The sequence below is a fragment of the Salvia splendens genome, chromosome 2, assembly GCF_004379255.2.
Source record: "Salvia splendens isolate huo1 chromosome 2, SspV2, whole genome shotgun sequence".
Taxonomy (NCBI): domain Eukaryota; kingdom Viridiplantae; phylum Streptophyta; class Magnoliopsida; order Lamiales; family Lamiaceae; genus Salvia; species Salvia splendens.
Window position 1 is genome coordinate 40992580 of NC_056033.1, and position 118973 is coordinate 41111552.

Genomic DNA, 118973 nt, shown 5'->3' on the forward strand with positions numbered 1-118973 from the left:
GAAGTTGTGGCCTTTCTCCACTTTTTTGCACTCCTGCGATGGAGAGAGTACATAATCTTAGCAACACAATTAGCAATAGACCAGCAAAGAGAACAACCTCTCATTATGGTTGCAAAACAATATGGTCAACTAGAGTTATAATCATTACTCCAAACAATCCAAACATCATATACCTTCTCAAGATCTTCACGACTGAGTGACAGACTCTCATAATTCTTGTATTGCTTCAAACGGGATTCACGGTACTCCTCTCTAGTAAAATTGAGCCTTCCCCATGGAATTCCTTGAATATCCTTGCCTTTCTTGACTTCTAAAGCTGATGTATCAGTCATTGGATTGTTCTGTAACATGATTTTCAAATCAATAATGAAATCAAAAGAAACCATTTCTCAGCTGAAAGGAACAATTTGATATGACGCTTCTTATAAAACTTTCAACAAAACGGATTATTACCAGCTCAAAATCGTCCTCAAAATCGGAGTCAGATGAGTCACCATCTATGGAACTACTTCCGATCCTCGGAGAATAGTTTTCATCCTCGAAATCAGTGATGTCGTAGTAATCGTCGACAATATACTCAAGCTCGTGGTTGGGAAATTGCTCCATTGATTTTCACTATAAAACAGAACCAACCAAACCAGAAAGAGACCTCCATTAGAATCTCGTAAAGGAATTTCTCAACAACGAAGGTTTAAGGTAAGAAACCCACCCGGAGATAAAAACGTGCAAATAAGCACAAACAAACCTAACTCAATCAAATCAATATGATACATAAACAGAGACATCAGCTGCCAAAAACGGCCAAACGCGAGTCCGGTGGTTAAGGAATCATATTTGAAAAGTAGTACTCCGTAATTAATTAAAAACTCGATCGGATTTAAAAAGCAGAAGAAACAATTGCCAATTTGCCATAAACAAACGTAAATAAGATCAACGGGACCAATAACTATTCATGCAAAAAGGTATGGAAATCACACTTAAAATATTCACACACACACAAATTGAGTTTTTAATTTATTCCTTTCCGAATCTGATTGAGTTATAAGTTTATAACTATTCACACATTAAATCCGCGATCATGAACAGAAGACGTAAAACACAATAAAACAATGAATTCTACCTGACGAGAATCGTATTTAAAACTAACCAGAAATAGCTAAATCAGGTATATGAAATGAAATACCTCTAAATCAGATTATTAAAAAAATACCTCGAAACGCTTCCGTGGACGAACAGTCAGAAATCGAACGAAAAAACGGGGAGGAGAACAACAGCAACGACAGCAGACTGAGAAATTGGAATCAATCGAATTCAGTGAGATTTCTCGAGCTTCGAGACTGCTAAGGAGTGTAGTCAGATTTGATTCCGAAGAATGTTAGGGAGAAAATGAGCTAGATGCGAGCGAGAAAACTGTGTGTGTGTGTGTGTGTGTGTTTGCAGAGAAGTGAGAAACGGAGAGTTCTTAGTTGTACTTATAAACGAGCATGAAGCTTCGACTGTGTTCTACCGTGGGGTCCAGAACAAGAGCTATGCTTTGGGTCCCATAAAATTAAAACAAAAATTGGAAATTGGAAACTAATGTAAACTCAGCGTGAGAAGGTGTGGGCTCCGCTAACGGAAAACGTCTCGGTTTAACCTGCCGTTAGATTTTACCGTCAACTACTTTGCAAAACCAATTGAAAAATTTACTATCATCACTATGAATTTATGGAGATTTCGTGTGTTTTATTTAAGCCCACCACGCAATTTCATTTGACTGAAATTTGGTATGTGGTAGATTTGACATATAGATGACATAAAATAAAAGGATTAGATACTAAACTTGAGATAGAGGTTATATGATTAAATTTTATCAATAAACTAAAAGATTAGATACTAAACTTGAAAGAGATTGTATATTAATTTTTAGTACTTTTTACCAAAATAAATTTCAAAAGTATACCAAAACCAAAGTATCTCTTCATGTCTCCACAAACAGTCAAACACTAGTTTCAAAGTTATACTAAAACCAAAATGTCTCTTCAGGTCTTCACAAACACTCAAGCAGTAAGAGTGTCTACTATAAGACGGACACTCCAATAGTCCCGCTCCTTTTTTGTCCACAACTCCAAAAATTTGTTTCCGCCACTATGGTGGACACTTTCAATAGCCCCCAAATTTTATAATCAATTTTCATTTTAAAATGTTTTTAGTTTCAATCAAGTATAATTAAAATCATCGCAATGTAAATAATTAAAAAACGAGGTAATTGGTACCGAATATTCGTTGCGTTGAAAATGGTAAAATTATACAACGAATATTTAAAATAAAATACAAATAAAAACTCTGCCACCGTCTACTCGGTGTCGGAGTCGGCTTCCTCGTCTTCTTCTTCTTCTTCTTCTTCTTCTTCTTCTTCTTCTTCTTCTTCTTCTTCTTCTTCTTCTTCTTCTTCTTCTTCTTCTTCTTCTTCTTCTTCTTCTTCTTCTTCTTCTTCTCCTCCTCCATAGCCCGATTCCTGCGAGTCGGGTGATTCGTAGTCTCCACCGTGAATTTTTAAAGAGTAAAAGTGTAGATAGTGAATGAAGGGAGAGTGTGTGAAAAATGGTGAAAAAATGGGTGGTGGAGGAGTGGTACTTATAGAGTTAATTTATTAAAAAAAAAACAATTTTCGAGGGGCGCCGGCGCGCCTATTCGCCGCGTCCGCCCCGAACCGGCTCGTCCTCGCCCCGAAGACGCCGGATGACCGTCCGCCCCGGAAATGTCGTCTGCCTCGGGGCGGACGTGCTCCCCACTATAGATAGCCCAAGGATTGCCCCCGCCGGGACTATAGTCGCGACGGTCCTATATTGGATACCCTAAGTACATCTTTTATTAACGAGAGAAATTTAGTGTTCAAAATATTACTATTCCCCTTCTTTCCAATCAAATTTAAGCCTTTATCGTAATATGAATAATATTTTAATATATCAAATAAGTTAATAAGCTTTTTCAAAGTGAAAGGCAATTAGTGGTAGGTATATCATAATTTTAAGATATTCCATGTAGAAACTAATTATCCAGATTTACTAATTTTGGGGGGATATTTACATATTTTATCCCATTAATTAATCAATAAGCAGGTTGAAAATAATATGAATAAGTCGGTCTTGGCATAGTGGAGGCCTGTTATTTTCTTCATTGATAAGATTTAGTATATTTATTTCTTTACGTCGGTTTTGGTATTGTGGGACCTTTTTATTTTCTTTATTGATATGATATTGTACCATATATTTATTTCTTTTTCATTGAGGAAAAGAAATGCAGCTAATGGAAACAAAAGATGTGTCCATTTTCAAATACGAGGCAATTTGTGATACGCTCTTTAATTGGATGATATGCTAAGAAATGGAGTATTTTTTATTATGAGATATATGGAGTTAGGAGAATTAGGTAAATATAGCATTTATATTTAATTACTGCGAATTATAAAATAAGATAAATAAATGAATGGTAGGGACATTCAAATTACTTAGCCCAAAAGTAAATTCAACCGCAAATCTCTTTATCTTCCTATCAAACAAAATCATTCCAATACACTATAATTAACAAAAAATTAACCATTTTCTTTATTAAATAAATACTTAAAATCACTATCTTCATCAAACACAGCACTACATTCAAACCTAAAGCTATGGACATTAAATAACCAATAGCAATTTACCAACTTCAACTATATATTATCACGCCACTTCAATTCATAATTTCAATCATTAAAAAGGTGGGGAAAAAAGTAAAAAAAAGGACGAAATAATTAAAGATGTGATTCCTTCGGTTAATAAAATCCAAGTTAAAACCAACAAGTGCTAAATCCAAATTACTTAGCTTATTTGAAAAATAATACTCCATGTACATTTCTCGTTTTCCAAAAAGTTTTAATTTTGTCATAGCATAAAAAATCGTCACTTGAAAATTAAATTAGTCTCGCCATATATTTTAGTGAGGAGTAAATAATTTTAATAAAAAATATCAATAATGATTTCTCATTTACTTGCTAGAGAAAATTCAAATTCATATTTGAAAAAGAAGAAGAGTTATACTACAATTAAGTAACTATGTTTTATTGGTGGCTTTATAGAATTCGTTCAGTAAACATAAATTAACCGTCAAATAAAAGGTAATGTCTCGAATAATATAGTCTATTTTCATCATAAATTTCATATTGATCGATCTAACTCTGTCAAAGAATGTGCTTTTTCTTCCAAAAATCACAATATGCATAATTTCTTTCTTATTGGCATTCGTCAATTGAATTGAAAAAAATAGCATATTCGTATTTTCATCTCCATCAAACATTCATCTTTTCATACACCAAAGAAAAAACCTTTATTCTCTTTTCTTATCTCATGCTACGATTTTTGGATTATCTTCCACAATTTTTGCCTACGAGTATTAAAAATGGCTAAGGATATCTGATATGTTAGTTCTTTCCCTTTCTAGATAATCATGCTTTGGTATTTTGGCATTTGGGTGTGAATTTATTTGCTTTCATAACTTATTTATGATGTAGTGTTGCTGCTTTTTTGTGTAAAGATGTGTTGGTTGTTGGGGTTCGATCTTCTTGCCTCCGGTGACATTTGCTATTTTTTTTCTTTGTTCGTGCATATGTGAATCTCTTTACGCTTTCAGTGTTTTAATGTTGCATCTTATCTAATTTTGGTTTTTTACTATCGCGCCATTAAGTTGTCATAGACATACGTCCACATGCAATCCAAATTTTCACATAAATTCTCATTCACGTCCAACTAATACGATGTCGCATTGTGTGCTGTTGATTTGATGACCTAACTAGTACGATGAAGGTGACATCACGGGTGAATATTCTTTTCCTATGTGACGTGTGAGTCTTACATTTGAATTGATTTGCTTGCAGATTTGTATTTGCTAGTATTTTTCTTGATTTTTAGAATTTAAGTTTTTTTCTTGCTTTTTTTATTTGTTATACATATTCTTAATGACTATATATTTTATACAGTAATTTATTGAACTTAATGTTCACAATCTTATCGATCTTTTAGTATAATCAATGCGTGTGAAATGTGTGTGAGTGGGTGTGCCAAAAATACTGACAGGTGGCAACTAGCACTAGTTCCACTTCCACCAGAATGCGCTACACATACAAGTCTACAGCAATTAAAATTTAAAAGAAAATACTCATAATTTTAACTATACCATAATTAGTTGAACAATAAACTGTATTTTAAGTGGTGGAGTGGAGCCCACCAGGTACCTCTAGTTCACCAGCTGCGATACGCGAAACTCCACGTGTCGTCACGACGGAGCAACAGTGGCAGCGTAGCTTACCACGTGGCTAACGCACCATTAATATCATCACAACTGCATACTGGATTTTTCAACACTAACGGCGTTAGCCGTCAACGTTTACTTAACTGCGGTTGAATGGCGGTCTCGTTTCACGTCAAGTTTCCGTAACGCGGGGCATTTGATGTTTTTTTTTTCTTTTTCTTTTCTCTTTTTTCTTAAATTATGTTCACAAATGATATACTCCCTCTCTTTTTCCTCAAAAATGACCCTTTTCTTTTTCAATATGAAATTTAATTTACTGAATGTAGTAAATAAAGAGAATAAAATATGAGAATGAATACAATAGAAAGTTGTATTTCAATTTTTTAAAAATATTCCATACTTGAAAAGAAAAAACCGTTGTTGGATCAGTACTACATTTTTCTTCCAACATAAAAGGAATAGTTGGGGAAGGGACAATTTAGTGTTCATAATTTATTTGTAAAGTTAATAATTTTTCCGCCATATTTTTCAAATTCTTGACTTTTATTCCCTCCTTTCACCGTGGAAAGAAAAACAAAAAATTAAAATATATTACGCTAAACTTTAACTCTAAATATTGTCATTTAAGTCCGTTATTAGCGATATCAATAATTCCAAATTCTGGCATCTTTTGCCATAGTAACTTCCACAAATTATAATTTTAGAATCTATGGATATTAATGCTTATTCATTGCAAAAAAATCAGAAACCATTTAAAAAACAAGAAGTAAAAAATATTAACAGTATATGAAATTGATTAAGAGTCAGATTAATGTCTGAATTTTAAGTGTGAGGTGTCGTTAATATATGAAATTTTAGTAAGGTCAAACTAATGTTGAATAAAGTTAGTTTGAATTTGTTGGCCTCGTCTAACTAACTAGAAGCGTTGCGAAATTTCCTAATAGTATAAAAGTCAACTTAGTTTCGATAAAAATATAAAATAAAATATTGTGGAAATTTAACATTGTTACTTGGAGTCCTACAATTTTTAAGTCAAGGGTCGGTTTTATTAAATATACTAGTAATAATTTATATCAGACAACTCCCGGTTTATATGGGAACACATAAGCTATATTTACATTGACAAAATAACCCATAATACCAGAATTGTTTTAAAAAAATACTTATAAATAAAATGCTAAATTGACATCATATATGTACATATATTATAATCCTAAAGGATGGCAATATTTTAGTAGAATTAAATAGATTTTGGTTTGCGTGACATCTGAAACTATGAATATAGTTCTGGAATTGTGACATTGAAAAATTATCATAGGGTAAATGTGATCCTTTTGAATTTTATAGAACTAATACTTACTTAGAATACATATAAAAGTACTAATATATGACTGAGAATAACCTTGCTTAAAAAACAAGAAAGATACAAAGTGAAAATCTGAATATGCCTATAAAAGATATAAAGAATATATGATGCTCTTATTTTGAAAAAGTATTTTTTTTTAAAAAAATCATTAGCAGTGCACATAGTCACAGACAATGAACATTAATGGATATTCTATAAACGTCAGTCTATGTACATGTATTTTTTTTTCTAAATGTCGGCATATTAATTACTTTATGACACATAATTCTTTTTTAGATCATCTCATTTAATATAGCATACTTTATTTTTAAAATATCTCTATATTTCTCACTATCGTAAAAAAATCTCTTTATACTATATATCTCACAGAATTTAAATAATTATTCCACATTTGTAATGAATCATAAATAATGAGACTAGTAACATTAAATGACGATTTCGCAATAGATGATTCCGTGTAGATATTTGTGTGACTGATTTGATGTCTGCAATTTTTAATTATATTTAATAATAGTATAATTAAAGTGTTTGATTAGAACAAAAGCAGTTATTCTAGGTTTACATTGTACCAAATCACGTCACTCTATGTTATTTAAACATAGTAGTAGTATTATTTTATTGTTATGCAACGATTATCTTTTTGGGAAGTTTGCACGATAGTATAGGTTTTTTAGATATAATTGTATTTAATTACTAAAGTGCACCTTTTTTATTCTCAAAAGCTTTTTGGAATGAAGTTGAAACCACGTCCAATTAAAACCTTGAAAACAAATATACGTACAATTAACAATTTTAAGTTTTGAATATGACTTTGTTATCGATAAATAATTGTGATTTGTGAACACATTTTATCATTTTCTTTTACCTAAGTTTCATTTTTTCAACAAATTTATACTCCACTTTCTTAGTTTCTTGTATGAATAAAGTTTCCAGAAGCAAGAGGATGTACAACTTACAAGTATATTAACTACTACATACGTCCCGCTTTAGCAGTCCCAATCACTTTTAAACACTCGTTTTGTAAAAATGATAATAAATAGTTAAAGTGGATAAATGGTAAAGTACAAGAGAGAATAACGTAGATAAGACTCTTATCTACATTATTATCTCCTTATTTTACCATTTCTCTACATTAATTATTTATTATAATTTTTACAAAATGAGTGCTTAAAAGTGACTGGGACTGTTAAAGCGGGACGAAGGGAGTATAATTTTAGTTCTAAAATAGTCTCTCATTTTAGGACATATGGTACTTCATTCGTCCCAATTTAAGAGTCCTAATTAGTTAGAGCACATGTTTTAAGAAATGTAAAGAAAAATTGACTGAATAAGTTAGTGGAATATGAAGCCTACTTATCATTTATGGTAAAAATGAAATAATACTCTTAAATTGGGACGGACGGAAATGGCAAAACAAGACTATTAAGTTGCGACGGAGGGAGCATCTTTTTAAGGAAACTTAGCAAATTATTGAATGTAAAAAGAAATGCATTACTCTAAATTTAATATAAAAAAAACAACAACGTCGTACTCTAAATCTGATTTAGTCGAGTTTGTATAATCACGAAATTAAAACCGTATAAAATTGATCTATCCATATAAAACCATACTCAGACTAAAATTAGTGCTTTGAAGTATATATTCAAGCCGAATACTGCACTAAATCAATGCCACACTAAAAAATAATATTCTCTTATATATAATCTCAATAATTGGCCTATTTCATGTGATTTCACATTTTCACCCATAGTGGTGGTGAATAGTGTCCCATTAAATTTAGGGTTGCATTCAATTAATCAGTTGCACTAAAATAGCGCAGATATATTATTATTGTCCCTACAAATTTCAAATTCTATGAATAGTTTGGTATAATTTATACTAAATATTCCTATAATAAAGTACTGGTTTACATTAGAACTCTTTTAATTTGTTTTTTTAAGTTCCTTAAAAGATTACTAGCTATGCATATTTTATGACACATGTCTTACTAAATTCATAATTATATCCATAGTTGTTACATTTTTATAGGTAAAAAAGCTCAAATCCATTGGGACGAGCAATGGTAAAAAAATTAGAGAAAATATTATTCCAACGGACCAAACAACATAACGCAATTACTACGAAATCTAGTTAATTATTAAAAAACAAGTAAATAACAAGACCAAAAAACCAACATACGATATAAGGCAAACAATAAATAACAATTGGCTAGTCGAAACAATAAATAAGAATTGGCTAATGAAAATTATATTGGACATTATCAACACTATTAAGACCATTCTTCCTTCTATAGAGTATGAATAAGATATATAGTGTTAACAACTAGTAGTGTTTTTTTTAATAATCATGGTAAAATAGAATGATCCAAATACAATGCTACAAAATACTATTGAGTATATGTTTCACGTTCAAGAAAAAAATATTAAATTATTATTAGATGTCCATTGGGATATGCATTATATATACTTTCTTTTGATTATTTTAAAAAAGGGTAATTATTAATATTAGGACCTACAACAAGAACAAAACGAAAGAAGATGCCAAGTGTATGTTACAATTAAACCAAAAAAAGTGGGCTACTAGTGCTAGTTGATGAGCCCTATACCCCAACATGGACTGTCGAATATCTCAAGCATGGTTGCCAACATAATACAATATATGTTTCCCTATTTTGAAATATCTCATAAAAATTGTCTCAATAAATATAATCATCAATTGACCCATCACTCTGAAAAATGGTGAGATAGGAGAATTCATAACGACGAAGTTCTTTCTTTTGTGTACGGTTGATACGATGTAATTTTGGGGTTGGATTTGTAAATACTCCCTCCGTTTTTTTAAAAATAGCAACTATTTCTATTTTGGCTCGTTCCTTAAAAATAGAAACTTTAGAATCATTTTATTTTAGGATATGGACCTCACAATCCACTCATTCTACTTTCACTGTTTTTTCTCTTCATCTCTCTTACTTTACTCATTTTTCTTTTCCTCTCGTTTACTTCACCAATTTTTCTCACTTATTTTACCAATTGTGCATTAAAACCAGTGCCGTTTCAAATATTTCTATTTTTTGAATACGGAGGGAGTAGAATCGTTCATTCTAAATTTGTTTTTTAGTATCAGTAAAATATCTGAATTCTGAATCGGATTCCAAATCTATGCTTTCCCTATTCAAAAATTCCATACTAAAAGTAAATATATAGAAATATAAATAGCCATATAATTATAAATGTTTTGGGGCATGGAGCAGTTTTAAATCCTTAGGCTTGTTGTTCCACCCATTGAGATGCCTACATATTGTTAGGATCGTCGACTGCAACATTAGTTTGATATTGTCCGCTTTGGGTCAAGCGTGCACGGATTTGTTTTTGGGTCACTCCCAAAAGGCCTCAAACTAATTGGGGTTGGACAGGAATTATATACACCTTCCAACTTCCCTCCCTCATCCGATGTGGGATGGGTTTGTAACCCAACAAACCTCCCCTCAAACCGAGACCACATCGGGAACGCAGTCGACACGAACATGGGTCGTTCCAGCCCTGGCCCCTGGGTCATCCTGGGCCCGACTCTAACCCGAGTCCTTCAGGGCCCAACCCTAACCGGGGCTCATCCAGGCACAACCCATAGCCACCTGGGCTCTGATACCACTTGTTAGGATCGTCGACTGCAACATTAGTTTGATATTGTCCGCTTTGGGTCAAGCCCGCACGGATTTGTTTTTGGGTCACTCCCAAAAGGCCTCAAACTAATTGGGGTTTGACAGGAATTATATACACTTTCCAACTTCCCTCCCTCATCCGATGTGGGATGAGTTTGTAACCCAACACATATTAGTGCGGGAAATAGTCATTGAACCCAGTAATGAATACCCTTAATAATTACAAAAAAAAAATGTTAAGTATAAAACCAAAACACATAAAAATAGAGTCTGAAACTCATTAAAATATTCTGTCTTTTACTTGAATTGCACAAAATTGCAATTATAACACACATATAAAATGTATTATAACAAACATACTTTAAGTGCCTAGACTTATACTAGGATAAATGATGAGAATAAATAAGTTATTATCCTATAGTTGTAAAGGATTGAGATTGAACACCTCTCTATATCCCAACTCAAACAATCGAATACCACGTGTATTTTCCTTCAAGTGTCATAAAATGTGTAGACGTTTTCAATTAAAGGGTGGTCACATGGGGTGGTTGATTTGATGTATGCTATATAGAAATCCAAAATTAACACTTGTATCAATTTGAAATAAATACCAACTGAATTTCTTGACTCAAACCGAAATTATCTCTCATCCTATGAGGCTTCAGTCTAAATGATGAGTCACCTTTCGGATCCAACGAATTTATATTCTATATTTGAATCTAAATTATTGACTCCAGACATTTATAAAGTTTGAATTTAACATATCCAATTTCTTTTCAAGAATATTTAATCGGTTAAATCTTCTTTGTGTAATTAACCCGTTCTCCCCATTCACGGTTAATGTACTAACAACTTTTAATTTTGATAAAAATAAAATAAAAGTTCGAGATAAGATCTGACGAGCAAAAGTTCAGCACAAACAAAGTAAAAATTATCAGAAATATACACAGAAAAACACTACCAATTAAACTGCAAAGAGACAAAAAAAAAACGCCTAATCACTCAGTTACAACAAATTAATAGAGAAAAGAAGAATACAAAAAAGTAATTTGTTGTTGAATAATGGCCCAATTATTTGATACTTTAAAATCAAGATGGAAAAAATCAATGAATTATAGTTTCATACTTGCATTGATTTGGGCCTCAGTTATCAGAGCATAAAGTTTTTTGGCCTGAAAAAATACCCACAAAAAAGTCTAAATTTTAAATTAAGGTAAAAAAGAATTTAAATTTAATTTTTCTTTTCTACTCAATTAAATCAGACCAAACATAGTTTAATAAATAACAAAATCAGATTTTTATTTATGCACGTGGGTTAAGAAAACATTTCACAGTTTTCTCTATAAGATTTTATTAAAATCAACACTCAAATATACCTCAGATTTAACAAACCACGAAATGTTCTATAGTACTTTTTTGTTGCAAGCATCGAAAATATATTTATATAATAAAATTATCCAAATATACATAACTTTTCAAAATGGTTAAGAGCATAATAATCAACTTTTTCAGCGGCTTCAATCAATGAGTCAATCATGCTTTTCGAATAACGGCATATATACCGGTCTAATCTCAATCAAATATTCAATGAAAAATATTTAATTAATTTTAGCATACGTCATCAACCATAACATGATTGAATAATCACCCTTTTCAACTGAAAAAATATCTTATCATCTCTTTATCTTTTAAATTTTTCCCCGCTCCATTATCAAATAGATGATGCCATGATATGGAAATATTTAATTATATTGATTACTACTACTATTACTACTATTACTACGGAGGGAGTAGAATCGTTCATTCTAAATTTGTTTTTTAGTATCAGTAAAATATCTGAATTCAGAATCGGATTCCAAATCTATGCTTTCCCTATTCAAAAATTCCATACTAATTTAGTATATATATAGAAATCTAAATAGCCATATAATTATAAATGTTTTGGGGCATGGAGCAGTTTTAAATCCTTAGGTCAGTTGTTCCACCCATTGAGATGCCTACATATTAGTCCGGGAAATAGTCACTGGGCCCACTAATGAATACCCTTGATAATTACCAAAAAAAATGTTAAGTATAAAACCAAAACACATAAAAATAGAGTCTGAAACTCATTAAAATATTCTGTCTTTTACTTGAATTACACAAAATTGCAATTATAACACACACATATAAAATGTATTATAACAAACATACTTTAAGTGCCTAGACTTATACTAGGATAAATGATGAGAATAAATAAGTTATTATCCTATAGTTGTAAAGGATTGAGATTGAACACCTCTCTATATCCCAACTCAAACAATCGAATACCACGTGTATTTTCCTTCAACTGTGTAGACATTTTCAATTAAAGGGTAGTCACATGGGGTGGTTGATTTGATGTATGCTATATAGAAATCCAAAATTAACACATGTATCAATTTGAAATAAATACCAACTGAATTTCTTGACTCAAACCGAAATTATCTCTCATCCTATGAGGCTTCAGTCTAAATGATGAGTCACCTTTTGGATCCAACGAATTTATATTCTATATTTGAATCTAAATTATTGACTCCAGACATTTATAAAGTTTGAATTTAACATATCCAATGTCTTTTCAAGAATATTTAATCGGTTAAATCTTCTTTGTGTAATTAACCCGTTCTCCCCATTCACGGTTAATGTACTAACAACTTTTAATTTTGACAAAAATAAAATAAAAGTTCGAGATAAGATCTGACGAGCAAAAGTTCAGCACAAACAAAGTAAAAATTATCAGAAAACCAAGTATATTTACACAGAAAAACACTACCAATTCAACTGCAAAGAGATAAAAAATAAAAACGCCTAATCACTCAGTTACAACAAATTAATAGAGAAAAGAAGAATACAAAAAAGTAATTTGTTGTTGAATAATGGCCCAATTATTTGATACTTTAAAATCAAGATGGAAATAATCAATGAATTATAGTTTCATACTTGCATTGATTTGGGCCTCAGTTATCAGAGCATAAAGTTTTTTGGCCTGACAAAATACCCACAAAAAAGTCTAAATTTTAAATTAAGGTAAAAAAGAATTTAAATTTAATTTTTCTTTTCTACTCAATTAAATCAGACCAAACATAGTTTAATAAATAACAAAATCAGATTTTTATTTATGCACGTGGGTTAAGAAAACATTTCACAGTTTTCTCTATAAGATTTTATTAAAATCAACACTCAAATATACCTCAGATTTAACAAACCACGAAATGTTCTATAGTACTTTTTTGTTGCAAGCATCGAAAATATATTTATATAATAAAATTATCCAAATATACATAACTTTTCAAAATGGTTAAGAGCATAATAATCAACTTTTTCAGCGGCTTCAATCAATGAGTCAATCATGCTTTTCGAATAACGGCATATATACCGGTCTAATCTCAATCAAATATTCAATGAAAAATATTTAATTAATTTTAGCATACGTCATCAACCATAACATGATTGAATAATCACCCTTTTCAACTGAAAAAATATCTTATCATCTCTTTATCTTTTAAATTTTTCCCCGCTCCATTATCAAATAGATGATGCCATGATATGGAAATATTTAATTATATTGATTACTACTACTATTAATCACCTACGATCACTGGCCGAGGCGGAGCCAGAATTTTAATCTTGGGTCTAAATTACTAGTAATGTTTAATTTGTTGAGATTAGTGTCAACAACAGGGAAAAAACTCAAACATAAGTAATATAGAGTTGCGTCTAAAAAAAGATAATGAGATAAATAATTAGATGTCGAGTAGTAGAAACTAGAGATACAATAACAACATTGACATCGAAATAATTAAGACTAATTATTTTATGATAAAGAGCATACGTTGAAATTGTTATTGCTAATATTAGTATATTTATTTATTTATATTATTAATGAACTGTTTTCTATTCTAGATTTTTAAATAATACTGTATTGTTTGACACATTATGAAAAGTTATCATTTCTATTCTAAAGTTATGAAAAGTTACAAATTATAATTGTTTGTACAAAATTATTAGCTATAACTAGAGAAAATAAATAAAATTAAAAATAGTAGAAAATCCAAATAGAGCAGAAATGAAATTTAAGACAATATCCAAGGAGGCATAGAAAAATAAACATTAAAAATAAGGAGCCGGGATTCGAACTCATATTCATTAAGCTGCTAGTCCGCTCTCTAAACCAATTAGGCTGTAGTATCATATCTCCATTCTGGTATACATATAATATATGTAGGTAAACTACAAATAGGTGAGGGGCCCAACTGCCCCAGGCCCCACCCCGGCTCCGCCACTGCCTACGATCACGCCATCTTGATTTTTTCTGCGTATGTGACTACGTGTTATACAAAATTCAATTAATTTGGATGACATCGATTAAGAAATATTCCATTATTATTAATTATGGAAATCAAATATCTCATATATATGTCTATATGACGCGCCTTGAAAAAAAGACTCACTTACTTGATACTCCCTCCGTCCAGCAATAGGAGTCCCGTTTTTCCGTTTTGGGACGTCCGGAATAAGAGTCCCTGTTCTACTTACCATATTTGGATAATTAATTAGCCTCCCCCTTCCCACTAATTTACTCAAATGCCATTAAAAAATAACCCCCCAATATTCTCTCACTCTCTCAATTACCCTCTCTGACTCTCTCACTTACGCTCTCACTCTCTCACTCGCTTTCCCTCATCTTCCTCCTTCGAAACCCTAAACTCCGCCGCCTCCTCTTCCTCCTCCAAATCTCCGCCTCCTCCTCCCCCCACGTCGACCGTCGATGGAAAATGCACCCTCTCCACCCCGATCCCCCATCTATGGGTTAGATTCGGCTGGAAATCGCATTGAACTTCCACGTTGGCCTCGTCTAAATCCGGCGCCGGAGTGGACGTTCGACCCGTCGGAGGGGTCGATCCCGACTCCTATTGCAACCCACCTGTCGCCTATCCCTACATACTCGTGGGAGGCGGGTGATTCGATGTCGACCGTTGTTCCTGAAACTCCGACGGTCGAACTCCCTCCCTGGACCGATTCCCAGCCCCATGTGTACCTTGAAACCCCAGATCTGGAAGGTATACCGTCGATGGTGGGTGGTTCCACCGTGATTCCTGGCACGCCGGAGACAATGCTCGAATCTGAGCTTATTGTCCCTGATACGCCGGGCTACGAGAGTCCGGACTCCAATGTTGTCCCTGAAGCTCCGCGAGTGAAGAGGCGGAGGCGACCCGTTGAGGAAGAGGAGTGGTTCAAGGAGATCCTCCTGATTCTGTTACCCGGCATGAAAGATCTCATCTAACACTGGGAGTTTGGTTGGTGTCTGGAATTCGTTGTTGTCTGATTGCTGGATTTTGTTGTTGGTTGTTGGAATTTATGCAATCTATATGATGAAATATGTTGATATATTTACTGGAATTATGTTCTTGGTGCTTAATTTATGTCAACTAGCCACCCCTTGAACTGGTTTGGAGGCTTTTGATGGTATATTGTTGCTGATTGTTGCTATGATCTGTAAAAGCCACCCCTTGATCAGGTTTGGAGGCTTTTTGATGGTGTATTGTTGTTGATTGTTGATGTGATCTGTGAAAGCCACCCCTTGATCAGGTATGGAGGCTTTTGACACTGCCCTTTGATGAAATTTTTCTGTTGTGCTTTCATGATGGTGATATGTGGATATATTTGCTGGAATTTTGGTCTTGGTGCTTATTTTATGTCAACTAGCCACCCCTTGATCAGGTTTGGAGGCTTTTGATGGTGTATTGTTGTTGGTTGTTGATGTGCTCTGTAAAAGCCACCCCTTGATCAGGTTTGGAGGCTTTTTGACACTGCCCTGTGATGAAATTTTTCTAAGGGAGCCATTAGATTATCCTGAACATGTGCATTACATCTGGTTTGCACTATGTATGTATACCAAAAACCAAAAATATCAAACCCTAACCCAAAAAACATAGGGGCTGACCAACACACCAAAAAAATCAGACTACCCTATTCCATACACATCACCTATGCTGACCTAGATGCCAAATGCACTTGAAAGATGGCCAATATCATACATTGACCCAACATTATTCTCTGGCATTTGCAAGTAGTGCAACACATCTCTCACAACATCCTCATCCACTTCCAGCACATTGGGGAGTCCCCCATTTCTATGTAGTTTGTCCTTGTTGATGTGTGGGACCTTGTATCCATTTCCACCTCTGCAGTGTAGGATTTCAGTGAGGCAAGCCTGCAAGCTTAGGAAAACTTTGTTGAGAGTTTGTGGTGACAGTTCTGTAAATGAGCTACACACATTCCCCACTAGTTCATCCACAGTCTTGCATGGTTTCTCATGCTGCAGTGACTAAATTGCTCTAAAAAATCCCAGGTCTAAGATGTTAGTATCAGGAGAATTAGGTGGTTGACAAATCAGTTGGATGTAAAATCCATCTGATTTGGCAACAGCCTGAAACTCTGCATCCATGGCAGTTATGTGTGGGGTCGCATTATCTTGCTGAATGTAGATGTCTTTACTTGCCCCAACAGGCCACTTGGACTTAATTGCAGGTATGATCTGGCATAAAAAACAACAACATAGCTACATAATGATCTTTTTTGAATAATTAAGGTCTGATAGCAAGGAAAAAAGTTGATTACCTTGTGGATAAGGCAGTCCCTCATTACTGCCTTTGTGACTGATTTGATGGCTTTGGTTTCCATGGTCCCTCTTGCTCTGTTTTTTGACTTCCTCTGAGCTGGGAGTACTTCAGTGAATGGGAATATTCCAACCTTACCATCATAAGTTGCCTGCCCATTGGCATCAAACTGTGGTCTACTGACAGCACACATAAACATCACTTTGGTGATGTATCTCTTGGATTTGCATGACCTATATGGCTCATCCTCATCCGGAAAAAGGTAGTACCTGTCTGAAACCTTGGTCATATAGAACCATTTTTCATCTATATGCACTACATTGTGCATGCTTTGAAACTGCACTCCACCTTGAGTTATCTGTGGCTAAAGTTGGCTAAGACTCCATCTAGCTCTTGCTATCTTATTCATATTGGTGAGGGCAGGTTTGATTGCATTTGTATGTGGCCGTAGTTTACCTTGCTTCACCCACTGACCTAATGTGCTCTTACTCACATTCAATTTTACTGCCATTTTTCTCAGGGAAGATCTTTCAAGAGTAGATAAGTTTCTAACTTTATCTTGATCAAGCTCTAGTCTATCAACATGATGGTATCCTCTAACCTTTCCTTCCATCATTGCAGGTTCTCCCCTTTGCATTTGCTCCTTGGCTGCCTTCCATAGTCTGTATACTGTCTTCCTACTGATGCTATGAGTTTCTGTTGCCTCCATTACAGCCCCTCTTGCTAGTACTCAATCATGGCTGTGCTTGAGTAGAAACTGCACCACATTATTCTTCATGTTGCTGCTCAAGTACAGGGTTTGCCTCTGCCCAATATCCATCCCGATGATGAAATTTTTCTGAGGGAGCCGAATTTACTTCATTGTTGGGAGTTTTTTTGGTAGAATTTCAGATTTGTGGTTGTTGGAGTTGTCTTAAATGAATGTAGTTGAGGCATTTATAGCAGCATAGGATTTGTACTTGTTGGAACTCAAATTTCCCTCAAAAACTTTGTAGAGGGAACTTTGAAAAATTCACTTCCCCCTTTGTATTTTGAGGTGATTTCACCTGACTTTGTTCAATTATGTATGGAAGGCATTTTTTTATGTTGAGTGTTCTTATTAAATTTAGTTTCCCATTAATTGTGGCTTTTTTTTGCAGCCTGAAATTAAATCCAGGTTGCATAAAATTAAATGTGCAGCATGTTGTATGACATTAAATGTGCAGCCTAATATGAAAACGTTGCTGCATTGTTAAAGGAAAAAAAATGGCAGCATGTTGTATGCAACACACCAAAAAAGGGTTTAAAACAATTAAAGTGGGTCCCAAATTCAACTATCACACACTCCAATAACTTTCTTAAAACCCGTGCCCAGGAGAATTGGGACTCCTATTGCTGGACGAAGGGAGTACTTTTTTGAAAAGGAATACGAATAAGTTTGGAACGTTCCAAAATAGATACAAATCACTTAGTTGATTCGGGTATGTTGCTTGGTTTTGTTGGGTGCGAGTTTGTCGTTTTGTTTTTCTTGATGTTTTGGCTAGGGTTTCTTTAAATGAATTCTTGTTGTTGGGTTCTGCTGATTGCTACTGTCTTGTACCGTGCATGTTTGGTTTATGTTCTATCACGTTTGGTTTTGGTTTTGGTTCTTGTTCTTATGTGCCGAGTTGTTGTTTTTTATTTTGTTGTCAGTGGTAAGTTTTGACGTGAGCATTTTATATCTAGTGAGGCAAGTTTTGTCCGAATTTGTAATAATATATCGTTATTATTTTCCTCACCATAATTTTTGACGTGAGCATTTTATATTTAAAACAGTGTCCACATAAAATATGCAAAATAACTTCTTTTTACATATTGACGGCCATTTTGTAAGTGATGTCCAATTGATGTGGAACGAGGTTGAACTTAGCCGCATGTTTTGTTTTCATTTTCTAACTTCTGATTAGACTTTTGTCTGAAATTAAGTTAGAAATTAAAAATTTGTAGCGTGACGATGTCTTCAATTTTCTGACTAATCATTTCGAAAATACGATAAAGAGGGTATGCCCTTTGAGTATTATGAAAAACTATAAAGTTTGAAAAAGTAACTGGAATATTAAACATAGAGTTTTATTGAACATATATTAATAGTCCACTTAGCCTTTTCCATTAAAATATTGTTCTCTTTTGTATTTCTAAATTCTGTCTCTTGACTTGTTTGTAGTCTATTTACTTCACTATCTAATAAATAATGGTAGCTTATTAGTGCACAAGAATTTTCTAATGGGTCAATAGTGGTGAATTCACCACTATATTTGCACAAGAATTCCCCGAAGAGCCCCTCTTCCCAAGCAAACAACTTCTTCATTTACAATGGGGCGCCCTAAAGTCCGCCCTATGTATCGCCACGTCAGCATTTTATCCTTCTGCCCTTCCACCCGTAGTGGGGCGCCCTAAGCATTTTACTATTGTTTTATTATTTAATTTAAATGTTTTCAAATATATAAATGCAAACTTATTAAAAAAACACAACGATTAACTAAAAGAACGGGAAGCGGCGGCAGGGCGAGTTGGAGACGGCTCCATGTCGGAGAGACCGTACGAATCCGTACTGAAGTCTGGATCGTACTGCGTGTTGGCGTCGAACGACCGATATTCGCCAGGTTGTGTACCCGGCCACCGTGCGCCATCTCCAAACATCGGACTACTAGGACCTGAGTATCCACCGGAATCCGTGTTATAACGTAATTTGAGAGTTTAAAAGTTAATCGAAAAGTTACAAATGAAAAGTGAAGCTGAGGTATATATATAAAAAAAATTTCGAATTAAAAAAAAAACTAAAGCGCGTTGCATCGTCCGTGTCGCCCATCGTCCATCCACAGTGGGCGGACGATGACGCGGACGATGCCCTATTGTCTGCGGACTAAGCGTAGGGCGCGGACGACGCATCGTCCGTCGTCCGCGGTGCCACATTGGCGGACGATAGCGCACCCGATGCATCGGGCGCGCTATCGCCCGCCCCATTGTGGATGGCCAGAACGACCATTTCCAACTTCCCAACTCCAATGCTGCAACAAAGTTATTTTTCTAGGCTGAGAGAAAAAACAATCTAGGGAACAAAGTTTTTAAGTTATTATAATTTTAATACATATAATGTCGTTTTAAAATATAATCGCATAATCATATTAGTTTCATGTACTTAATTGACTATTTATTGGCTCTAATGGCATCATTATAAAGTGATCGGCTGTTTACAAAATGCTTGGAGTAGTGATACAAATTACTGTACTATTTTTATACAAACCATTCTCCTTATCTTAAATTTTTTATATAATTTATACTTAGGCATATTATAATCCTGATGGAGTACGTACTAAACAAGCCCAACAGCAGTAAAGCCCATCAGCCTAAAGCCTAAGAAAGAGTATCAGTTCGGCATGACTAAAGAGTATCAGTCCGGCATGACTAAAGAGTTCAGTTCGGCACAACCAAAGAGTTCGGCCCCAGCCTACAGCTCGGTAAAAGCCAACCAATCAAACTCTGCTCTCAGGTCGGCATCAAGCTCTACTCTCAGATCGGCAAAAGCTGCTCGGCAATAATTCAGCAGTTCGGTCTCAGTATTCGACCGAACTAGGAGATAGTGGACTCATGCAGGATTTCCACCTCCACTACACCCACGATCTATTTAGTGGTGTCAAGCAGTCATTAACTCATGCAGGATAGTGGACCCATGCAAGATCGCCACGATCTCCACGACATCCACTACCTAGTAAATGGTGCTGCATGCCACGATCTTGGTCCTTTGTATAAATAGAACCTAGATCAGATAGATAGGGTTAGACTCTCTCGCTTTCTAGAGATCAAATACAAAATAGCAAGTCTGTATTGTAAGCTGTAGAAAACAGATCAAGCAATACAACTCTGCCCTCTTTTCTTCCCGTGGACGTAGATTTACCTCAGTAAATCGAACCACGTAAATTCTCTGTGTCGTGATCCGTATTTTCTACCAGCATTCATCACCACCGAAAATTCGCCGATTCATCACTGGCGCCGCCTGTGGGAAACAGAGAACCAAATTTGTGATAAAGCGAATTTTTGACCCTTTTTCTACCCCAAAAAAATGCATACCAGATCACATAACACCCATAATACCGTTCGTGATAACCGTGAGGAAGCTAGTCCAGCTCGCAGGTCTGAAAAACGGCCTCGGGAGACATCTACCTCCGGTTCTCACGAAGAAGGAACGAGCCACTCCAGGAGTCATCGCACCGAGTCTTCCCAGCAGCCCGATTTAAATGAAGCTGTCAAGCTGTTCTTGGCCGAGAAGCAGGAGGAGTTCTTAACCTTCCTGCAGAAGAGCCAACAGCCGGAGAAGACAACGACGGATTCTCCTTCCTCATCTAGGCATGAAAGTCACTACCGCAGTAGTGACGTGTCTTCCAGGAGAAAGAATCCTCAACCCCGACATGTTCCTGTTCCTCCTCGGTACCGGAACCACAGGAGAACTCCATCTCCTCCGTACCGAAGAGATGTCGGGTTCGCCATGTACGGAGCATTAAAGACTCCGTTCTCGGACGATATCACCCGAACTCCTTTGCCGCGGAACTACCGAACTCCGTCGATAACCTATGATGGACTCGTGGATCCTCATGATTTCTTGGGACGCTATCAATATAACATGGCGAACCAGGGTCTCAACGAGGTCCACATGTGCAAGCTGTTTCCCGAGCTGCTCATCGGGAACGCAAGAAGATGGTTCGATAGCCTCCCCCAAGGCAGCATTAGATCTTACCGAGATCTAATGGATGCATTCCATAGGAGGTTCTTTCAGAAAGCGGAAGTCCGAATCACTTCGGCTCAGCTGCTTTCCATTCGTCAAGGTCGCGACGAAAGAATCAGCGACTTTATGACAAGATTCCACAAGGAATGCCTGCAAGTAGACGATCTCAACGATCTGCTTGTCATCTCGGCATTCCAAAATGGAATCTTGCCCGGAGCTCTCTACAGGAAGCTCGTTGAGTGCGGTCCGCAGACAGCTCAGGAAATGTGGGACATTGTGGACCAGTACTCCCGGGCCGATGAGGCAGACCGTCGCAAACGGTCGTTAGACAGCTCATCGTCCCGAGGAGACAGAAGGAAGCCCGATCATGGCGATCAGGGGCATCCTCGCCGGACTCCATTTGAAAGAATTCAAAGGGCTCCGGTGCAAGACAGATTGGGACCCCCGTCTCAATCCCGAGAAGCCGCCCGCCTCAGTTCGTACCGCTGAACAAGTCAAGAGCGGAAATTTTCGAACTACATTCCGATATGTTCGAAAGACCAAAGCGGATGACGAAATCAGCCGCGCGGCGACCTCAGGATCAATATTGCTCCTTCCATCAAACCCACGGTCACGATACCGAGGAGTGCCGAAATTTGGCTGCAGGTATTGATGTTCTTGTGAAAACAGGAACGTTAAAAAAATACCAAAGCAAGCTGCCGAAAAAGAACAAAAGGCAGAGAGGTGCGAACTGCAATCCTCAGGATCCGAAAAGGCATGAGGATCCCGAAGACGACGACGAGCCGCAATATGATGGATTAATCCAGACTATTGATGCTCTCCCTGCCGGGAAGACTAAGTCGTCCCTAAAAGCAGAACGCAGAGGTTCCAATCAAGAGCCAACACATAAAAGGCTGAAGAAAGACGAAGTGATTACATTTTCAGATGCCGATCCCGTCCCAGCCATCTCTCCTCACCAAGACGCTATTGTCATTCAAGCCGGAGTGGCAAACAAACTGATCCACAGAGTATTTGTGGATACAGGAGCGTCAGTCAGCATTCTTTTTAAAGAATGTTTCGATAAAATGGAAGTGGATCCAGCTCGGCTCAGTCCGGCTCCACTTCCTCTGAAAAGTTTCGCCCAGGAGGACACCCGCCCAGAAGGTATTATCAGCCTTCCGATCACGGTGGGAAAAGCGCCTACAAGCTCCAATACGATGATCGAGTTCTTTGTGGTGAAAGCTCGGTCCCCGTACAACATCATCCTGGGGAGAGACTGGCTCAACACAGTTCGGGCCGTTTGCTCTACTTATCACCTCACCATCAAGATCCCCACTAAAGGTGGGATAGCGGTCATCCGAGGTGATCAAAAGAGAGCAAAAGAATGTCTGCAGATTGCGATTAAAAGTGCCGAGCAATCAGTTCGGCACCATCAAGCATAGCAATCACAGCAACCGGAGTCAGAGGCAAGCGAGATGACCGAAGTCACTTCAGAGCCGAACTCAATGACCGTTCAGTTATACGAAGATGATCCATCCAGAACGGTCAAGATCGGCTTCGCAGGAACGCCTCTACTCCGGGAAAAGACCATTCAGCTCCTCAAGGAATACAAAGATGTCTTTGCATGGTCTCCGTTGGACATGACCGGAGTGCCCCCCGAGGTAATCACTCATCGGTTAAATATTGATCCTTCAATCCGGCCAGTAAAACAGAAGCAAAGACTCTTTGCGGCAGAAAGAAGCCAAGTCATCCATGACGAAGTCCGCCAATTACTAAAAGCGGATGTACTATTCGAGGTGAAATATCCTTCTTGGGTGGCCAATCCTGTGATGATCAAGAAAAAAGAAGGAGGATGGCGGATGTGCATAGATTTTACCGATCTAAACAAGCACTGTCCTAAAGATTGCTATCCCCTTCCGAATATAGATAAAAAAGTAGAAGCTTTGATCGGCTTCGAAATTTTCTGTTTTCTTGATTTATACAAAGGATATCACCAAGTATTGATGGATGAGAGTGACGCTCCGAAAACAGCTTTCATTACCGATTTCGGCATTTTCGCTTATAAAAAGATGCCATTCGGTTTAAAGAATGCCGGAGCCACTTATCAAAGGATGGTAGACAAGCTTTTTCGGCACCTGATTGGAAAGGAGGTCGAAGTGTATGTTGACGATATAGTCGTCAAAAGCAAAAGCACTTCGGAGTACGAGCACAACCTCAAGTCCACTCTCAACGTGCTCAAGAAAGCCAACCTCAAACTTAATCCCCAAAAGTGTACCTTTTTGGTAGATTCAGGAAAGTTTCTGGGTTGTTGGGTTTCAAAGGACGGACTCAAGGCAAACCCCTCAAAAGTTCAAGTCGTTCAGAACATGGCAATGCCGAAGTCCATACATGACGTGCAAAGGCTAACCGGATGTCTAGCCGCACTGAATCGATTCCTTTCCCAAGCAGCCGAAAAGCAACTGCCGTTCTTCAAGGTGTTGAAAAAGGCGCCAAAGTTCGAGTGGGGAGCCGAGCAGAAAAAGGCCTTTGACGAGCTCAAAAGTTATCTAGCCGAGCTTCCTATTCTCTCTGCTCCAACCGAAGCCGAAGTAATATTCTTATACTTAGCGGCATCAGATCAAACCATCAGCGCGGTGCTTGTACGAGAAGAAGGCCTAAAGCAGTTTCCCATCTACTTTACAAGCTGAGCATTAAGAGGTCCAGAAACAAGGTATCAACCTCTGGAAAAAATTGCTCTGGCGTTAGTAAATGCAGCAAGGAGACTGCGGCCATACTTCTATGCTCACAAGGTATGCGTCTTAACCGATCTGCCTCTTCGGCAAGTTTTGACCAAGCCAGAAGCATCAGGCAGAATCGCCAAATGGGCCATAGAGCTGGGAGAGCACTCAATCGAATACCTACCTCGGAAAGCCATCAAGGGACAAGCCTTGGCAGATTTTCTTGCAGAGGCCAAGTTCGATCAAGCAATCCCTGTCATTGCCGAACAGAAAAATTCTGCCAATGCCGAACTAGCACAGCCCTTGGAATCCGAAGTAGAGCCGCCAGACTGCTGGAGCGGATTCGTAGATGGAGCTTCAAACAAGATGGGAAGTGGAGCTGGTATTTTACTCGTCGCTCCCGACGGACACGAGGTAACCTACTCACTTCGGTTCCTATTCCCCACTACTAATAATGAAGCCGAGTACGAAGCCCTCCTGGCCGGACTCCAGTTAGCGCAAAGTCTGCTCGTCAAATCTCTCAAAGTCCATTGTGATTCACAAGTCATAGTAAATCACATGTTGGGTACAAGTAAAGCTCGTGACGAGAGAATGAAGAAGTATTTGGACAAAGCGCAAAGCATCAGCCGAAGTTTCTCCTATTTTCGGATAATCCGCATTCCCAGAGCGGAAAATGGCCGAGCAGATACCTTAAGTAAGTTGGCCTCAGATCCGAGCTCAAAGGCGGAAGAATTAATGCATCGAAGCATTGATGAAGCCGAGGTACATTCAGTATCCAGCTCGCCGAACTGGATGACGCCGATCTTGCAGTATCTGGATCAAGGACAATTGCCCGAGGATAAGAGAAAAGCTCGGAAGATCACGTGCCGAGCACTTCGGTACGAACTTCATGAAGGAGTCCTCTTTAGAAAGTCTTACCTCCAGCCGTTATTGCGGTGCGTAGGACCAGAAGAGACGGACTACATCCTCAGAGAAGTTCATGAAGGATCGTGCGGTAGCCACATCGGAGCCAGAGCTTTAGCTAAAAAAGTTCTAAGATGGGGATATTATTGGCCAACCATGGTACAAGAGGCAGTGCAGCTCGTCAAGAAGTGTACGAAGTGCCAAATTCATGCAAATGTCCCAAAGATGCCGCAGACCGATCTATACACTATGCAAAGCCCTTGGCCTTTCATGCAATGGGGCATAGACATAGTGGGACCACTTCCTCAAGCTCCTCGGCAAATGAAATTCCTTATCGTTGCCGTGGACTACTTTACGAAGTGGGTGGAAGCTGAACCATTAGCTACGATAACGAGCTCGAAGGCATTGGATTTCGTCTGGAAGAACATAGTGTGCCGATTTGGCATACCCCACATCCTCATCTCGGATAACGGGACTCAGTTCACCGACAAGACGTTCAAGAATTGGTGCCAAGAGCTGAATATTCAACAGCGGTTCACTTCGGTCTCTCACCCACAAGCAAACGGACAAACGGAGGTAACAAATCGTATCCTGGTGAAAGGGTTAAAAGCTCGGTTAGAACAAGCCAAAGGACAATGGGTAGAAAATCTCCCTCAAGTCCTATGGTCCTACCGAACTACACCTACAACCTCCAACGGTGAAACTCCGTACAGTCTTGTGTACGGCACTGAAGCCGTGATTCCGGTGGAGATCGGCATACCCAGTCCCCGAACTCTAAATTTCTCAGCAGAAATGAATGACGACGGACTGAGAGCCGAGCTAGATCTTGCCGAAGAAAGAAGAGAATTGGCATGCATAAAAGCAGCCAAGTACAAGGAGCAAATAGCCCGGTATTACAACCAAAGGGTGAAGAAGCTGCAATTTCAAGTGGGAGATCTCGTCTTGAGAAACAACGAAGTAAGCCGAGCAGAAAAGCTGGGCAAGCTCGAACCCACATGGGAAGGTCCGTATCGGGTGTCAGAAGTCCTCGGCAAAGGGTCTTACAAATTGGCTCACATGTCAGGAGAACAGGTACCCCGAACATGGCACATTTCCAACCTCAAGAAGTTTCATTTGTAAGAGACAGTCCGGTCAGTCAGTCTTGAGTCCTGTTCGGTCAATGTGCTTTATTTGGTTTACTTGGTCTTTGTTTGTCTCTATGTGCTTTTTATTTGTCTATATGCGTTGTCTGTCTATGTGCGTGTCGTCTCTTACAAATGTTACTGAGGTATCTTGTTCTTCGAAGGCTGATCCCCTTTTTAGAACATATACAAGCCAACGATTGTGAGTCAAAGCTTCTAAAAAGGATACAAGACCACAATTCAGCTTAAACAAGCAGTTCGTCTGAAACGAGCTGCAACAAGCCAACGATTGTGAGTCAAAGCTTCTAAAGAGGATACAAGACCACAATTCAGCTTAAACGAGCACTTCGTCTGAAACGAACTGCAATAAGCCAACGATTGTGAAGTCCAAGCTTCTAAAGAGGATACAAGACCACAATTCGGCTTAAAAATCAAGCACTTCGTCTGAAACGAACTGCAACAAAAGTCCGATTCACGCGATAAAACTTGCCTGAATTAGGACAAGGGAAAGTCCGATCCACGCGATAAAACTCGCCGAATTAGGACAAGGGAAAGTCCGATCCCCAAATTAGGACAACGGAAAGTCCGATCCGAGCGATAAAACTCGCCAAATTAGGACACAAACCAAGTTCGGTCAAAGAAGTGTTCACTTCATCAAACCGAGGACAAACATCAACTTACCCCGTACCTTTATCCAGAATGCCGAAGTGATTCACTTCGCTTTCCGGGGGGGTAGTGATGGAGTACGTACTAAACAAGCCCAACAGCAGTAAAGCCCATCAGCCTAAAGCCCAAGAAAGAGTATCAGTTCGGCATGACTAAAGAGTATCAGTCCGGCATGACTAAAGAGTTCAGTTCGGCACAACCAAAGAGTTCGGCCCCAGCCTACAGCTCGGTAAAAGCCAACCAATCAAACTCTGCTCTCAGGTCGGCATCAAGCTCTACTCTCAGATCGGCAAAAGCTGCTCGGCAATAATTCAGCAGTTCGGTCTCAGTATTCGACCGAACTAGGAGATAGTGGACTCATGCAGGATTTCCACCTCCACTACACCCACGATCTATTTAGTGGTGTCAAGCAGTCATTAACTCATGCAGGATAGTGGACCCATGCAAGATCGCCACGATCTCCACGACATCCACTACCTAGTAAATGGTGCTGCATGCCACGATCTTGGTCCTTTGTATAAATAGAACCTAGATCAGATAGATAGGGTTAGACTCTCTCGCTTTCTAGAGATCAAATACAAAATAGCAAGTCTGTATTGTAAGCTGTAGAAAACAGATCAAGCAATACAACTCTGCCCTCTTTTCTTCCCGTGGACGTAGATTTACCTCAGTAAATCGAACCACGTAAATTCTCTGTGTCGTGATCCGTATTTTCTACCAGCATTCATCACCACCGAAAATTCGCCGATTCATCAAATCCCATGTCCACATATATTATTCGAAAATTGAATATCAACATTGATGTTTGAAATTTAATGCCCATCCAAAAATGCTTACTGATACAAATCATACTTTAATTAACTTCCCAAAACTCAAAAAATTTAATGTCGATATTAACGTTTGAAATTTAATGCTCAGGTCAAGAAAAACAAAATGTAAACGTGGTTTACACAAACATAGACATTCATTAATCCTCCAATAATTTTGGTATCATATAACAAATAGAAATCCCAAGAAATCAATATAAATATTCATTTCTCATCCAAAAATATTGATCAAACCATACAAATATTTTGAAAAAAAAATAAAATAAAATGAGACACATTATCATCCATATGTTAGGTCTCCTAATTTGTAGCATTACATGTTCAACCAGTTTGTCGACGAATGAATCCAAAGTCCCTCCATTTTCATGCGGGAGTCGATCCTACCCGTTCTGCGATGAGGGCATGCCAGTGAGGGAGCGGGCCCGCGACCTGATCTCGCGGCTGACGTTGGACGAGAAGCTCTCGCAGCTCATCAACAAGGCCGCGGCCATCCCCCGCCTCGGCGTCCCCTACTACCAGTGGTGGTCGGAGGCGCTGCATGGGGTGGCCGTGGCCGAAGGGGTCGAGAATGGCATCTCGTTCCGCGGGGTCGTCAAGGCCGCCACAAGCTTCCCTCAGGTCATACTCACCGCCTCCTCATTCGACGCCCATCTCTGGTACCGGATTGCAAAGGTTGGCTAGCTGCATTTCAATCATTTTAACGTCACTTGGGACAATTAATGCTTTTTTAAATTTATAAACAAATTTGAAGGTGATCGGAACAGAGGCAAGAGCAATGTACAACGAGGGGCAGGCGACGGGCCTAACGTTCTGGGCCCCAACCGTTAACATCTTCAGGGATCCGCGGTGGGGGAGGGGGCAGGAGACCCCCGGGGAGGACCCCTTGCTCACCGCCAAGTATGCCACCTCGTTTGTCAGGGGCCTCCAAGGTGACTCCTTTGAGGGCCGAGCCCTCAAAGATGACCACCTCCTAGTGTCTGCGTGTTGCAAGCACTTCACTGCCTATGATCTTGAAAGCTGGAAGGGATATGTACGCTACACCTTCAATGCAAATGTAATAGTACTATTCATGTCATCTTCTTGATGTGGTTTGTGGGATTTATGGAGAGTTTGGCTTTTTTTTTAGGTGACGAAGCAGGATATGGCGGATACTTACCAGCCCCCGTTTAAGGGCTGCATCAAGGAGGGGAAGGCAAGTGGGTTAATGTGCGCGTATAATCTTGTGAATGGGGTCCCTAACTGCGTGGATTATGATCTGCTCACCGAGACTGCCCGCGGAGAGTGGGGGTTTGAAGGGTTGGTTGCGTTTTTGTTTTTGTTTTTGTTTTCGTGTGTTTTTGAACCGCCTAACGTTGTTTGGGGGTTCCAATTTTTAGGTACATAACCTCGGATTGTGATGCAGTTTCGTTTCTCTTTCAAAAGCAACATTATGCAAAATCAAATGAAGAGGCTGTTGCTGATGCGCTCAAAGCTGGTTTGTGATGTAATGCGTGTTTAGATCTATTGAAAATACTAACATTAATGTGATGTGTGTGTGTGTGTTTGGAATGAATGTAGGAATGGATGTGAGTTGTGGTCCGTATTTGGGAAACTATATAAAATCTGCCGTTTTGAAAGGGATAGTGCCTGAATCTGACATAGACAAAGCTCTTGAGAATCTTTTCACTGTGAGGATTCGGTTAGGTCTCTTCAATGGGCCCCCAAGTGGGACCTACGGGAAACTCGGGCGTGAAGATGTCTGCGCACCCGAGCACCAGGAGCTGGCACTTGAGGCAGCCAGGCAGGGGATAGTCCTGCTGAAAAATGAGAGAAAACTGCTGCCGCTATCCAAGGCCGGGAAGGGGTCCCTTGCGGTGATAGGCCCGAATGCGAATGTTTCCAATGTACTTCTCGGAAACTACCGGGGGCCGCCTTGCACCACCATCACTCCACTCCAAGGGCTAATGAGATATGCAAAGGATATCAACTATAGCTCTATCGATGTGAAAAGAGCGGTCGAGCTTGCAAAATCAGCGGACTGCGTGGTTTTGGTGATGGGAACCAACCAACTACAAGAATCAGAGTATAAAGATCGCGAGGATTTGGTGCTTCCTGGGGAGCAGGAAAGCTTGATCATGAGCGTTGCCGAGGCGGCTAAGAAGCCTGTCGTGTTGGTGCTGCTATGTGGAGGGCCGATTGATGTTTCATTCGCCAAAAATGAGCCAAAAATAGGGAGCATTTTGTGGGCTGGGTATCCTGGTCAGGCTGGAGGGGGAGCAATTGCAGAGATCATATTTGGAGACTATAATCCTGGTAAGAAAAGAAGGAAGAATAAATCAAATATGGTTAACATTATCAATATCGAGATACTCACCACGTTTATTAGTTAATTCATTTTTCTTGTTTTAGGAGGAAGGCTGACTATGACTTGGTATCCCCAAGAATTTATGAAGATACCGATGATCGATATGAGAATGAGGGCCGATCCATCATCTGGCTTCCCGGGGCGCACCTATAGATTCTACGGAGGCAAAAAGGTGTTTGAATTCGGGCACGGGTTGAGCTACACCACTTATTCTTACAAGATCGTTTTCGTAAGCCAAAGAAATTTTGATCTCAAGGCATCATCATCCACTTCCAACCTAAGGTACGTATCGGTCCAAGAGTTGGGATCGAGGTGGTGTAAGAAGGCTAAGTTTTTTGTTATAGTTCGTGTTAAGAATAAAGGGAAGATGGCGGGTAAGCACCCGGTGCTTTTATTTTTGAGGCGTACTCAATATGGTGGTGATGGTGGTGTTGGTAGCCCGATGAAACAATTGGTCGGGTTTCAGACGGTAAAGACTGATGTTAAGGAGAAAGTGTTGGTCAAGTTTTCAGTGAGTCCGTGTGAGCATTTTAGTAGTGCTAGTGAAGATGGGGAGATGGTGATTGAATCAGGAGATGCGAGTTTAGTTGTAGGAGATGAGGAGCATCCAATTAGAATTCATATGTGACAAATTATAGATTGTCAATTGTGTTCAAGGGTTTTATGCAACTTGATATTGACTCTTGGAAATAAAATGTATTAAGGTTGATTGTATTTAAAATTGTCTGAAATGGTGTCGTTGATATTTATGTATCTCATTTTGATATTTCTCTATAATTCCCTCGTAGTGACATTTTATTTAAGTGACCAGTAATGCGATACTGATGATTTCAATGAATAAATTTTTTTAGGTTAGACGACGTTCTCTCACCTATAAATCCTGCAATTATGTATTTACATACGACATCTCTATGGTGTAGAGAAGAAATTCTTACAAAATTGACCCATATGAAATAATTAAACATAGAAGTAGTAAGACTTATATACTATCGATATTTCTTCACAAAATAAAGTGTTGGTTTCATCAAATTTTTTTGCAAGAACAACTAATGAAAATGTTACAATCTCAGATGGCGGAAAAAAAGTTGCTTTGAAATACTATACCATGGAACTTTCCCTTTTATAACCTTCATCTACGGAGATGAATATTCAATTTATTTTCAAAAATCTTTTCACTTCCACTTTCTCCTTTTATCACAAAAAATAAAAAAAATTGTTTCACTTTGTAAAGCTATTATGATTTTATTATATATAATGGCACTTTTAAATAATAATCGCATAATCCCATTAGTTTCATGCTCTTAATTGATTATTTAGTGAGATTTTCGGCTGTTTAAAAAACGTTTACAGTAGTAATACAAATCACTATTATATAAACCATTCTCCTTATCTTAAATTTTTTATGTAATTACTTATGCATATTATAATCTCATGTTCACATTATCCCGTAATTATAATTTCATGTCCATATTATAATTCAATGTCCACATTAATGTTTGAAATTTAATTCCCATCCAAAAACGTCATACTTTAATTAACTTCCCGAAACTCATAATTTCATGTCCATATTATTCAGTTATTCAAAAATTTAATGTCCATATCCGTTTGAAATTTAAAGCCCAGCTCAAGTAACGCTTAGTGATACTACAAGATAGTACTAGTATACTATTAATAATGGTTCAAACCTCGACTTTTACATATTGATAGATAGATTGATTTACATCGTACATCATTTATCTTCCAATAATTTTGGTCTATGTTCTTATTAAATTTTTGTGTGTAACAAATACAAATCCCAAGAAAGCAATGCAGCACCTCAAATCACAATATAGATATTCATTTCTCCTCCAATAATTTCCATTAAACCATACAAATATTTTGATAAAAAAATGAGACACATTATCCTCCATCTGTTAGGTCTCCTAATTTGTAGTATTACATGTTCGACCAGTTTGTCGACGAATGAATCCAAACTCCCGCCATTTTCATGCGGGAGTCGGTCCTACCCGTTCTGCGACACGGGCATGCCAGTGAGGGAGCGGGCGCGCGACCTGATCTCGCGGCTGACGTTGGACGAGAAGATCTCGCAGCTGAGCAACAATGCCTCGGCCATCCCACGCCTCGGCGTCCCCTACTACCAGTGGTGGTCGGAGGCGCTGCATGGGTTGGCTGCCTTCGAAGGAGTCGAGACTGGCATCTCGTTTGACGGGGTCGTCAAGGCAGCCACCAGCTTCCCTCAGATCATACTCACCGCCTCCTCATTCGATGCTCATCTCTGGTATCGGATAGCAAAGGTTCAACATTTTTTATTTTGTTTGATGTGATGACTAAATCAGATTTCGGATCTTGAAAAGATTTCATTATTAGATTAGTTTAAGCTTGGGATAAGTTTTTTTTATTTTAATTCATGGGATTCTTGTTTTTTTAAAGTTGTTTTTGAATATTTTTGGGCCAAATTCATAAATAGTGTCCACAATGCACCCATTTCATATGTACTACTGTTACGGATTCAATTCCCACATCGATTGTGAGAACAACTGATGTGGGGTATATAGACTAAATGAGCTCTCTCTCCTAACATGCTAGTCTTTTGGGATGAGTTCTCCTGTTTGGTCTGTATCAACTACACACACAATCAATATACACAAAATACATATACTACACATATTGCGCGCGCACACACATTATACACTGTAGACATACATACAAACACACTTTAGAAGCAAATGGTGTTGATATTTGAATTAATGATAGCTAAGATTTGACAACAAATTTGAAGGTGATTGGAACAGAGGGAAGAGCCATGTACAATGAGGGGCAGGCGACCGGCCTAACGTTCTGGGCGCCAAACATCAACATCTTCAGGGATCCGCGGTGGGGGAGGGGGCAGGAGACCCCTGGGGAGGACCCCTTGCTCACCGCCAAGTATGCCACGTCGTTTGTCAGAGGCCTCCAAGGCGACTCCTTTGAGGGTGGAGCCCTCAAAGACGGTCACCTCCAAGCCTCCGCGTGTTGCAAGCACTTCACTGCCTACGATCTCGAAAGCTGGAAGGGATATGAACGCTTCACCTTTAATGCTCAAGTAAGTAATAGTAGTCTTGTTCTGTTTTAATGTGGGTCCAAAATATTGTTTGGGTTGTTTTAGGTGACGAAACGGGATTTGGCGGATACGTACCAGCCCTCATTCAAGGGTTGCGTCGAGGAGGGGAAGGCGAGTGGGTTAATGTGCGCGTATAATCTTGTGAATGGGGTCCCAAACTGCGTGGATTATGATCTGCTCACCAAGACTGCCCGCGGAGAGTGGGGGTTTGACGGGTTAGTTACGTTTTTTTTTGTTTTCGTGTGTGTTTTAAACCGGCTAACGTTGTTTGGGGGGTCTGGTTTTAGGTACATAACCTCAGACTGTGATGCAGTTTCGCTTCTCTTTCGGAAGCAACATTATGCAAAATCAGATGAAGAGGCTGTTGCTGATGCGCTCAAAGCTGGTTTGTGATGTGTGTGTGCGCGCTTTGATCTATTGAAAATACTAACATTAATGTGATGTGTGTGTGTGTGTGTTTGGGATGAATGTAGGAATGGATGTGGGTTGTGGTCCGTATTTGGGAAACTATGCAAAATCTGCCGTTTTGAAAGGGATAATTTCTGAATCTGACATAGACAAAGCTCTAGAGAATCTTTTCACTGTGAGGATGCGGTTAGGTCTCTTCAATGGGCCCCCAAGTGGGACCTACGGGAAACTAGGGCGTGCAGATGTCTGCGCACCCGAGCACCAGGAGCTGGCACTTGAGGCAGCCAGGCAGGGGATAGTCCTGCTGAAAAATGAGAGAAAACTATTGCCGCTATCCAAGGCCAAAAAGGGGACTCTTGCGGTGATAGGCCCGAACGCGAAGATTTACAATACGCTTCTCGGAAACTACGCGGGGCCGCCTTGCAGCACCATCAGTCCACTCCAAGGGCTAATGAGTTATGTTGAGGATGTGAAGTTTGAACAAGGGTGTGGCATTGTCAATGGTAGCTCTGTCGATGAGAAAAGAGCGGTCGAGCTTGCAAAGTCAGCGGACCACGTGGTTTTGGTGATGGGATCCAACCAACTACAAGAAGCAGAGTATATTGATCGTGTGGATTTGGTTCTTCCGGGGAAGCAGCAAAGCTTGATCATGAGCGTTGCCGAGGCGGCTAAGAAGCCTGTCGTGTTGGTGCTGCTATGTGGAGGGCCGATTGATGTTTCATTCGCCAAAAATGAGCCAAAAATAGGAAGCATTTTGTGGGCTGGGTATCCTGGTCAGGCTGGAGGGAGAGCAATTGCAGAGATCATATTTGGAGACTATAATCCTGGTAAGAAAAGAAGAAACAAAAAAGAGGTTTAAAATCAAATATGGCAAACATTATTAACGTCCAGATATTCACTTCACCTCTAATAGTAGTCTATTTTTCTTGTTTTAGGAGGTAGGTTGACTATGACTTGGTATCCCCAAGACTTCGTGAAGATACCGATGATCGATATGAGAATGAGGGCGGATCCTTCATCCGGCTTCCCCGGGCGTACCTATAGATTCTACAAAGGCGAAAAGGTGTTTGAATTCGGGTACGGGCTGAGCTACACCACCTATTCTTACAAGATCGATTTCGTGGGGTTTGATATGAAGGCATCATCATCCACTTCCAACCTAGGGTATATCTCGATACAAGAGTTGGGATCGGGGTGGTGTGAGAAGGCTAGGTTTTTGGTAAGAGTAAGTGTTAAGAATAAAGGAAAGATGGCGGGTAAGCACCCAGTGCTTTTGTTTTTGAAGCGCACTCAATATAGTGGTGGTATTGGTAGCCCGATGAAACAATTGATCGGGTTTCAGCCGGTTAGGATCAATGCTAAGGAGAAGGCGAGCGTTGAGTTTTCGGTGAGTCCTTGTGAGCATTTTAGTAGCGCTAATGAAGATGGGGAGATGGTGATTGAATTAGGAGATGCGAGTTTAGTTGTAGGAGATGAGGAGCATCCATTTAGAATAAATTTATGACAAATTATAGAACTGCCAATTGTGGTGTTAAAAGAGTTTTATGCAACTTGATAATGACTCTTGGAAATAAATTGTAATGTGGATTGTATTTTAAATTGTGTGAAATGGTCTCTACCTGATATTTAAGTACGTACAACATTTTGATATTGTTCTTTTAACTCCCTCATAACATTTTATTCAAATGTCCAGTAATGTAATAATGATGATGTCAATGAATCAAAGAAGGGTAGGTTAGTTTCATATTAAATTAAATTGGTGAGTTTTTGTTTTCTGTAAAAATGAAAAATTTCTGTAGGGCCCTTTTTAAAATAGAAAAACTTTGTTGATTTCTTTTTAAATGGTTAGATGGATTTGTGGCTAAGTGCATATTATCATACATAACTACAAAAGTAATAGTCAAACAATAGGTTCCAAACTACTACTCCCTTCGTCCCGCTTTAGCAGTTCCAGTTGCTTTTTTGCACTCGTTTTGTAAAAATGATAATAAATAGTTAAAGTGGAGAAATAGTAAAGTACGAGAGAGAATAATGTAGATAAGACTCTTCTCTACATTATTCTCTATCTTACTTTACAATTTCTCCACTTTAACTATTTATTATCATTTTTATAAAATGAGTGCGCAAAAGTAACCGGGACTGCTAAAGCGAGACGGACGGAGTAATTCATAAAAATCAACTTATTAGTACAATACTCTTTTTCGTTCAAAAAATAGTGTCATTGCATTAACAAAGGAGGAGTATAATTAATTATAGGGTTACTAGTTATTTAAATTATAAGGTTTGTTTAAATTCTGATTAATCTCATAATTTTTTAAAAATTCTAATTAATCTCATAATTATTGGTAAGCTATGTTCTTTTTGGCAATAATTAACTATCTTCTCTTTTCTACTCTATCAGTGGCGTATCCAGTGTAGTACAAGGGGGTACAACTGTACCCCCAAACTTTTGGTTTTCTATAATATATTGTACCATCAGTTTAAAATACTTTAGTGGCACAGTGGTAGAACACGCCTTTCGCCTTCCGTGAGACGCGAGTTCGATCCCCAGCGGCCTCATTTTTATTCTTCTATTATTAGAGTTATATTGTACTCCTACATGAAACTTGAGAGTATTTTTGCTACAATTTATTCTTTTCTTCTTCCATTTTATAGTGATTACGATTATATTTTTATTTATATGGAGACTTTCAAGTGTTTTTATCTATAGATTACTGTGTTTATGTATTATTTTCAATACTATATCAATAGTTTACTTTCAAGTGTTTTTATCCACAGATTACTATGTTTATGTATTATTTTCAATACAATATCAAAAGTTTACTTAGGCCATGTTTGGTTGGCAGGAAAGTAAAGTTGGCAAGAAAAATGATTCCTGGGAAAATGAATCCCAGGAATATGATTTCTAATAACTTTACTTTCCCGTGTTTGGAAAATATCAAGATTTGAAGTATATATTTGATTTAAACACCAAACTAAAAATATACTTATTATTTTTTATTTATAAAAAATAATAATACATATTATTTAATAAATTATTAATTACAAATGATAATAATTATATTATTTTATTTATTATTACGATGGATAGTTTAAATATGGATTATACATCATAATATATAATAATATAATAATAAATAAGATTATTATTATTATTATTATTATTATTATTATCATTATATTTACATAATTTTTAATTCAATAAATTTTATAATTTAAAATTTCACTACAATTTTATTATATAATTTATAAATTAATAATTATTATATTATTATATAATTACAATTATATTTAATTATTTAAAAAATTATTATTATTATTTTGATAATAAAATAAATATTAATAGTATAGTTATAATTATGATAATTTGAATTATAGTTATTTATTATCCTGAAATTAAGTATGGTTTATACTTTTAAATTATTTTTAAAACATTGTAATAAATAATAACAATAATAATGATGATGATAATAATAATAATAATAATAATAATAATAATAATAATAATAATAATAATAATAATAATAAACTGTACTATATTACATTAAATATGTAAGAATCCTAAAACTGGGAAAAAGAATACCTAAGAAAAGTTAGGATTCAGAATCCTAGAAAGTTGTACTAACTTTCCTTGTTTTAGGATTTTGATTACTTTCCCAGTTTGATTAAAAACGGAAACAAACACAGGAATTTAATTACTTTCCTAGTTTGATCAAAAGTTTATCTACAGACTTTGAAGGTATTTTATTTATTATATAATTATTATATTTATATTTTTATATTCACAACTAACAAAATGAAAGAAAAATAAGCGAATAATTTTCTTTATATCAAAGTAAATATCGCACCCCCGAATCAAAAATTCTGCATACACCACTGTACTCTATTCTCCCTCTCTCTTAATATATTATCTACAATTTAACCCAATGCATATATACCACTTCCTATTCCAAAACAGAAATTACTCATTTGAACTGGCACAGATGGAGTACAAGTATCTTAGGGCACCCGCAACGCTGTGCCGTTGCGGTTCCTATGCCGTTCCGGCGGAACGGTTCCGCGGCGGCACGCGTTGCGGGGTGCGTTCCGTCGCCGTTCCGTGCCGTCGCCATTCCTATGCCGTGCTGCGTTCCGTTCCGGAGGAACGCGGAACGGAACGTTCCGCCACGCGCCGAGGCGACGTGGCGGCCTCCCATTCGACGCGTGCAGCCCACTCGCTGCCCCGCGAGTGGGCTTCGTCCGGTGACGCAATAATTAATTTTTTTAAAAAAAATTCGAATTTAATAAAAAAAAAAAAAATTTTTTGCAACGATAATGAGACCGTTTTTTTTATATCCGTTTTTTATTTTTTTTATTTTTTATTTAATTTATTTACTCTATAAATACTCCTATTTCATACTCATTTCAATCACAAACACACATCTATTCCTTTCTATTTCCACCCCAATTTTCATCTCAAATCAACTATATTTTCCTTCTCCCAAATTTAATCAAACTAATGGATCCTTATGAACAAATGCGTCAAATATTGGAATAATCACTTGAAGAAGATCGACGACGGGAGGCGGAAGAAATTATTAAAATTGTGTACTTTTATTTTTTTAGGATTTTAATTGTGTGCTTTTATTTTTTTACGTTTAAGTTGTAATTTTTTTTAATGTTGTGTGTTTTTTTAATAAAGTGTGTTTGTTTTTTAAAGTGTGTTTATTTAAATTGAATTGGGTTGGAAATAAAAAAAATGAAATTGAATGAATAGTAATTTAAGGAACGGTTAAGGAACGGAGGGTTGCAGGTTCCGTTCCTTAGTTAAGGAATGGAGTAAAAAAGTACAGTGGGGCCCTCAAATAGTGGTTTAAGGAACGGTATAGGAACAACGTTGTGGATGGCCTTATAATCATAACCTAAAGGAGACAGTCTATTTTAAAAAAATTATCTAATAAAGGAGTATTTTATAAGTTTCATTTCTTCTCATCTCTTTTTTTTGCAATATAGTTGTAGGCTTGGCCCATGACAGGTTTTTACTAGGCAATATAGTTGTAGGCTTGGCCCATGACAGTTTCATTTTTTTAGGATTTTAATTGTGTGCTTTTATTTTTTTACGTTTAAGTTGTAATTTTTTTTAATGTTGTGTGTTTTTTTAATAAAGTGTGTTTGTTTTTTAAAGTGTGTTTATTTAAATTGAATTGGGTTGGAAATAAAAAAAAATGAAATTGAATGAATAGTAATTTAAGGAACGGTTAAGGAACGGAGGGTTGCAGGTTCCGTTCCTTAGTTAAGGAATGGAGTAAAAAAGTACAGTGGGGCCCTCAAATAGTGGTTTAAGGAACGGTATAGGAACAGCGTTGTGGATGGCCTTATAATCATAACCTAAAGGAGACAGTCTATTTTAAAAAAATTATCTAATAAAGGAGTATTTTATAAGTTTCATTTCTTCTCATCTCTTTTTTTTGCAATATAGTTGTAGGCTTGGCCCATGACAGGTTTTACTAGGCTGATTCCTTTCTTTAATTAAAGGTGGTTTGTGGGCCGACCGAATTTCGGCACATGATCGGCCTAATATTATGCTATCTCGTTTTAAAACTAGTGTTGTTAAACTCCTAAACCAATTGGGCCAAAGGGAAATCGAAGGCGGCCCACACGAGACCGAAAATTTTACACAAAAAATAGAAGTGAATAAATGTTATAGAAAATTGAAAGTATTATACAATCATACAATACGAGTCACGACAACGACCTAAAGCTAATTTGATATTTCACGTTAAGAAGTGAAAATAAAATAAAATTGAGTAACCTAAATCTAATAATGTGAAAATGAGTTTTTAGCTAATGTTGAAAGATACATAACGGAAAAGAATGTCTATGGACCTATTACCTTTTTTTTCTTTCCTATAGTGTGACCACATTTTAGAAATAATGCAATGAAAATTAGCAAAAAGAAGAAAATAAAACTAGCTAGGAATTATTGAGCTCATTATATAATAATTTTTAACATACCGAAAATTGATACTACTATAGTACATTGTAAACGTACAAAGATTGTTATGAGGTGATAACTTCATTGAATAGTAAAATGTACCGATAAATTAAGATTTTTACGAATGATATTGTAAATTCATAATCATTAAAGGAAACTTTCGAAACTCTCACCACACACCCAGTCACCCACCCCCACCAACCACCAAACAAAAGTAAATAAATAGTTAAAAGTAGATTTTTATTAGTGAAGTTTCCAAAAATCAACAATAAGAAATATCTAATATTCCATCTTAAATAGGAGTATGAATACATTTTTCGTCTCTGCATATTGCACTAATATGTGATCTATATTTTTTAAAAATACCATCAAACGTCCATGAACGTTGATATAATATCGTTAGTACTTAGTAGGACTTTTCCATTTCTAAGATTTTTTAAACAAAAATACCCCTGACTATATGAGTTATTTGTTTATAACCGTCAGTTTGATTACACTTGATTCATTCATTTTTATTGTATTTCTCAACAGAAGTCGTTAACGAATAATTGCCTATCATGGCTAAATGAATGAACAAAATTGACAATTCTCTCTCATGAAAAAAGCATAATAACCTTTCTAGCACGGAGAATATTTTAGTTTAAAAAAATGCAAAAGATCTATCCACGATAATAAATCAATGTTCACAAGTGATATTTTTAAAGAACAACCTCCTATTTAGAGAACTAAAAATGTACGTACTCTCTTCTATTTTAAGTTTTTAACATCTCACACCTAACCCACCTCCTATTTTTCTTTAAATATAGCAAAATACAAACCACCTCAAATCACTATATAGATATTCATTTTTAATTATTTACTACTAAGCTATACAAAAATAATTAGTGGGAGAGATACTTAAACCCAACGGTCCCAACTAGTTCCATTTTGTCCCAATATAAAGATAGTGCCCCTACCATCACATGTTACTATATGGCCTCATTTCTCCTTCAATAATTTTCATCAAAACCATACAAAAATTTGGAAAAAAAATGAGGCACATTATCCATATCTTAGCTCTTGTAATTTGTATCACCACTTTGTCTATCGATGCTACACACCAATCCAAATCCAAACTCCCGCCATTCTCATGCGGGAGTTCGTCCACTCCACCAACTAGACCATACCCGTTCTGTGACGCGGGCTTGCCGGTCAGGGAGCGGGCCCGCGACCTGATCTCGCGGCTAACGTTGGACGAAAAGATCTCGCAGCTCGTCAACAAGGCTGCGGCCATCCCACGCCTAGGCATCCCCTACTACCAGTGGTGGTCGGAGGCGCTGCATGGGGTGGCCGTCGCCACGGGGGTCGAGAACGGGGTCAAGTTCGACGGGGTCGTCGAGGCCGCCACCAGCTTCCCTCAGGTCATTCTCACGGCCTCCACATTCGATGCCCATCTCTGGTATCGGATTGCAAAGGTTAGCTAGCTACATTCATTCAACATTTTTTTATTTTTAATTTTTTTTGAATGATGGTTAAATGAGATGTGGGATCTTGGAAATATTGAATTTTTAGATTAGTTTAAGCTCGGGATAAGGATTTTTCAAATCATGGTACAAATCGATGACGGTTTTTTTTTCTATGTTAGCAAGATGGGATTCTTGATTTTTGCAGAAGTTGTTTGTGAATATTTTAAGTGCAGAAATAGAGGATTGGATGGATTTAGATTCGTTTTTCTCATGTAATGCCAAATTAATCAGCGGGGGCATTAATTTTTTGATTAAAGAATAGTCAAAGATTGGATTTTTGTGTCTACACTCTACACTACTGTTACCTTCCATCACTCCCTGCTTTAAGACTTTAATTTAAAAATAAAAAAGTGCCTTAAGACTTTAATTTAAAAATAAAAAAGTGCCTTTTGGTGCATGCTAGGCCTTTCACAACACTGTCACTATACCGTCTTTTAAAACACTATTTGCGGGCCCCACTGTACTTTTTTACTCCATCCCTTAACTAAAGGACGAAACCTGCAATCATCCGTCCCTTAACCGTCCCTTAAGTTACTATCCATTCAATTTCATTTTTTCTATTTTTTTCATTAAAAATAAAATAACATTACAACATAAAATTCGTAAAAAATAAAAAAAAAAAACATAATTAAAAATCCTAAAAAAATTAAAAATACATAATTTAATTCCCTCCACCAAAGTTTTCCCAAATGTGCTCCATGAGATCATCTTGGAGTTGGGCGTGGGCGGAAGAGTCACGTGTCCTTGACGCATTTGCTCATATGGATCCATGAGATCGATTAAATTTGGGGGAAGAATAAAAGAGAGATGATTTGAGATGAAAATTGGAGAGGAAATGGAGATGATTTGGGAAAAATAGATGTGTAGTTGTGTGTGAAATGAGGATGACTTAGCAGTATTTATAGAGTAAAAAAAAAATTGGAAACGGCTATAAAACGGTAACATTACCGTTTTCACAATTTAATTTTTTTATTTCGAATTTTTTTTAAAAAATGAATTATTGCGTCAGCTTGACGAATCCCACTCGCGGGCCGGTGAGTGGGCGTCACGCATCGCCTGGGAGCTCGCCACGTCGCCTCGGCGCGTGGCGAGACGTCACGCGATTGGTCACTGCGGGATGGGTTGCGGGATGTGCTGGGGACGGGCTGGTGACGGGACGAGACATTGCAACGCGTCCCGTCCCGGTTCCGTCACTGCGGAACGAAACACGGGCCACCCGCGTAACGCGTTGCGGGTGGCCTTAGTGTGTGTGTGTGTGTGTGTTACATTTTAAACTTAGCACTAATTTGTATAGGTTTTATGTAGAAGCGTCTAAATATAATGGTGTGGTAATAGGGTTAAAATGGGAAATATTTCGGTAATAGAAATAGAAATTGAAGGCCAAATCATACTCATAAAAAAGGAATGATTTTGTAATAAAAATGATTTTTAGTTCAAAGGAGGAGACGAGGAGTTATATGCGTGTGTTTTCAGTATTCTTCAAATCTACGTTAATAAAGTCTTGAATTTAAACAGATGCAACAGCCATGAAAAGACTAGTTGAACATACTGACGCAACAGATTCGGAGCTGAAAAAAAAGAAATATTAATAAGATTAAATGAAAAATGCAATCTTGGTCCAGAAATTTAAGGCCAAATAAAAGTTGTAACAATGCTGATGATGATCTATTTTGAGCTAAAAAATAACACATTTGATTCTCAATTGAAATGTGGTATGTGTTTGTGTTTGCAGCAGTTTTAGTTCTATCCTAGTATTAAGGTTTTAATGTAAAAATTTTGCTAGTTTGATCAAGAAAACAGAGAAACATTTACAAACAAATGGTGTTGATAATTGAGTTAATGTTAGTGATAACAAATATGAAGGTAATCGGAAGAGAGGCAAGAGCCATGTACAACGAGGGGCAGGCAATTGGCCTAACGTTCTGGGCGCCAAACATCAACATCTTCAGGGATCCGCGGTGGGGGAGGGGGCAGGAGACCCCGGGGAGGACCCCTTGCTCACGGCCAAGTATGCCACGTCGTTTGTCAGAGGCCTCCAAGGCGACTCCTTTGAGGGCAGAACTCTCAAAGACGGCCACCTCCAAGTCTCCGCGTGTTGCAAGCACTTCACTGCCTATGATCTCGACCGATGGGAAGGATATGATCGATTCACCTTCAATGCTCAAGTAATAGCACTATCTAATCTTGTTTGATCATGTCATGTTCTTGATGTGTTTTGTGGTATTTATAGGAAGTTTGGGTTGTTTTAGGTGACGAAACAGGATTTGGCAGATACGTACCAGCCCCCGTTCAAGGGATGCATCGAGGAGGGGAAGGCGAGTGGGATATAATCTTGTGAACGGGGTCCCTAACTGCGCGGATTATAATCTGCTCACCAAGACTGCCCGCGGAGAGTGGGGATTTGAAGGGTTGGTTGTGTGTTTTTGTTTTTGTTTTGGTGTGTTTTTTAATCGGCTAACGTTGTTTGGGGGTTCCGATTTTTAGGTACATAACCTCGGATTGTGATGCGGTTTCGCTTCTCTTTCATCAGCAACATTATGCAAAATCGGATGAAGAGGCTGTTGCTGATGTGCTCAAAGCTGGTTTGTGATGTGTGTGTGTGTGTGTGTTTTGATCACTTGAAAAATGTATACTTAATGTGATGTGTGTGTGTTTGGATGTAGGAATGGATGTGAACTGTGGTTCATACTTGGGGAATTACACAAAATCTGCTGTTTTGAAGGGGACAGTGTCTGTATCTGATATAGACAGGGCTCTTGAGAATCTTTTCTCTGTGAGGATGAGGTTAGGTCTCTTCAACGGCCCCCCAAGCGGGACCTATGCTAAACTCGGGCGTGCAGATGTCTGCTCGCCCGAGCACCAGGAGCTGGCACTTGAGGTAGCCAGGCAGGGGATAGTCCTTCTGAAGAATGAGGGAAACCTGTTGCCGCTACCCAAGGCCGAGAAGGGGTCTCTTGCAGTGATAGGCCCGAATGCGAATGTTTCCAAGGTACTTCTTGGGAACTACCATGGGCCGCCTTGCATGACCATCACTCCACTACAAGGACTAATGAGTTATGTTGAGGATGTCAAGTTTGAACAAGGGTGTGACACCGTCAATTGTAGCTCTGTCGATGTGAAGAGGGCGGTCGAGCTTGCAAAATCAGCGGATCATGTGGTTTTGGTGATGGGACTTAACCAAGAACGCGAGAAGGAGGATCTTGATCGCGATGATTTGGTGCTTCCAGCGAAGCAGCAGAGCTTGATCATGAGCGTTGCCAAGGTGGCCAAGAAGCCTGTTGTGTTGGTGTTGTTATGTGGAGGGCCAGTCGATGTTTCGTTTGCGAAAAATGAGCCGAAAATAGGAAGCATTTTGTGGGCAGGCTATCCTGGCCAGTCTGGAGGGAGAGCAATTGCAGAGATCATATTTGGTGACTATAATCCAGGTAACAAAAGTGAAAAATTGGAAGTGTCAAATGTTGAGATATTCATGTGTGAGTTATCTCAGTTAATTTATATTTCTTGTTTTAGGAGGAAGGTTGACTATGACTTGGTATCCACAAGATTTCATCAAGATACCGATGACTGATATGAGAATGAGGGCCGACCCGTCGTCTCACTACCCGGGGCGCACCTACAGATTCTATAATGGCGAAAAGGTGTTTGAATTCGGGTACGGGCTGAGCTACACCACATATTCTTACAAGATCGTGTCCGTGAGCCAAAGTAAGTTAGATCTCAAGACATCATCATCATCCGCTTCCGACCTAGGGTATGTCGCGGTCCAGGATTTGGGATCGGGGTCGTGCGACAAGGCTAGGGTTTCTGTTATTGTTAGTGTAAGAACGAAGGGGAGATGGCGGGTAAGCACCCAGTCCTTTTGTTTCTGAGTCGTGGTCAACGTGGCAGTGGTGGTCCGATGAAACAATTGGTCGGGTTTCAAACGGTTAAGACCGATGCTAAAGAGAAGGTGAGTGTCGAGTTTTCGGTGAGTCCATGTGAGCATTTTAGTAGGGCCAATGAAGATGGGGAGATGGTGATTGAATCGGGAGATGGAAGTTTAGTTGTAGGATTTGAGGAACATCCCATTAACATAAGTATTTGACAAATTAAAGCATTGTCAACTGTGTTCAAGAGTTTTATGCAGCTTGATGATGCGTACTATTGGAATAAAATGTAATGTGGATGTAATTGGAATTGTGTGAAATGCATTTTGAAAATTTTCTCCTGCCAAAATCTCTCTCGGCATCCCCTACTACGAGTGGTGGTCGGAGGCGCTGCATGGCGTCGCCATGGCCGCCGGAGTCGAGAACGGCTTCTCGTTCAATGGGACGATCCGGGCAGCCACCAGTTTCCCTCAAGTCATACTCACTTCGGCTACCTTTGATCCTCAACTTTGGTACAAAATAGCCAAGGTTGGTACTAATTTTTTTTTTAATGTAAGGTTTGATTAATTAACATTATTTTTTATGTTTGATTCATTATACTGTATGTAAAGACAATGATCATGTGATGTGGAATCTTTTCTCTGAATATTTTGTGTCGTGATAAGGTTATTATTTAGCTTATTTCAACATGATATTTATTGTACTTTAATAAAGGTATTTGTTTGTATTTATTATATTGTCCAAAACCAGGTGATTGATTAGTCACTATCTGCATATTATATATAATACCTTATTCAAAGGTCTTAAACATGATTGAAAAAGCAATTACTCTATTTTTAGTAATCTACAGAACAAACTAAAATCATGCATTTCATGTTCTTGCAGACTTGATTTGTAGTATTAGTGTTGAATTCCGGTCCGTCTTACGAAATAGTACTATAAAATTGGAATATCAAATCATGAAGTTACTTTTCATATACGAAATGTAGTCTTTTTTATGATGTTCGAATCGACATTTTTTTCTATTAAAATAAGACAAAAAATGAAAATAAAAGAAAATTTGTTTTAATCAAATACATCATTTTGATATCATTTAAAGACACATTTTATATATATATATATATGACAATTGAGAAAATTTGAAAATTCATGATTTAATATTTTAAGATAGACCAGAACTTAACCAAATTTCAATAATAACTCTATATTTTATTATGCAATTTGAAGGCAACCGGAGAAGAGGACAGAGCAATATACAATGCAGGGGAGGCCACAGGCATGACAATGTGGTCACCAAACATCAACATCTTTCGGGACCCGCGGTGGGGCCGCGGCCAGGAGACCCCAGGAGAGGACCCCTTGGTGGCGAGCAGGTACGCTGTGGCGTTTGTACGAGGCCTCCAAGGTGACGCCTTTGAAGGCGGCCGTCTCTCAAATGACGGTCGTCTCCTACTCTCTGCATGCTGCAAGCATCTCATTGGAAGGGAAATCACCGTTTCACCTTCAATGCTCAAGTAATTAACTCTCTTTCACTACTTTTTAATTTAGATTCAAATTTGTTTTCAACTTATAAATATATTTTTTTTGGTTTATGAAGGTTACAAAGCAAGATATGGCAGATACATTCCAGCCACCTTTCAAGAGCTGCATCCAAGAGGGAAAATCCAGTAGGATAATGTGTGCTTGCAACCTCGTTGATGGGGTGCGTACTAAACAAGCCCAACAGCAATGACGGCCCATCAGCCCAAAGCCCAAGGAAGAGTATGAGTTCGGCATTACCAAAGAGTTCGGCCTCAGCCTACAGCTCGGTAAAAGCCAACCTATCAAGCTCTGCTCTCAGGTCGGCATCAAGCTCTACTCTCAGATCGGCAACCAAAGCAGGAGTATGAGTTCGGCATTACCAAAGAGTTCGGCCTCAGCCTACAGCTCGGTAAAAGCCAACCAATCAAGCTCTGCTCTCAGGTCGGCATCAAGCTCTACTCTCAGATCGGCAACCAAAGCAGTTCGGTCTCAGTATTCGACCGAACAAGGAGTTAGTGGACCCATACAGGATGTCCAACACACCCACTACCACGTGGTGTCAACTCAGGCCACGATCGTAGGCCATGACCTACGCTACATCCACGATCTTAGGCCATGACCTACACGACATCCGCGACTTAGGGTGGTGATGCAAGCCATGATCTGAGTTCATTATATAAATAGAACTTAGATCTGATAGAAGAGGTTAGAAGCTCTCTAGAGATAAAACACCATATAGCAAATAGCAAGTTTGTATTTGTAAGCTGTAGAAAACAGATCAAGCAATACAATCTTGCCCTCCCTTTTTCCCGTGGACGTAGATTTACTTCAGTAAATCGAACCACGTAAATTCTTTGTGTCTGTATTTTCATTCTCTACCAGCATTTGCTAACATCAAAAATTCGCGGATCCATCACTGGCGCCGTCTGTGGGAAACGAAGAACAAAATTTGTGATAAAGCGAATTTTTGATCCATTTTTTCCACCCAAAAAATGCATACCAGATCGCAGAATACCCGCATTCCTGCCCGTGAGAACCCGGAGGAAGCCAATCCATCCCATAGGTCTGGAAAACAGCCTAGGGATAAATCCACCACCAGTTCTCATGGCGAAGGAACAGGCCGCTCCAAAAATCGTCCCACTGAGTCTTCCCAGCAGCCTGATCTGAATGAGGCTGTCAAGCTGTTCTTGGCTGAGAAGCAGGATGAGTTCTTAGCCTTCCTGCAAAAGAGCCAAGAGCCGAAGACGAAAACGGAGGATTCTCCTTCCTCATCCAGACATGAAAGTCACTACCGCAGTAGTGCCGTGTCTTCCAGGAAGAAGAATCCTCAACCCCGACATATTCCTGATCTTCCTCGGTACCGGAATCACAGGAGAACTCAATCTCCTCCATACCGACGAGATATCGGATTCGCCGTGTACGGAGCACTGAAGACTCCGTTCTCGGACGACATCACCCGAACTCCCCTACCACAGAACTACCGAACTCCGTCGATGACTTACGACGGGCTCGTGGACCCTCACGATTTCCTGGGGCGCTATCAATATAACATGGCGAACCAGGGTCTCAACGAGGTCCACATGTGCAAGCTATTTCCCGAGCTTCTCATCGGGAACGCGAGAAGGTGGTTCGATAGCCTCCCCCAGGGCAGCATCAGATCTTACCGAGATCTAATGGATGCCTTCCACAGGAGGTTCTTTCAGAAAGCGGAAGCCCGAATCACTTCGGCTCAGCTGCTTTCCATTCGTCAAGGTCGCGACGAAAAAATCAGCGACTTTATGACAAGATTCCACAAGGAATGCCTGCAAGTAGACGATCTCAACGATCTGCTTGTCATCTCGGCATTCCAAAATGGAATCCTGCCCGGAGCTCTCTACAGGAAGCTCGTTGAGTGCGGTCCGCAGACAGCTCAGGAAATGTGGGACATTGCGGACCAGTACTCCCGGGCCGATGAGGCAGACCGTCGCAAACGGTCGTTAGACAGCTCATCGTCCCGAGGAGACAGGAGGAAGCCCGATCATAGCGATCAGGGACATCCTCGCCGGACTCCTTTTGGCGATCAGGGACATCCTCGCCGAACTCCCTTTGAAAGGATTCAAAGGACTCCGGTGCAAGACAGATTGGGACCCCGTCTCAATCCCGAGAAGCCGCCCGCTCAGTTCGTACCGCTGAACAAGCCGAGAGCGGAAATTTTCGAACTGCACTCTGACCTGTTCGAAAAGCCAAAGCGGATGACGAAATCAGCCGCGCGCCGACCCCAGGATAACTACTGCTCCTACCATCAAGACCACGGTCACGATACCGAGGAGTGCAGAAACTTGGCTGCAGGTATCGATGTTCTTGTGAGGGCAGGGACATTGAAAAAATACCAAAGCAAGCAGTCAAAGAAGAATAAGAAGCAGAGAGGGGCGAACTGCGCTCCTCAGGATCCGAAAAGGCAGCCGGATCCCGAAGACGATGACGAGCCGCAATATGATGGAGTAATCCTGACTATTGACGCTCTCCCTGCCGGGAAGACCAAGTCGTCCCTGAAGTCAGAGCGCAGGGGCTCCAATCGAGAGGAGCCAACGCATAAAAGGCTGAAGCAGGACGAAGTGATTACGTTCTCGGATGCTGATCCCGTCCCGGCCATCTCTCCTCACCAAGACGCCATTGTCATCCAAGCCGGAGTGGCAAACAAACTGATCCACAGGGTGTTTGTGGATACAGGAGCGTCAGTCAGCATTCTTTTTAAAGAGTGCTTCGACAAACTAGAAGTGGACCCAGCTCGGCTCAGCCCGGCTCCGCTTCCCCTGAAGAGCTTCGCCCAGGAGGACACCCGCCCTGAAGGTATTATCAGCCTTCCGATCACGGTGGGGAAAGCGCCTACTAGCTCCAGTACGATGATTGAGTTTTTCGTGGTGAAAGCTCGGTCCCCGTACAACGTCATCCTGGGAAGAGACTGGCTCAACACAGTTCGGGCCATTTGCTCCACTTATCACCTCACCATCAAGATCCCTACTAAAGGAGGGATAGCGGTCATCCGAGGTGACCAAAAGAGAGCAAAGGAATGTCTGCAAATTGCGCTTAGAAGTGCCGAGCAGTCAGATCGGCACCACCAAGCATAGCAATCACAGCAGCCGGAGTCAGAGGCGATGACCGAAGTCATACATGAGCCGAACTCGATGACAGTTCAGCTGTACGAAGACGACCCATCCAGAACGGTTAAGATCGGCTTCGCGGGAACGCCTCTACTTCGGGAAAAAACCATCCAGCTCCTCAAGGAGTACAAAGACGTCTTTGCATGGTCTCCGTTGGACATGACCGGAGTGCCCCCCGAGGTAATCACTCATCGTTTAAATATTGATCCTTCGGTCCGGCCGATAAAACAGAAGCAAAGACTCTTTGCGGCAGAACGAAGTCAAGTCATCCATGACGAAGTCCGTCAATTATTGAAGGCGGATGTGTTATTCGAAGTGAAGTACCCTTCGTGGGTGGCCAATCCTGTCATGATCAAGAAAAAGGAAGGAGGATGGCGGATGTGCATAGATTTCACCGATCTAAATAAGCACTGTCCCAAAGATTGCTATCCCCTTCCGAACATAGATAAAAAAGTAGAAGCTCTGATAGGCTTTGAAATTTTTTGTTTTCTTGATCTATACAAAGGATACCATCAGGTTTTAATGGATGAGATTGACGCTTCAAAAACGGCCTTCATTACTGATTTCGGCATTTTCGCTTATAAAAAGATGCCATTCGGTTTAAAGAATGCCGGAGCCACTTATCAAAGGATGGTAGACAAGCTTTTTCGGCACCTGATTGGAAAGGAAGTCGAAGTATATGTTGACGATATAGTCGTCAAGAGCAAAAGCACCTCGGAGTACGAGCACAACCTCAAGTCCACTCTCAACGTGCTCAAGAAAGCCAACCTCAAACTTAATCCCCAAAAGTGTACCTTTTTGGTAGATTCGGGAAAGTTTCTGGGTTGTTGGGTTTCAAAAGACGGACTCAAGGCAAACCCCTCAAAAGTTCAAGTCGTTCAGAACATGGCAATGCCGAAGTCCATACATGACGTGCAAAGGCTAACCGGATGTCTAGCCGCACTGAGTCGATTCCTTTCCCAAGCAGCCGAAAAGCAACTGCCGTTCTTCAAGGTGTTGAAAAAGGCACCAAAGTTCGAGTGGGGAGCCGAGCAGAAAAAGGCCTTTGACGAGCTCAAAAGTTATCTAGCCGAGCTTCCTATTCTCTCTGCTCCAGCCGAAGCCGAAGTACTATTCTTATACTTAGCGGCATCGGATCAAACCATCAGCGCGGTGCTTGTACGAGAAGAAGGCCTAAAGCAGTTTCCCATCTACTTTACAAGCCGAGCATTAAGAGGTCCAGAAACAAGGTATCAACCTCTGGAAAAAATTGCTCTGGCGTTAGTAAATGCAGCAAGGAGACTGCGGCCATACTTCTATGCTCACAAGGTATGCGTCTTAACCGATCTACCTCTTCGGCAAGTTTTGACCAAGCCAGAAGCATCAGGCAGAATCGCCAAGTGGGCTATAGAGTTGGGAGAGCACACAATTGAATATCTACCTCGGAAAGCCATCAAGGGACAAGCCTTGGCAGATTTTCTTGCAGAAGCGAAGTTCGATCAAGCAATTCCTATTATTGCCGAACAGAAGAATTCTGCCAATGCCGAACTAGCACAGCCCTTGGAATCCGAAGTAGAGCCGCCGGACTGCTGGAGCGGATTCGTAGATGGAGCTTCAAACAAGATGGGAAGTGGAGCTGGTATTTTACTTGTCGCTCCCGACGGACACGAGGTAACCTACTCACTTCGTTTCCTATTCCCCACTACTAATAATGAAGCCGAGTACGAAGCCCTCCTGGCCGGACTCCAGTTAGCGCAAAGTCTACTCGTCAAATCTCTCAAAGTCCATTGTGATTCACAAGTCATAGTAAATCACATGTTGGGTACAAGTGAAGCCCGTGACGAGAGAATGAAGAAGTATTTGGACAAAGCGCAAAGCATCAGCCGAAGTTTCTCCTATTTTCGGATAATCCGCATTCCCAGAGCGGAAAATAGCCGAGCAGATACCTTAAGTAAGTTGGCCTCAGATCCGAGCTCAAAGGCGGAAGAATTAATGCATCGAAGCATTGATGAAGCCGAGGTACATTCTGTATCCAGCTCGCCGAACTGGATGACGCCGATCTTGCAGTATCTGGATCAAGGACAATTGCCCGAGGATAAGAGAGAAGCTCGGAAGATCACGTGCCGAGCTCTTCGGTACGAACTTCATGAAGGAGTCCTCTTTAGAAAGTCTTACCTCCAGCCGTTATTGCGGTGCGTAGGACCAGAAGAGACGGACTACATCCTCAGAGAAGTTCATGAAGGATCGTGCGGTAGCCACATCGGAGCCAGAGCTTTAGCTAAAAAAGTTCTGAGATGGGGATATTATTGGCCAACCATGGTACAAGAGGCAGTGCAGCTCGTCAAGAAGTGTACGAAGTGCCAAATTCATGCAAATGTCCCAAGGATGCCGCAGACCGATCTATACACTATGCAAAGCCCTTGGCCTTTCATGCAATGGGGCATAGACATAGTGGGACCACTTCCTCAAGCTCCTCGGCAAATGAAATTCCTTATCGTTGCCGTGGACTACTTCACGAAGTGGGTGGAGGCTGAACCTTTAGCTACGATAACGAGCTCAAAGGCATTGGACTTCGTCTGGAAGAACATAGTGTGCCGATTTGGCATACCCCACATCCTCATCTCGGATAATGGGACTCAGTTCACCGACAAGACGTTCAAGAATTGGTGCCAAGAGCTGAACATTCAACAGCGGTTCACTTCGGTCTCCCATCCCCAAGCAAACGGACAAACGGAAGTAACGAACCGGATTCTGGTGAAAGGGTTAAAAGCTCGGTTAGAACAAGCCAAAGGACAATGGGTAGAAAATCTCCCTCAAGTCCTATGGTCCTACCGAACTACACCCAAAACCTCCAACGGTGAAACTCCGTATAGCCTGGTGTACGGCACTGAAGCCGTAATTCCGGTGGAGATCGGCGTACCCAGTCCCCGAACCCTAAATTTCTCCTCAGAAATGAATGACGACGGACTGAGAGCAGAACTAGATCTCGCCGAAGAAAGAAGAGAATTGGCGTGCATAAAAGCAGCCAAGTATAAGGAGCAAGTAGCCCGGTATTATAACCAAAGGGTGAAAAAGCTTCAATTTCAAGTGGGAGATCTCGTCTTGAGAAACAACGAAGTAAGCCGAGCAGAAAAGCTGGGCAAACTCGAACCCACATGGGAGGGTCCATATCGGGTGTCCGAAGTCCTCGGCAAAGGGTCTTATAAATTGACTCACATGTCAGGAGAACAAGTACCCCGAACATGGCACGTCTCCAACCTCAAGAAGTTCCACTTGTAAGAGACAAAGTCCGGTCAGTCCGTCTCGTGTCTAGTTCGGTCATAGGGGTATGTGTTTTTATTTGTTTGTTTTTTACTTGTACCTTTTACTTGTCGTTTTATAAAAAGTTTAAAGTTTTTTCTTTCGTCTTTTTCATTTTTTCTCTATGTGTTTTGTCCCTATGTGCTTGTCGTCTCTTACAAATGGTACCAAGGTATATCGTTCTTTAAAGACTGATCCCCTTTTTAGATCGATTATTAAAGACTATTGTGAGTCCAAGCTTCTAAGGAGGATATAAGACCACAATTCAGCTTAACAAGCAGTCCGTCTGAAACGAACTGCAATAAGCCAACGATTGTGAGTCCAAGCTTCCAAGGAGGATACAAGACCGCAATTCAGCTTAATAAGCACTTCGTCTGAAACGAACTGCAATTAGGGAAAGTCCGATCCACGCGATAAACCTCGCCGAATTAGGACGACCAAGTTCGGTCAAAGAAGTTTACCTCATAAGACCGGGGACGACCATGTCTAGTCAAAGAGGTTTACTGCATAAGACCACTTCGGTTAACTGGGAAAGTCCGATCCACGCGATAAAACTCGCCGAATTAGGACAAGGGAAAGTTCGATCCCGGCGACAAAAATCGCCAAATTAGAACACAAACCAAGTCCGGTCAAAGATGTTTATTTCATCAGACCATAAACCAAGTCCGATCAAAGATGTTTATTTCATCAGACCAAAGACGAGTCCGGTCGAAGATGTTTATTTCATCAGACCAAAGACGAGTCCGGTCAAAGATGTTTATTTCATCAGACCAAGGACCAAGTCCGGTCAAAGAAATTTACTTCATAAGACCGAGGACAAGTACGATGAAATTTTTTCGCTAAGCTGTAAATACAGTGTTAGAAGCGAAAACAAAATTTCATTTATCAAATCTTGTTCAGCATACAACTCCGCTACCCTACAAAATGGCGTTACGCTATTACAAAGGACTATTCTACTGTCCAGGGTTGCTGAAGTTAAGCCACCTATCTGCAAAATCCTCTGGAAGCCGAGTTCGGTTGTTCCGAGCAGATGAAGAATAAGCAGGTCGACGAGATGCTATCCTCGACCCAACGCCTCTTCCCCGAGCCCGAGAAGTCCTAACACCTCGGCGATGAAGAGTCTCTGCAATAAGCATCTGCTGATCTTGCTCGCTCATAGTCACAACTCCTCGGCGAATTTCAGTCCGTTCCCGTCTTGACGATTCCGGTTGCTCCTGAGCCCGTTCTCGTCTTGACGTTTCCGGCTGTTCCGGAGTTCGTTGTTGGCTGGGAGTAGGATTTTGAACAAGGGAACCAGAGGTTTGATCTGGAGTGCGAGCATCTGTTGGCGCGATATGCCGGAGGAATCTCTCAATTGAGGGACGCCGGGCAAGAACAATGTCGTACCGAGAAGCCCAGCGCCGCAATGATTTCACGACTTGTTGGCAAGCCGAGCTCTCCAGCGCATTGTTCCTCCGGAGTACATTATACTCCTCCCACAGTTCGTCAACTCGTTCCTGAACTTCTGATATGGTCATTCCCCCGCGCACACGGATGTAATCCTCATACGCAGTCCTCTCAGCAATGGCCGTATTCAGCTCGGCCTCCAGATCTTTCTTATCGGACTCTAAGTCCTTGATATCGGCCTCCAGCTTCACTAAACGAGCCAGAAGCTCGTCATTCTTCGTCTGATCGGCTATAGCTCTTCTCTCAGCTTCGTCCAAAGCCGAAGAGTACAGCCGTTTCCAGTGAAGTATCTCCATCTCCTTGGGTACAAAGCAGCTATATTAGTTCGGCAGCTATACCGAGCAGATAGTAAAATACAACAGGAATAAAGGCGAGTACGAAAAGCTATACGAAGACAAATGTAGAGAATTTTTCATTCACAAGGAAAATTTTTTACACTAGGGCTTCAAGGCCATTTTACAAGGAAGAAACTAGACTAAGAGAAGGGAGACGAAATCATACTCCGCCTGCTTCGTCTCCGGCTCCTCGGTCTGGTACAGCTTCCTTCTCCTGGGCTACCCCAGCCTCGGCCTCGCCTCCTGCCGGCCTCGCCTCCGCCTCCTGATCGGCCTCCTTCTCCGGATGCCCGGCCTGATCGACTTCGGCCTCCCGCTCCAGCGGCTCGGCCTCACCCTCTCCGTTGTAAGTCGAAGCGGGTGAAACGGGTCCCACGGAGGCAAAGATAGCCTCCAGGTTCTCGTCCCGATCAGCTCGACAACTCCGGACTCGGTCTGCAGAAAGCAGGACCGAAGATGAAGCGAGCTCCTCAAGGAGCGGCAGATTCTGAAGCCGAGCTGCTATCTCTCGGCTGTACAGAGGCAGCACGACGTCGGCCCCCTGCTCGCCCTTATCGGCAATTAGCCTTACCAGGCTACCGACAAAGGCCGAGAACTGGCTGCTCAAAAAGAGTTTCTCCGTGTAAACACGGAGAGCCTCCCCTTGGGCAACCACGGCAGCAGCATCGCTCCGCTTCGCCTGCTCTCGCTGGATGACGAGCTGGTTTTTGGCAAACTGAGCTTCATCCTGGGCCGAAATCCTAGCAGCTCTGGCCTTCTCAAAGTTAGCCTCAGCCTGTTCGGCCCGATGACAAGCAGCTGCCAACTTCCTCTGCATCTCGGCATAGTCATTGGACGCTTTGGAGAGTTCGACGGCGACGAGCTTGGAGAGCATATCGTTCCTCTGAAAATTAAAGAAAAAAGTCAACAAAGGGACCACAAAAAATACAGAAAAAAAAAAAGCAAGGCCAGAAAATCAAGAAGAGAATTCACCTCGGCGAAGTCCGTGGGCCATAAAAACGGCTCACAGATATGTTCCGAAGGAGGCGCCAAGACCGCGTCTTTCTCTGGCGCTCTCGGGGGCTTCTGGGCCTTCCCCCTCCCCTTTGCCGAAGTTGACTCCGGCTTCTTCGGATCCGAAGAGGTTTTTTGCCTTTTCGGAGTCCTCTCGGCATCAGACGCCGAGCTGGCGGTTTTCGGCCTCTCCGGCTCCTTGGACTCCGAAGATTTTCGGGTAGCCTTGTTCAGCATGTACACTGCCAAAAAGCAAGAAAGCAAGGTTAGTTTTCTTCGTTAAAGCAGTAGAACATAAAGGTAAAGAGAAATCCTCACCCTCGGCCTCTTCGTCCGAAGACGAGATGTCGAACACGACGTCGCCCTTGACGAGCTCAGACTCCGTGTATTGTTTCCTAACTATGGGAATCTTGTTGAGCTCGTCATCGAGCTCGGCCAATGGTTCTAACCGAGGGTGAGGAATCACGGACTTCGGCCCTCTCCAGGGGAAGCCCGGAGCCGCTGTCCTATTATAAAAAAAGAAGCGGTTTTGCCATTTCGGCCACTTGGTTTTGCAGAATGCCCTAAAAGGCTGTAAGGGGATCAAGTAAAACCAAGATCCCTTCCTTTTAAATTGGAAAAAATTAAGGATTGCCCGCAGAGACAGATCCTTATCTAACCTACGGAGTTCGGCAGCAAAAGCCGACAAGTGCCTCCAAGAATTCGGAGTCACCTGACCTAAAGGGAGTTGAAAAAAATCAAGAAACTCTACAAAAGGTGGGGGAAGAGGGAAACGAAGCCCGCATTCTAAGCAGGCTTCGTAAACGGTGGCATAACCCTCCGGCGGATCGTTAGCCCTATGATCATCGTCGGGAACCACCGCCTTCCCCCCAGGAAAAGAGTATTTTTCGTAAAGGGATATCACAGTATCCTTACTCAAGATACTGTGAAAATACTCTACGGTCTTCTCCCCGGATTCTTTCCGGCTAGAAGACCCCTTACCCCCTTTTCTACCGCTACCAGACTCAGACGAAGAAGAAGCAGACATGGTTCTTACTCTTTGAAAGTTTGAAGAAATCCTGAGGAAATTTTTGAAAGCGGAAGGAAATTTTTCACGCAAAAGATAGAGAGTGCAGAAGAAGCCAATAGCAAAGGTGTTCAAATGATGAAGAAAGGCGGTATTTATCAGATTTGGAAAAGATTTCAAATCATCGCACCGTTTCATATCCCACCTTTTCAGGATTCGACGGCCAGATTTTACTGTCGCATTTAATGCCGCATTTAATGCAGTCACGCGCAGGGCACGTCCCCCGACTTCAGCCTCCCCCCGTATTCCAGAATGCCGAAGTGACTCGCTTCGCCGAAGTGATTCACTTCGCTTTTCGGGGGGGGTAGTGATGGGGTGCGTACTAAACAAGCCCAACAGCAATGACGGCCCATCAGCCCAAAGCCCAAGGAAGAGTATGAGTTCGGCATTACCAAAGAGTTCGGCCTCAGCCTACAGCTCGGTAAAAGCCAACCTATCAAGCTCTGCTCTCAGGTCGGCATCAAGCTCTACTCTCAGATCGGCAACCAAAGCAGGAGTATGAGTTCGGCATTACCAAAGAGTTCGGCCTCAGCCTACAGCTCGGTAAAAGCCAACCAATCAAGCTCTGCTCTCAGGTCGGCATCAAGCTCTACTCTCAGATCGGCAACCAAAGCAGTTCGGTCTCAGTATTCGACCGAACAAGGAGTTAGTGGACCCATACAGGATGTCCAACACACCCACTACCACGTGGTGTCAACTCAGGCCACGATCGTAGGCCATGACCTACGCTACATCCACGATCTTAGGCCATGACCTACACGACATCCGCGACTTAGGGTGGTGATGCAAGCCATGATCTGAGTTCATTATATAAATAGAACTTAGATCTGATAGAAGAGGTTAGAAGCTCTCTAGAGATAAAACACCATATAGCAAATAGCAAGTTTGTATTTGTAAGCTGTAGAAAACAGATCAAGCAATACAATCTTGCCCTCCCTTTTTCCCGTGGACGTAGATTTACTTCAGTAAATCGAACCACGTAAATTCTTTGTGTCTGTATTTTCATTCTCTACCAGCATTTGCTAACATCAAAAATTCGCGGATCCATCACTCGTCAATGGCGTCCCGAGCTGCGCTGATCGACATCTTCTGACCGAGACAGCTCGTGAAGAATGGGGTTTCGATGGCTATATAGTCTCAGATTGTGACGCGGTTTCGCTCATTCATGAGAAACAGAACTATACAGACTCACATGAAGACGCAGTTGCCGCAGTTCTCAGAACCGGTGAGTAGTTTATCCCCTTTCTTTTTTCATTGATATTTTCTGATTATGTTCTCTTTGAAGAAAAATGGTAAATGTTCACACGATTGCATGAACCTTTGATTTTCGCATGAAAACTATTCTTTTTTACAATTTAAGAGATACATTTGCACAAAATATTGACTCATATCTCTATCTTTTAAAAATTAATTAGCTATTTTTTTATTTATTTCATATGTTGGACTTAATTTGTCATTCTGATCCATCTCAATTTAGTAGTCTCAACTTTAATGATTGGGAAATGAGTTTTATGCTAATTCATTTCTCTCACATTCCATCAAACTTAAATATACTCCTACTATGTTAGATTACAATTTCAACACTTTTTACACTCACACATGGAGTATAGTTATTATACTCAATCATTACACATTCCTTAAACTTGTACCAATGGACTCCTAAGTTGAATCTATGAGAGTATTAAATAAGCAAAATAATCATTTATTACCATTTAATTTCCATATATTATCATCCATTATTTATTGTGATAAACTTTTATTTTCCATCCTAACACATAATACTAGTATAACTTAAAAAAAAGATGATGATCACTTCACATGGTTTCTTCTTCCTCCAAAAAACACAGGGATGGACCTCAACTGCGGCTCCTACTTGTCCGACCACGCAAAATAGCCGTCGAAAAGGGCAAGCTATTGGAATCCGACATCGACAGAGCCCTCCACAACCTCTTCTCCATCAGAATGAGGCTCGGCCTCTTCGACGGAAACCCTACACCAACCTCCGCCACAATGACGTCGTATGCAGCTCCGACCACCAACAACTCGCTCTCGAAGCCGCACGCGACGGCATCGTCATCCTCTAAAACTCCCAAAACCTCCTCCCCTTATCCACCTTTTCCACCAAAACCATCGCTGTCATCGGACCCAGCGCAGACGAAGCCGAAACCCTTGTCGGAAACTACGCCGGGCCGCCCTGCAACCCCATCACCCCACTCCAAGGCCTTAAAAGATACGTAAAGAAGACGGTGTTTCATCGAGGCTGTGATCCGGCTGGGTGCGACTACGATGGGGCGGAGAGAGTGGCGGGATCGGCGGACTACGTGGTTGTGGTGGTGGGGCTGAATCAGGGGGATGAGAGCGAGGAAATGGACCGAGAGGGTTTGGAGCTGCCGAGGGAGCTGGTGGAGAGGGTGGCGGCGGTGGCGAGGAAGCCGGTTGTGGTGGTGGTGATGTGCGGTGGAGGGGTGGATGTTTCGTTTGCGAGAGATGATGAGAGGATTGGGGGGATTTTGTGGGCTGGGTATCCCGGCGAAGGAGGGGGGAGAGCGGTGGCAGAGATTATTTTTGGTGATCATAATCCAGGTATGTTTCGTTTACCAATGGATTTGGGCAGTCAATACTCCTAATTTACGATAGATTTTTAGGGTTATGTCGATGCAAAATTAGTGACGCAATTACTTGTGTTGATTTTTTTCTTTGAAAAATAGCCATAATTAAGGGCGCAAAGAAAAGTGCCCTTAACGACTTCCACACTGTTGAACATAAAAACCACCACAAATATGCTAGAACCCATTTCCCCGTCATGTCAACATTTTAAATTCTAGCTCTAACACCTGCAATGTTGGCAATTAAAACATAAAAATGAATATAATAATATCTCACGGTGTACACAAAGAACTTAATCCACTATATAAGTCTCATACAAAGAACTTAATCCACTATATAAGTCGCATGGGCCTCTCCTCCTATCACCAATTGGTTTTAGGATGGAACTCATGGATTTCTATCATGGTATCAGAGCGGGTCGCCGACTGTGGGTCATATTTAACTGACCCAGTAGTATATCTGGGCTGAAACCGAAAAAAATGACTGACCCAGCAGTATAACTGGGCTGAAAATTTGGGCCAGTGGTCCAACCGACTGACCCAGCAGTATAACTGGGCTGAAAATTTGGGCCAGTTGTCCAACCGACTGACCCAGCAGTATAACTGGGCTGAAAATTTGGGCCAGTGGTCCAACTGATCGAAAAAAGATTAGGCCAATTGTCCAATGGATCTTAAAAATTCCAACCCCTCCAAGATTCACCTTGAAGGGTTTGAGGGAGGGTGTTGGCAATTGAAACATAAAAATGAATATAATAATATCTCACATCTTGAAGGGTTTGAGGGAGGGTGTTGGCAATTGAAACATAAAAATGAATATAATAATATCCCACATCGGTGTACACAAAGAGCTTAATCCACTATATAAGTCTCATGGGCCTCTCCTCCTATCACTAATTGATTTTAGGATGGAACTCATTGATTTCTATCATGTAATAGCACTGGCACCAAAATCAACCCCAAAATCTGCCATAACTTATTTCACTATTTTTTATATTTTATTATTTTACCTTTTTATTTAGAGAAAAAATAACGTAGATTAAAGTACTATAATGATAAAAGAAGAATACACTATTGAAAGATAGAATAATGTATTAAATTTATATGTATAAAAAATCCGCTCGGCGTACTACCACGTGTGACTGGCGTCCCCCCAGCTCAACACATGCAATATAGCACAAAAATCAATCGGATTTGGGGCTCTATTACTAATGGCTTAAGTTGACGACACAATTGTCCATTACACCTTAATCTTTTATTTTTCTAAGACGCTTTTGTTTGCATCCCTGGAAAATAAGATTGCACATATTTTTTAAAGCCCAGATGGTATGGAAAAAATGAATATGTGATTTTGAGGGGGCTTCGGTCCACCCTTGACCTTGATCCATGTTCCTCGGCCTCCTATGTTACATTAGAGATGTCAGTGTAGCCCGAACCCGATGGGCTGGCCCGAAAAACCCGCTAAAATTACAGGGTTAGGGCTGAAAAATCTCAACCCGATAATGAATCGGGCTTAACGGGCTAGCCCTATAGGGCTATCGGGTTCTATCGGGCTGGCCCGACGGGCTACCAGGTCAGCCCATCGGGTTATATAAAAAAACTAATTAATAATATATATATATATATATTATATTAAATATCTAGTGGTATGACCATGACGTATGAGTCGTGTGACTTAAAAATTTTATTTCTTTGTTAAAGACTTTTTACTTCCATTTTTTTGGACCACACAATTTTCTCTTACTTTTACAGCTTCCACTGTACTCAACATCCTAATTGACTAATTCCTAAATTCACTTTCACCTCCACCATCACCAATCACCATCACAATTCACTTTCAAAGTTTCGCAAGGTGTTTTTACAGTTTCACTCCACCGTCTCACTGATCTTCCATGTTTCATCGGGTGCATGCTCTCTCTCTCCCTTCTTCTTCATTTTTATTTATTCGTGTATCATGTCAGTGTTCATATAAATATGTTTGATAATTTAATTTCTACAGTATTTGAAAAGTTCTATCCGTGTATATACATGTATATCTATAATTTAAGTCTTACATCTCATGTTTCATTGCTGGAGGACGGCTCCCCATGACGTGGTATCCACAAGATTTTACTAAAATACCCATGTCTAATATGAGGAATGAGAAGGAAGATGTTGAGTTTGAAGTGGATCCATGTGAACAATTTGCTAGTGCTGATGAAGATGGAGTTATGGTGATTGAATTAGGGCTGCATTTCTTGGTTGTGGGAGATCAAGAGTTTTCTATTACTAAGAATGTGTGATCAAATTATCATGTCTTTGGATTTGAGATTGTTGAGATTAATTAATTTTAGTTTGAACGATAATTAATGGTGGCGATTTATGTAACTAGTTTGATTGGCGCCATATTTGAAATAGTATTAAATATGATGAAATTGGAAATGACTAAAATTGCTTCATTTCAATTTAATTAATCAAAGCTATGCGTTCAATTCATATATAATAACTCATTTAATTGTAGTATTTTAGTGTTATTTTTTTAATGATCTAGTGTTTTATACGTCACAAAATTAGATTTTGAGATTTGATATCAAAAGTATAATAATGTGTACCTACTGTTATCATTATTGTACGGCATACCCCATTCATAAATACGTGCATTGATATATATTGGCATTGGAATTTAAATATTAGCACATGCTATGTTTTAATAATTAGTCTCTTTCTCCGACAAAATTAGTCACATTTTGTTACTTCGATTCGTCGATTCATAAGAGCCAAATTTTACATTTATTAAGTAGGTTCTACATTTGACTAACTCACTTCAATTGTGTTATATTATAAAACTAATATAAAAAAGTGTATCACATATTCCACTAAATTTTCCAACTCACTATTTTCTACGTTTCTTAAAATTTGTGGTCATACTATTCTTTAAGTTTCTTAAAATATTTTCCATTAGATTTAAAATTAAATATTTATCACTCATCAACTTTACTCCTTGAATATAAACTTTATCTTTCCCTGGAATCAATACTCACTCACAATGAAGCTCCATTTCTATTTCCTCGCCGCACTCCTCCTCCTCCGCCTCCCGCGCGGCGGCGATTCAGCTCCACCGCCGTTCTCGTGCGATTCGGCCGATCCTAAAACCAAAACCTTCAAGTTCTGCCAGAAATCTCTGCCGATTGCGCAGCGAGCTCGCGACCTAGTTTCGCGGCTAACATTAGACGAGAAGATTTCGCAGCTGGTTGATTCGTCCGCCGCCATTCCGCGGCTCGGCATCCCCGCATACCAGTGGTGGTCCGAGGCGCTGCACGGCGTATCCGGCTACGGCCGCGGCGTCACTTACGGCGGCGCAATCAGCGGGGCTACCAGCTTCCCCCAAGTTATCCTCGCCGCATCCACCTTCGATTCACGCCTTTGGTACCGCATTGGTCAGGTACGGTCAAAATTCATTAATCGACTGTAATTCTTTTTACTGATTATGTGGATAAATTAATTAATTTATATCTACTCCATTTATTTTCCAAATTTAATATTTGTATGTAACTTTTTCGCCATTGCTCTCTGTTTTCTGTTGTCGGTATATAATCGCATTATACTATATTCATATATATTATACTATACTCCGTAATATTTAATTCGTTCAAATCTTCGAAATATGCTCATCGGTAAAATATTGTACTCCAATGACATTATAATAATGAGTATATATAATGTACTCGTAAATGTTAATCATTGCAAAAGCAATTGCTCTTATAATGTTATACTGTGTCACAAATTTTGTGAAATCAATCATAATATGAGGCTCCATTAACAAAATACGGAGTACATAAGATTAAATTATTGATTATGTTTTGTAGGCAATTGGGAGAGAGGCGAGAGGAATGTACAATGAAGGGCAAGTGCAAGGGATGACATTCTGGACTCCAAACATAAACATATTTAGGGATCCACGGTGGGGGAGAGGCCAGGAGACACCTGGCGAAGATCCAACCGTCGTTGCAAAATACGCAGTGGCGCACGTTAGAGGTTTTCAGGGTGATAAATACGAAGGGGGGCAAAATGGTCATCTTCTGGCATCCGCTTGCTGTAAACACTTCACTGCCTATGATTTGGACAATTGGAAGAGTGTTGATCGCATGGAATTTGATGCCAAGGTAATTCTCAATTCCAAATTTGTTTTATTTGTATATCTATTGTACCAACCAGATTTATATACGTATGTGCTATATTAAAATTCAAACACGTAGCATGCCGGAAATATTCGTTTATGTAATAATTAGAAAAATGTCAAGTTATGATATAATTAGTTATTTTTTAAATTGTGAGATTAACCAAAATTTGATTATGATATTTTTTTTGGCAATTTGGCCTTTCAAATTTAATGTGTCGAATTATTTGGTATCAAAAAATAATCCGTTCTAGGTTTGAAATAATAGTTCAATAAGTATTAATGTTCCAAAATAAAAAATGTGTATGGATATGATAATGTAACCCCAATTTTGACTCTAGTTTTTTTGGAATCTGTAGTAACGTGTCAATTCATCTACCTAGTCAGCATTTGTAGTAACGCAAATTATGTTATTAAGAGATTATATATTAAAAAATATGACTATGCGAATGTGAGCATCTGTCAGATTATGTTGGTTGTGAATGTATCGAATTCTTAATTTAAAAGTAGTACTAATAATTTTGCAAGTTTCACTAGTAGTACTCTTTTAAGTGAAGTTCTTCCTCTAGGAATTTTCTATTTAGATGCATTACAATGGAAGAATTAGAAAATAATTGGTGGTAGTACATATGTCATAGGCCCTTTATTGAAGCTGTCTCCTTGTTTGGTTGATAAAGTTGTATGCTTTTGTTAGGAAGCGTGCTTGTCTTGATACGTAAATAAACAAGAATATTATTAGTAGTATGAAACACAGGTCATAATCTCGGTTTTTTCAAGAAATTTGATTTCAATTTCTAATCAATAGAATTTAATATGGTGAACCATAGTCCACTAATCACTGTCTACGTTGATCATGTGACAAATCGTAAAATTTGTCCTATCAAAACTGTAGGAAAAACTATAATTGCATATTTATATGTATTTTATTGTTTTTTAGTAATAAAAAATGAATTTTAATTTAATTTTTTTCCTGTTTTATTGTGAAACTGTACGATTTGAAATATGTTGGATACGTGTCATGTTTAATTATTTAGACTTGATTTTGTTGGTTACATTTGCACAAAACCATCAAATATCTTTCTCAATCAAGAAAAAATTTAAAGAATTGATTTGATCAGTATTCTTTTCATAAGAAACATACTACTATATTGATGGTCGTGACTTAGTCGATAAGAATAAATCCAGTATCACGAAAACTTGTTTTATTTTGTGTATATTGTGCTATCCTTTCTTTATTTTGAACCTCACAAATTTATCTTATTTGCACGAATCCGCTTATATTTTGCCATTGTGAATGAAATCAAGATTCATCAGCTCAATGTACCAATATAGGTGACACAACAAGATTTGGCAGACACGTATCAGCCACCTTTCAAAAGTTGTGTGCAAGAAGCCAAGGCCAGTGGAATAATGTGTGCTTACAACAGTGTGAATGGAGTTCCAAACTGTGCTGACCGTAACCTCCTCACCAAAACTGCCCGCGGGCAGTGGGGTTTCCATGGGTAAATTCGTCAATTCACAACCTTTATTTTACGTCATCTATTCTTATTGTCGTTTGAGGGCTTGGTCCAAAGTGTCTAATATCATACTAATGTTGAGTTCAGGTGTGCATCAACGAGCCCTTACAATTATTACTGAACTTTGTTTATTTCGTGTCTTTTGTATGCATACTTGGGTTTTTATCAGGTACATAGTGTCTGATTGTGATGCGGTTTCTACTATCTATGAAAAGCACAAGTATGTACGTACACCTGAAGATGCTGTGGCACTTGCACTCAGAGCTGGTACGATTGTACCCTTTTCCTTCATTTTACTACAGTGTTGATTCAAAATTAATCATATTAAATCGATTTAAGCTACTGAGAACTGCATATTTAATTTAGGTATGTTTACTACATTGAACTCTTATGGTTTTTGGGCCTTTTGTTTTAAATTTTTAACTTTATATATATTGTCTACCAGTGAATGTTCATACCATCTGTAACATTTCAAATAGAAATTTGAATGAGCCTATTTTTCACCTAGTTGTGATTGTGACCATAATTACCAGAATCTTGCTTGGTGGCCCCAATAAAACATCGTAAACAAAAAGTTAAAAACTGTCCATGTTACTCCATTTTTAGGGTAACGGTGAAATAGTTGTGAGGTAATTTAATTGGTGGAATAGATTTATCAAAACTTTACCCAAAAATAGTTGTTGCGAGTCACTTTGTAAGATTATAATTTATAAACCATAAAAGCATTGCTGATGATGTTCTGATCTTGATTCTAACAATGTGCTCTTGTTGTAAATTCCATTACACATTTTGTTTCCATTAATAATACTACTGAAATATGAGATCTAACTAAAGAACTGCAGGCATGGATGTGAACTGTGGCTTATACATGAAGAAATACACCAAATCAGCAATTCATAAGAAAAGAGTGGTTGAATCCCAAGTAAACCGAGCCCTCGACAACCTCTTCGAGATCCGGATGCGTCTAGGGTTGTTTGAGGGCACCCCGAGCCGCAGCCTGTACGGAAACATTGGCCTAGCCGATGTATGCAGCCAGGCTCACCAAGACCTAGCCCTTGAGGCCGCAAGAAACGGCATTGTTCTGTTGAAGAACGATGCCAACCTGCTGCCTCTGTCCAAGTTGAAAACAAGGTCCTTGGCTGTCGTGGGCCACAATGCGGCCAATGCCTACGTGTTGCGCGGGGACTACGACGGACCTCCCTGCCAGAATGTGGATGTTGTAACAGCCCTGAAAGGTTATGTACACAACACCCTGTTTGCACAGGGCTGCAGTAACGCCGACTGCCCCACAGCCTCGATTACCAGCGCAGTGGCTGCAGCCAAGGAGATGGACTACGTTGTTTTAGTGATGGGGTTGGACCAGAATCAGGAGAAGGAGGATCATGATCGCGCCGAGTTAGGCCTCCCGGGACAGCAGCAGAGCCTCATCACGGCTGTTGCTGCCGCTGCCAAGAAGCCCGTCGTCCTGGTGCTGATCTGTGGTGGACCCGTTGACGTTGATTTTGCGAAAAACGACCCTAAAATCGGCAGCATTCTTTGGGCTGGCTATCCAGGAGAAGCTGGAGGGGTTGCATTGTCCCAGATCATATTTGGGGAGCACAATCCTGGTGAGAAATTATTCCTTTTTTGTCTCTAAGTTTTGTGATGTACTTACTTGATCCCTTTTTCCGCACGAGATTTTATGCAATATTTCCATTTATTTGAAATGTTTCAAGATATTCGTATTTCCATGTACTTACTTGAGCAATCATCGAGAGGGCTGATAAAATTTCTGGCTTCGTCTCTGACTTTGCAGGTGGGAAGTTACCTATGACTTGGTACCCGAAGCATTTCGTTAACGTACCAATGACGGACATGAGGATGAGGTCAGATCTAAAGTCGGGCTATCCAGGGCGCACTTACCGATTCTACAAAGGGCCAAAGGTGTTTGAGTTCGGGTACGGGCTAAGCTACACTACCTACTCCTATGAATTCAAGCAGTCGACTCCCAACACCATCAAGTTGAACCATCTCACGGGCGCTTTCCACGTCATGGATGAAAGTTTTGAGTTCAAATTCAAGTTCGATCAAAGCCTTGTCCGTTTCCAAAATTGGAGCGGACAGCTGTGAAATGCTCAAGTTCTCGGCTCGTGTAGGAGTCGAGAACATTGGGTCCATGGCGGGGAGGCACGCGGTTCTTCTCTTTGCTAGGCACGAAAGGACAGGCGAGGGAAGGCCTATCAAGCAGTTGGTGGGATTCGAGAGCTTGAGCTTAAATCCAAAACAGAGAGATGAAATCGAGTTCGTATTGAATCCATGTGAGCATCTGACCACAGCTAAAATAGATGGTTCAGTGGTGATAGAAGAAGGGTACAGGTATTTGGTGGTAGAAGATAAAGAATTCTCTATTAACATTGTGCTTTGAACAATAACTACATTATTATTTGTGTTGTGAAATTTTGTTTTACTGATTTATAAATTCTAATACTAGTATTTTGTAAAGGAAAAAATATACTATACTATATCTTTAAAATATTAAATAGAGGACTTAAGAACATTTAATTATTTTTTTGATCGAGGTTCAATAAAAAAAATTTAAAGAAATAAAAATCGAAATTATGAAATTATTAAAATCATAACCGTAAACTCAATTAGTAACAATGTATGATATATCAAAATTTAATTTGTTGTATGTTAGTGAAATGAGATAAAAAAAATCTAATATTTTATAAAGAATTTGTGAATAAAAAGTGACATAAGAGCAAGTTTATCAGTATTAAAAATTAACGTATATTTATAAAATAATTATTTTTGGCTATTATACCTTAAATCTGATTATTTTCATTTTATTGATATTGGATAACAAATTTATAATACTCATAAAGTTTTATTAAATTGGTTAAACTAAAATTTATAAAGATTAATTAGATAAGAAATCCGTAATTATTCATTTGCTATAGAAAAAATGTACACTACATATATAAAATCAATAAAATAAGTATACCGTAATATTTTTAAATTTTAAAGGCAGGTCCTTAATTAGACAACGGATGTGCCGTTTGATTGTCATGACTAATTATTATGAGATTATCCATCTAGGATAAAGATGTGGGATTATTTTAGTTGAAGGGGTGACTATGACTAATTATTATAAGATTATTCATCCGGGATTAGAAATTTTGATAAGAATAGTGGGGGAAGAAAATCGGCTCACTCGTCGAGAATGAATTCGACGGCACATTCTTAAAATTCTTCAGTGAATCTCAGGCGAAAACGACAATCTTATGTTTGATTTGAGGTCGGTCTTTCACGTCTAATGGGGATGATGCATTTTCAATGCGGGGAAATTTATTTGGGTAGAATTTTAAAATTATATTTATATTTAACGTGATATAATAATGTTAATTACTGGTCAAAGCTAATTTGATTTTATAATATGGCACACTTACATTTGCATTCATAAGTTAAACGATAACAACTTTTAACACATGCATATAGCAATTAATGGATAGCATGAATGTAGATTATATTACTATATGGAAAAATATATATATCTACGGCAAATTTTGGCCGAAATTCCAAATAGTGACTGCACTTCATAAGCTCATAAATTTTGCAACCAAATTTTAAGTTCATAAGAAATACTCAAATTTCAGTCAATATTTACAATTTTAGGTGCCAAACTGCCAATAGCTATATATTACTACCATAATTCTTCTAATCATGATTCTTAATTATGATAATATTTGATTAATGAATATATTGATAACTATAAGTTGTCTAATTGGCGTATTGACTATTGTTAACTCTTAATGCAGGCAAATGCACATAATGATAACATGCTTCCTAAACACAAAAACCAATCGGCCAAACATTTATTAAAAATAAATTAAATCTTACTACTACTTGGAGCACGGACGGAACCAGAAAATTATATAAGTAGGTGCTAAAATTAAAAAAATATAAATATATAAATATTTTAAATATACAAAATGGAGTGCATCTTTATAATTTTTGTGAATCGAAATGCCAAAAGATAATTATTTTCAATGCAACTCCAACTCCGTGTCATGAAACCATCAAAAAAGAATAGTCTCGTTATTTTTATTTCAATTTTGTTTACAGATTTTCCACTCAAAGTGATTCTTTAATAATTCACAATTTAACTTGAAATTATATTACTACTATTATTTGAAGCACTTAAAATTAACAATTCAACATCATTCTCTATTTTTTTAAAATATCAATAATTGTATTGAAAAACAACAAGATTTATTAGAGGCAATTTTATCAAAATAAAATATTATTATTATTGCTACTGTATGTACGAAATTACTATTTTACGAGTCATCATATTTGTTTCAAGAGGCAACTTAATCAAAATAACTACAGAAAATCGGATAAATTAAGAAAATGAGATACATAATTATTTTCTTTTTTAATTATTCAGTCAAAATATATCGCTATCGTATGTAGGATTTAATTACTCATCTAAACATAATAAAATAAAAACCAAGAAAGCCCAACAATAAAAATATTAAGGGCCCAAAAATTAATAGCTAATAAGCCCTAGTAGGTCATCTTCTTCAACAGTTGTTCAAAAAACGCCACGCTAGAGAAACAGAGAAGGACTCAGACGGCTATGGGTACTGGGCGCCGGAGGTACAGGGTTCCATACCGGCCAAACCCCCACCGGAGCGGTGGCTTGGCCAAGGGTATCTCCATCCCAGACTTGGAGTTCTTTTTAGCACTGCTTTGTCATATTATGAATCATGTAACATTTCATATATATCCATATAATACATGATATTTCTTTAATAGAAGTTACTACTATATAATTTCGATGACTAAGATATGCGATACAGCGATAATGGAGTTCAAACCATCTAGAAAATATTGCAAATGTGCTTATTATTTTGCTTTACTTAATCATGTTACAATATTATTATTACAATGATATAGTTTAAATTCTAATCAAATTTAGTCGATTATATTTAAATAAGTTCAAATATAATTCACACATTTAAAAATGATTAAAATATTATTCATTCCGTGTCCACGAAAAAACTGTCTCATTTTCTCATTTTGGTTGGAGCTACAAAAGTAGTCTTATTTTTATTTAATGTATTTGCTTGTAAATTCTTAAACTTTAAGCAATCTTTGGTTTCGCATACCATTTTTAAAATCTGTTTGTAAATTATTAAATTATTGATCTATTCTGATTTTGCAACAATCAATATTTTGGTGCTAACATGATTTTATATAAATTATAATAAAATTCTTTATTTTAGTACAATAGTATTCTATTGTCTAAAATGTTATGTGATCTTGGTTTGAATTTGATAAAATATCATGTAATGATGTAAATAAGTCACAAAATTTAACAATATTTAACAAAATTTTAAAATTAAAGGCAAATTATCCTTTTTATTTTTTGAAAACTTTATTACCACTTTTTCTCCTTTTTCACTCATATTCTATCATTTTTTAAAAATCAATATCTTTATACTTGCAATAAAATATATGCCATCAATGTATAAAATTATTTTTCTTGGTCGGAATTAATCATATCACTATAATTAATTTTTCATAATAATTTAATATTATAAAAAAATAAATTATCCTCAGCAAAAAAGAAAATTCACCGAAATTCATGATAGACCCCGCTCTAGCAAAAAGCATGGAACATTACCAAATGCGAAATTACTGAAACACCCCTCCGCTTAATTCTCGATGAGTATTTGAACATCTGACCACCGGCTTCACCCGTAGCCGGTAACTTCGCCCTCATTGTTACCTATAAATAGCCCTCGAAACCTTCTCTTTTTTTTGCATTCTCTCACTGCAACCCTCTCTCTCTTTCTCTCGCCGCCTATAGATACAATTATACGTACAGAACCACTAATATCTGTGTCACACATAAAAATCAGCAATTACAGTATTCAATTTTTGGTTATTATTATATCTATATTCTTCCCCTTTCTCTCTCTAGATTTGGTATCCTTGTGAGGTAAAATCTTCTCTCTCTGACTTTTTTTTTCTCTCTCTTCCTTCAACTGTTGAATTTTAAGTTTGCGAGGAAAAATTGATTATTAATTCGATTCAGAAGATTAGATTAATTAATTTGATTGGGAATAGATCGCTGAATAATTTCATGAGTAATTTAATTCGCTTTTACTGTTGAGATTGGCTAATCCTGAGCTGTTTTCGATCTGGACAAGAGAGTTTTATTTTTAGTTGTGTGTGTGAATTAGGTGTTGTTTATTATTCAATTGCTGGTAAATTAGTTCTCAATCTGTTGTTTGTTTGTATTGGTGATTTGTATTATGTTTAATTATCGCTATTCATTTTTTTTTGTGCTTAGTTGGGAGGAGTGTGAATTTGAATGTTGAATGCCGGTTTGTGATTTATTGTTGTTATAATGGGGAGGCTGGTACTGAATATTCATGTATTAGTGGAACTGAAAGTAATTTAGGATTGTGCCGATAATTTTTGTTCTCCCCAATGTTTTGCCCTGTGTGTTTTTGGAGGTGAAAAATGGTTGTTAAATGTATGAATGTGATTTGGTGGAGGTTATTGAATGTATAGCGGGCTTAATAGAGACAGATTGTAAGTAAATAATGTAGGATTTACTTTTTATTGTCAACTCTGGTTATTAGGTATCAATGTATGTAGTCTTGATTTCATGGTGTTCATATACTTTTTTATTCGGTTAATTTTAATTGCCTCTATCAGACGTTACAATCTGGCTGTTTTTACTTGATAATGATTGTGAAGAATCGGTTCCTAGGGGTGGCGGTCGTATCTCTATTGTTTCGACTTTGTGTATCTAAACAGATCCCTTGTTTCTCTAGGTCAACTTGTTTGATTCATTTTTTTGTGTTCACATATTGTGGTATACTATGTGCGTTTACTTAATGATTTAAACACATTATTAAAATGGGAATATCAGACGGCTATGGGGGATATTGTATGAATATATTATGATCACCTTCCACTGTCCTTGCAAGTGTTAGGTGGCTGTTGGAAATCTCTTTCTTGACTGTATTATAGATAGTGATGCAATTAGGCTTTAACTTCTCTTTGGTCATGTGCCTGTCTTTCTGTATTATGATTTTTAGTCTTGCTTTGTGCCAAGTTCTGCCTTTCTTTTTATTTTGTAAGTAAAACTAGCACAGTAACTGATGCAGCATTGTCTTGTGGGTTAGAAAACATTGTTTTAAATATGAATATTTCACTCACCTTTTTTGTGTGTGCCCGATGATTCCTGTGCCCCGCATTTGTCATATCAATATGCATGGATGCACCTGTTCTTATACATTTTCTCTTCCATTTTGGTGCAGAAGGTGCTTTTGTTGTTATGTGGCCATTCACAAGGTCTGAATATATCTGCTGATTGTCACTTTATGAGCTTGCAGTGCTTGCTTTCGACTAGAAATAAAATTGCTAGTAGACATATTTGGACATATTTGTTTGCTTGTATGCAACTGCTTGCGAAATGGGCTCCAAAGGAAGGCTGCTATTTGATCTTAATGAACCACCTGCTGAAAATGAAGATGATAACAATAGTGTTGTTTGCTTCCAGCCTCAGAGGGCTATTCCTTCAATCACTGCACCAACTGACTTGTTTGTGGCATCTGCTGGTCTCCAAGGGATAGTAAATAACAATGCTTTCTCCCATGCTTCGTCTGTATCTGGTTTCCAGCCATTCGTCAGGTCCAAAGTTGTTAAGGGACCTGATGTTTTGGATGAAAAAAAGAGTTTCATGGATGTGTCTAGCAATATTGCATCTTCATCCAAATCGAGCAATGGCCAGGATACGAAGGATTCGCCAATTATACAATCAGGTTTATTAGATGTTCAGGATGCAGAGAAGGAAGAAGGGGAATGGTCTGATGCAGAGGGCTCTGGAGATGCTTACAAAAGAAGTGTTCTTCGTGAAGACTCAACTGGTGCTAGTGATAAACAGGTTTTAGACAAAAACACAGTCGAGATGATTGAGAACAACGTCCACATTGCAGGTGCTGATAATTTATCTCCTAATCATGGTAATGTAAAGAATGAAAATGGCTGCCCTTTGGAGAAGAATCCTGAAACAAATGATAAGAAAGGCCATGCATCCATGGAGGGTTCGGAAGAATCTGCTCCAGTGCCAAAACAAAGAGAAGTTAAAGGAATTGAAGCTAATCATGCATTGAAGTACGGAAATAGTATTGGAAAGCGTCCTAAGCTGGACCAGCAAAAAGAAGCAATGTTAGGGAAGAAGCGTAGCAGGCAGACCATGTTTCTCAATTTAGAAGATATTAAGCAAGCTGGTGTTTTGAAGTCCTCGACTCCTAGAAGGCAGATTCCTGCACCAACTATAACTCGGACTATGAAAGAAACCCGTCCTACTTTGGGATCTGCTGAACGTGGGGATAAGCAAAGTCAGCTTGTAGTTAGAGATGCAAAACAATCTGAGTTGTTGAGCAATGAAGGAAATAGTTTTGTGGAGTCAAATGAGTGTAAATCTGAGAGTAATGGTGACCATAGTTCTGGCTCTAATGGAGTTCCTAGGAAATTCAATACCGTGACTGATGTTTCTTCAGAAGGACAAACACCAGTGCTTCGGAAGCTGCCTCCTGACACAAGACAACATAAGAATCCACAGTTCACTGGTAGGAAACCAGCTATTAGCAGCCAGACTTCTGTTGATCCTAAATTAGCTGCAAAAAAGCTACCTAACAAGAAACAAACTACAACAAGCAACCAATATCAAGATTCCTCTGTGGAGCGCCTTCTGCGTGAGGTGACAAATGAATCTTTTTGGCATCATCCAGGTATCCAAGTATAAACTCGTTATTGCACTACTTTTGCCTGATGTTAGTCATCTTTCTTTTTGTTGACCTACCCTTTATGTTTAAGTATACTTTCTTCCATCATGTACAATTTTATTCATTCTACCCTACATGTCGGTGATGAGAAATAACATGTTTTCTTGTTATGTGCACAATAAATCTGATTGAACATCCTGTGATTTTCTTGATGCTAATGGTGAAAACTTGGAAGCAACAACTTTGCTGCCTCCCTTCTTTGTGGCATGTAATATAATACAACTGCAGTGATGCATTTGGTTGTCAATTGATGATTTATTTAGCTAGCCTCTTGACTAGCATTTGTTGATTTCTTTCAGCTTTTACTTCCTTCCATGTTTTGACATCTTCTATTGAATTAGAAGTGTAATCTTTTGGATACTTTACTGTAAAATGTGGCAGGGTCCTATAAACTGGCCTATTTGCTTTGTGACCATGGTGCAGTGTTAAAAGATTTTTTTTCCCCATAGTTCCATAATTGAAAATCTTCTCAAGTCTATGCTTTTGGCTCTCTAGAAGGCAATGTTAATGCAATTAGAGTGCCTAAAACTCTGCAAATTAGAAATTGGAACCAAGCTGAAACTGAAACCAAATAAGTCCTTCGCTTTAGCCAGCACTTTGTGATTTCTGGATCTCATGGCATCTGCCGCCCAGAATTATTATTTTCTTATTATTGAATACTCCCTTCGTCCCCTAAAAATAGAAACTCTTTTCTTTTTGGTCCGTCCTCTAAAAATAGAAACTTTCTATTTAAGGAAATTTATTTCTCTCCAATGAGGTGAGACCCATTTTCCTCTAACACACTTTTCTTTCTATTTCTCTCTTACTTTACCAATTTTCATCAAAACCCGTGCTGTTTCAAAAGTTCCTATTTTTAGGGGACGGAGGGAGTATAACATTATCTACGACATGTCATTTTTAGTTCACTTATACCTACATGTTTCTTTGAAACAGAAGAAGAGGAGCTGAAGCGTGTTCCTGGTAGCTTTGACTCAGTTGAAGACTATATCAGCGTATTTGAGCCCCTGCTTTTTGAAGAATGTCGAGCGCAGCTTTATAGTACTTGGGAGGAGTCATTAGAAACAGTTTCAAATCATGTTAGGGTATGCATAAAAAGCATTGAACGGCGGGAAAGGGGTACTGTTCTAATACTTCGACTCTATCTCATACTAATTCTTAGTATAACATCTTGTTCTTCAGTATTTAAGTTGCATGCAGAAGTTCTACATGCCCAGTGTAAACCCAGCAAGATGTTCTCTGTAGCTTTTAAAATAATCTTAATTGATATTGTTGTTGTCTGTTATGTTGCTTCCTGAAAACTACGTATGAGGAATCCTGAAAATGGTGATTCTCAGATACTTATCTTCATGTGTTATAATTATTGAAGTTAATTCTTGGCAACCAATAGATCCTTTTAATAGTTCTAACACAACTTTACTGATGCACTTTGGATTTTGTTTTGCATGCATTACATGATGTAAGCCACTTTAGGAACTTAGTTATTGTTTCTTTCTTCTTCCTAAATTTTAGTCATCCTGCTCTCTCTCTCTCTCTCCCCCCCCTTTTTTACTTTTTAGTAAATGTTTTTGGTTTCTCTTAATCTCTACTATGAAGAAAAGAGCAACTAATATTTTTTACTTGTTTTAAATCACTGAATTACTCTTGGCAGATCTTTAATACTAGCTCTAGGTAATTTTCTTCCCTCCGGCTGCTGAAGTGTGTTCATTTTCTGTTTTTGGATTTCCAGGATGGTTTGATGTGATTCTGACTCCACCGCATGAATACAAATGGTCATTCAAGGAGGGAGAAGTTGCCGTTCTGTCATCCCCCAAGCCTGGAGCAGGTGAATATATGATGTTAATTTCTCTTGTTTTATTCTCCCTTTCGTTTCAGATAAACATTAGTTTGATGTCATTTATAACGTGAGCTATATCTCTAACATGCTATCTGTGGGTGATCCAGTTCATATTAGGAGGAATAGTAGTTCCTTGGCCCTGGAAGACGAGGAGAAGCCAGAAGTTAGTGGCCGTGTGGCTGGGACAGTCAGGAGATATATACCTATTGATACCAGAGAGTATACTGGGGCAATTCTTCACTTCTATGTTGGAGATTTATATGATTCTAGCAGGTGGGCCGTCCCTGTCAACTTGTTCCATTTGTCTTTTGTTTTGGTTTGGCTAGGTTAGAGCAATTAGTGCATCTAGGCTATCTAATTTCTGGCTCATGAACTTAGTACTTACGAAGTATTTTGTTTTTTTAAAATATTCTAGCAAGATTGATGATGACCATATTCTGCGGAAGCTCCATCCTGGGGGAGTATGGTACCTGACTCTGCTTGGAACTCTCGCAACCACCCAACGGGAATATATTGCTCTGCATGCATTCCGTCGTCTTAATATGCAGGTTTTGTTCGAAACTAGTTTGTGCAGAGATTGGAATGCATGATTTAAATTGTTTGGCTTAATTAATGCTGATACCTCTTGCAGATGCAAAATGCTATTCTTCAGCCTAGTCCAGACCAGTTCCCAAAATATGAAGAACAGCCACCAGCTATGCCTGATTGCTTCACTCCAAACTTTGTTGAACACCTTCGCAGAACCTTTAATGGACCCCAGTTAGCTGCAATTCAATGGGCTGCAACGCATACAGCTGCTGGTACATCAAATGGCGTGATGAAGAAATCAGAGCCATGGCCCTTTACTTTGGTCCAGGGTCCTCCTGGCACAGGTAAAACACATACTGTCTGGGGAATGCTTAATGTGATCCACCTTGTCCAGTACCAGCACTACTATATGGCATTGCTAAAGAAACTGGCGCCTGAAAGCTATAAGCAGGTTAATGAGAGCAACTCAGACAGTGTGGCCTCTGGTTCCATTGATGAAGTTCTGCAGAGCATGGATCAGAATCTATTTCGGACTCTTCCAAAACTTTGCCCAAAGCCAAGAATGCTCGTGTGTGCTCCCTCAAATGCAGCAACTGATGAGTTGCTTTCACGTGTGCTTGACCGTGGATTTATTGATGGCGAAATGAAGGTTTATCGCCCTGATGTTGCTCGAGTTGGTGTGGATTCTCAGACTAAAGCTGCTCAGGCAGTTTCTGTGGAACGAAGGACTGAACAACTTTTATCGAAAAGTCGTGATGAGGTCCATGGATGGATGCACAGTTTGAGGATTCGTGAAAACCAGTTAGCTCAGCAAATTGCTTACCTTCAAAGAGAACTTAATGTTGCAGCAGTCACTGGACGTGCACAGGGATCTGTTGGTGTTGATCCTGATGTTCTTCTGGCAAGAGACCAAAACCGAGATGCATTTCTTCAAAACCTTGCAGCAGCTGTAGAAAATAGAGATAAAACTCTGGTTGAGATGTCCCGACTTCTCATTGTGGAAGGTAGGTTTCGAGCTGGTAGCAACTTTAATTTGGAGGAAGCTCGAGCAAATCTGGAGGCAAGTTTTGCCAATGAAGCTGAAATTGTTTTCACTACTGTCTCGAGTAGTGGACGCAAGTTGTTCTCTCGTCTAACTCATGGCTTCGACATGGTTGTCATTGATGAAGCAGCACAGGCTAGTGAAGTGGCAATCCTACCTCCACTTTCTCTTGGTGCAGCTCGGTGTGTTCTTGTGGGGGATCCGCAACAGCTTCCTGCCACTGTTATCAGTAAGGCTGCGGGAACCTTGTTGTACAGTAGAAGCCTGTTTGAGAGGTTTCAGCAAGCAGGCTGCCCAACAATGCTTTTATCCGTGCAATATAGAATGCATCCTCACATTAGGGATTTTCCTTCAAGACACTTTTATCAAGGACGTCTTACAGATAGTGAAAGTGTTATTAATTTGCCAGATGAAAAATATTACAAAGATTCACTACTGAGGCCTTATGTCTTTTTTGATATCAGTTATGGGCGTGAATCTCATCGGGGGAGTTCCGTGTCTTATCAGAATACACAAGAAGCACAGTTTTGTGTTCGTTTATATGAGCACCTTCAGAAGGCTATAAAATCATTGGGAATTGGGAAAGTGTCTGTTGGCATAATTACTCCTTATAAGCTGCAGTTGAAATGCCTTCAAAGGGAGTTCAAGGATGTTTTGAATTCAGATGATGGGAAAGACATCTATATTAATACAGTGGATGCGTTCCAAGGCCAAGAACGTGATGTCATAATCATGTCTTGTGTTCGCGCATCAAGTCATGGAGTTGGGTTCGTTGCGGACATTCGTAGGATGAATGTTGCACTTACTCGAGCAAGAAGAGCTCTCTGGGTAAAATTCTGATTTCTTTCTTTGTTTCGTCTTTCCTATTCTTCTTCATTCTTATAAGAGTTTCTACTCTAAAATTTATAAAAAAATTAATAAAAAAGCCCCTCATGGCTAGTAGGGGGCTATGAAGACACCTATGTGAGTTTTAACATTGTTCCCATGCTCACAGGTAATGGGAAATGCAAATGCGCTGGTGCAGTCTGATGATTGGGCTGCACTAATTGATGATTCCAAAGCACGAAGTTGTTACTTAGACATGGATTCTCTGCCTAAAGAGTTTATCCCTGAGAATCCTACCTATGGCGCTTTTTCCTCCAAGCTCTCTGGTGGAAGGGGCTTGAGATCTGGGCCAAGATACAGATCATATGATTCACAAGTATAAGTCCTGATCTGGCACACCATCGAAAGAAGATGAATTGCATTTAAAATTCCAAGGAATGGAGCCGAAGGGCGGGAGCAGATTTGTTGGATGACTGTGATTAACCTATTGACAAATCTCGAGATGCCTAACAGCATGGCACACCAAAGAGCAGAAAACTGCTGCTGTTATTGGAAAACAGGATGTGAATATGGGTTTGATCTTGAAATTACCATTCAATAACCACCCCATCCTTGGCCTCGTGATTGATTGGACTGTGGAAGCTGATAGAAGTGGCAAGTTCCCTGGAGATGAACCCCAACTTGGGGGCACTGCAGGAAGATGGGCTTCAACGTCAAAACATATTTATTAAAACATGGCTACTTGTTGAAGGATCTTTGCATTTCGGTCAAATAACTTTGAGGTTGCAGTTTGCTTGGGCACCTCAAGATGTTTGCTTATGTGGGGGTGAGTGAAGTGAAATCCCTTCCTCAGGTACTCATAAGATTTCCGTTATACGAGGTGCTACATTTAGAATCGGCAATGCAATAATCTTACTGATTTACTGAATTATTTGGATAGATTAGGATGGATGGGACATCATGTCTTACTATGAAACAGTTTCTCAAGGAGGATTCCTTATGGAGATTCTTGATTTTCTTCTCCAACAAGTTTTCCTTATCTAATGCGTTCCACAGCTCAACATGTATTTAAGATGATGGATCTCACGATTTCTTATGGCTCTACGACTATGGTTACCTTGAACAGAGCTGTCAGTGACTGACTACTCTTTGATGCAAGCTTCAGAAACTCTAGACATGGAAATGGAATACTATTTCTGGGAGGGCGGGTGGCCGATAGTCTGAATCCTACTGCATATTTCGAGCGTTTGCTGAAGATATGAACCAGCTTAGTTTGCCACACTGCAAAAGGTGTTGTACAGAATGTAGATGCGCTAGAAAATTCTTTTAAAGATGAAAAAAGGATGTTAGTATATTATACTATATGCCTCCATTACTTCAGCAAAGCTTAACATTTCAAAAATTGAATTAATCCAAATGATTGATTTCTTTTAGTTCACATTCTCTGTTTCCTTATAACATCCATTCTTGTCTTGTACATATAATATGTTATATACCATCTATGGAGTTGCTTCAGCATCCATCCTTGGTCGACTTGAACGGTGCATCTCATCAGTACAGGTACTTGGTATTCTTTGTGTCGTCATTTAAATTTCATGTTCTGATTATGCAAAAACGGTCCAGTCTCTTGTCAGCTCTGAGCGAAGCTGCCCTCTCTGGCGTGATTATATCTGCAACATCTTTGCTTCCAGGTACTCCCATGTGTCGTTTATGAAGTGGTTTAATGCTTGTTACGAGGGCGCTTTCTGGCTACATGTGCTCTACAGAATGGTTGTGTTTGTTGTTGGTTATTCATGTTATGTAGCAAGAAAAGTTGCACGAGTCCCATATTTTACAGCTCTCATATTTGCTAACATTAATTAAGGTCAGATGCTGAGTTTATGAATGTACTATGTCATGTACCTTACATCATACATTCAAATTTTGTAGTAAGAAAAGTTGGTTGAATCGTTATAAACCCAATTTTATATTGAGTTTTTAAAGGAAAAATATCGTTGTAGCTCAATAGTATTTGTCGCCCTTATCTTCATCGCTAGAAATCACGGCCTTCTCTTCTTTCATATCTAAGGCAGCTTCTCGTCGTCCTTCCTCATCCTTGCTGCGTACTTGTTGATGTCAAAATCCTCCAAATCTTTCCCACCAAATGCGGACTCTACCATCCCCCCATGTCAAACAACTCGTCCATGATCTTGTTCGTGTTTGGATCATCGGAGTAAACGAACTTGACTTTGTTGGCCGTTTTAGGCTCCAGAAAGGGCTTTGCCATCTGAATGGTTGAACACAAATTTGTTGATCTTAGTGTGTGCAGTAAAAACTTGAGAACGCAATGGAAAATAGTATACAAGTACAAAACTAAGGTGAATTTGACATCAATGTTTACTTGTTTATGTTATATCCACCAAAGTAAGAAGAGCCATTTGTTAAGATTAGGTAGATCTTAAATGTAGAGTCATACCTTCCAAAATGGTTCAAAAATCTCGGGGGCGTCACATAAAATGGCGACGCCAAGCCTCTCGGGGTAATGGTTTTGCAATACATGCGACGTATCCTTAGTAACTTTGAGTGATACATCGTTGGACAAGCTGAAACCATGGAAATCAATCAACCACACCATCTGCTCTTGTTCCTCACCAAGATTCAGAATTGCATTCTCCATGCAATATACCAAATACTGGACTTGTCCTTTTATTGAGTTCGTATTCTTCAAAAAAACGAGAAATTTTAATCGTAATAGTAAATTTAAATAACACAACACGCCACAATGAACTTGAATTTGAGATCATTTGTCATACATTTTGAACTATCTAAACATAAATAAGTAAACGACTAAATGTAATACTCTATTATGGTCTTGCTGTCTGACTTCTCAAGCTGGCATAGTCTTAAGTTCCAAACACAAATTATGAATCTTGAAAATATGTGTGTGAGAAATGAAAGCAAAACAATTGAAAGTGGATGATGAGAATTTTCAATGATCCAGATTGGTTCTTAGTTCTCACACGGCATATGATCCGATACTTGTATATGTTTCATGGGTTTGGCCATGCTCCGTTAAACATCTCAACAACACAAAAGAAGAGCTTGATGCATAATCGAACAGCCAGAAAGTGAGTTGAAGATATTACCTGACAACGAGGCCTCATGACAAGAACTCGCCTCCCGTGTTTATCTTTGTAAGACGATCTGTAAATCTTTCCCGTCTCTGCTTCCACTGCAACGTCATCCTAATCAGACAACAACAGTATAAGACAAGCATAGATCCAAAATCGCAAACCAAACAGGTTAAATTTGAATGTATTCCATTTCTTCACAAAGGAGTTGAGACATCATTAGTAAACTCAAGATATCTAGAGGAAAAACACTTAAAATCGATTGATGAATTATGTTCGTAGAACTATAAGTCCTTCGGTGGCAAAGCAATTATCCAACGTATCTCTTCTGGCATGTATTCCGACCTCCACTTTAGAGATGCTTTGAGCATTTTGATGGCCTTTTTGGTATTCCAGTTTCGTGCTCTCAGATATCTTGCGATACATCCATCCGAGCAGTAGATGGCTAGCTTCCCCGACAATGGCCCGATTGACTTCCTTACCTCGTTGATCTGGATGTAAACACAGTGTTAACCAATAACACTACACAGAAACACGACACGAATGTACATAGGCCGTTCGCCTGCTGCGTTTCGGGAGATAAGGATTCATCTTCGCCAGCACTCATTATATCTTGATGATGCTTTCAAAGATGCTGAAAGGTTAGAATCAACAAAAATATGTAAAAGAAAGCTATGGGAAGTCTTAAATAGAAACTTCGTGGCATGTGGCTGTCCTATCAATAATCTTACGGTGCATAGACGAGCGCCCTGGCTAGGCCGGTAGGCCTCTACATGTTAAGGTTCTGAGTTAGTTAGATTAGGGGTTGGGGATCCTTACTACTCTAGAGCTCACCTACTAACATTTGCAATAAAATTGGATACACAAAGCAAATTCTTCCAACTCACATTAATGGTTCAACCAATTTCATCCCATATCTGTTATACTACATTAATAGCTCCAACAATTATCTTTCCCCTGTCTTATTACTTGATCCATTTTATTCAAAGGGGGGATATTTGATCTTCCACTACATTTATGCATATTTTGGGGGCATTATAAACAAGAAACAAACATATCCCATCAACAAAATTGAATCCAAAAGCACCTATCTTTCAGCTCATGAAATTCCAAGAAATGTCTCAATCACAATCACAAAATCAAAGCAAGCCAAACCATGTAATCAAAGTTTAAGAAAGTCAAAGAGTCCTTCTGTCATAAACACACACACACACACACACATTCAAAGTTGAACAAAAGTTGAAATTTATGGAAAAATAGGAGGAACCTGTAAACTGGGTATAAAGAATGGATTTTTATGGTAAATGATGAAGATTTAGAAGGAGGGAATTTGCAGGATAGATGAAAAAAAGGCCAGGATTTGTTGTTGAGAATTGATTATTAATGAAATTATGTGTAATATTACGCCAAGGGACGAGAATTCCAACTTATTGACCAGTTTGAATATGTTAAACGATAACGAAGAAATTCTAGTAGAAATGTCAAAGAATCATAATATTTTAATACTCCGTATGTTATAATGTAGTACTATCACTTCATTTTCTAGTTTATGAAATTGTATATATGCATTAGTTAATGATGTTAATTGTTAACAGAATAATAACAAAATTGAAGAATAATAAAATAAACGATGTACGTTTAGGAAAATTGACACAGTAAAATCAAAGAGAAATAAATATGAATGAAAAGGTTGATGGACGGTCTAATTGTTGTCTTTTTATTTATTTAATTTTATATTTTTCTTAAATATTTGCATCTAAATTTCTGAAATATCGACCGAATCACATTTTTAGTGAAATTACATGAGTATTTACCTATATATTCTTAAATTTTTGCCAAAGTCTGATTTTGAACTCAAGCTTTAAGATTGCCTGCGTAAATACTGAATTATTCATTTGAATAAGAAAAAATAAGACGGTTGAGATCGACGCAACAGTTTAGGTAAGGAAGAAAGGAGCAAAATTTGGCTCTTCGATGGGTACATCATTATCGTCCAATTCATCGAACTAACCTGATCTTACTAGACTGTGCTTTCATCAAGTCGCAGTTGCGTTGAAGACATCCATATTAAGAAAAATCCAAAGAGAGAGATTACATTTTCGTGGTCGTATATCAATGCAGTTATTGCTTATCTTATTGTTGTGGCTGAACAATGTAAAAAATGGTTTAATTGAATGGGCTTCTAATGATAAGTTAGGTATTTCTTATATTCGTTAGTTTTTCTCGGGCTTTGCCCGCTTTTTTCTATCAACAAAAAAAATTAATTGCGGGCTATAAGAGTACTATATTGTGGTAGTAATACATACTTAAAGTGGAGAAGTAAAGTAAGTAAGAGAATAATGTAGATACGACTCTCTTTTATAGTATTATTCACTCTCTTATTTTACTTTCTCTTCACTCTAACTATGTATTATCATTTTCACAAAATAAGGCTAAAAAGAAATCGATCAGTTGAACTAAGACGGATGAAGTATTATTTAGAGCTTTCAACATACTACAGATTGTGACGTCAACCAACATGCCAAACACCTGAATTTTAATTAGTTGCAAATCAAATTAAACCGACAATTCGAAAATCAGATGCAACTAATTTTCCAAGTTTATTATATTCAGATTTACGATAAAATCCAAATAAATGGAGTAAAATACACAAAAATGATTCTTTCCAGAAATAGCTGCTGACGTCGGCTTCCCTAATCTCATAAACAATTAAATTATTATTTAATGAAAAAGAAAAAAAGAAAAACAAACGGCTCACAATTTCCCTTCACCAAGCTTATATTCCCCAGCTCCCACTCTTCCCACCACCACCACCACCACCGCCTCCGCCTCTCCCCTCTCTCTCTAGAATTTCTCCATCTCCATGGAATCCAGATATGAACACAATCGAATTTCTACTGAGAGATACGCTCTGCGACTAGAGAGAGAGGGGAGAATTTTGAGATGTCGCTGGGAAAGAGGGGGTACCCACCGATGAAGAGGAATTCGAGCATGACGGAATTCACGCTGGATCTGATCAACGGCGGCGGCGACGACCGCGTATTTCCGCAGCTGAGTCCTAATTTCAGCGGCGCTTTCTCCGCCGTAGCCTCTCACAGGCACAGCTCGTCGGATTTCGTCGAACCCGCTAATTTCCTCAGAGATTGCTCCCTCTGCAAACGCCGCCTCATCTCCGGCCAGGACATCTATATGTATAGGTATATTCATATATATACAACACGTTCTGTGATTTTTGCGTGTTAGATCAGAATCACACCTTCTTCACTGTTTCAATTGCTGCTGAAATCAGTTGCATGTGATTTTTTTTCCGCGATTTGATTATATTTTTGAAGTAATTAATTAGTTAATGAGTTTTGATGCAGAGAAATTATGCATACCGCATATAAATATTTTTAGATGAGAAATTATGAGTTGCTACTACTATTGAATTTGATGTGGTTGGACAATATTGGAATTATTGAGCTTCGACCGCACAATTATTTCCATTATTTTTCTATTCACCAATTTTTCATCATGTGCTGTCGCCTGTCTCTCTTGTTTGGGAAATCTACAGCAATGAGTCAGAGAGAATAGTTTGTAAACTGATGGGGTGCGTACTAAACAAGCCCAATAGCAACGACGGCCCATCAGCCCAAGCAGGAGTATGAGTTCGGCATTACCAAAGAGTTCGGCCTCAGCCTACAGCTCGGTAAAAGCCAACCTGTCAAGCTCTGCTCTCAGGTCGGCATCAAGCTCTACTCTCAGATCGGCAACCAAAGCAGGAGTATGAGTTCGGCATTACCAAAGAGTTCGGCCTCAGCCTACAGCTCGGTAAAAGCCAACCAATCAAGCTCTGCTCTCAGGTCGGCATCAAGCTCTACTCTCAGATCGGCAACCGAAGCAGTTCGGTCTCAGTATTCGACCGAACAAGGAGTTAGTGGACCCATACAGGATGTCCAACACACCCACTACCACGTGGTGTCAACTCAGGCCACGATCGTAGGCCATGACCTACGCTACATCCACGATCTTAGGCCATGACCTACACGACATCCACGACTTAGGGTGGTGATGCAAGCCACGATCTTAGTTCAAGATATAAATAGAACTTAGATCAGATAGAAGAAGGTTAAGCTCTCTAGAGATAAAACACCATATAGCAAATAGCAAGTTTGTATTTGTAAGCTGTAGAAAACAGATCAAGCAATACAATCTTGCCCTCCCTTCTTCCCGTGGACGTAGATTTACTTCAGTAAATCGAACCACGTAAATCCTTTGTGTCTGCATTTTCATTCTCTACCAGTTTTTGCTAACATCAGAAATTCGCGGATCCATCACTGGCGCCGTCTGTGGGAAACGAAGAACAAAATTTGTGATAAAGCGAATTTTTGATCCATTTTTTCCACCCAAAAAATGCATACCAGATCGCAGAGTACCCGTATTCCTGCTCGTGAGAACCAGGAGGAAGCCAATCCATCCCATAGGTCTGGAAAACAGCCTAGGGATAAATCCACCACCAGTTCTCATGGCGAAGGAACAGGCCGCTCCAAAAATCGTCCCACTGAGTCTTCCCAGCAGCCTGATTTGAATGAGGCTGTAAAGCTGTTCTTGGCTGAGAAGCAGGATGAGTTCTTAGCCTTCCTGCAAAAGAGCCAAGAGCCGAAGACGAAAGCGGAGGATTCTCCTTCCTCATCCAGACATGAAAGTCACTACCGCAGTAGTGCCGTGTCTTCCAGGAAGAAGAATCCTCAACCCCGACATATTCCTGTTCTTCCTCGGTACCGGAATCACAGGAGAACTCAATCTCCTCCATACCGACGAGATATCGGATTCGCCGTGTACGGAGCACTGAAGACTCCGTTCTCGGACGACATCACCCGAACTCCCCTACCACAGAACTACCGAACTCCGTCGATGACTTACGACGGGCTCGTGGACCCTCACGATTTCTTGGGGCGCTATCAGTATAACATGGCGAACCAGGGTCTCAACGAGGTCCACATGTGCAAGCTGTTTCCCGAGCTGCTCATCGGGAACGCGAGAAGGTGGTTCGATAGCCTCCCCCAGGGCAGCATCAGATCTTACCGAGATCTAATGGATGCCTTCCACAGGAGGTTCTTTCAGAAAGCGGAAGCCCGAATCACTTCGGCTCAGCTGCTTTCCATTCGTCAAGGTCGCGACGAAAAAATCAGCGACTTTATGACAAGATTCCACAAGGAATGCCTGCAAGTAGACGATCTCAACGATCTGCTTGTCATCTCGGCATTCCAAAATGGAATCCTGCCCGGAGCTCTCTACAGGAAGCTCGTTGAGTGCGGTCCGCAGACAGCTCAGGAAATGTGGGACATTGCGGACCAGTACTCCCGGGCCGATGAGGCAGACCGTCGCAAACGGTCGTTAGACAGCTCATCGTCCCGAGGAGACAGGAGGAAGCCCGATCATAGCGATCAGGGACATCCTCGCCGAACTCCTTTTGGCGATCAGGGACATCCTCGCCGAACTCCTTTTGAAAGGATTCAAAGGACTCCGGTGCAAGACAGATTGGGACCCCGTCTCAATCCCGAGAAGCCTCCCGCTCAGTTCGTACCGCTGAACAAGCCGAGAGCGGAAATTTTCGAACTACACTCTGACCTGTTCGAAAAGCCAAAGCGGATGACGAAATCGGCCGCGCGCCGACCCCAGGATAACTACTGCTCCTACCATCAAGACCACGGTCACGATACCGAGGAGTGCAGAAACTTGGCTGCAGGTATCGATGTTCTTGTGAGGGCAGGGACATTGAAAAAATACCAAAGCAAGCAGTCAAAGAACAAGAAGCAGAGAGGTGCGAACTGCGCTCCTCAGGATCCGAAAAGGCAGCCGGATCCCGAAGACGATGACGAGCCGCAATATGATGGAGTAATCCTGACTATTGACGCTCTCCCAGCCGGGAAGACCAAGTCGTCCCTGAAGTCAGAGCGCAGGGGCTCCAATCGAGAGGAGCCAACGCATAAAAGGCTGAAGCAGGACGAAGTGATTACGTTCTCAGATGCTGATCCCGTCCCGGCCATCTCTCCTCACCAAGACGCCATTGTCATCCAAGCCGGAGTGGCAAACAAACTGATCCACAGGGTGTTTGTGGATACAGGAGCGTCAGTCAGCATTCTTTTTAAAGAGTGCTTCGACAAACTAGAAGTGGACCCAGCTCGGCTCAGCCCGGCTCCGCTTCCCCTGAAGAGCTTCGCCCAGGAGGACACCCGCCCTGAAGGTATTATCAGCCTTCCGATCACGGTGGGGAAAGCGCCCACTAGCTCCAGTACGATGATTGAGTTTTTCGTGGTGAAAGCTCGGTCCCCGTACAACGTCATCCTGGGAAGAGACTGGCTCAACACAGTTCAGGCCATTTGCTCCACTTATCACCTCACCATCAAGATCCCTACTAAAGGAGGGATAGCGGTCATCCGAGGTGACCAAAAGAGAGCAAAGGAATGTCTGCAAATTGCGCTTAGAAGTGCCGAGCAGTCAGATCGGCACCACCAAGCATAGCAATCACAGCAGCCGGAGTCAGAGGCGATGACCGAAGTCATACATGAGCCGAACTCGATGACAGTTCAGCTGTACGAAGATGATCCATCCAGAACGGTTAAGATCGGCTTCGCGGGAACGCCTCTACTTCGGGAAAAAACCATCCAGCTCCTCAAGGAGTACAAAGACGTCTTTGCATGGTCTCCGTTGGACATGACCGGAGTGCCCCCCGAGGTAATCACTCATCGTTTAAATATTGATCCTTCGGTCCGGCCGATAAAACAGAAGCAAAGACTCTTTGCGGCAGAACGAAGTCAAGTCATCCATGACGAAGTCCGTCAATTATTGAAGGCGGATGTGTTATTCGAAGTGAAGTACCCTTCGTGGGTGGCCAATCCTGTCATGATCAAGAAAAAGGAAGGAGGATGGCGGATGTGCATAGATTTCACCGATCTAAATAAGCACTGTCCCAAAGATTGCTATCCCCTTCCGAACATAGATAAAAAAGTAGAAGCTCTGATAGGCTTTGAAATTTTTTGTTTTCTTGATCTATACAAAGGATACCATCAGGTTTTAATGGATGAGATTGACGCTTCAAAGACAGCCTTCATTACTGATTTCGGCATTTTCGCTTATAAAAAGATGCCATTCGGTTTAAAGAATGCCGGAGCCACTTATCAAAGGATGGTAGACAAGCTTTTTCGGCACCTGATTGGAAAGGAGGTCGAAGTGTATGTTGACGATATAGTCGTCAAGAGCAAAAGCACCTCGGAGTACGAGCACAACCTCAAGTCCACTCTCAACGTGCTCAAGAAAGCCAACCTCAAACTTAATCCCCAAAAGTGTACCTTTTTGGTAGATTCGGGAAAGTTTCTGGGTTGTTGGGTTTCAAAAGACGGACTCAAGGCAAACCCCTCAAAAGTTCAAGTCGTTCAGAACATGGCAATGCCGAAGTCCATACATGACGTGCAAAGGCTAACCGGATGTCTAGCCGCACTGAGTCGATTCCTTTCCCAAGCAGCCGAAAAGCAACTGCCGTTCTTCAAGGTGTTGAAAAAGGCACCAAAGTTCGAGTGGGGAGCCGAGCAGAAAAAGGCCTTTGACGAGCTCAAAAGTTATCTAGCCGAGCTTCCTATTCTCTCTGCTCCAGCCGAAGCCGAAGTACTATTCTTATACTTAGCGGCATCGGATCAAACCATCAGCGCGGTGCTTGTACGAGAAGAAGGCCTAAAGCAGTTTCCCATCTACTTTACAAGCCGAGCATTAAGAGGTCCAGAAACAAGGTATCAACCTCTGGAAAAAATTGCTCTGGCGTTAGTAAATGCAGCAAGGAGACTGCGGCCATACTTCTATGCTCACAAGGTATGCGTCTTAACCGATCTACCTCTTCGGCAAGTTTTGACCAAGCCAGAAGCATCAGGCAGAATCGCCAAGTGGGCTATAGAGTTGGGAGAGCACACAATTGAATATCTACCTCGGAAAGCCATCAAGGGACAAGCCTTGGCAGATTTTCTTGCAGAAGCGAAGTTCGATCAAGCAATTCCTGTTATTGCCGAACAGAAGAATTCTGCCAATGCCGAACTAGCACAGCCCTTGGAATCCGAAGTAGAGCCGCCGGACTGCTGGAGCGGATTCGTAGATGGAGCTTCAAACAAGATGGGAAGTGGAGCTGGTATTTTACTTGTCGCTCCCGACGGACACGAGGTAACCTACTCACTTCGTTTCCTATTCCCCACTACTAATAATGAAGCCGAGTACGAAGCCCTCCTGGCCGGACTCCAGTTAGCGCAAAGTCTGCTCGTCAAATCTCTCAAAGTCCATTGTGATTCACAAGTCATAGTAAATCACATGTTGGGTACAAGTGAAGCTCGTGACGAGAGAATGAAGAAGTATTTGGACAAAGCGCGAAGCATCAGCCGGAGTTTCTCCTATTTTCGGATAATCCGCATTCCTAGAGCGGAAAATAGCCGAGCAGATACCTTAAGTAAGTTGGCCTCAGATCCGAGCTCAAAGGCGGAAGAATTAATGCATCGAAGCATTGATGAAGCCGAGGTACATTCAGTATCCAGCTCGCCGAACTGGATGACGCCGATCTTGCAGTATCTGGATCAAGGACAATTGCCCGAGGATAAGAGAGAAGCTCGGAAGATCACGTGCCGAGCACTTCGGTACGAACTTCATGAAGGAGTCCTCTTTAGAAAGTCTTACCTCCAGCCGTTATTGCGGTGCGTAGGACCAGAAGAGACGGACTACATCCTCAGAGAAGTTCATGAAGGATCGTGCGGTAGCCACATCGGAGCCAGAGCTTTAGCTAAAAAAGTTCTGAGATGGGGATATTATTGGCCAACCATGGTACAAGAGGCAGTGCAGCTCGTCAAGAAGTGTACGAAGTGCCAAATTCATGCAAATGTCCCAAGGATGCCGCAGACCGATCTACACACTATGCAAAGCCCTTGGCCTTTCATGCAATGGGGCATAGACATAGTGGGACCACTTCCTCAAGCTCCTCGGCAAATGAAATTCCTTATCGTTGCCGTGGACTACTTCACGAAGTGGGTGGAGGCTGAACCATTAGCTACGATAACGAGCTCAAAGGCATTGGACTTCGTCTGGAAGAACATAGTGTGCCGATTTGGCATACCCCACATCCTCATCTCGGATAATGGGACTCAGTTCACCGACAAGACGTTCAAGAATTGGTGCCAAGAGCTGAACATTCAACAGCGGTTCACTTCGGTCTCCCATCCCCAAGCAAACGGACAAACGGAAGTAACGAACCGGATTCTGGTGAAAGGGTTAAAAGCTCGGTTAGAACAAGCCAAAGGACAATGGGTAGAAAATCTCCCTCAAGTCTTATGGTCCTACCGAACTACACCCAAAACCTCCAACGGTGAAACTCCGTATAGCCTGGTGTACGGCACTGAAGCCGTAATTCCGGTGGAGATCGGCGTACCCAGTCCCCGAACTCTAAATTTCTCCTCAGAAATGAATGACGACGGACTGAGAGCCGAACTAGATCTCGCCGAAGAAAGAAGAGAATTGGCGTGCATAAAAGCAGCCAAGTATAAGGAGCAAGTAGCCCGGTATTATAACCAAAGGGTGAAAAAGCTTCAATTTCAAGTGGGAGATCTCGTCTTGAGAAACAACGAAGTAAGCCGAGCAGAAAAGCTGGGCAAACTCGAACCCACATGGGAGGGTCCATATCGGGTGTCAGAAGTCCTCGGCAAAGGGTCTTATAAATTGACTCACATGTCAGGAGAACAAGTACCCCGAACATGGCACGTCTCCAACCTCAAGAAGTTCCACTTGTAAGAGACAAGTCCGGTCAGTCCGTCTCGTGTCTAGTTCGGTCATAGGGGTATGTGTTTTTATTTGTTTGTTTTTTACTTGTACCTTTTACTTGTCGTTTTTTAAAAGGATTAAAGTCTTTTTCTTTCGTCTTTTTCATTTTTTCTCTATGTGTTTTGTCTCTATGTGCTTGTCGTCTCTTACAAATGGTACCAAGGTATATCGTTCTTTAAAGACTGATCCCCTTTTTAGATCGATTATTAAAGACTATTGTGAGTCCAAGCTTCTAAGGAGGATATAAGACCACAATTCAGCTTAACAAGCAGTCCGTCTGAAACGAACTGCAATAAGCCAACGATATTCCAAGGAGGATACAAGACCGCAATTCAGCTTAATAAGCACTTCGTCTGAAGCGAACTGCAAAGGGAAAGTCCGATCCACGCGATAAACCTCGCCGAATTAGGACGACCAAGTTCGGTCAAAGAAGTTTACCTCATAAGACCGGGGACGACCATGTCTAGTCAAAGAGGTTTACTGCATAAGACCACTTCGGTTAACTGGGAAAGTCCGATCCACGCGATAAAACTCGCCGAATTAGGACAAGGGAAAGTTCGATCCCGGCGACAAAAATCGCCAAATTAGAACACAAACCAAGTCCGGTCAAAGATGTTTATTTCATCAGACCAAAGACGAGTCCGGTCGAAGATGTTTATTTCATCAGACCAAAGACGAGTCCGGTCAAAGATGTTTATTTCATCAGACCAAAGACGAGTCCGGTCTAAGATGTTTATTTCATCAGACCAAAGACGAGTCCGGTCGAAGATGTTTATTTCATCAGACCAAAGACGAGTCCGGTCAAAGATGTTTATTTCATCAGACCAAGGACCAAGTCCGGTCAAAGAAGTTTACTTCATAAGACCGAGGACAAGTACGATGAAATTTTTTCGCTAAGCTGTAAATACAGTGTTAGAAGCGAAAACAAAATTTCATTTATCAAATCTTGTTCGGCATACAACTCCGCTACCCTACAAAATGGCGTTACGCTATTACAAAGGACTATTCTACTGTCCAGGGTTGCTGAAGTTAAGCCACCTATCTGCAAAATCCTCTGGAAGCCGAGTTCGGTTGTTCCGAGCAGATGAAGAATAAGCAGGTCGACGAGATGCTATCCTCGACCCAACGCCTCTTCCCCGAGCCCGAGAAGTCCTAACACCTCGGCGATGAAGAGTCTCTGCAATAAGCATCTGCTGATCTTGCTCGCTCATAGTCACAACTCCTCGGCGAATTTCAGTCCGTCCCCGTCTTGACGATTCCGGTTGCTCCTGAGCCCGTTCTCGTCTTGACGTTTCCGGCTGTTCCGGAGTTCGTTGTTGGCTGGGAGTAGGATTTTGAACAAGGGAACCAGAGGTTTGATCTGGAGTGCGAGCATCTGTTGGCGCGATATGCCGGAGGAATCTCTCAATTGAGGGACGCCGGGCAAGAACAATGTCGTACCGAGAAGCCCAGCGCCGCAATGATTTCACGACTTGTTGGCAAGCCGAGCTCTCCAGCGCATTGTCCCTCCGGAGTACATTATACTCCTCCCACAGTTCGTCAACTCGTTCCTGAACTTCTGATACGGTCATTCCCCCGCGCACACGGATGTAATCCTCATACGCAGTCCTCTCAGCAATGGCCGTATTCAGCTCGGCATCCAGATCTTTCTTATCGGACTCTAAGTCCTTGATATCGGCCTCCAGCTTCACTAAACGAGCCAGAAGCTCGTCATTCTTCGTCTGATCGGCTATAGCTCTTCTCTCAGCTTCGTCCAAAGCCGAAGAGTACAGCCGTTTCCAGTGAAGTATCTCCATCTCCTTGGGTACAAAGCAGCTATATTAGTTCGGCAGCTGTACCGAGCAGATAGTAAAATACAACAGGAATAATGGCGAGTACGAAAAGCTATACGAAGACAAATGTAGAGAATTTTTCATTCACAAGGAAAATTTTTTACACTAAGGCTTCAAGGCCATTTTACAAGGAAGAAACTAGACTAAGAGAAGGGAGACGAAATCATACTCCGCCAGCTTCGTCTCCGGCTCCTCGGTCTGGTACAGCTTCCTTCTCCTGGGCTACCTCTGCCTCGGCCTCGCCTCCTGCCGGCCTCGCCTCCGCCTCCTGATCGGCCTCCTTCTCCGGATGCCCGGCCCGCTCGACTTCGGCCTCCAGCTCCAGCGGCTCGGCCTCACCCTCTCCGTTGTAAGTCGAAGCGGGTGAAACGGGCCCCACGGAGGCAAAGATAGCCTCCAGGTTCTCGTCCCGATCAGCTCGACAACTCCGGACTCGGTCTGCAGAAAGCAGGACCGAGGATGAAGCGAGCTCCTCAAGGAGCGGCAGATTCTGAAGCCGAGCTGCTATCTCTCGGCTGTACAGAGGCAGCACGACGTCGGCCCCCTGCTCGCCCTTATCGGCAATTAGCCTTACCAGGCTACCGACAAAGGCCGAGAACTGGCTGCTCAAAAAGAGTTTCTCCGTGTAAACACGGAGAGCCTCCCCTTGGGCAACCACGGCAGCAGCATCGCTCCGCTTCGTCTGCTCTCGCTGGATGACGAGCTGGTTTTTGGCAAACTGAGCTTCATCCTGGGCCGAAATCCTAGCAGCTCTGGCCTTCTCAAAATTAGCCTCAGCCTGTTCGGCCCGATGACAAGCAGCCGCCAACTTCCTCTGCATCTCAGCATAGTCATTGGACGCTTTGGAGAGTTCGACGGCGACGAGCTTGGAGAGCATATCGTTCCTCTGAATGAATAAAGAAAAAAGTCAACAAAGAGACCACAAAAAATACAGGAAAAAAGCAAGGCCAGAAAATCAAGAAGAGAATTCACCTCGGCGAAGTCCGTGGGCCATAAAAACGGCTCACAGATATGTTCCGAAGGAGGCGCCAAGACCACGTCTTTCTCTGGCGCTCTCGGGGGCTTCTGGGCCTTCCCCCTCCCCTTTGCCGAAGTTGACTCCGGCTTCTTCGGATCCGAAGAGGTTTTTTGCCTTTTCGGAGTCCTCTCGGCATCAGACGCCGAGCTGGTGGTTTTCGGCCTCTCCGGCTCCTTGGACTCCGAAGATTTTCGGGTAGCCTTGTTCAGCATGAACACTGCCAAAAAGCAAGAAAGCAAGGTTAGTTTTCTTCGTTAAAGCAGTAGAACATAAAGGTAAAGAGAAATCCTCACCCTCGGCCTCTTCGTCCGAAGACGAGATGTCGAACACGACGTCGCCCTTGACGAGCTCAGACTCCGTGTATTGTTTCCTAACTATGGGAATCTTGTTGAGCTCGTCATCGAGCTCGGCCAATGGTTCTAACCGAGGGTGAGGAATCACGGACTTCGGCCCTCTCCAGGGGAAGCCCGGAGCCGCTGTCCTATTATAAAAAAAGAAGCGGTTTTGCCATTTCGGCCACTTGGTTTTGCAGAATGCCCTAAAAGGCTGTAAGGGGATCAAGTAAAACCAAGATCCCTTCCTTTTAAATTGGAAAAAATTAAGGATTGCCCGCAGAGACAGATCCTTATCTAACCTACGGAGTTCGGCAGCAAAAGCCGACAAGTGCCTCCAAGAATTCGGAGTCACCTGACCTAAAGGGAGTTGAAAAAAATCAAGAAGCTCTACAAAAGGTGGGGGAAGAGGGAAACGAAGCCCGCATTCTAAGCAGGCTTCGTAAACGGTGGCATAACCCTCCGGCGGGTCGTTAGCCCTATGATCATCGTCGGGAACCACCGCCTTCCCCCCAGGAAAAGAGTATTTTTCGTAAAGGGATATCACAGTATCCTTACTCAAGATACTGTGAAAATACTCTACGGTCTTCTCCCCGGATTCTTTCCGGCTAGAAGACCCCTTACCCCCTACTCTACCGCTACCAGACTCAGACGAAGAAGAAGCAGACATGGTTCTTACTCTTTGAAAGTTTGAAGAAATCCTGAGGAAATTTTTGAAAGCGGAAGGAAATTTTTCACGCAAAAGATAGAGAGTGCAGAAGAAGCCAATAGCAAAGGTGTTCAAATGATGAAGAAAGGCGGTATTTATCAGATTTGGAAAAGATTTCAAATCATCGCACCGTTTCATATCCCACCTTTTCAGGATTCGACGGCCGGATTTTACTGTCGCATTTAATGCCGCATTTAATGCAGTCACGCGCAGGGCACGTCCCCTGACTTCAGCCTCCCCCGTACCCTTTTCCAGAATGCCGAAGTGACTCGCTTCGCCGAAGTGATTCACTTCGCTTTTCGGGGGGGGGTAGTGATGGGGTGCGTACTAAACAAGCCCAACAGCAACGACGGCCCATCAGCCCAAGCAGGAGTATGAGTTCGGCATTACCAAAGAGTTCGGCCTCAGCCTACAGCTCGGTAAAAGCCAACCTGTCAAGCTCTGCTCTCAGGTCGGCATCAAGCTCTACTCTCAGATCGGCAACCAAAGCAGGAGTATGAGTTCGGCATTACCAAAGAGTTCGGCCTCAGCCTACAGCTCGGTAAAAGCCAACCAATCAAGCTCTGCTCTCAGGTCGGCATCAAGCTCTACTCTCAGATCGGCAACCGAAGCAGTTCGGTCTCAGTATTCGACCGAACAAGGAGTTAGTGGACCCATACAGGATGTCCAACACACCCACTACCACGTGGTGTCAACTCAGGCCACGATCGTAGGCCATGACCTACGCTACATCCACGATCTTAGGCCATGACCTACACGACATCCACGACTTAGGGTGGTGATGCAAGCCACGATCTTAGTTCAAGATATAAATAGAACTTAGATCAGATAGAAGAAGGTTAAGCTCTCTAGAGATAAAACACCATATAGCAAATAGCAAGTTTGTATTTGTAAGCTGTAGAAAACAGATCAAGCAATACAATCTTGCCCTCCCTTCTTCCCGTGGACGTAGATTTACTTCAGTAAATCGAACCACGTAAATCCTTTGTGTCTGCATTTTCATTCTCTACCAGTTTTTGCTAACATCAGAAATTCGCGGATCCATCATAAACTATACTACAGTTTTTTTTATTATTCAATTTCCTGTAGAAATTATCAGGAACAATTAATTAGAAATTACGAAAAAAAATTGAATCATTTTGTAATATGATTTCTGTGCAGAGGTGATAGTGCATTTTGCAGCACAGAGTGCAGGCAGCATCAGATGACAAAAGACGAGTGGAGAGAGAAGAAGTCTTCGATTTCTAAAAAGGAGGTTGCAACCGCCGCCGTGAATCACCTCTCCAGCGGCGGCGAATCAGTGGCTGCTGCCGTGTAAGTTTGGCCGTTGATGTCTCTCCGTTCATCTTATCGAACGGCTGTGATTTGATCATCGCATGATATAAGAAAAAAGGAAGAAGAAATAGTTCGATCTTCTAATATTATTATATTTACCTTAATTGCGCTGTTTAGGAATTGGATATCTTAAGCAAAATGAATTATTGTATCGATTTGAGCTTTCTATTTTGTTTTATTGAAATTTGAAAATTTTGTAACTTCCATCTCTAAATTTTTATTATTGAAGTATATTGATTGTATCACTATCGCCTCATTTATTTACACTGATATATGAGAAAATGATGTTTAAATGAACAGAGCAATAGAATAAATTAGAAGAGAAAAATAAAGAATGATATTAAATGTATTATTTTATGTCACAAAGAGAAATGACTTATATAAATAACTTGACAATTTAAGTTTGCGCGAGACGAATATTAATTATATTTTACTAATAGTAGTATTAGTTTCTTTTAAGATATGTATAATGTATATATCGTGTTAATAATTTAATATACGTAGAATACATGCGAAAAAAAATCCCAAAATGATTGTATTAGCAATTAATTTTAAACTTCATATTATTAATAAAAGATGCATATGCCCAATTTTACGTAAAATTGGTCGACATTATGTTTGTTAAAGAGCGTTGTCTCTTCTCTACTAAATTCAAATAAAAATTAACCAAGTTAGGTTTAGTTAAGCAAATAATCTGCATATAATCAATACAACATACATATGCCCACTTTTATTTAAAGTTACTCGACTTTATATATGTTTATAAAAGAGCTTTGTCTTCTCTACGAATTTCTATTTGTTTTTTTCTTAGAGATATGCTTATTTCTTATTCTTTTTTCTTTAAATATCTTGTAAATCTAAAATTAAAAAATTATTTTGATTTATTGAATCTATTATTCACCTAGAAATTTTGTTGGAGTGGAGTGAAAAAAAGTGTGCCTGTGAGAGAGAAAATATGGTCCCTTGAAAATGAACCAATGAGGGAGATGGGACCATTGAGCTCGCCACTTTTGGCTCAGTGGGTGCACCACATACTTTTAAATTTTTAATCAATTATTTTTATTCGATATTTATATCAGATCATAAGAAAATTATAATTGTATTGTTGATATTTTTTCATATAAAAAAATGTCTCAACCAAATATTTTAAGCATCTCAAGTTATACTCTATTCGTCCTAATATATAGACTGACTAGAACTTTCATAAGAGTTCAGAAAATCATTAATAAATTAAATTATACAATAAACTTTCTAATTTACCTATATTTATTTGTGATGATCATTTTAATGCTCAGTACAAAAACTAAATAAATGTATATTATTAATGAGTTAAAAAACAATGCTTTATGTGGAAAAAAGTCCATATATAGATTTGAGATATGGAAAAAAGAAAATAAACTTATTCTACTAATATTATACATGTACAAATACTAATATTATGTGAGAAGCAAGGAAGATGCAAGAATTAATGAGCTCTCAAAGACTCAAATGGTCCACTTATTTCACCAATTGTGGTAGAGAAAAAATGTTGGGAGGAAAGAATTCTTGGATCTCAATGAAAGGTAGATGCTTTCTCCAACATTTTTACTTTATTCCTCCTTTTTATTCTGCCATTTTTTATAATTAAAATAAAAATAAAAATAAATTAACCTACTGTTTGATTAAATTACTACTCCATGTAACTGTCAATTCTTAGAAAAGTAGAAGTAGATGGAGTAGAATCTACGGGAACTGTTCTTCTTAATTAGCCCTTGGAAATTAAATAACTATATATGGAATATTATTTTTTTAAAAAAATTTTATTTGTTATTATTCCTTGGTAGACAAATTGCACACATATTCTGCCACAGAATAGGAAACATCAACTTGGACAATAAACATACTAAAAATAGAAAAGAGCTCTAGTACTAATTGATTCACTCAAGGTACAGAATAAAAGTAAGTATATAAAATTCATGGATTTTACTTTCTTTCCTCATAATTCTAAAAGAAACATTTAATAAACCAAGTTTCAAATTGGCAATTAATTCTATACAAAACTGTATCTCTCAGACTATTAGGTGAGGTGAGGAGTGCCATGCAGTGATTGACAGCAAAGATTCTTAAATTATTAGTATTATTACTATTATTATTGTTACAAATTTATTACCTGTAAAAATTTAATAGTAACAATTGCGACAATATACTAGGAGTACTAACATTTTACTATATTATTTAAAACAATTTAGGCCCACTAAACAGTTTAGTCATGTGCACATTGACAACTTGCTCACTGAAAATTACTCCTATAAAACTAATTGATTAGTTAAGACCATACATAAGATTTGTCATTGTTGTTAGGAAAATTAAATCTATTTGATTGAAAAAAAAATCAATTATAATATCACATGGATTGTTGACATGAAAGTAAATGGAAAAAACTATTGAATTTTGATTTTTACGTATTTTACTGATTTGATGATCTTAATAATAACTTTTGATTTACAAAATAAAAACAAGTACTCAGATTAACGTTAGAATTAAAGATGCGTCCAAAGCAAAGTAAACCATGAAATATTGGTATGAGAAGTACAATTTTTTTTCTTTATTGGCTCTCCAAATTTATTTAGACGTGTATAATATGTTAATGTAGCTATCTTCTCATAAATTGTTATTTTCGAGAGGAAAAAAATGACAATTTACAAGTCTATCTGTACTTGCTATTTTCGAATAAAACATTTTTCTTAAATTCCAACTACTACATTTAATTTTGTACAGAAATATATAATACACGTATGGCTCCTTCATTATGGCCCATCACATTTTGTTGTGACAAGTTTTCAATTTATTAAAGAGGTCTCTTCGTTGGATTGACCACATCACAAAACATTTAATTAGCCAATATCTCTTTTTTTTTAAAAAAAATTTGGTTCCTCCAATTTCATCCTCAATATAATAAATTTAATTAAAATAAGACCCAAAATGGGAGTTCGAAGTAGTGTCGAAAGAGGTTCAATATGTTCACCAACCCATCATAAATTGACTGCGCATTACTTCATATTTGAGCAACTTTCTTTATTTATTCTTGCTACTAAAACTTTAAATTTTCTTTATTGATTAATCATTTCTTTTGCTTCGTTTTTTCTTTTTCTTTCTTTTTACATGTTCTGTACTATATATTAAATCATATCTCGTCCCTCATCTCTTATTGAATAATTGTGCTTCAAATTAAATTTGTTTTTACACTTTTATTACCGAAATAATAAAATTTGTTTTTACACTTTTATTACCGCAAGATAATAAATTTTGTAATAATTACTATGTGTACAATATAAATGATAATTTTATATATTGTGCTAATTTATAAACTTTGCAAGTTTAATCATATTAGATATTACACCGCGAATTGAACAATTTAAAATACTACTAGTATATATATATTATTCCACAATTTAAACTCATCAAATTAAATATCGTCCATCTGCATACATTATTTAAAAAGATACGGAATAGTACAATCTTGAGGTGAAATGAGAGGCTCTTTATTAAGTTGAGAAATGAATTGAGCCATTGTTATGAGCAGTTGATTGGAAGATTCACCAGCAAGCATAAGTGCATCCACAACGAGGAATCGGAGTTCGAATGTTATGGATACAATAACCATTTAAAAGATATCTTTGGTATTTAAGTTTAAGTCGGGTCCATATATTGTAAATCATGTTTTTATCCTGTAAATTGAATTTAAGTTTTATCATGTAAATCTGAATTCACCGTGTAATATCAGATTTTAATCATGTAGATCAGGTCCTGATTGTTATCGCGGAGTGTCGATCCATATTTTGTTGTATCACGTGCAGGTTTGAGGGTAGGAAAATCGAATTCGTGTTTGAATTGAGAATTTTCTTAATATATTAATTTTGGATTCGACCTTATTGGATTATGCTTAATTTTTATTACATGTGACAATCAATATTCAACATAAATTTTTCTATTGTAGTACTACTTATCTATTAAAATATTTTCCACATCCTCAATTATTTTATCCTATGTTAAATTAAACATTTTTTAATAATTAAACATGAGTAGTTTTTTAAAAATATGCAAATCGGTTACCAACAACCACCAAGCTTTCTTTCAAGATATCAATATCAAGAATAAATATTAACTCTAACGACCCAAATAAAATTTTGAGCTCTTTGTGATGCGCCTTTATCCCCTTGAAATTAGTCCGAACAAGCATTTTAAGAAAAAAGCATTCACTCTATCCATCAACATAATTATATACTACCTCAGTTTTTAGTTATTTTTAACTAGTTGAATTACTCAAAATATCAAAACTGAATGTGACATTAAATTTTGGATACATTTTTCACAGATCAGGATATTTTTAATTATGGTTGATTGCAGTAAAACAACTTATGATAAATTGCCAAATTTACTCAAAATATCAAAATAGAATGAGACAACTTATGGCCATACTGTTGGCGAAATGCCAAATAGATGAAATTTAATTAGTACCATCAAATATATAGGCTGCATTAGGTAATAAGATTTACAAGCCATAAAACGATATATTAATACTACTACAAAATTGCAAAAAAAAAAAAAAGTTGGTCCCAAATTATACTTCCTACTCCAACATTTATTGTTTAAAACAATTTAGGCCCATGAAACAGTTGAGTGGAGACATCGATTAATGGACATGCAATAGTTTAGACTTACATGGTACATGTCATTGTTGTTAGAAAAAAAATTGTTTTATTGCGAAAATTAGTTATTATAATTAGCCAAATATCTCGTAAGCTTCCTTTACAAGTTGATTCGTTTCCTTAAGTTGAATTGTTAATTGTTAAAGATCAATAAAATAGAGTTTTGCAACAAGATTCTTGAGAAACTCCAATTTTCTTTCATCGGGAAGCTCGTGTATAAGAAGAGAAGCATAAATCAAATTCCAAACACTAGGAATTCAAAATTACTCCCCCATTCCCTCGTAGTTGAATCATATCCATATATAGTAGTAGTTTGTTTCTCTCTCTTTGTTTACTCTATCTTACTTTATTCACTTTCTACTTCATTCTGTCTATTTTTTTCTTTCTCTTACTTTTTTATCTATTTATTTAACATATTCAACATTCATTTATTAAACTTCGTACAAAAAAGTTCCATCTTAAGTCTTAACTATGAGGGAAAACTTCGTGCAAACAATTATCATCTTGACTATGAGGGAACAAAGTGAGTAAAAAATAACACTGAAAAGTGGAGATGAATGTAGCACGTTGAGTAGAATTAATACTCCGTATAGAGCTCTAGAAAGATAATGTAGATACAAAAGAAGGGGTGCATTAGGGTCCTAATACCCCTTTAGATTAAAACTTAAAACAAATTATAGTCCTAGGATGCATGTTATAGACGAATTATATTACAAGTTGAGGTTGTTGCCCGCAGTACATTATTAGGGTCGTTTGGTACATCATAGGGGTATAACTGGAAAATAACACTAATATCTACATTACAAAATGGAATTTCCATAAAATCAACGTGATTTTTGGACGACAATATGATTTCATTTTCAATCAATGATTCAAATCTCTCTCTCCACCACTTCCCCCATTTTCATCGATCACTCCTCCACTCACTTCCCACAAAACTGAAACCCTAGTCGTCTGAGATTTGAAGAAAAATCACAAATCAACATCGATTGAGGCTGCGAAAACGAAGCCCCCATCTTGAATCGACTGTTTCTGAACTCGATCGACGGTTTTAGCTTCGAAACACATGTAATTTTTCGACGCGATTCACTACTGTGTGTGTTGAAAACGATGAAATTGATTTTCATTCAGTGATTACATTATAACAAAGGAAGTTTCCTTTTTTTCATTTTAATTGTGAATTTGATTTCTATGAGATTGAGTCGTCGATTTGGTTGTCGATTTTTCCTAGAAAATGTAGGTGCTTCATAGTTGGGCGTTGATTGCGGTTTCATACTATAGATTATTTAATCTGTCGTCGTCTTCATTGCATCGGATGTAAACTGTAAATGGATTGGTTGTAGGTTCTGTGAATGCATGTACAAAATTGAATCTGTAAACTGTAAATATCGTGTACATTATTCACACAAATTGGTACATTAATTCGATAATGTACGATTATGGTTATTTAATGTACGATTATCAAACAATCACCGTAATATCGTATACATTATTCACACAAATTGGTACATTAATTCGATAATGTACGATTATGGTTATTTAATGTACGATTATCAAACAATCATCATGAATACTTTTGTGAACTTAATGTACGATTATGATTGTTTAATGTATATGTCACATTCTTATTAATATAAATTATAATGGGTTTAATGTGTTGCAAAAGTTAAATACATCACCCGAAGGGTTTAGCAATCCATGGGGCTAGGGTATAGTACCGACTCACTAACAAAACCTTGTTATTTATTAATTTGATATAGACTGCAACATTATACAATCCCGAATGTACATTGTTTACCTCTGAACTTGTACATTATTATGTGGATAGTTTTTCAGAAGTACATTGATAGAAAACATTAGATTAGTCATTGATATCTGCTACATTAATATGTGTTATGGTAGTTTGAGTTACATTGGTGAACATGTTCTGTACATTACGTACAATTTATTATCTACATTATTATCTGATGTACTTTTGTTTGATGTTTCTTATAGTGTAATCTCCTAATATTTTGGTTTGATATTGCTTGTAGTCTAATCTCCTCAATGATAATATTTTTGAATAGGTACAAAGCGCCCAAAAAATCTTGGTGATGAGGACTTTGAGGAGGACATGCATCCTTCCCCAACCCATGATACATTATACGTGCATAATTGTACATGACTTTAAAATAACATTCATTGCGACAAGATGTAGCTATATATGTACATACATTATTCAGTAATTTAATTACATTAATGTCTGTGATTCATACATTCAAATACCATTTTCATACATTAACATCGACATTAAACTAATTCTTTCATACATTAAACTAAGTCTTTCGTACATTACAAAACCATATTCGTACATCAAGTTCTGTATGAAACCAAAACTAAAGAATAAAAACAGAAATTATAGGAACGTGTTGGTAATATGCCCTAGAAACCCTAGGAGAAAAGAATTATCTCCCTGCACTTGGTGAAGTTTTCGTTAGTATGTCGGTACTACAACCTAGCCTGATGGATTGCTAAACCCAAAGGTATGGATGCAACGTGCTGCAAGACATTAAACTAAGCCTTTTGTACATTAAACTAAGTCGTTCGTACATTACGAAGCCATATTCGTACATAATGTAGTCATTTACTGTCTAAATGAATGATGTACATAAAATACATAACTAATATAGTCATTCACTATTGTTAAACTCTAGGGGAATAACTCTAACTCCTTTCCTTTGGTCAATGTTTTGTGAGTGAGTTGGTACTACACCCTAGCCCCATGGACTACTAAACCCTTTGGGGATTGAATTTAACTTCCGACCCCTAGTAAACAACTAAAAATCTACATTACTAGCTAGTGACATATACATTAAATCACTTTATTTGTACATTACAAACAATATGAATTCTACGAACATTAGCGATTAAGTAATCTACATCATGACATAAGTAAATCTACATTAAAGTACAAAATTCATACAGTGTTTTCTGCGATCTATTGAATAGACCATGACTCAAGTTGCACATTATAAAAACGAACACATATTGTAAAAGCTGAAAAATTCGTATCTATTCATGGAAACGAATTTTAGCAGGCGAATCGCAGTTGAATTGTAAGACGATCCATGCAAATCGATAGTAACTTCCGAAAATTGTAGCAGACGAATTGCAGTTGAATTGTAAGACGATTCATGGAAATCGATATTAACTTCTCAAAATTATAGCTGACGAATTACAGTTGAATTGTAAGACGATTCATAGAAATCGATAGTAACTTCTGAAAATTGTAGCAAACGAATTGCAGTTGAATTTTGTGATTTGCAGAAATGTAAACTGTAAAGATGGAGGAGAGAAGAATTAATTATGGAGAATAAATCAGAAAATATAATTACCAAATTTAATGGAGAGAATTAAGGAGGTGAAATAACCGCTCAAAATAATCACTCCCAACAATGCCTTTTTGATTAAATAAAATAATTAAATACAAGCTATGTGTCACAAATTACAGCCATTAAATGGCAAGAATCAATGGTTTAAGATTGGTTTTAGATTTTGGTATTATTTAGTGTAAGGATCTGAATACATCCCTACAAAAGAATATCCAAAGTTTTAGTAGATGGATAAATAAAATTAGAATGGAGTACTATATACTATGATACATTGTGAACTTACAAAATTAAATTGGATTTGGAAAATGAGTTTTGCATATTACCAGTATTTAAAATAATACTATTATCAGATGTTAGGACAAAGGTTTAATCAAATTTGATGTGTTTTTGCATTTTTACAAATAATTTACTCCTTTCATCTCATTTTTCAAAAAATTATTTTATGGATATTTTATTCTTTACATATAATTATAGTCTCTTCCTTTTCTCTTTTTCCCTATTTTTGTCTCTCATCTATTTCAATTTATCTTTCGTCTTTCTATTCTCCATTTTTTTTCTCAACTGCATTTATTACTAAAAATAAACAACCAATACACATCAAGCCAAATACATAAAAGATGATAAAAATCTTTAGCAAATAAAATTTGTGAATAACATAAAAGATAGTAAAATGTTGAGGTGAAATGAGATCCTGTTTAATAAGTTGAGAAATGAATTAAAAGCATTTGTTTAACAAGTATAAGATTGGCTCCACCATTCATAGGTAACACAATAAGCATTTATAAGCCTGGAACCATAATCAGCTTCACACTTGGGAGTGCAGATTTGAACTCCTTGAGTATCACATGAGGCACTAAACCGACTGCTGCAATCCTATTAATTAATGCTGGAATTCTTTAATTTGAATTTTTTTAAGGAGGATCGACGGTGGTTCCCCACCTACCCCCGAAGTGACTCGGACCCCCGGCCTAACGGTCGGAGGTGAAGCGTCTTACCAAGACGCGCTTCGTTGTCAAGGTGGGACCCAATGGGTCCACCAGCCCCGCAGGAACGGGTCTAGGATTTTTCACCTCCCCCAACTCCTGGGTCCAGGCACGGGTACAGGCTTAATCACCTCCCAAAGCTCTGGAGTCAGGCCAGTGAATCCACTAGGCCCCAGGGAAATTAATCCCCAAGATGGGCCTCCCAGGGGTCGAACACGCGACCTCTAGGATGACGCGGTATCCTTGCCTCTTCCATATTGATGTTGTATTTCCACTATTTAAATGTTTTTCTTGTGCATTGCAATTTTCAACATGAAACGTATGCACATGAATGACATCAATAGATTTGGATCAAACTTTATTGGGCTTGTGTCCTGAAAAGGTGGATTATTTCCCCCACAGGGTGCGTAGGTGTCGTTCAAGCAAGGATGTATCCTACTGATCAGGATAAGGATCCTAACTAAGCCTAGACCCTGGTTTTCAAAGAATTCCTCAACCCACTTCTACTGAGTAGTATGGTGGTGGTAAGGGTCGAATCCCACGGAGATGGTGCGTTAAAACTACTGCGGGATAATTTGGAATGGTTGGTTAGCTACCACGCTCGGGTTGAGATTTCTACCTAGGCGAGAAATTAAAAGCTAAGCTCTACTGACTAGAATGGTGGAGAAATATTAGATGGCAGCTGTGTACGTGGATTTGGATAAACATCTTATAACAGAAAATATTCGGTGGGTCAGGGTTCCTATTTTGGTCTAAACGGAATATTCAGAAAGTAGTGGAAGTTTGGTGACTGGGCTGACAAGGTTTAACTAAAAGTAAAGGACAAAAGCAAAAAGCAACTAAAAAGGTAAATGGTCCCCTCCAAGCGACAAGGACATCATCTTCCTCAACGAACACATCCAAAATTCAGAAAACAAATTCAGATTCATCACGGAAAACACAGATCAATAACTCAAGACACGGATCCACGATTAGGAACCCCAAATCTGAAATCAAACACTGGATCTGAAACACCGCATGCTGGTCAACATAGGAAACAATTCGAAGTTCAAAACTAAACTGCATGCACAATTTCCACGCAATCAAACAGTACCAGATCACACTAACTTAGCGAAACTTAATACCTAAACGGAAATTAGAGATTCAGCACTCAAAACAACCAGAAAATTTAGATCTAAACTAGCTAGGCAAGTAGAAAAGGAAGCGACGCAATAAACAAAACGGAAGTCAACTTCATACATTAAAACACGATCGAAACTTCAACAAAGTATTTCAAAAGCAGAAAAATATCCAACGGCAACAGAAATCCAACGCAAAGAAAAAAACGAGAAAATTAAACTACGAAAGCAAAGTAAAGTGTTTTGCCACTCCGGGCGATGAAACTCTAAACTACGGTCTTGCTTTCTGAAACGGACGATGACTGGAACTTCTGGAACATTCTGAACGTCAGGTGATCATTGCTCGGCGAGGCAAGAAGTACGACACGGCTGAAAGACTGGAATCACCGAAGAGAGCTCTCTACCTAAAGATGTGATGAATTCAAGTGAACAACCCCCCTTCTCTCTCTCCAACTTGGCTACCTTTTATAGGGAGGCTACCCTTGATTTTAGGGTAAATCCTCGTTGCAATTTGACTTCTTTGCCCTTAGTTGTGGGTAATTCGTCCCAGCTATCCGTCTTCTCCATCTCAAGCCGCTTTAGCAAGTATACAGATCAGTATGAGATCATGCTGGCGCCTTTTCCACCTGATCATTCCGGAACTTCCCTACTGGCCAGAACACTTATCCTGCACACTTTGAGCAACTGTTTTGCAAATATAATCATTCAAACCTATTATACTGACCAGTAACCGAGGCCTAGAAAACGACTTATCAAACTGCTCACACTTACCACATGCTTGTCCTCAAGCGTGAAGAACAAACAAAAGGCAATAAGTCGCATTCTAGCCTGGTTACTTCCCTGCCCGACTCTACCTAAAACTGGACTCTAGACTTCAACGACAAAGAAGAAAAAAAAAAAAAAAATACAAACACACAAACACACATAAACAGATTGGGCTACATTTTCAACCATCCCTCCCCTCGGGATCAGGTGCAATCCGGCCTTAAACAGCCTTGAACTTCTGCCGCCCCCCCCTTTCTCTCCCAGTCAGTACATCTGCTTGTCAAGATCGCCCACACTCTCGGTCACCCACTAGGTTCACTCAGTCACTCGCACCTCACCAGGAACGTTAGGACTGAATTCTCTCATCATGCTCAACCACAATTGCTTTGGACTTAGATCTCATGTGCAGCTACTGAAGGACTTAAAGGCTTGTAACGGGGCTGTTGGGTTGTAGTGTTTTGGGTAGATGTTCCTAAGGCTCTAAGGTTCAAAAACTTCTATTTAAATTATGAGGGGGAACTGTGTGTATCAGGCTTCTGATCAGTTGCTTTTCTTAGCTGGTGCTTCTGGCTTGAGTTTCCAACTGGTCAGTAGGCTTCTTGTGGCTTCGCATCAGTCGCTTTTTTTCTTTTTCTTTTTTTTTTTTTTTTTTTTTTTTTTTTTTGGACCTGGATATTAAGATTGAAGAAATCAGTTCGTCCTCGGCTCCCTCTAATCAGTTCGTCCTCGGCTTCCTCTAATCAGTTCGTCCTCGGCTCCCTCTAATCAGTTCGTCCTCGGCTCCCTCTAATCAGTTCGTCCTCGGCTCCCTGCTGATGAGCCGAGACGGGAGTTCGGTTGTGGGCCGAGAAAGGAGTTAGGTTGTGGGAACTCCAATTTTCTTGCCCAGCTGGTTTCTGCCCTTTGTTCAGCTTCCTGGCCAGTAGCATCCATTTGTTTCATGCCTTACGCACAGTCCCAGGGGCTAGGGGTGTTTATCTGGGTATAAAAGGTTAAGAAAAAAAGGTTCTAAAGGTGGTTTTTTTTTTTTTTTTTTTTTTTTTTTTTTTTTTTTTTTTAAACGAGGGGGGTTCCTACTGCCTTCAGTATTTGCTACCCGCGATCACTTCACCCTAGGCAAATTGTGGCAGCCTCTCCTTTCTTTAAGTGTATGTGGAAAGTGGTTCCACTTTAAGGCTTATAACTCACATTTTAGAGGGCTTTCGTGTTTGGCTCTAAGTGTGGGCTTTTCTCTCATACTCACATCATCTATACTGGTTAGGAGGTACTAAGGAGAGTGGTTTCGGTTTTCCAGCTTGTCTTATCTCCCTCAATTCCCCTCACCTCCAGCTCAGGACGGTTGAGTTTTAAGCCCAAATCAGCACACAACATAAAAACTAGACCTAAAAAAACACAAAACGAGCACAAACACAGAACACGCATATATACGTCATACTGGCCATTACGTCTCCCCTCCCACTTCACAAGTGTCTGCCCCAGATAAGGCTGTGAAGTGGAAAAAGGTACTGGCCAGTATGGTGGACACACAGACAACAAAATAACAAACAAACAAAAAATAACAACTCAAACAGAAACTTCTCACACTTAGACTATGGAATAGGCTAAGTGGGAGCGGTTTGAACACCTAACAGCAACAAAAAAAACATAGAAACACATATATACAAAACTCCTCACACTTAGGCTATGGAATAAGTGTGAGTAAACATGCGCGAAACCAAAAACAAAAGAAACACAGAATTCATGCTCCCAAGAAACAAACCCCTTGCTTCTCACACTTAGACTATGTACTAGGCTAAGTGTTAGAAGTGAGGTCTGCGCACAACACAGAAGAAATAAACTACCTAAACACCAAAACACAATAAAACAGAATACGGAAACGAAAACTAAAAGAAAAACTAACTTGTCGGTATAGGGGGTCTATCGTAGTCGCCTGCTCCTTCGCGGAGCAGGTGGTGCAGGTTGTTCTTTCGGTGGGTCTGTCTCCATTCCAGTCTGGTCCTCCTTATCGTTCTTCGTCGCCGGCTCATCGGCCTCCGCTGTCACTTCGGCTTCCTCTGGCACTTCGGCTTCCTCCGGCACTTCGGCTTCCTCCGGCACTTCGGTCTCTTGGATTTGTGGTTCATCAGTTCGGCCACCATGGCCACTCGACCCAGCCACTTCCTTCCTCCGGCTGGTTACTTCCTCTAAGATATTGTCGATCATGGACAACATCCTATTCATCTCTGTCTGCATCTTGTAGTTTTCCTCCCCGAGTCTGGATACAATAGCTTCCATTGCCGCCTGTCTCTGACGCATCGTTTGTTGCTCTGCTGAGCCCTTCAATAGCCGGTCCACTTCTGCAGCCAACTTGGCTACCTCTGCCTTCAACTGCCGATTCTCCTCTTTTACTTCTTCCATAGATTTCTCCATCCTTTCATCTTGCCTCTGAGTGCGCATACTCTGCCCCTCGGAATCCTTCAACATTCGTTCCATCACGGACGCTAAACGGACCACTTCTTCCCCCATCTGTCTGCTCTCCTCAGCCATCTTCTCCACAGCCTGTTCCATTCTATCTTGCCCCTGATCGTGTCCTGGTGCGTCCTGAGCTATTGCTAATCGAGCAGTGGGTATTGCCTCTTCTCCCATCGCATAAAAGTGGGGCACGCCCTGCCTCATGTATACTGTGTTCGTTCGGACGAACAGAGGGGTGTCGAACAATCCTGGGGCGTCCACCATTGTTAAGGGGGTTAAGTCCTCGTCCGCCGAAACGGTGATGTTGTTTCTCACAAAGATTCCCAATATATGGCAGAGGGAAATGTTGCGTGCAGGGTGTGTGGCGATGAGGTGACATGTGTAAGCGGTCCAGAATCCTAAATGCAGCTTCACGCCCTTCTTGGCACACCATATAAGGTACAACTCTGTCATTGAAGTCCGGACTGCCGAATTAGATTGCCCCAAAAGATTGTAATCTAAAAATAGTTGAACCAGGCGTAAAACGGGGTCGCTGAGGTGGATCGATCGGGAGATTGTGGATTGGAATTGCCCTGCCCCTTGGTGAGTAAGTTCCTCCCAAGCTGACTGAGGCTCGAATTCCACATGCCGGCGGGGAATCCCCCGCTCCCTGTCTCTCCATTCAAGTCCTATAGCTTCCTCCAAACTGCATATACCCAACCGCACAGTCCATTCAATCAAATTCATCTGAATTTCTCCCCCAAATATCCTGAAGTTGATACATTCTTCATCCAAATCAGTTGTGACCCTAAATCGAAAGGTCGCAAAAAATTCCTTGGCCAAATCGACCGGGACACCCAAATCTTCATTCTTTAACAACCATTCGAAACCCAACCCATGCAGAAAGGCGAGAAACGATTCACGAACTTGTAACTCATCTAAAGAAGGGAGGTGAATTACCTTCCCACTCTTAACCTTCTTACCTTTCGCATTTTTGGTGCGGTAGACGGATTGGAGCTTCTTGTTGTCAAACAGTTTCATCTCCTCCACAACGTCATCCGTGAGTTCTACCGTCCATCGCTTATATCGGAGTGGATCTGCAGGTGGATGCAAAAGTTCCAGATGATCGTTCGGGAGTTGCTGCTCTTTGTATTCCTCGTCCTCCATGGACGTATCGCTATCTGACTCAGATTCTTCACTAACCTCGTACTCGCTATCACTTTGCTTTTGCTGGCCGGATGGGGTGGTCTTGGTAGCCTCGGTGATTACTACGCCTGTATTCACGGTGCGCGGTTTTTTGGTACTCGGCTTCCTTTTCACAACGGCTTTCCCTTTTCTTTTCCTCTCCATCTGGTACTTGGCTTCCTCCTCAGCTTGGAGTAAGGCTTCGTCTTTCTCAGATTCATCAGAACCTCCTAAATCGGGTGATTGGTTCAAACCCTCAGCCTTCCCTTCGAGTGCCGTGCCTGTTTCTTTCTGTACTGAAAATACCCCAGTGTTTTCCTGATCAGTAGCTTGAACAGGTTCGCTTTCAGGCTTCGTTGGAGTGGCTTGATCGTCCTCGCTGGCGATCTCTATTGGGTATTCGGCCGTGCTCGCTTGAGTCATACGTGCTGTTCTTTTACCCAAAACTCGCTGAGACACCCGTTTGGGTGTCGGTTTCTCTGTCATTTTCAGATTTAAACGCCGCTTCACCGGTATCGACCTCAGAACGGGATGCGGCACTGCCGCTGGTTCTTGGGTACCCATTTCTTGCTCTTTCTCCTCCTCTTGCAAACCATCGTCCCCTGTATCAGATTGGGGATCTACCAACCCTGCTTCTCTCCCTTCATCCTGCACTTTCTCCTCTACTGACTGGTACTCTTTGCCCTCTGAAATGGTTCCTGGTTCAGCTGTTTCACCTTCCCCTACTGCTCTCGATGTGAGGTCTAGACCCTCAACCATCGAGACAGTGTTATCGCCCATCCGATCGACTCCAGCTATGATAGTCTGAAATTCCTCATCGGTCATGAGGCCCTGTTTCTTGGCCAACTCGTTCAGATCTATGTCCTCCCGTGCCACTTTAGGAGAGACTGGCTCCTTCTCGGGTATCGTCCTTGCTCCTCTGCTCTCTCCCGGATTTTTCTTTTGCTCATGTTCCTCAGGGCCGGAATCGTAGTGGGCAGCGATGGTGTCGAGTTCCGCCGAATTCGGTACTGAAGTTTCCGATGGAGCGGACGCCGATGGAGTTCCTTCTTCCGAAATTGCTGCGGTGTGGCTGACCGGCACAGATGGAATTTCGCTGGTTGCGGTTTCTACGGCTCTCGTCTGGCCAAAACTAGTAATCGCCGCCGTCCAGTCTCTAGTCGGGTCTTGTTGGCGAAGAAATGCCATCACGGCATTCAAAGAAATAGTGGCAGGCGGTTGAGCGGTCGGTGCCGGTAGTGGTTGATCTGACTGTGGTTGTGCCTCCGGTGTTTCTTCTCGCGGTGGCTGTGTCTCTTGGATGTTCTCACGACGGGGTTTGATTTTCCTCGCGAAAGCTTTCTTACCCATGACTGAAATTTGTGATTTGACGGTAGGAATTAGGGTTTGGTTTGAGTACGATGTTTCTGTGAGAAGGCTCGAGGAGAATTTCTTTGAAAGGGATTTTGAAAATAAGGGTTTATGAGGGAGAAAGGGTAAGGTGGTATGTTTAATTCGGACGAGAGGAGGTGGTTGCAGGCGGTTGTCACTGGCTATCACAGGTAACCGGTCGCGACGTTTCAAAGGACAGAGGCGGTTGCGAAATCTGGATCCTGATTGGGCGACGGGTCTTGTCCCACTGCTCACGCGCCTTCCCAGTCTGCCTCTCTGCAAAAGCTGAAAAAAAAAACTTAATCAATTATCGCCCATGACATAATTTCCCGCTATTTTTACCTAATAAGGAAAATAAATTAAGTGGGCACTTAAATACAAATTGGAGTAACACTAAATAGGTAATCTCTTGGTCAAAGTGTACCCCAACCTAAATTTAAGGCCTGAAAACATATTTTTTTTGGATTTTCAGAAAATTTTCAAGTATGTATATACAGTATTTACATTCTCCTTAGGTAATTTGGAATCCTACCTGGCCAGTATATGCAGAATATTTATCAAAATGAAACTAGCCACGTGGAATTCCAAATTCCTATCTTACCAATCAGTATGTGACCTTAGTATGTGGTAGCAGTGGAATTTCATCCACTACCCCCACCTCACTATTATCCCTAAAGATTTTCAGCCTATGTCCATTCACAACAAAAGGCTCAGAGTTAGGAAGACTCCCTGAAATCTCCACCGCTCCATTAGCTCGGAGGGCTGTTATGATGTAAGGTCCTGCCCATTTGGACTTGAGTTTCCCTGGCATGAGCTTCAGCCTAGACTGGAAGAGTAGTACCTTCTGCCCTACATGCAGCTCCTTAGTTCTCAGATTTCGATCATGCCACAATTTGGTTCGCTCCTTGTACCACATGGCTGAGTCGAACGACTCCAATCTAAGTTCCTCAAGCTCCTGCAGCTGCAGCTTCCTTTCCTCTTCACAGGCTGTAGTATCCATATTCACTTTCTGTATTGCCCAGTATGCTCGATGCTCAATCCCAACCGGTAAATGGCACATCTTCCCAAAAACGATCCGGTAAGGGGACATGCCTATGGGGGTTTTGTAGGCTGTTCGATATGCCCAGAGAGTATCCTCTAATCTCACGCTCCAATCCTTGCGAGAAGGGTTTACAGTTTTCTCTAAAATCTTCTTTATCTCTCGATTAGAGATCTCGGCTTGGCCGTTAGCTTGCGGGTGGTACGGGCTTGAAAGTCTATGGTGCACACCGTACTTTTTCATCAAAGCGTCAATTGTACGATTACAAAAGTGTGTACCTTGATCAGAGATGATCGCCCTTGGGACTCCGAAACGGCTGAAAATGTGACTCTTTAAGAACTTGGCCACCTCCTTTGCTTCACACGTACTTGTGGCCTTGGCTTCTACCCATTTGGAGACGTAATCCACCGCGACTAGGATATACAGATTGCCATAGGACGAAGGAAAAGGCCCCATGAAATCCATTCCCCATATATCGAACAATTCACAAACAACAATCGGTACTTGCGGCATCTCATCTCGGGCAGATATCCCACCGGTCAGTTGGCAACGCTCACAGCTCCTGCAGAACTCGTACGCATCTTTGTTGAGGGTCGGCCAATAAAATCCACTATCTAAAATCTTCCTGGCCGTCTTCTTAGATCCGAAGTGTCCTCCGCATGCTAACGAGTGGCAATGGATCAGGACATCTCGCTGCTCCCAGTCAGGAACACATCTTCGTATCACTTGATCGGATCCTACCCTCCAAAGATATGGGTCGTCCCAAAAGTAATATTTGGCCTCACTCTTGAGCTTCATTCTTTGGGCCTTTGTAATGCTCAGTACCTCTGGAAGCTCTCCAGTAACTAGGTAGTTCGCTAGGTCGGCGTACCACGGCTCCTGCCCTACCTTCTCCTTTCCTTTCGCTGCATCATTCTGACCAGTAAGCTTCAATACTTCTTCCCAGTTGATCCTTCTGGGCGCAAAAATTACTTCACATAAATGTTCTTCCGGGAACTTGTCATGCACTTCTTCGTTGTTCCCATCTTGCAATATTCTACTCAAATGATCTGCTACCTTGTTCTCGACTCCTTTCTTATCTTCCACTTCCCAATCGAACTCTTGTAACAAGAGCACCCATCGGATCAAGCGTGGTTTGGACTCCTTCTTGGTGATCAGATACTTGATGGCTGCATGGTCAGTATACACTATAACCTTGGATCCCAGCAAATATGGCCGGAACTTCTCGAAAGAATATACTACTGCCAACATCTCTTTTTCAGTGGTATCGTAATTCCGCTGGGCTTGATTCAGAGTCTTGGACGCATAAAAAATTACGTACCTCTTCCCATCGATCTTCTGACCCAGCACGGCTCCTACCGCATAGTCGCTGGCGTCGCACATTACTTCGAAAGGGTAGTCCCAGTCAGGAGCCCGTATGATAGGTGCGGATACCAGCTTTTCCTTGAGAAGATCGAAAGCAGCCTTGCATTGCTCATCAAAAACGAACTCCACGTCATTTTGTAGTAGCCTAGTAAGGGGTTGGGCGATTTTGGAGAAATCCTTAATAAATCTCCGATAAAATCCGGCGTGTCCCAGAAAACCCCTAATCCCCTTCTGATCAGTAGGGAACGGTAATTTTGATATAACATCCACCTTGGCTCGATCCACCTGGATTCCTCTTTCCGAGACCACGTGTCCCAGAACAATACCCTCCGTGACCATAAAATGACACTTCTCAAAGTTCAAAACCAAACTTTTTGCTCGACACCTCTCTAGGACTATGTCCAAATGATGAAGACAAGAGTCGAAAGAATCTCCGTAGACCGTGAAGTCATCCATGAATATCTCTATACAGTCCTCAATTAAATCGGAGAATATGCTCATCATACAACGTTGAAACGTACCTGGAGCATTGCATAGGCCGAAGGGCATGCGTCGGTACGCATAGGTTCCGAATGGGCAAGTGAAGGTGGTCTTATCCTGGTCTTCCGGATCCACGCAAATTTGGAAATATCCACTATACCCATCTAAAAAGCAGAAGTACTTCTTCCCGGCCAATCTCTCCAACATTTGATCTATGAAAGGCAGGGGGAAATGGTCCTTCCTTGTTGCATTGTTCAGCTTGCGGTAATCGATGCACATTCGCCAACCCGTGACTAGCCTCGTTGGGATCAGCTCATTCCTCTCATTCTTGACGACTTGGATCCCAGATTTCTTGGGGACCATGTGAATGGGGCTCACCCACTCGCTATCGGGCACTGAATAGATAATTCCTAGCGACAACAACTTCAAGATTTCCTTCAATATCTCTTCTCGCATGTTAGGGTTTACCTTCCTTTGAGCATCTCGATGTGCCTTCGCTCCTTCCTCCAATCTGATGTGGTGCATGCAGACGTCGGGGCTAATTCCAACTAGATCTATAAGACTCCATCCAATCGCCTTCCTGTTCTTGCTCAGCACGGCCAGTAGTCTAGCTTCTTGCTCCTCCGTAAGGCTGCTGCTGATGATCACTGGATATGAGTTCTCACCTCCGAGGAAGGCATACTTCAAGTTTGCTGGCAACTTTTTCAACTCAACTTGGGGTAGAAGTGTGTCTTCGGGTAAAGGGTTTTTCTGAGCCTCTCCTTCTTTATCGGATTCTCCCTCTGAAGGTTTCTCTATACTGACTGGTAGCTTGGCTCCTGCGGCTCCAATGAATTCCGACTTCTGGCAGAAATCCTTAATCGCTCCTTCTATTTCTTCATCAGTCAACCCCTGGCTACTGATCAGATCACACCATGCAGCAGCTTCTACGTCAGCCTGTTCATAAACATCTAAAGCTTGGAGTTTCTCCTGCAATAGTTCGGTCTCAAGAAAATCTTGGACTAGGGGGTCAATCACATCAACATAGCATAGATTTTCAGAATCGATGGGTTTCTTCATGGCATCATTTATATCAAAGGTAAACTTCTCTCCATGAAAATCAATGCAAATAGTCCCTTCAGCCATATCTACTATCGTCTTGGCCGTTCTCAAAAATGGTCTTCCTAACAAGACTCCACTAGATTCCCTCGCTTCAGGTTCACTCATTTTGATCACATAAAAATCAGCGGGGTAAGTAAAATCATGCACCCTAACCAACACATTTTCTAAGACTCCTTCGGGACTTATGCACGACCTATCGGCCAATTGAATCAACACCCTAGTACTTGACAACTTAACTCCCTTCAACCGGTTATAGATCGACAATGGCATAACATTTATAGACGCTCCCAAATCACACATTGCATGTTTGACCTTCACATCTCCTATACTGATCGGTAGAGTGAACATACCTGGATCGGCTCTCTTGGGCGGTAGCTTCTCTTGCACTATTGCTGACGCTATCCCTTCCACCATAATCTTTCCATCTTTCTGGGCTTTCCCGGCTATGAAATCCTTGATGAACTTCCCAAGTGGAGGCAGCTTCACGGCTTGGAGGAATGGTATGGTGACATCCAGCTTCCCGAAAATAGACAAGTAGTCCACCGGGTTTTCCTTCCTCCTCTTCGTAACAAAGCGGAATGGGAACGGTTTCTCCCCTTTTTTCTCCTCTACCTGTCCCTCTGCTAACACCTTGGGGTCTTCCTTGGGCAAATTCTGGGGTTGAGCCCCCGTTCTGGATTCTACTTCCTGATGGGGTTCCTTACTGATCAGTATGATCTCGGGTTCATCTTTTCCACAAGGGGTCTCGCCCAAGAAGAATGGGTCCTGCATCCGAGGCATGGGTCTCTTGAGCTCCTCCATCGAGATGGTGTCGCCCCCTATCTTCGTTCCGCTAGTCTCTCCACTGGGCTGCTTAGGTCGAGGTCCATCATAAGCCGTTCCCGACCTCAACGTGACCTTACTCACATTCGCCTTTTCGGGCATTTGGACGGTCGATGGAAGCTTCCCTGCATTTCCTTTCAGATCACCCACCGAACTGGCCAGTTGGGCTAACTGTCTATTCATCATGTCCATGTTCGCTTTATGTTCTTTCTGGGCATTTTGCATTCCCTGCACGACCTCATTATGGGATTGCAACTCTCCCTTGATACTCTGTTGTGACGAGAGCAATTCCCCCATCATGTCTTCCATGGATCTTCTTGGCTTGTTTGAGTTTTGGAACTGACTCGGCCCTTGGTTCTGGTAGTTCTGGAAATTTTGCTGGCCCTGGTTAGGTGGATATTGGTTATACTGGGCAGGAGAATTGTAATGGTCCTGGTGGTATTGATTCTGATTTTGGTGTTGGAACTGGTTTTGGGTCTGATGGTGTTGGGGTGCTTGGTTTGGTTGATTTTGGTAGTTTTGGAAATTTCTCTGGTGAGGTGGTATATAGGCAGGGCTCGGATTTTGGCTCTGTGGGTTTTGGTTTTGGGGCTGTTGGTTCCTTCCTGACCAGTTGGATTGGTGATCAGGGTTTACTGGACCACGGTTGGGGTTTTGGTTCGGGTAAGAATTATATTGGTTCTGGTTTTGACCTTGGTTCTGGTTTTGGTTCCCATCTCCCCATCGAAAATTCGGGTGGTCTCTCCATGGTGCATCCCGTTGTCTACCTTGAATCCAATGCCCACTAGAATTGAAGTACCCCGCAGCATTGACTTGTTCCATATTCACGAAGTCATTAGGCTGATCATAGTTCGGTGCTTGATTTCCCTGCTCTGCACTCTTGTAATTCCCAGCTGGGGAAGGTGGTGGGGTGCTTTTCTCGATCGCACTCAGAAGTGACTTCTTCAGCTCTTCCATCTTCAAATCCATTTTCTGCTCCAGCTTGTTGTCCTGATCAGTAGACGAGGCAACAGCAGCCCTCTCTCGGTTGTATCCTTCCCTTGAATGGTCATACTCTTTCTTAGCATTCAGTAGCTTCCTTAGGACTCTCTTCGCTTCGCTGACCCGCAATTGCGTGAAACTTCCTCCCGACGATGAGTTTGCCAGGTCCTTGGTTATCGCGCTCATACCTTCGTAGAAAGTATGATGTATTTCAATGTCAGCCATGCGATGGTTGGGACATGATTCCAAAAGACCCATGTATCTTGCCCAATAGTCGCTCAAGGGTTCATCATACCCTTGCTTCACATTAGTTATTTCCCTCTTTAGCGCACTTGTCTTGGATGATGGGAAAAACTCACCTAGGAACGCGGACTTGAAATCAGCCCAAGTCTCAATAGAGTCGGGGGGCAAGCGCATGAACCAGGTGTTGGCTTCCCCCTTGAGCACAAATGGCAAAGCCTTCAGCCTATAATCATCCTCAGTCGCTCCTGCTGGTCTCCTCTGCGCTCTACAAATTTTACAAAACTCATGAAGAAACTCATACGGCCCTTCATAGCTCTTCCCACAGTATGTAGGCAGGATCGCGATCACATGAGGCTTCACATCGCAGGCGGTTTGCCCTGGGGTAACGACTATGGCTTGCGGTGGCTCTCCTTCGGTATGTGCGTTAAGGGTACCGATCTCTGGATCCTCATCTCCGTTGGCGGCCATCTGAACTGGAATGCCTCCCAACAGTGGTATCTCCTCTGGTATTGGTCCTTCTATGTTGTATTGCTCTTCGTCGCTACTCGAACTTAAGTCAGACAGGGTTGTGGACAGGCCAGAACGAGTGGTTACGAGTATAGATCCTCGCTGGAGTATTTTCGGTCTCCACTGGTCAGGAGCCGAACTGCTTCTC

The 118973-nt window shown here is 40.2% G+C and overlaps 5 protein-coding genes and 4 pseudogenes across 7 annotated transcripts in view; 7 read left to right on the forward strand and 2 right to left on the reverse strand.

The window, feature by feature from the left end:
• The window catches only part of LOC121792863 (uncharacterized WD repeat-containing protein C2A9.03-like), a 5501-nt gene extending 4044 nt beyond the window's left edge, over window positions 1–1457 (reverse strand). Inside the window, exons 1-4 of the mRNA XM_042190985.1 lie at window positions 1211–1457; window positions 454–615; window positions 174–341; window positions 1–33 (exon numbers count right to left, since the gene is read on the reverse strand). The exon at window positions 1–33 is cut by the window's left edge and continues 54 nt beyond it. Coding sequence (XP_042046919.1) covers window positions 1–33; window positions 174–341; window positions 454–606 — 354 coding nt within the window. The 5' untranslated portion in view covers window positions 607–615; window positions 1211–1457. The remainder of the gene's footprint in view (window positions 34–173; window positions 342–453; window positions 616–1210) is intronic.
• A 26757-nt stretch (window positions 1458–28214) lies between these two features.
• LOC121768009 (probable beta-D-xylosidase 7) lies at window positions 28215–30896 on the forward strand. 2 transcript variants are annotated; one of them, XM_042164360.1, is made up of 6 exons: window positions 28215–28553; window positions 28633–28935; window positions 29008–29177; window positions 29258–29355; window positions 29439–30173; window positions 30270–30896. In XM_042164360.1, exons 1-6 carry the CDS (start codon window positions 28284–28286, stop codon window positions 30851–30853), a joined length of 2160 nt encoding a protein of 719 aa, XP_042020294.1. In that variant the 5' UTR covers window positions 28215–28283; the 3' UTR covers window positions 30854–30896. The 2 variants fall into 2 exon arrangements, with proteins under 2 accessions (XP_042020294.1, XP_042020288.1); XM_042164354.1 differs by having other exon boundaries at window positions 28481–28553; window positions 28646–28935.
• Window positions 30897–32234: 1338 nt separating this feature from the next.
• On the forward strand, window positions 32235–35237 carry LOC121769801 (probable beta-D-xylosidase 7). Its single transcript, XM_042166564.1, has 6 exons — window positions 32235–32519; window positions 33005–33307; window positions 33371–33540; window positions 33613–33710; window positions 33799–34560; window positions 34669–35237. The coding sequence occupies exons 1-6, from the start codon at window positions 32250–32252 to the stop codon at window positions 35235–35237; spliced, it is 2172 nt and encodes a 723-aa protein (XP_042022498.1). The 5' UTR covers window positions 32235–32249.
• Window positions 35238–40609: 5372 nt separating this feature from the next.
• Window positions 40610–45427, forward strand: LOC121792864 (annotated as a pseudogene).
• A 56-nt stretch (window positions 45428–45483) lies between these two features.
• On the forward strand, window positions 45484–61762 carry LOC121792865 (annotated as a pseudogene).
• Window positions 61763–62486: 724 nt separating this feature from the next.
• Window positions 62487–67603, forward strand: LOC121766732 (annotated as a pseudogene).
• A 3354-nt stretch (window positions 67604–70957) lies between these two features.
• Window positions 70958–79653, forward strand: LOC121792866 (helicase sen1-like). Its single transcript, XM_042190986.1, has 8 exons — window positions 70958–71123; window positions 72457–73932; window positions 74920–75102; window positions 75713–75808; window positions 75928–76093; window positions 76236–76368; window positions 76452–78218; window positions 78385–79653. The coding sequence occupies exons 2-8, from the start codon at window positions 72612–72614 to the stop codon at window positions 78595–78597; spliced, it is 3879 nt and encodes a 1292-aa protein (XP_042046920.1). The 5' UTR covers window positions 70958–71123; window positions 72457–72611; the 3' UTR covers window positions 78598–79653.
• On the reverse strand, window positions 79040–82746 carry LOC121792867 (annotated as a pseudogene).
• Window positions 82747–84078: 1332 nt separating this feature from the next.
• Window positions 84079–96527, forward strand: LOC121769201 (FCS-Like Zinc finger 5-like). Of its 2 annotated transcripts, none has more exons than XM_042165933.1 (2): window positions 84079–84522; window positions 96203–96527. In XM_042165933.1, exons 1-2 carry the CDS (start codon window positions 84269–84271, stop codon window positions 96357–96359), a joined length of 411 nt encoding a protein of 136 aa, XP_042021867.1. In that variant the 5' UTR covers window positions 84079–84268; the 3' UTR covers window positions 96360–96527. The 2 variants fall into 2 exon arrangements, with proteins under 2 accessions (XP_042021867.1, XP_042021875.1); XM_042165941.1 differs by lacking the exon at window positions 96203–96527 and adding an exon at window positions 84879–85028.
• The last annotated feature ends 22446 nt before the right edge of the window (window positions 96528–118973 follow it).

What these genes read in the sequence shown, in the direction of transcription:
- LOC121768009 (XM_042164360.1), top strand. Translation starts at nt 28,284, where the DNA reads ATGCCAGTGAGGGAGCGGGCCCGCGACCTGATCTCGCGGCTGACGTTG. An exon ending in GCTACACCTTCAATGCAAAT is followed by an intron (nt 28,936 to 29,007) that starts GTAATAGTACTA and finishes CTTTTTTTTTAG; the next exon opens with GTGACGAAGCAGGATATGGC. An exon ending in ATTTGGAGACTATAATCCTG is followed by an intron (nt 30,174 to 30,269) that starts GTAAGAAAAGAA and finishes TTCTTGTTTTAG; the next exon opens with GAGGAAGGCTGACTATGACT.
- LOC121792866 (XM_042190986.1), top strand. Translation starts at nt 72,612, where the DNA reads ATGGGCTCCAAAGGAAGGCTGCTATTTGATCTTAATGAACCACCTGCT. An exon ending in CATTGAACGGCGGGAAAGGG is followed by an intron (nt 75,103 to 75,712) that starts GTACTGTTCTAA and finishes TTGGATTTCCAG; the next exon opens with GATGGTTTGATGTGATTCTG. An exon ending in ATCCCCCAAGCCTGGAGCAG is followed by an intron (nt 75,809 to 75,927) that starts GTGAATATATGA and finishes TGGGTGATCCAG; the next exon opens with TTCATATTAGGAGGAATAGT.
- LOC121769201 (XM_042165933.1), top strand. Translation starts at nt 84,269, where the DNA reads ATGTCGCTGGGAAAGAGGGGGTACCCACCGATGAAGAGGAATTCGAGC. An exon ending in CAGGACATCTATATGTATAG is followed by an intron (nt 84,523 to 96,202) that starts GTATATTCATAT and finishes ATTTCTGTGCAG; the next exon opens with AGGTGATAGTGCATTTTGCA.
- LOC121769801 (XM_042166564.1), top strand. Translation starts at nt 32,250, where the DNA reads ATGCCAGTGAGGGAGCGGGCGCGCGACCTGATCTCGCGGCTGACGTTG. An exon ending in GGAGAGTGGGGGTTTGACGG is followed by an intron (nt 33,541 to 33,612) that starts GTTAGTTACGTT and finishes GTCTGGTTTTAG; the next exon opens with GTACATAACCTCAGACTGTG. An exon ending in TGCTGATGCGCTCAAAGCTG is followed by an intron (nt 33,711 to 33,798) that starts GTTTGTGATGTG and finishes GGATGAATGTAG; the next exon opens with GAATGGATGTGGGTTGTGGT.